Source organism: Canis aureus, chromosome 3 (assembly GCF_053574225.1).
Source record: "Canis aureus isolate CA01 chromosome 3, VMU_Caureus_v.1.0, whole genome shotgun sequence".
NCBI lineage: Eukaryota > Metazoa > Chordata > Mammalia > Carnivora > Canidae > Canis > Canis aureus.
This window is the reverse complement of record NC_135613.1, coordinates 6,536,120-6,666,903: the sequence shown is the minus strand read 5'-3', so window position 1 is coordinate 6,666,903 and position 130,784 is coordinate 6,536,120. Positions and strand designations below refer to the sequence as shown.

The window sequence follows — 130,784 nt, the reverse complement described above, 5'->3', positions numbered from 1 at the left end:
TTTGCCTACTTGCAAAATGCAGACACAAGCTCTCAGGATTAGCGTGGGAGTCTTTATGTCGGTCTCACACATAACGAGCACCCAATAAACGTAAGCCTCTCAAGAAGAAAAGCTGAATTATATGTAAACCTAATGGCCGTTCGTGTATTTACCCAAATGTGCCATCAAACCCTACAAAAACCATCCACAAATTTTAGGGAAGTCATTTAGCCCAAGCTGGAGAGAATCTGACATGGGATCTACAGCAGAGGTTGACTCAAAGTTGACCCTCAATAAATTCTGATCCTTAAAATTCCAGCTTGTCAAAGACCGTGCAAAGGTGGCGAGTCCCGGCCAACTCTGATTGACAGTAGCTGGCCATATGGCAAAGGATTGTGAAGATACAACTCACAGGAATTAGCGCGGAGGGCAATTGGCAATGTCAGCCCGAGTGCAGGGTTTGGCAGAGCTTCCTACCCCTGCCTAGTCCAATCTCAGTTTTGCAGATATGGAACTGAACTAGGGTGACCAACTGTCTGGTGGTGTTCCAGAGACTATCCTGCTTTTAACATTGATAGTCCCATGTCCTGGGAAACCACTCAGTCCCTGGCAAACTGAGATGGTTGGTCACCCTAACTGAGGTCCAGAGACAGATCAATTACCCAAGATCAGGGAGGGAGTTTTCAGCAAAGTCACAACTGTAGGCTGGTGGTTTTAACAAACACTTGCTGAATAGCAAACATAGAATTGACTCTCTCTGAAAGCACGCTTCCCTGGCCCATATCATTAATGTATGAGTGTGCACCAATCGAAAGGGTATAGATACAGATGTCACCAAGCACTACCAGTGGGCCTCCATCTAAGAATCCTCCCTCAGGTCTCTTTCAATTGCAAGTGATAGAAACCCAATTCAAGGCAACTTAAAGGTAGAAAGAGGCCCATTTTATTTTAAGTAAATAAATCACACAGAGGGAGACATAGTCTCTTTTTCTTTTCTATTTCTCCATTTCTTCTCACTGCTTAACTTTCTCAAGCTCTCTTCATTGACATTCATTTCCTGGCAAAGGATGGGAGCAGCTACTTCTCCATCTCTGAGTTATGACGTTTCTGCAAAGGACTTCTATTGGCCCAGTTTGGGTCACATACTCTCCCTTCTATCAAATCACCATGTCCAGGCTGATACGGAGACATTGGCCAGCTTCTGTCACATGCTTTCCCATCAGGGACTGGGGGACCTGGGATGGGCAACCTCAGATAGAACCTGATGGGTTATAAGAGGGGAAGGGACGCCTGGGTGGCTCAGCAGTTAAATGTCTGCCTTTGGCTCAGGGCATGATCCTGGGGTTTGGGATCGAGTCCCACATCAGGCTCTCTGCAAGGAGCCGGCTTCTCTCTCTGCCTCTCTCTCTCTCTCTTTCTCTCTCTGTCTCATGAATGAATAAATAAATAAATAAAATCTTTTAAAAAATAAAATAAAAGAGGGGAAGAGCAGTTTCTCCAAAAGGGAGGAATGAGAATGCATCATGGGCCCACTGAACCGTTTGTATCAGCTACATCTGGCAAAAGATACCATTTTTTATTTTGGTAAAAATGGTTCTGATGAAACTGGACAGGGAGCTCTAAATCAGTGCAGGCAAAGTGCAGACAAAATCAGCCTTAAGAATCTGCAACTTCTGTTGAAAGGTGGGTGAAGCAGTATTCACCAAGGAACAGAAGTTTACATCCATCTGCTGCCTCTACTTTAAGTCTTCCCAGTCCAGCTAAGTCCTTTGGACACGAGGACAATGCACCCATTGTCTAAATGAGAGGAAAAGGATGACTTTGCTCCCAGTCAACGGGACTGTCTGAAGGCCACCAGTCAGAGGAGCAGAGTTCCTGGTGTTAGCCTCTATGGTAGGAAGAGAGTATATCCCATGTCATACCAATTGGCACCATCATATTCTGCTTAGGTAGACAGACATTAGTATAAAATTTTCCATTTCTGTCCCTAAAAAATGATCCACAAGGCAGCACTCTCATGGCACAGGGGGTCCGGGTAGGGCTCATGGACCTGTAACTGATCTTGGTGGAGGGGTGGGCATACAGAGTAGGGCAGAGTACATGAATTGTCAGCCTCATGGGGGTGGGGAATGATCTGACTGCCAGGCAGATCCCGAACAGCAGCACCACAGACAGCCTTTGGCAACTCCAGGCCACAGGATAACCCACTCGGCATTGTCTGGCGTCCAACCAGCCAGGACGACTGGGAAACTAGCCGCAGGCTGGAGGAGGCCATCTCCTCGGCTGACCTCTGTGTGCCTTTTTTTGTTGTGAAAATTTTTTTCACTTATTTTTAAAATAGATGAAAATTAATAAAGGAAAATTTCACTCATGTCAGGTATATTTAACTCTGTGTTTCTGTCCAGCTGGATATGGATTGGTCCAGGCACCACCCCATGGAGGCGTTTGCTGAGAGCCAGCTCTAGTAGGGTTGGCCCATAGATGAAAGCCTGTGGGTATCTGTTCTTTGCCTAGAAACACCCTTCTCACTCCCCAAACCTGGGTGAATTCTCTCTCAAGCCCTACTAACTGGAGTCTTCCTTTCCTAGAGATTCAGCCAACCTACGGCCTCTTCTTCCCTGTCTTCCTGGATGAGCAGCTGCTCCTATAGGACTCCCCAACCAATCTTAAATGGGTGGGCAGAGAATACACAGTAACACTGAGTATGGGATGGGAACCCTCAATTGTTCATCTCAACTGTGAAGCTGTGAGCTGGGTACTTTTAGGTCCCTTCTCTCAGTTAATTCAGAGAACCACCTTCTCAGATAAGTTTTCTTGTCCTAATCTGACAGATGAGGAAACTGAGACTCTGAAACAGTAAATCAGTGAGCATAGGACAGTGACAAGACTTGGACTCATTAGAGATGACAAAATGGCATTGGAGTATATATCATTTTCCTTCACTCCTCAGCATAACTCTGCAAGTTTGGTATTACTGACCCTCTTTTACAGATGAAGGATCTGAAGCACAGAGGGGCTGGCAATCCCAGGGTTGTGCTCTTAAACTATTCCACCGTAAGGCATCCACTGGTGGAGCGACCAGAAGCCCTGCTCATTTCTCTAGCTCAACTGTGAGCTGGTAGACAGTTGCAACTGGGGTCATTCCTCCTGGAGCACCCTACATGCTCCCAAAGTGTACCCAACAGGTTGGATCAAGGTGTCCTCTTATGGGCCTTGGGGGAGGTGTGTTCCTTGCACTTGATAGTTGTGCATTCCTGTCCCCTGAGCCCAACTGTTCGTCCTTCCTTGGCTTGGAAGGTCAAGGCCTAGACATCCTGCCTCCTTAAGTCCAGCAGAAAGGATGGCTTTGTCCAGGTCTGGTGTCAGCAGCTCCCCACATCTGCCTCTCATCATAGAAAGGGTGAGGTCTTCCCAGGTCCCTGAGCCTCTAGTGCATTTTTTTTCCCCTAAGGAAACAGTTTCCCTTCAGTTACTGAGGAAATATTGTACCATCTTGAAGCTGAAATAGGATCTGGAACCACAAGTAAGACTTGATGGGGGTGGGGGAGAAGGGAAATTAATGGCTGGCACAGCTTCTAAAGCCCCAGCTTTACCTAGTTTCTAGTTTGGGGATGGAGATGGGCCTAAGTCCAGGATGAGGGTGTCATCTGCCTAAATGATGTAGTTTCCTGGGCCCTAAAGAATCCTTTTTTTGAGATATAATTTATCAGGCACTTGGGTGGCCCAGTGGTTCAGCGTCAGCCTTTGGCTCAGGTAGTGATCCTGGGGTCCTGGGATGGAGTTTTGCATCAGGCTCTCTGTAGGGAGCCTGCTTCTCCCTCGGCCTATGTCTCTACTGCAATCTCTGTGTCTCTCATGAATAAATAAATAAAAATCTTAAAAAGAGAGAGAGGAGAGAGAGAGAGAGAGAGAGAGAGAGAGATATCATTTATCTATAACATAAAACTCACTCCTAAGCCCTTAAGAATTTCCCCTCCCAGGAGGTTTTCCCTCTTCTTAGCTCCATTGGCACCCTCCCCCACCAGCTCAGCCATCCCGGAGGGAAAGGAAAACTGAGAGGAGCAAGTTTCCCTAGAATAGCATTTCTTCAGTGTTGGGATCAATAAACCCGTTTGCTTAAAAGGAACCAGATGATTTCATCCCTGTAATTACAAGTTTGACGTTTGCAAATCTTGCCCAGGCTCCAAACGAGCTGAGCCTCTTTGTCATGGGAGGCTGTTAGGGGAGGTGGAGGGATTTGTCTGGGTGCCTGGGGATCGGGACTGAGCCTCGTGTACTGGGAAGAGGGCCAGACTGGGGTCAGGAGGCCTGGCTGACCAGTCTTCGAGGGCTATTTGGGCCTGCTCCCCTTCTCTTCCCCTGCTCTCCAAGTTTCTGGCCAGGGATGGGAAGCCGCCTAGACTAGGGAAGTAGAGAATGGCAGTGGTGAGCTCTAACCGCACTGCCCTCCCCCCCCAGCCCCGCCCCCCCCCTCGCTTGGGATTTGCCTATGGCAGGAAGGCTAGGGCCCTCAGCCCTGCATTCCTGACTTCCTTTCCTTTCTAATCCTATCTCCCATTGGCATACTGCAATCCAGACATTCTGACCTGGTTACATTTCCACATGCCTCAGTGCCTTTGCTTTAACTCTACCTTCTGTCTAGCATGACTTTCTCACCTGTGTCTGCTGTGAAAACTCACACTTTACCTTTAAGTATAAGTTCAGGGGCCTTTGATTGTCCTCCATAGACTGACTCCTCCACAGTGTCCCTCACTCTTATTTGAGTCCATATGACCATATGATGATGCATCTGGGAGATGGTCAGCACACCTAGGACATAGAAGCACCCTGGGAGGATTTGGCTTCCCACTAATTTGTGTTCATTTTACTACTGTGCAGGCTTCATTTGAGTGTCTCTCACCTCACCCTTACAGTTTTAAACATTATTTAAAACTTGCACATTTTCTTTTAAAGATTTTATCCATTTATTTGACAGAAAGAGAGATAGCACAAGTAGGGGGAGCAGCAGGCAGAGGGAGAGGGAGAAGCAAGCTTCCCTCAGGGCAGGGAGCCCAAAGCCAGGCTCCATCCCAGGACCATAGGATCATGACCTGAGCCAAAGGCTGCTGTTTAACTGACTGAGCCATCCAGGTGCCCCAAAACTTGCACATATTTTTGTAGAAAATTTAGGAAATATAGAGAAAGAAGAGAGACTCACCACTTCAGAACAATTATTGCCATATTTAAGTATATTTTCGGGAACCCTGGGTGGCGCAGCGGTTTGGCGCCTTCCTTTGACCCAGGGTGCGATCCTGGAGACCCGGGATCGAATCCCACGTCGGGCTCCTGGTGCATGGAGCCTGCTTCTCCCTCTGCCTGTGTCTCTGCCTCTCTCTCTCTCTGTGTGACTATCATAAATAAATAAAATTAAAAAAATAATAATAAGTATATTTTCTTTGGCCTTTCTCCATCTACATTTCTTCACATAGTTGTGATGTTCTATAGGATACTTTCAAATGCTCTGTTATCACCTAACCTTATGGCATAAGGATTTTCCCATATAATCATATAAAACTCCTAATGACATCCTGGCTGATCTCTTCTTGTTGGGCATTTATTCAGGCTATTTCCTATTATCCACTGTTATAAAATAGGTTTCTGTGAACATCATGATGCTTAAGGATTTTTAAAAAACATTTTGGATAACGTTTTTAGGGTCGATTTCCAGAAGTAGAACCACTGTGTCAAACAGTATAGGCATTTTAAGTTTCCTGATATCTGTTGCCAAATTTCTCTTTTGCACTGACTCTTCTCTCTTCTTGAGTCTTAAAAATCCTTCCTCCCCCATTTCTCTTCTCAGTGTCTCAGACACAGGAAATGCCAACCAAGAATAAACCAAGACCTGCAGATCAAGATCAATGGATCAATAAAGGAGGTTGAATAATTCAACATTCACTTCTGGCTCATTATCGACTCTTGAATCCAAACGCTTCCTCTCTTACCTTCTCTGCTTTTGTCTCTATGCTGATGATGCCTTGACACCATGCCCTATTCTTGGATTCTTCCCCAAATTTTTCAAGCTCTAAACCATCCTGGCAGGCAGGGTTTCCCATCATGCCATAATAGTGTCTTGCAAATAGGCAGACAGAATTACTAGCCCACAGCCTCCTCACCAGCCTGCCTTCCCTCTAGGAACACAAGAGGGACAATTAATAAAGCAGACAATAATTCTCTTCTTTTAGATGATACTTCTGAGCGAATGGGCAAGGAGTTTGGCTTCAGACTGTTCTTGTCCTAGCTAACTTGTTCTGTCTAGCTTGCTTCTTTCCTCTTTCTTAGCCAGGTAAGTTCATGCTCTTTCATTAAACATGGGGTCAGGGGTGCCTGGGTGGCTCAGTTGGTTAAGCATCTGCCTTCGGCTCAGGTCATGATATCAGAGGCCTGGGATTGAGTCCCTCATTGAGCTCCCTGCTCAGTCGAGAGTCTTGCTTCTCCCTCTACCCCCTGCTTGTGCGCTCTCTCTCTCTCATACCCCGCCCCCCATGAATAAAATCTTTTTTAAAAAATAAAGGCCTTTTTAAAATTTGTTTTGGAAAAGACATGAGCCATTTGGAAGCAACAGTGGTTGTCTCATATGAGTTGAAATCCATCATTGTAAAATATGGACACTATATAACATTTGCTTTAGTAAAAGTAAATTTCCAAATATTGGCTCATTGGACTTCCCCAAACTCCTTCAAGGTAAAGCGGAAAGGAATTATTGTCCTATTTGCAGCTCAGAAAATTGGGTCTCAGAACAACTGACTGTCTCACTTAAGGGCATATGGCCAGAGAGAGATCCCAGAAGAGCAAAGTTGTCCTGAAGCTGAAGAAATTCGGTCTCTTTATTCTTTGTTAGAGTAACCTTACGTCAGAGAGCTTTTGTGACTTGCATAAGATCCCGTGAGCACCCCGGGTGGCTCAGTGGTTTAGCGCCACCTTCGGGCCAGGGCATGATCCCGGAGACGGGGGATCCAGTCCCATGTCCGGCTCCGTGCATGGAGCCTGCTTGTGTCTCTGCCTCTGTGTCGCTCATGAATAAATAAATAAAACCTTAAAAAAAAAAAAAAAAAAAGATCCCAGAGCTAGCTGGTTACTTGGTTTTTTAATCTATAAATTGAGGACAAAGACATCTACTTGTATTTGTCAGGACTGTTTTGATTTCAAATGACAGAAACCCAATTAAAGTTGGCTTACAAAGGGGCTCCTGGGTGGTACAGTAAGTTAAGCATCTGACCCTGGTTTTTGGATCAGGTTATGATTTCAAAACCAGGTTGTGGGACTGAGCCCCATGTCAGGCTCTGCACTTAGCGGGGAGTCTGCTTGGATTTTTCTCTCCCTCTCCCCTACCTTCCCTCCCTCAATCAATCAATCAATCAATCAATCTTTTTTAAAAGTTGGCTTACACAAAAAAAGGGAATGTATTAGCTCATTTAACTGAAAACTTCGGTTGTATAAATGACTTCAGTCATGGCCGGATTCAGATCTTCAAGCACTGGTACCAGAAATCTGTCTGTCTGTGTCTCTGTCTCTCTTGGTCTCTTGGTTCTGTTTTTCTGTTTTAGTTTTATTCACATGCTGATTTACCCTCCAATGGTGAGGACTGCTCTTTCCTGATATCCCCACAAAAATCTTGCATTGACTTTAATAGGCTTTAATAGTTTGGGTTACCTGCTCATCCCTGAACTGTGGACATTTAATTGCTGTCAAGAGGGTAATATCACAGGAAAAGGAATAGACGTATTGGGCAAGCAAAAACACCAGATGGTACCTGGGTTAGTGCCTGGGACAAAGTAACAAGCTCTCAAATAATGGTGGCTATGACAGTCTTAAAGTTCCCTTCAGGCTCTGGAATTCTAGGATTTTTACAACTGTACACTTTGATATAAATCCAACTATAAATGTTGGCAGTCAAGGCAAGCCCTGGAAAACAATTTGAGTTCATACAAGGTCTAGTTAAAATACCATAAAATTAGCTGATAAGGGGCCTGAAAAGGAGCACATGGTCTCCTATAGCAGAGGGTAGCTGCTCGTGGCTTGGCTCCTTTTGTAGCTGAGCCAGGGGAAGGGCGATGACAGGAGCGGGGCATGGCCCTGGAAGGGATTCCCTGAGGCTCTGGAGGCTGCTGCGTCCTTAGCTCTTTTAAAGGATCTTGCTTCTTTTAGCATCAAATGACTGGACCAGCTCTGGGAACTGAAGCTGCCGAGGATTGGCTGGGGAGTCCATTGGGCTGCAAACACTGCCCAATGTGGATGCTTTGGTTAGGTGGTGACCAAACAATCACCAATCAGAGGCATGTGTAGTGTAAGGGTATGTAGTCAGAGGAGGCAGGGCTGGAGCTCAGGTTCCAGTCCCGCTCTCATTCACATTGTAAACCAGGTAAGTGGTGCCCCCTGGAGGTGCATGCTGCAATAGCTCTTCTGTCTGCCCTACCTGGGCACTGTGGGAGGGTCACCTGTGCTACCGGGACAATGTGTTCTGGCTGTTTCCCCGCTGCTCACATTAGACGCCCACTGCCAAGGGACGTTTGGGTATGTTTGCATCATCTCTCTTTGAAAAAACTATTCTTTTGCCAGATGTGCTGAGTATGTATTGTAGATGTACTGGTTCCCTAGAAGCTAGATAGTCAGGATTTCTCCTGGCAGGACGGATCAGAGAGGCCAACTGAATGTCTGAGGTCACATGGGAGAGGGAACATTTGTATTAAAACTCAAGATCCTTGCCTGTCCGTGGCCTTCCTAGCACAGCAGAATTCCATGTTTTGGGAGTAGCAAACTGATGGTGGTGCTCCTGGCAGGTGCTGAGTGGGCCCCAGCAACAGAGCCAGAGTTTTAGAGTCTTGGGTCAGGAGTCTCTGGAAGGATGTGGGGTCTACAGTCATTTCTCCAGGCCAGAAGAACTGCTCCTTAGTTAAGAGACATAAATCAGCCACAGGCGCCTCCACCAGTTTTTTGATGAATTTTTCTGCCACTGATGCTAATTTCCTGAAAGGCTTTTCCTCCACCTTCAGGCTACAGTAGATCCATAATGATCATGCAGTGGCGTGAGGTCACTAGCATGCTCTTCCACCAGCACCTGTGGGTAAAACAGCTGGGAGTAGATGAGTTCTGGCCCACAGCTGGAGGGGCCTGGGGCTGGAGTAGTGTCCTGCTGGGATGGTTTCCAGATGCACAGATGAGGAGAACCAGGCCCAGAGAGGCAAGTGGCTTGCCTGAGGACACATACAGAAGAACAGGCCCAGACAGGAATGTTCAGTTTCCAAATTCATCCTAAAAGAGGCATGCTGAACTCTGCTCTGTGAGACCATCTGATCTTGAGTTCTTTCAGTCTTCAAATGAGTGTTTCTCCCCTTCCCATTTGCCCCATAGACCAATAGGCCCAAAGCCAAATTCTTGCAGCCATGGAATTATCATTGTGATTTTAGAGAGTCAGTAAGTAGGAGGTTAGAGTCCTGTCCTGATTAGCTTTCCATGGAGGAGAGGGGGGAGAGAAGGGACTTACTCAGCAATGCTGGACCCTGCCGATGTCCCCAACTTGGACAGTACCCCCCTTTGGGGCTCTCCCCTGGATACAGTGGGTAGGGGCTGAGTTCCCACAGGCCCTGGGAAGGGGTGATGAGTTCCCAGGCTGGGGTGAGTGGGAGAGCTCTCAGCCAGGGTGTCCCAAGGGCCATTCAGTGGGTAGGGGAGGAGGAGGGGTCAGAGCTGACCTCCTGCATTGGTCCAGAGCTCCTTGGAACAACAGGACATGTAGGAGTCTCTAAACTTCTATCTCCCCTTCCCTCATCTGTCACCAAGTCCTGTCCATCTGCTTTAAAATGTGCTTGCTGTCTTCCATGAGGGACTCATTGTTTAGTTCTGCATTGCCCTTCCCTGGTTTCCCCAATTCTATTCTTTCCTCCTGCAGTTCCTCTGTACTCTGTAATCTCAAAGATTCTTCTGGAAGGTAAGTGTGACCAGGACATTTCCCTCTCAAGGCTTCCCAGTGCCTCAAGATAGAGTCCATGCTCCCTCCCAGACTTACGGGCCCAGTCGGTGCCCCAGCTCTGGGCCCTGTTTCCCCTCTTAGCCTTCCTGAGTGGGACACACCGACACAGAACCGCTGGGAAGGAACAGGTTAATTCTTATCTCCAGGCCTTTGCTCTTGCTGTGCCAGCTGGTTGCCATAGCTTCCCTCCTGCTCTGCCTCTATACCCTCCACTCTTTCCTACTGGTCCTTACAGATGCTCCTTCAGAAGACTTTGCTGACTTGCCACCTTACCCCAGTTAGGGCAGCATCTCCACTGTGCTCCCACAGCCTTTCCAGCTGAACCTTTCTATCACACCCTCCCCCCCCTTCCAAGATCTCAGTGGCCGGGCAACCAGGATGAGAAAAAATCCCTGACCACTGCCACCATCTGAGTAACCAGGGACTTCTCTTTTCTAGCCAGAACAGCCTTAGCGCTGCCCTGGCTCTCTGTCCATTTGCTTCTGTTTCTTGCCTCTGGGGTTGTGTCTTTGTCACTGCATCCTTTCCTCATTCAGTCCTCGTAGGTGCCAATTTCTCATTCAGTCCCCATAGGTGCCAATTTCACATGGGCACTTTCTCTCCCCACACAGTTAATGAATTTGACTCTTTTAGGAAAGTAGATGTCCTCTCCCTCGAAGGAGGTAAGTGCCCCTTCAGGGCACACAGCAGGTGGCCAGCTCCTTCTTACTGATGTGGGACCTGAGAGGGCTGGGGGCAGAGGGCACAAAGAAAAGGCCACTCTGAACCCCATGCCACTGCAGCCAGCACTGGTCAGGAGCCTGAGCACCTCTAACGCAGCTCCTTGTGGCCCTGATCCTGGAAACAGAAGACCGTGTGGCAGATCTCTTTGGCCAACCCCATTTGTGAACCCTATTCCTTACCACCCTGCCCCCCTTCTTCCTTTCTAGGAACTTCGGCCTCATCTATTGTGTCTCTGGCATAGGCTTACCTTGTCCCTCACAACAGGGTTCCAGTGTGTCCAGCTTGGGCTGGAAAGGGGTCAGTTGGGGAAGGTGTAGCCTTGAAGTGCTGGCACCTGACCCCATTGCTCTTCTTCCAGGCCTTCCTTCTTTCCTTCACCTGGTGCCTCCCTGGACCTCAGGCCTTCCACCAGCTTGGGATCCCCACCAGGCCCCTGGAGCATCTCCCCTGGCAGCCTGTGGGCTCCTGGCAGGCAGGATGGATCCCTTTGGGTGTCCCAGAGCCCACAGGTGGCCAGTCACGGCCGGGACCCAGGGGGGAAGTGCAAGCTTCATTCATCCGTGGTGAGCGCCTGCGGTCCCGCGCCGCCCCCCAACTCCCGCCCACCTCCCTGCCGGGGGGCGCCAGGCGGCTCGCGCTTCCACCGCCGCCAGCAGGGAGGGAACCGCTCGGGGGCGCCTCCGGGGGGGCGCGGGAGCCCGAAGCCGGAGAGCCGGGGGGGCCTTGGGCAGAGCAGCCCCGCGGGAGCCCCGGTCGGCGGCCTGAGCCTGGGGCCGCTCCGCCCTGGCGGGCGCCGGGGCTCGGGCCGTCGGGGGCGCGGAGCCCTCCCGGGGACCCCCCCGCGGCGGCGGCTAGTTCCACCCCGGCGCCCTCGCGTCCCCCGGGCCCGGCCCGCGCCAGGCGACCGGATCCGTCACTGCGGCGGGCGGGGGGCGGGAGGCGGGAGGCGGAGGCGCGGCCCGGGGCGCGGTCTGCGGGCGGGGGCGGGGCGGGGCGGGGCGCTGGGGGCTGCGGCCGGGGGCCCCGCGTCGCCCGCACAGTCGGCCGCCCTCCGCGGCCCGAGCGGGGAATTGCCGCTTGGTCGGGGCGTCGGAGGCGAGCAGGGGCGCCGCTCCCGCAGCGGGGGGGGGAGGGGCTGCTCCCCCGCTGCCGGCTCCGCGCCCGGGGGATGCCCTGGGGGGGCGGCTGGGCCTTCACGAGAGCTGCGAGCCGCTCCCTGCGGGGCGGGGCCTGGCAAGGACTTGAGGAACAACTGGGGGGGCCAGAGACTGGGGGGCAGCCAGGAAGCCGAGGTGGACACAGGTAGCCTCCTGCCTCCCTCACCCAGCGGAGCGGACAAGAAGAGGGGCGCCTTCCTGAGACGGCAGGGTGGGCCTGGGAGGCGGGGGCCAGCCCACCACCCTGACTGCCCACTGGAGTTCCTCTGGGCTCCGGTTCTGGGAGAAGGTCCTAGGGTACCCCTGGGCGTCCTTTATGAGCCTGGCATCTGCTGCAGCTTGGCTAGGCCCTGTCTGAACCCCAGCTCCTCCTCAGCTGTACTCCCTGCGATTTGGGAGATAACATCCACAGGGCAGGTGGCTCTTTGGAGAAGGTTCCTTCCCCAGACATATGAGAGAGCCTGAGGAGGGAACTGGGGGACCCTCAGAAGCAGGCCTGGACCAACCTGCAGTCAGACCTTTGGACCTCCAGGAGGTCACAGTATCCCATAAGGCCCTGAGGTAAATCAAGCCCAGCTAGTCCTGTTGAGTTCTGCACAGGTTGCCCAGGACCCCTGGGCAATGGGACTCACTCAGGGTCCCATTGAAGAGCTATTCGGTTGACTGTCCCCTGGTTAGAGGTGAGCAGGGATGTTCTGCTGCTGCCTGTCCTGCCCTGAGAGTAGAGCTGCTACCCCTCCTCTGAGGGCCATCCTCCCTCAGGGATTGCTTCAGGTCTGGATGGAGGTGGCAGGGTGAGTCAGACAGGCCTGAATCAAATTCCCACTCTGCCACTACTAGCTCATGACCTTGAGCAAGGCGTTTTATGTCTTGTATCTCAGTTTCCATATCTGTAAAATAGGAATAATAAAATCCATGACAGGGTTGTTGTAAAGATAAACAATTGCTTGAAAGGGGGCTTTGTCCCCCTCTTCCAACCATCCCTTTGCTTTTGGGGCTAGATGCTCAGGCACGGAGGATTGGATTCCCCCCTACCAGGTCTCTGCAGCTTATAGTTGTCTCAAAGAGTCGGGAACCCCTAGTAATAGAGACTAAGCAACATCATAGTTTGGAGCATAAAACCTGTGGGACGCTACACTATTGTTCATAGCAGCATTATTCACAAGAGCCAAAGGTCCATCAACAGATAAATGGATAAACAAGATATGATACATACATACGATGGGATATTATTCAGTCTTAAGAAGGTATGAAATTCTTTTTTTAAAAAAGATTTTATTTAGAGACACCTGGGTGGCTTAGCGGTAGAGCGGTAGAGCATCTGCGTGATCCCTGAGTCCGGGGGCCGAGTCCCACATCGGGCTTCTTCATGGAGCCTGCTCTCTCTCTCTCATGAATAAATAAAATATTTTTTTAAAAGATAAATAAAAAAAAGATTTTATTTATTTATTCATGAGAGACACAGAGAGAGGCAGAGACACAGGCAGAGGGATAAGCAGGCTCCCCACGAAGAGCCCGATGTGGGACTTGATCCTGGGACTCCAGGATCACGACCTGAACCAAAGGCAGACGCTCAACCGCTGAGGAGCCAGGTGCCTGAAGATATGAAATTCTGAAACATGCTACAACATGGATGCATTCTGAAGACACTATGCTAAGCAAAATAAGCCAGAAACAAAAGGACAAATATTGTATGATTCCGCTTCTATGAGGTACATGGGATAGTCAAATTCACAGGATAGAAAGTAGAATAGTGGGCACCAGGGTTTGGGGATGAGAGGAAATAGGGAGTTACTGTTTAATGGATATAAAGTTTCAGTCTGGGATGATGAAAAAGTTCTGGAGAGGGGTGGCGGCAATGGTTACATAACAACATGAATGTACTTAATGCCACTGAACTGAACATTTAAATATAGCTAAAATGGTAAATTTTATGTTATGTATATTTTACTATGGAAAAAAAGAGAACCAACAAAAAACTAAACCAAACCAAAAAAACCTCTGTGGTACCAGCTGGGCTGTGCCAGGTCGGGTTGTAGGAGCATGGAGTGTGGATGTCCTTGAGGGGCACACTTGAGACAATGAAGAAAAAAAAAACCCAGGTGTTTTGCAACCCAGGCAAAAAGCCACAGGCCCCCCCCGCCCCTTTCACTGAGTATAGCAAAGTAGGCTTAGCCCAATAAGGAGCAGGGCTCAAATCAAGATGAGGGCTTCCTCTGAGGGCTCAAATCAAGATGCCATCTGCTTCACTCAACCATTTTACAGATGGAGAAATTCAGGTCAAGTCAACATGTTTATGGAGGACCATCCCTGTGTCCAGGCTTTGGAGAGGCCTGGGGGTGTGGGGAGAAGTGAGTATGGGAGGGTGAGAAGATCCTAAGCTATCAAAGCTTCACTCCATGTAACAAATAACCTGCCCAAGGCCTCAGGCCAATGTGATGTGAACCGCACAAGGTTGAGCAGGATGGTTGGTAAATGACAAGCTAGGTGCAATGATAGGGGCAGGAGCAGTCTGGGTGGATTGTCCAAAAGAAGCAGCTTCAAGTAGACCTCGAAGAGTGGGAGGATTTGGAGAAAGAAGAGTAGGGTTTTCCCTGAAGCTGGGTAGCTGGACACAGCATAGCAGTAAAAGGACCGGGTCTAACCCAATGGAATCAGTGAGATGGAGGCATCATGCGATGTCAGGCTAAAGAGGGTAGTGCAGGGCCCCAAACAACAGGCTAAAGCTCTAGCTATGACCTGGAGATAGGAGGAAGCCTCTGCAGGTCCTACTTGGGGAAGCCAGCACATTTGTCTCAGATGTGTCCATGGCCAATCTCTCCAAGGCTTAGGTGGTGGGATAATCCCTCAAGCTCCCTCCCTGCATAACCACCCTCAAAAATGCCTCTGCTTCTCAGGTCCTTAATGCTGGTGCAGTTTCATCCAAAAGGCCAAAAGCTCTTCCTTGAGCTTCACACCCACCCTCATGGTGAAATCCATCTGCAGGGAACTTCTCCTTGTAGTGTGGCCAGTAGCACAGCTCCCCACCGTTGGGGTTTCTGCCCAGAGGAAGAAAGGATTGTTTATGCTCATCTTCACCCTGCCTCCTTCTCTTACCTTTCCTTGGTTCACCTTCCCTTTGGAAGTTGGAGACCAAGAAGTCTTTACAGAGATGATATTTAGACTTTTAAGAAAAAATAGTAGTGTGGTGGTGACTACCTTTTAAATAGAGGGAGCAGTAAGTGCAAAGGGTTTGAGGTACGAAAGACCAGGGCTTTTGGAGGAAGCACAAAGTAAATTTGCAGAGAAATATGGGGTGTGTAAAGAGGATGGATGTGAAGAGAAGATGACAAGATTTTCTTTCTTTTTTAAAAAAAGATTTTATGTATTTATTCATGACAGACACACAGAGAGAGGCAGAGACACCAGCAGAGGGAAAAGCAGGCACCCTGTGGGAGCCCAATGTGGGACTCGATCCCAGGACCCCAGGATCACTACATGAGGTGAAGGCAGATGCTCAACCACTGAAGGATGACAAGATTTTCATGCCAAGAGGCTAAGGACCTGGGACTTTAGCCTGGGGGCAGAGGGAAGTCATGAGGAAAGTCATGAAGAGTTTTAAGCAGGTGAGCGACTTGGTCAGATATTTCAGAAAGATTCCTTGAGTGCCATAGAGGGGATGGATAGAAAGGAGAGAGACTAGTGGAGGTGGGAAACTAGTCACAAGGCTAGCCAAAGCTCAACCCAGATGTCACCTCTGCCAGGAAGCCGCTCCTGCCCATCCAGGCCAGTTGGATGCCTCCTCTGTGCTCTCATAGTACCTTCTGCTCCCTCCAGTACAGTCTTGAATTCCAGCTCCCACTGTAGGGCTGGGCAGAAAACAGAGTATTATGATTGCCAGAGTGAGTGAAGAGTGTGGTCATGGGACAGAGAGGGACACATCATAGGGACATCTAGGACCTGATGACTGGGGAAAGGTGAGGGAGAAGAGGCTAATCATGCATCTCCTCTGGGACATGCAGGGACAGATACGTGAAACAGCTAGCCAGTAGGTCCAGCACTAGGCAAGAGGACTACCCAGATATATTGGGGGACCAGACTCACCCGGTACGGGCAAAGTCGACCCAGTATGTCACCTGGAGGCTCAGCGCCTTCTCAACTAAGGAATGGCCTGGGGTCAGAATAGGATGTGACATTTGGGGGGTACCTGGGTAGCTCAGTGGTTGAGCGTCTGCCTTCTGCTCAGAGCGTGATCCTGGGGTCCCAGGATGGAGTCCCGCATCAGGTTCCCTGCAGGGAGCCTGCTTCTCCCTCTGCCTGTGTCTCTGCCTCTCTCTGTGTGTCTGTCATTAATAAATAAATAAATCTTTTTTTAAAAAAAAGGATGTGACATTTGGTATCGAACATGGGGTGCTAGCGTCCCACCTTGCTCCTTCCATGCTGGAAGGCTTTCATTTTGGGGACTATCCTAGGAACTGCTTAGCTCCTTAGAGTCAGACAATGGAGATGTGAGTCTGGACACAAAGGTGGGGAGACTAGACACCTGGGGGTGGGGTGGGGTTTGAGCACCTTTGGAGAAGGGACTCCTGAAGACGAAGTGGATCTCATCCTGATAGGCTGCTCCATCAGTGCAGGGCCTGATGATTGCACCACTGGGAGTGCGGTGCTCAAACTCATATAGGTAGGCAGGGAAGCCAGCATCCAGGAATAGGGAAACTGAGGAGAGCTGCAGGAAAAGTCTTGGGCTGGGCTTTTCATCTCCCCCACACATCCCACCCATCTGCATCAAGCGGAAAAAGCCCTTGAGCTTCAGAATCTAGGCAGCAGATTGGAGTCCTCTCTGCACTACTCACCAGTCACATGACCTGAGGCCAGTCACTCACTCCGCCTTTCTGAGCTGCAGTTCCTCATCTGCAGACCAGGGATGCTAAAACTTAATTCACAGGATTGTGGCAAGGACCACAGAAGCCTTCCTCTTCTCTCAACCTTTCCTCTCTTGGGCATTTTGGGTTCTTTGGTGTCTATGCTCTCCAGGCCCACCTTTGACCTCTCACCCACATGTTCTTCAAACCCCGTTTATTTTCTTTCATTTTTTATTTTCAAAGATTGCATTTATTTATTCATGAGAGACACACAGAGAGAAGCAGAGATATAGGCAGAGGGAGAAGCAGGCTCCCTGAGGAGAGCCTGGTGCGGAACCCGATCCCAGGACCCCGGGATCACAGCCTGAACCAAAGGCAGACACTCAACCACTGAGTCACCCAGGTGCCCCTCAAGCCCCATTTATCCTGGGCAGGATCTCCACAGTGGCCCTCAGTTTGTTCTCTCAACTAGGAAGTCTTCCCTGACCACCCCAGCCTGTCTCCTCTGGGCTGGACTCTGCCCTGCCCTCCTCTTCCACTTTTCTCTTACTTGACAGCACACTGCCTTTACTATGGCATCTTGGAATCCTACGCCAGCACAGAGGTGCAGAGAAGGTGGATGAGCAGTTGGTAAGCAGCACTAGCGGATAGAGTGTGGCCACTCTGGAGGACTCCACAAACCACTGTGGTGGTGGGCAGCCTGCAGGGTGAAGTACACCAAGGTAGCATCCCCACCTAGGTCCACCATATGGTTTCTTTTTTTTTTTCTTTGAATATGTAGATTTAACTGCTAAATTTTTATTTTTATTTTTTTAAAGATTTTATTTATTTATTCATGAGAGACACAGAAAGAGAAAGAGAGGCAGAGACACAGGCAGAGAGACACCATATGGTTTCTTAACATCTTCCAGTCATGGTCATCAATATCACCCAGGTACTCCTCAACACCACTGGAAACTGCTCGTTGGTGATGTTCTGAGTGGGGAATTCATACCCTCCCTAAGGCCTGGGGCAGAAACAGGCACACCAGCAACTTGGACTCAGGCTCAGTACCTCTGGAGTTTTGGGTCTGGGGGAGGAGGGAAAGAGGGGAGCTTCTGGGAAGGTCTCCTTTGCTGATTCTTACCCCTTTGTAACTATGCAGCACCCCTAACAGCATGGCCCCTCACCAACAGGGTGCTGGTGCTTCAGAGCAGCTTGGTGACGGCTCCTTTTCTCATTATATGCTGGTTTCCTGGGAGCTTCTTGATCTGCCCACAAGATATGGACTCAGGTGTGAATCAGGCCCAAATATCAGGAGGGATTCCAGCCAGAGCTACACCAGGCTCCAAGGCTCTCATCATCTAAACGGTGAGTTCTCAGAGCACACAACCTAGGAAGGGCCCATGACTATTTCCCGCCTTCCTGTTCCCAACCTGTCCATCACTACCACCCAAGGCAGAGCTGAACTGGGGCTGGGACGATGTCTCCTGAGCTGGGGCATCTAGCATGACCAGGAGCAAGGGAGCACCACAGAATGTGCAGCTGCCTGGAGGGTAAACAATGGATACGATGACCCATCCAAACTACGATCTGAAGATTTGGGGTCCCCAAACCTCCAAAAGGCCATACTTCTCTTCCTCCCATTGTTTCTGGCCAGCTCTTACTGTTCAGGGACTGTAGGCAGTACCCAAGACTTGGACATCCCTAGAAGAGCCAATGGGATCTGATCTGATGCCCAGCACTACCCAAGAAGAATCCTCTGTTACCCCCACTCTGGTGGGCACCCCTCCTATTCACTTACAAAAGGTAAGAGCCAACTGAACTCCAGGTTGTTGACACCCAGAAGACTGGGCACAGGTACAACTTGCCCCCAATTCAGGAGCACCAGAGGGTCCTCTGGGAGCACCACATTATTCACCACAGGGCTCATGAACCACACTATCTACAAGACGAGGGGCATTTCCAGTCAATCCTCCACATATTCTCCTAGGATCCCTGCAGCCTAGGGTGCTCAGCTCAGCAGGTCCACATCCAGCGGCTTCTTTAGCCATAGGTCCCTTGGGAAAATCTGGGGTTCAGCTACCCCTTGGAGGGCAGGTGCTAGAGAAGACTAGGCTACTCAGACTTGGGGTGCTCAGCCTCAGATGTCCACATTCCTCACTCCCTCACCTCTTGAAAATCTTTGCTAAATGTTGTGCTCCTGATACACGGTCCCTGGGGCAGCTGGGGATCAGGTCAGGTGGGTGGCTTGCAGGTGGCCAGGTGAAGGAGCTAGAAGGAAGTTTTACTTACCATCTTCTTAGACACACACATCACCTCAGCCCCTGATCATGCTCTCAGGCAGCCTACCAGAATCTGTGTGCTGTTGCAGTTACAGCCTGCCAGGTGGCCAACCATCTGTGGAGAAGAGGTGTTCAGGGTGCCCCCATCCTGCCCCTCCTTGCTGATCCCTGGGGCAGAGGAGACACCCACCTTGGCCACCTTCATTGGGCGGGGAGTGAGGAAGGCTCTGGGTACCAAAGTGCCACTCTGGGAAATGGCCCTATAGAAGAGGTCCCAGGCTAGGGGTGACATCATCTAGCAGGGGTGGAGAGTGTGGCACCCATGAGAGGTTTAAGTAGAAGTCACTTAGACAGTTTTGAATGATTATCTGGCCAGGGCTTGGCGGTGTGAAGGGGCCCGAAGAGTGCAGGCAGCTGGGAAGGAATCAAGAGTCCTGGGTTGGAATCCTAGACCTAGAACCAGTGCCTTCGTGCCTCTGGGTCCCCATATCCCAGTCCACATAGTGGGCCCCAGTGGTTCTAGAGGGGATCTGGGGTTGTGGGAGGGGTTCTGCTAGTGTAGGAAAGGGTCTCTCTCTGCTGCTGGGCTAGAAGTGGGGGACCCTATGGTTCCCACAGTCCTTGTTACCTGTATTCACAACTTGTAGCTTTCTCTGCTGCCGAAGTTGGGGGAGCCACTATCACTGGGACTCTTCATCTTGTCTCTTGGGCACCTCAGCCTTCATGTGCCCCAAATATGTTCCAATTGCTTCCCATCTGGGTGGCATCCCTCACCCCATACTATCCACCCAGCCCCAGGGCCCTTTCCTATCACCCCCCCACACACACCCTTCTACCCAGGTGCCCCAGTCCTGTCTACCTGGCCTCCTGCATCCCTCTGCAGCTACCTACCATTCATCCTTCCTGCCTCTGTTTCAGAGCCAGTCCTCATCATCTCAGGGATATACCCCACCTCGCCTCCTGGTTGGCCTCCAGGCCTCTGCTTCTATTTCTTTCTAACTCGTTCCAACACACGGAGCCATCTCTCTAAATGCACATCTGGCTGTGTCGCTTCTCTGCTTCAAATCCTCCCCTGCTCTCCAGTGTATTTTGAATAGAGCTGTTTAACTTTTCTGTCCTCAATTTCTTCATCTGCAGAATGGAGGGAGAGATCTTTTTTTTTTTTTTTTTTTTGTAGAACTGTAGAAAGAGGATACCTCTCTTTCTGGATTGTTGAGGGAATTAAATGAATGAACACACATAAAGTGCTTAGTAGAGTGTCTGGCACACAGAAAGTGTTCAAGCGGTTCAGTATAATATATTACTGTGGCAGGTGAAGGCCTATGTGACATGGTCCCAGCTCACCTCCCAAACGTGTCCCTCAGCAGGTACCTGACTTTATGCCCACACTCCAGGTACACTCCAGGTTAGAGGTTGACCCCCAGTCTCCAAGGCCTGGTCTGTGGCTCCAGCCTTGGTCTGTGGCCCCAGCCTTGACCACAGGGCAGATGATGCACTTTGTTCAGGGGATGGAGTTTTGTGGGGAGATAGGAAGGTAGGAGGGGCTGGGTGATCTTTCTGGCCCACTACGGATAGGCTGAGCATCCTTACTCTCAGCATTGTCCTCTCTCTGGGACTGGCTTGGTTTTCTCTTCAGTGCCACCCCTGGACGGATGGTACCCTTGGCAGGGGTGAGCACGGGTCTGTGGGCCTGCATGTTTCCGTACATGCTCCTCTGCACATGCTTTTGTGCAGTGGAGGATGAACTCGTGAGTCTGTGCGAGGTCTCCCCGGGCACTGCCCCCTCTAGACCCGAGATACACAGGGTCCCTGAAGAGAGGCCAAACAGGGTCACACAGCCTGGGTACCCGGCGCTGAGCCGCCCAGTTCGCGCGGGCCTGGCTGTGGCGGGTGCTGGGTGCGCGGGGCTTATAATCGGGAGCGTCTGGCTGCTCAGGGCTCCTGCCCGGTTCTCCCTGGCCCCGCCTCTTCCCGCGGGCCCCCGAGACCCCTGGTCTTGGGATCGCACCCCTTTCCCGGGACCTAGGTCCCTCTCCCTTGGGGCAGTTGGAGCGTCCGCCCCTCCTGGTTGAAATTAGGCCCCGCCGCGCCCCCGCGCCACGCCCACAGCCCCCCCTCCCGCCTCCCCCTTCCTTCCTCTGGTCCCCAAGTCCGGCGGTGGACACCCCCGCCCCCCGGAAGCCCAGGAGGCCGGGCCTGGGCTGCGGAAGCCCCAGCACCACTTTCTCGCTGGCGGCCAGTCGGAGGCGTGGTACGTGGAAGCGGAGGGAAGCGGGGCGGCGCGGAAGGCCCCCGGGAGCCGGACGGTGGGGCGGGGGGCGCGGGGCTCTCCCGCCGCGGAGCGTCCCGGTCCCCGCGCGTGCGCGCTGGCGCGTGACTGTCAGGTGCAGACTCGCGCTGGAGCTCAGCGGCGTGGCGCTCCGGGAAGGCGGCCGGCCTCAGGCCTCCTGAGAGACAGGGGTTTGGGCCCGATGTGGTGGCCAGAGAGGCGAGAGGGTTGCAACCCACGTTCCGCAGTTGAGGGAATAGAACCAAATGCACAATTTAGGTAGCGTGTGTGTGCGCGTGTGTGCGTGTGTCTCTCTGTGCCCAAGTGGCTTCCACCAGCGTTGGGGTACAGGGGCGGGAGGCAACGTGGCCTCCCCGGGATCTCCCCTGCGTGGGGAGAGGTTTCCTGCTCCTGTTGGCGTCTGTTGGTACTGCCAAGCCAGAAACCTGGTGCTGGGCCCCTCCCTGTCTTTCATGCCCCCTCTCTGTCCTCAGTCTCTGTTTTGCCTCCCAGACAGCTCCGAAATATGCCTTCGCCTCCTCCCAGAGCTGCTGCCCTGCCAAGACCATGGCTACCTTTGGCCGCGACACTGCCCCAGCCTCTTTGCATCCCTTCTAACATCCTCCACACAGGATTGATAGAAAACAAAACCCTGAGCATGGCACTTCCCTCCTTAAAAACTTCCTGGGCCCCCCTGTGCTCAGGATGAGGTGCAGATTCACCCACACAGACCCAGGCCCTCTCCATCTAGTCTTCCGGCCACCCTTTCCTCCAGATACACATGGACCCTTGCCTTCCACCTCTAAGTCCCTTTGCTTCTGTCCCCTCTGCGGAATGCTTTCTCCTCTGCCTGGCAAACTCCTACTCATGTTTAAGACTCGGCTCAAGTGGTGCCCCCTCTGCTGGGCACTTCGCAGCTGTGCTCCCCAAAGCTCTATCCATATTGACTATAGCACTGGGTTGGAGTGATTCCAATTTTTTTTTCCCCCAAGCAGCCATGCGCTCCCCAGGGGCAGGGATGGATGAGGATTTATCTGAGTCCTGGCATGCATGTGGACATTAGTGGAGCTGGGCTCTTGGGCCACATCACCTTTTCTCCCTGCTGGCCCAGCCCTGTGGGGGTCTTTTCTCAATAGTTGGGGCTAGGAACATCTGACTAGCTCCAGGAAACCCTGTCTGCCTATTCTGCTCCATTCTCCACTTGTCCCCTTGTTGCTTTGGCCCCAAACTATCCATTGTCCAAACTAGTCACTAGTCTTCTTCCCCTCTTAACTATCAACCCACAGTCTGTTCTAAGCCATCCACAGATTCTCACACCTGACACTCTGTGTTCCAAGCAGCTATTAGCTGACAGCTCATGGCCAGTGTTCCAACAACTGACACCAAGACTTCTATGCAATGGACTCCCGAGTCTCTAAACCCCTGATCCTTGAGGCTCTGGTAATGGCCATCCCATGTTCTGTCACCTGATCCATGGGATTCCAAATAACAATCACAGAGTGTTCAGAATGTCTGGGCTTCTCTCAGTCCTGGTCATTGTTCTAATGACTACACCCCAGCATTCTAGAAACAACCATTCATGTTGTAACAGTGGATACTCTGTTCTCAACATTTAGACACTCAGGGTGGTAGTTGTTATTTTAACATTACTTTTTTTTTTTCAAGATTTATTCACTTATTTGAGAGAAAGAGAGAGAGAGAGAGAGAGAGAGAGAACACATGCCTGTGAGTGGGGCAAGAGGCAGAGGAAGAGAGAATCTTAAGCAGACTCTGCACTAAGTGCAGAGCCCTTGGCAGTGCCTGGTCTCATGATCCTGAGATCATGACCTGAGCTGAAACCAAGAGTTGGTCACTCAACCAACTGAGCCACTCAGGCATGCCCCCTCCCTTTTTTTAGCGAGAAAGAGAGAGAGAGAGAGAGTGAGCACCTGTGAGTGTGTATAATGGAGGAGGGACAGAGGGAGAGGGAGTGAGAGAATCTCAAGCAGGCTCCACACTTAGCACAGAGTTCAGAGTGGAGCCCGATGCAGGACTTGATCTCACAACCTCAAGGTCTCGACTTGAGCTGAAATCAAGAGTTAGACACTCCACCAACTGAGCCACCCATGTGCCCCAGTGGTTATACTTTTTAATTCTTAAAATTTTTTTAGTTTAGCACCATTTATTAAGTGATCTCAGCTGTTGCTGTAGCTGCTGCATATTAACCTGTTCTTAAAACATAAAATGCTCTTCCAATTCCTCTTGTCCAGGACAGAAGGATCTTCCAGGTAGCATGCCAAAAGAACAAGAGACTCCGATGATGCCAGCTTCAATGATGGTGCCATCCAGAGAGGGAGAGGGTCATGGCACATTCAACCTCGGCTTCCAGAAGTTTTGAAAAAGGAGCCTTTGGGGGCCCAGCCTGCCTGGCATTTTGATGCTGTCGGTGTGGGGTTTGTACTCCATAATGGTGTTGGGAGGTAGGTGAAGCACTCGCTGAAGCATATCCCAGAGGTGGGCTGTAGTTGCTTGGTCACTGGCAGTCTTATTCCATATTGAAATAATGTCCTCCTGCAACAGGACAGAGACCACAGCCCCACAGATCTCCTCCCCAACCATGAACTGTTCCTCCAACATGGTCAGGATAATATTCTCCAAGCAATGGGATGCCAAGCCCTTCCGCAGTGGAATAATCCCCTTGCCACCATTTTTATTTGCATCATCCTCCCACGTGGGCTTAATTCCTTCTTTGAAGAGATGGAAGTCACTGTGGCCTGTCAGGTCCCCGGGACATACCATGTGGCTATAAAACCTCCAGAACTGCTCCATAGAGGCAAAGGTGCCCATCTATTTGATATTTTGTTCATAGCTGTGTGAGCTAGTGGGATGACCGGGGGTTCTTCTGGAGACCAGAAAGTAGAGTTGTACTACAGGGGATGCTCTGCTGGCCCAGGGACAACAGCCTTCCTCTTACTGCTGCCCTGACTTTGGTCTTGTTCCGTTTTTTCCTTCTCACCATCTTTCTGTGTGCTGTTTTCTTCATTCTGATCATGGTCCCCACTGTCATCATCTTTCAGTGAGTCGAACTTGTTCATCCTCTCACTGCCACCGTCGCCACTGCCTCCGGTTGTACTTTTTTAATATCAACTGACACCCAGGTTCTCATAGTAGACATTTTTCTTTTTAAAAAAATGATATAAAAAATGATATCATTTATTTATTCATGAGAGACACATAGAGAGAGTCAGAGACATAGGCAGAGAGAAAAGCAGGCTCCATGCAGGGAGCCCGATCTGGGACTCCATCCCGGCACTCCGGGATCATACCCTGAGCTGAAGGCAGACGCTCAACCGCTGAACCACCCAGGCATCTCAGGTAGACATTTTTCTAACCCAGATGTTTATCAACTGATTGTTAATGATTGCCATTGAATATTCAGGACAGTGGTTTGGTTACTCAATGGTCTGAGTAAATAAATACATTTGTCCTGGGTAATTTCCCAAGCTCAGGGCAGCAAAGGGCAGTCATTATCTCAACATGCTCATGCAACTCAGTATTTGAGCCCTGCTAGAGGTTGCAATAAATTCTGGAACATTAAAATTGAATATGAGCCTGTGACCTCCACATCTTGAAACCCCTTCTGCAGGGAAGGCTTGGATATGCCATGTGGGCTTGTTCTTGGGTTCAAGCCCCAAGTGAGAAGCAAGAGCTCAGGGTTCATTGAGGATGGTGTGTGTGTATATAAGAAAGAAAGAAAAAATGAACTGCTCCTCGCACACTTTTGGGAGAACCCAGTTCTCCAGAAGGTCCTGGGGCACACCAGTGAGCACCTCCTCCTATGAGAGAGCCAAGAACAGCATTATCAGTGCCTTAAACACCATCTGGGCCAATTACTTCATTATATGGGTTTGGAAACTGAGGCCCAGAATGGATCCTTGGCCCACTTATGGCCACATAGTGCACTCTTTTTAGTGAATTGTTCAAACCCTGACCCAGAGACAGTCATTGGTCCACTTCCCTCCTTAGGGTCTGCCCACCTTCCAGAGTGTAGTCCTTTGGCTGTTATGCAGGAGCATAGGTAGTGGCATTTCTGATTCCTTCCCAAAGCTCTGGGAGCTTTGGGGAAGTGAACCTATGAAAACCCACAGGAAGAATGAAGAAGGAGACTCCTAAGAAGACATTGATGGGTGTCTTCCCCACATGCATCTATTTTTTTTGGAGGGTCCCATATTTGGTAACCACTGGAGGTTCCGTGGTGTGCAGGGCACCTAGAAGAGAGGAGAAAGATCACCCTGGCCCCTGAAAGAACTCTGGCCCATCTGCATCAGCACCAATTGCAGCTTGAAGCTTTTCACAATTGTGTATTTGCCCATTTTTTCTGTGTTTCTCTCAGTATTTTCTCTCTCATTATTTGATTCAATATTTCAATGCTATGTTGGTAGGAGCATAAAGGTTCATGTCTGTTATATGAATTATTTTTCTGTCATTTAATGTATCATTTAATGTCAATAGCATTGTGTCATTTATTTTGATTCTGCCTTTGTCTGATATTGGATATCACCATACCTCTTTCTGATTGCTAACATTTACCTGGCACACTTCTGGGAAGAAATCACACATATATGGACATTTTCATGCATATGCCTACTCTCATTAATACTCATGTGTACAGACAAATCCATACATACATAGATACATGAGAGCATACATACATAGATACATGAGAGCTTTTTACAATTTTACAACAAAAATTGCAGAAATACAAGAGGTAAATGCATTTGTATACATATGTATGCATGTAAGAGCAGTTTTATAAAGGTCACAATGTATCCATATGTAGTGTACATTCACATATCACACACAGGCCCACAGACACACTACTAGCAGATTTACATCTTAGCCAGCTCTTGGACTAAATATGAATTAGACCAAGTTGAATTCAACCTGTACCACATTACCTGGATTGTCCTGAAGCCTGGGTCCAGTCATGATTGACTAGCCAACAGCTATGACTTACAGATCCTTTATTATAACCTGGCACTGTGCCAAACACTTTACATTGACCATCTCACCTCATTCTCCTAAAAAATGGAGAGGGTAAGTGTTATTATTACTACACGATACAAATGTGGCAATGGAAACTCAAAAGGTTATATAACTTGCTCAAGGTCACACAGTGAGACTCTCCTCAGAGTCCTGCTCTAGGTGGTGATATTTTACTGTTCTCACTCCAGACTCTGGGGGCACCTGAGCATGCAGCAAAGTACTCTACACCCCTGAACAAGAGCTGCCATGGAGTGGTACTCATCCCAGCCTTGCTATCCAGAGACTACAGGTAAGCACTTATGAAAATACTCCACTTTTTGAGACAGCATAAAATGTTAATTAAATCGGAGAGTTACAACTTCTACCCAAAAAATTAAAAATGATGGCACCCAATTCTCTCAAAGATACAGTGAAAAGGACATTCACACATGTACTGTTGGTGATGGATAAATTGATACTTTCCTTGGGAAAGTAATCTGGCACAATGTGTAACAGCTGTGTTCACATGCTTTGACTCAGAAAAGATTCAGAAACTCATTAAAACAAGGACTTTTTCTTAAAAAAAAGAGGGGGGGGGTGTCTCAGTGGTTGGGCGCCTGCCTTTGGCTCAGGTCGTGATCCTGGAATCCAGGATCAAGTCCCACATCAGACTTTCTGAGAGAAGCCTGCTTCTCCCTCTGCCTGTGTCTCTGCCTCTCTCTCTCAGTCTGTGTCTCTCATGATAAATAAATAAATAAATCTTAAAAAAGATAAAACAAGGACTTTTATGATCTGTCGTCATATGTACCATAGTGAGTATTGGAAGCATCATTTGTGTCATAGGACTAGACCAAAAAATTATAACTGTATACTCAAATAACAAACTGCTTATGACAATATTTTAAGTGAAAAAAGCAGAGTAGAAAAGTGTATACATGCTAATATTGCAGCACTATTGAGTCTTTTTATGGCCACATCAATAGGAGTATGGAGTCCTGTTTAGGGGAGGTGACAGAGCTGCTTGTTTCTTCTGCCTAGGATCTGACGAGATTGGTTTACCTGAATGCACTAAGCATGTGTCATTCAAAGCAAAGGCCAAGCTGGGGGATGAAGGACAAGGGAAGGGAGTGGTAGAGAAGGCAGACAGGACTGTGAGTCCACCTGCCAGACCAGGGGCCAGTCACATATTGACTCCTCCACTCAGCTGTGCAGCAACTTGGCTGGTTCTTTTCTTTCTTTAAAGATTTTATTTATTTGAGAGAGAGTGCGTGCGCAAGTGGGGGTGGGAGGGACAGAGGGAGAGGGAGAAGCAGACTCCCTGTTCAGCAAGGAGCTGACATGGGGCTTGATCCTAGGACCCCAAGATCATGACCAGAGCTGAAGGCAGACCCTTAACTGGCTGAGCCACCCTGGTGCCTCACAACTTGGCCAGTTCTGTGTGGGCCTTAAGGTCTAGTCCTGCCAACACCTGGCTCTACTCTTGCTACCTCTCCCTGTGGAGGGTACAACCTTTCATCTGGTCCATATAGGGAGGGGTTGGGTCAGGCCAAGCACCTCAGTAGGGTGTAGGACTCACATAGGCTCCTTCCAATGTTCACTGGGGGCACAGGTGACGTCGAATGGGGGTAGCTGGGTCAGCTTGGTGGCCTTGGTGCTACACTATTTTAGGATTAAAAATCTGTGATTCTGATATGTAGCACTAGGTGGCTCCTGTCCTGAGTCACGCAGCATCCTGTTTTTTGAAGGGAAGACCGAAGCCCCATCTGGTCCATTATTGGGCTTTCCACACAAACAGACCTGTCTGACAAGTGAGGTGGAATGTTCTTAGAGGCCAGATCACAGGGTGAAGTCACAGTCTCCACCCTGTGCAGAGAGGAGCCTTGCTTGGAGCTGGCCTGCAGTTGGGCCTGGGGGGAAGGTAGAGGTCACGGTTCTGGACCCGCCAGGGTTCTGTTTTTTGTTTTTTTTTAAATAAATTTATTTTTTATTGGTGTTCAATTTACCAACATACAGAATAACACCCAGTGCTCATCCCGTCAAGTGCCCCCCTCAGTGCCCGTCACCCATTCACCCCACCCCCCTCCCTCCTCCCCTTCCACCACCCCTAATTTGTTTCCCAGAGTTAGGAGTCTTTATGTTCTGTCTCCCTCTCTGATACTTCCCACACATTTCTTCTCCCTTCCCTTATATTCCCTTTCACTATTATTTATATTCCCCAAATGAATGAGACCATATAATGTTTGTCCTTCTCCGATTGACTTACTTCACTCAGCATAATACCCTCCAGTTCCATCCACGTCGAAGCAAATGGTGGGTATTTGTCATCTCTAATGGCTGAGGAATATTCCATTGTATACATAAACCACATCTTCTTTATCCATCATCTTTCGATGGACACTGAGGCTCCTTCCACAGTTTGGCTATTGTGGACATTGCTGCTATCAACATCGGGGTGCAGGTGTCCCGGCGTTTCATTGCATCTGAATCTTTGGGGTAAATCCCCAACAGTGCAATTGCTGGGTCGTAGGGCAGGTCTATTTTTAACTCTTTGAGGAACATCCACACAGTTTCCCACAGTGGCTGCACCAGTTCACATTCCCAGCAACAGTGTAAGAGGGTTCCCTTTTCTCCGCATCCTCTCCAACATTTGTGGTTTCCTGCCTTGTTAATTTTCCCCATTCTCACTGGTGTGAGGTGGTATGTCATTGTGGTTTTGATTTGTATTTCCCTAAAGGCAAGTGATGCAGAGCGTTTTCTCATGTGCGTGTTGGCCATGTCTATGTCTTCCTCTGTGAGATTTCTCTTCATGTCTTTTGCCCATTTCATGATTGGATTGTTTGTTTCTTTTTTTTTTTTTAATTTTTATTTATTTATGATAGTCACAGAGAGAGAGAGAGAGAGGCAGAAACATAGGCAGAGGGAGAAGCAGGCTCCATGCACCGGGAGCCCGACGTGGGATTCGATCCCGGGTCTCCAGGATCGCGCCCTGGGCCAAAGGCAGGCACCAAACTGCTGCGCCACCCAGGGATCCCCTGTTTGTTTGCTTTAAATTCAATTTGCCAACATATAGTATAATTCCCAGTGCTGATCTCGTCAAGTGCTCTCCTCAATTTCATTGTTGCTGAGGATTTCATCCTGTGACTACACCACGACATGTCTCCCGTGGTGAACATACGGACACATTCATTCAGTATATGTCTACCAAGCGGAATTCGTGGAGGGATGTGGAATTGCTGAGTCACAGTGTTGTGGCTCTCAACTCGAGAGATAATGCCAAGCAGTTTCCAAAGAGGTCGTACCAGTTTCACTCCTACCAGCAATGCACGGGAGTTCTGGTTGATCCAAATCCTGGCCAAAATATTGGTTTTATCAGTCTGTTTCATATCAGCTTTCCCTTTTTCTTCAATTGCTTTATTGAGAAGCTTGGACCTGAGCCTGCTATCACTGAATGCCTGGTCCAGTTGGGAGAAGATCGAGGAATTCCCACTGCCCACCTGTATTTTTCAGGTCGCCCTAACATAGTACCGTCCCATCCCTGACTTCAAAGGTCAGGGATACCTTCAGGCCCTCTTGCTGCTGCCTGCAATGCTATCCCATTCCCAAAACTCTGGCCATGGCATTTACAGGGCCACTCTCCATGCCCAGCCTGAGACGCAGGAGTGCCTTCAGCTGGCCCCATGGGGGTCTAGGGGTACCCTGCAGGAATGAGGTCCTGAGGACTCCTGAGGACTGACTTGGGGTGAAGCTCTGTGAGGCTAGAAAGGGCCAGGAGCTTCACTCCTGTTTCGTACGAGGGTCACAGAGAGCCTGACAGGGGCTTGGCCAATCACACTGAGTCAGATTCCTCCCAGCCTTTGGGTGATGACTTTATTTATTTTTTTATTTTTTAAAGATTTTATTTATTTATTCATGAGAGACACAGAAAGAGAGGCAGAGACATAGGCAGAGGGAGAAGCAGGCCCCTCACAGGGAGCCCGACATGGGTCTTGATCCCTGGACCAGGATCACACCCTGAACTGAAGGCAGACGCCCAACCACTGAGCCACCCAGGCATCCCGGGTGATGACTTTAGACAAAGCTCGTTCTAGACATGAGGGCACATTCTGGAGAGGGAAGGATAACTTAGAGGCCAGTGGACTTAGGTATGAGTCTGGCTCTGTCATTGTATGGCCTTAGACAAGGTACTCTCTCTTCTGATTCTCAGTTTCTTCATCTGTAAAATGAGGATCCACTCAGGACCCTAAAGGACCATTGAGGACTACAGGGGACTGTCCAGAGGCCTGAGGGAGAGGATGGATGCCACTAAACCTGACACAGAGGAGAAGTTAGCAAGTTTCCTCGTGAGTCCTGACCAGCTGATTGCTCTGTGCCCTGGGCCCGGCCAAAATTGTAGTCAAGGGAGCCATATGATTCAAAGGATGGTATGATTTGAGGCTGTGTCTGGATCTGTGCCAGAGAGCATTTACTGAGCATTTGCTGTGTGTCAGGCATTCTTCTGGGCACTTTACAGCTAATTATCATTCAATGCTCACAGCAGATCTATGAAAAGGGACATGATCATTGCCCCCATTTTGTAGATGGAAAAATTAAGAAACAAAGAAGCTAAATAACTTGTACAAAGATACAAATTTAGTAAATTGCATAACTGAATTGGAGCCATATTAGGGTGAGTGTATAGATACGTGTGTGTGTGTGTGTGTGTGTGTGTGTGACTGCCTGTGCCTGTGAGTAACTAAGTTTGGCACCGGGTATGTACACACTTGTCTGTGTCTCCTGGGAGCATCTGCCAGTACCTTGTCCAGGTGATCCTGCAGTAACCCCTGGTGCACACGCACATAGCTCATGTGGCCCTTCCTATGACCCCAGCCCAAGGAGGCTTCTTGGGCCCACCAGTTCCTTCCCTGCAGGACCTGGCCTGAGTTTGTGGGTGCCCCCTGCCTTGCTCCCCTCAGCTCTGTGTAGCTGCTGAATCCTCAGGGCAGGGCCGTTATTTGGTTAAGGACGCTCTGGCAAGCAGGGGAGGGGGGTTTGATGATCGACGGCCCAGGGAAGAGAGAATAAAAAGGATTGAAATACCAGCAGCAGCCACCTTGTATGAGCGCCTCCCCCCACCTCCACCCCTGAGCCCCTGGTGTGGTGCCAGGCCACCCCTCCTTTCCCGTGTGGAAAAAACCGTAGAAGCTGGGACATGAGAGAGGAGAGGGAAGGAGAGAATGGTCCAAGGCCCACCTTCCAGAGCCCTCTGGTGATGGTGACACCAAAGCTGGGAATGGTCCCTCCCACCCATGACTCCCAAGTGTGCTGCTCCCTCAGGCCTGGAGAGGAGGCCTCTTTATACATCCCACATGGTCAAATCAGGATCCTTGAATCCCAGCCTGGGCCTGCTGGCTTCCAGGCGGCCCCTGGAGAGTCTTCCTTCCCCTTACTTCTGTGTCCATCAGTCAGCAGGTCTATCCGTCTACTCTAAATCTAGAGCCAACCAGTGCCTTCCACCTAACTGGAGGCCCACACTGGTCCCCTCCTTGCTCTTCCAGTCCCCGCTCTCACTACCGCCTCCAACCGGTTCCTGTTACCCTCTGGTTAACACCGTTCCAAGGCCCTTCATTGGCCTCAAGTGCAGTCCACACCCTTGCAGTCCACAAGGCTCCTCAGAGTCTGGTCTTTGCTGACCTCTCCAGCCGTTATTTTTTTATTTTTATTTTTAAGAAGACTTTATTTATTTATTCATGAGAGAGAGAGAGAAAGAGAGAGAGGCAGAGACACAGGCAGAGGGGGAGAAGCAGGCTGCCTGTGGGGAGCCCTATATGGGACTCGATCCCAGGCCTTGATCACGCCCTGGGTGGAAGGCAAGCGTTAAACTGCTGAGCCACCCAGGGGTCCCCTCTCCAGCCTTTAGAACTCTTTCCTCAGTAGGTTTCAACCTCCAGGCCTTCGTGCCTGCTCTTCCCTCTGCCAGGAACATTCTGTCCTGCTGCTCCCTGTTGTTCGGGTCCACTGCTCTGGCCTGCACACTGGAATAATCTCTGCTCTCCTTTTTCAGCTTAGATGTCCCTCTTTTCCATGTCCCCCTGCAGGGCTGGCCTCTACCTCTGTGCCCCTACAGCCCTCTGTGTCCCCAGGGGAGGGCTCTGATTGGGTTTGTTGATTTGTCAGGCTCTCTCCTCGCTTGTGGGGCCAAACTGCCCCCATGGAGAGAAGGGGATGGGATGGGAGGCCTTCAATGCCAGGGGAAGAACTTGGACTTGCCCTACGGGTGGCAGGGAGTCACAGGGAGCTTTTGAGCAGGCAAGTGGCATGACTTGAGCCCCTTTGGCTTTATGTGTCTCCCCCTATATCCCCAAAATGGATCTCCCTGAACAGCTCTGATCCCAATTACAAGTGCTTTTCATGTAACCCTCAGCAGACAGGAACTTAGTCTGACTGAGAAAGGATATACGTGGGATTGGACCTGTAGAAGGAGAGAGTGGTGGCAGGTAAAGTCCTTGTGATATGTATTAAAATCTAGATATTAAAAAAAATAAAATAAAATCTAGATATTTCAAGGGAATGGTGCACTGATCCTCAAAAAAAGAAATGTTTGCTCCCACTCAAAAACCTCTGGTTCCTTTTTACCTGTCGTAGCCTGAGTGGGTAGGCCTCTTCTTTTCTATGGGACAACAGCCTGACTGATGCAATAGTCCAGACACCCTCCCCAACCTGTTCTCCTGTGTCCTGGTAGATACTGTGGGGGCTGTGCTGAGCTCCCCTAGAAGCTGGGGAGGGGAGGGAGGAGCTGGAAGGGGAGGGAGGAGCTGAGCCAGGCCATAAAGGGTTGCAGCACCAGAGCTGGGAAATTCACATCTCATATCCTAAGAGGCAGGGCTCTGGCCTGGCTGGATTCTGTTCTGTCTTGTGTCTGGGCAACATGGAGAAAGGGACCTTCCTCAGTCTGAGTCAGGCTTTTGGGGGAAATTGCTGCTTTGGGGGCTAAAATATGTTCTAGGCTAGATCCCCCAAGGTCTCAGGACTTCCCTCTACCCCAAGACTGACTTGACCATTCACCCTTCCACCAATGAGGACTTCTGTGCAGGGCTGAGCATAGCTTTGGTGGCTGAAGATCCTGGGTTCACATCCAACAGCCACCATTCACATACTCTCTACCTTTTACTGCTCATCAAGCATCCCTGACTCCAGGTCCTGCCCAAACCTTCTGGGTGAGACGCGGAGTGGGGTCAGGCTGACTTCCACTCTCAGAGAGGTGAAAGAGACACAGACACAGACAATGCTAGCCTGGCATGGGCTATGCTGTAATGGACACAGACTCAGGCTCAGAGAAGGCAGGGAAGGCTGCTTGGAGGAGTGGGGGGTCTTCTGGGGAGCTAGAACCAGCCACAAAGCAAGGAGGAAAGGCACTTCAGGAAAAGGGAGTTTGTACAAAGGTCCCTGAAGTAGGTAGCAGGTGGCATTTTGACAGAGCACAATGCCAGTCATGGAGGGGCTGCTTCCTTAAGGGACATGTCTATACATCAGCTCGGTTTAAATTAAAGTTTCTTAGCAGAAGAAGCTGTGTCTCTGCCACCCCTCAGAGCTCATCCTGCCCCTTCCTGCCCTTCTGCATCTGCTGCAGCCAGATCTTGGCGGGAAATGTCTCTGTCCAAAACCGCATTTGGGCTTCTCTTCGCTTCTGGCCAACTCGTGGCGTCAGGCTGATTTCCAGGTGTTGCCCCAACTGATTGGATGAGGGCCAAGGAGGCAGCCCCTCACCATTGGGGTCCCTGGATGGGAGGAATGAATGAAGGTCAAGGCCTCTTGCGTTATCCCCTAGAAGATCGGAGTAGTAGTATAGGCCCAAAGGCAGGTGTGCCTGCCTGCTTACTCACCCTGTCCGGGCAAATTGAGTCCACTGAGCCATCATGGTGAGGCTCAGCTGCTTCTCTTCCTCTGTAGCTTCTGGAAAGGCTATTGGAGGAACAGACCTGGATCAGGGTCACGTGGGTCCTGGAGAGAACTCAAGGGTCCCCTGTGCTGACTGGAGACCTGTGTGCCTACAAGCCCCACCCTAGCCTGTTGCAGCCCTGGGGATTGCATGTCTGCCTGTCCTTACCCTGCAGGGAGCTCTCATCCATGAGGAAGTGACCCCCAAATATGAAGGCAACCTCAGCCCCATGGTCAGCCCTCACCCACGCTGGCTTGATCTTCACAAAGGAACTGGGTCAATGCTGGAACTCATTAAAAAAAAAAAAAGGCGGGGACTTCAGAATCTGTGGCGAGAGAGCTGCATCGGAGTTAGGTACCCTCAGCCTGACCAGGTCCTGCCTTTGGCAGGACCAGCTTGTAGTTATACCAATATCAGTACCAACACCGATGACAACATCATTATAAGCAAGCATTTACTGAGCATTTGCTGGCTGTCACCCACCATTCCATGCGCTTTATTTTTTATTTAAAAAAAGATTAAAAGATTTTATTTATTTATTCATAAGAGACACAAAGAGAGAGAGGCAGAGACAGGCAGAGGGAGAAGCAGGCTCCATGCAGGGAGCCCGACGTGTGACTAGATCCCCGGACTCCAGGATCACGCCCTGGGCTGAAGGCAGCGCTAAACCGCTGAGCCACTCGGGCTGCCCTTCATGCGCTTTATGTGTAATCGTTCATTTTATCCTTCTGAGAACATACAAATTAGGTTGTTACTGTCGCCATTTTACAAATGAGGAAACTGAGGCACAGAGGGGCTAGGTATCTTGCCCAAGGTCACAAAGCTAGGAGCTTGGAGCTGTTGTAGGGCTGTGTCAGGGACTAGCTACCAGGTGTGGAGGAAGCAATACTTTTCTCCCAGGAGAAGTGCTGAACATGGGAAATATCACTCATGAGTCCAATAAATTCTTCAGAATTGGTGATGGGTCCTGCTGGGTGACATTTGACAAGTCACTGCACCTTTCTGAGCCTTGGTTTACTCACCTGCGGAGTGACCTGCCAGAGTCACCTCTCCTTAAGGTGACACTGCATCCCAGAGAGGAAGTGGGGAGTGAGGGTAGCAACAGGGTGTCAGGCCATGTCTCCTGTGATAACCCAGCTCTTGGGCTGAAATGGAAAGGGTGGGGCAGGTGAACGGGGATAGGCTCACCTTAGAAGCTTCTAGAGAAATTCAAGTCAGGCAAGTTCATGATAATGTCAGCCAGAAGTTCCTGGAAGTCGTCGCGTCTGGCTTCTGCATCAGAACTGCTGCCTAGGTATTCATCTGTGATGCTGGGCATCAGCTCAGGGGGCACATCCTGGGGCAGGAGGCCAGGGTCGGGCCTGCTTGGGTCCCATAGCCCCAGAAGACCCTCTCAAGAAGTCCCACACCCTCCAGCATGGCCTTTCTTTCTTTCTTTCTTTCTTTCTTTCTTTCTTTCTTTCTTTCTTTCTTTCTTTCTTCATGTTTTATTTATTTAATCATGAGAGACACAGAGAGAGGCAGAGACACAGGGAGAGGGAGAAGCAGGCTCCCTGGGGGGCAGCCCGAAGCAGGACTCGATTTCAGGATGCGGGATGATGCCCTGAGCCAAAGGCAGATGCCCAACCACTGAGCCACCAAGCACCCCCAGCATGGCCTCTTTCATACTCCAGGACTCAAGTGTCAGGGGCCCCTGCCTCCCTTGGGGGTTCTAGAGAGTGGGCAGAATAAGTTCAGATCTGGAGTCAATGCAAGCTGTGATTGCTGCTTGGCTATGTAATCTCAGATAGGTTGCTGAGCCTCCCTGGAAGTCAATTCCTGCCTGGCAGGGTTGTGTGGCAGTCTACCTGAAGTTCCTAGCTAAGGGTTCTGGTCTCAAGCGATTGATTGCCCAGTAGAAGTTAAGCAGGAAGTTAGTGAAAGAACAAATCCTGGGGGCTCCCCAGAGCTCCAGAGAACAGTGATGAGGTTGATAAATGGGAAGGACTCTGGAGGTTCCAAAGAAGGAAGGAAATATTCATAGCTTGAGTACCTTCTAAATACTAGCTTCCTGGTAGACTTTTCAAATACAGCATCCAGTTTCCTTGGGTGGGAAGTATATATCCTCATTTATATTTTTATTTTCTTTTAAATATTTTATTTATTTATTCATAGAGACACACACACACAGAGAGAGAGAGAGAGGCAGAGACACAGGCAGAGGGAGAAGCAGGCTCCATGCAGAGAGCCTGATGTGGGACTCGATCCAGAGTCTCCAAGATCACACCCTGGGCTGCAGGTGGCGCTAAACTGCTGCGCCACCGGGGCTGCCCTATATCCTCATTTATAGATGAAGAAATAGGCTCAAAGGGGTTAGGCTAACCGTGGACAAGGAACCAGGTTTGGGACTGGACTTCAGGTCCAAATGGCTCCACATATGAAAGGATGATCTTAACAGCTGAAGCTGCCTCTGCCCTTTGTTTATCATGGACCTTGAGTCTCAGTTTCTTCATCTGTAAAATGGGGATAATGAAAGTTTCTATTTTACAGGGCTGTAATGAGGATTGATGGGGATGACTGCCTGTCCTACCACTCAGCACAGCACAGTCTCTGGCACATAGTATGGGCTCAACAAGCTGCAGCCTACGGTGATAATGATGATGATGATCTTCCTTTGAGAAGCACACTGACTCACGTCCAAGTGGATTTCTAGGTGAAATTACAAGTCAGCAGTTGGACCAAGGGGTTTGGCAGTGTGGGGGTTGCTGTGGGGGATGGAGGGCAGGAGGAAGAGGAGGGTGCCCTACTATTCTGGATAGGATACCCACTGGACTACCTCTTCCTCCCTTTTGACTTACCAGATTGGCCAAGTAGTGTCTTAATATGGCCAATATATCCTCTGGGCTCATCTGTCCCATCTTTTCCAGCAAACCATGGACCTGTGGGGATATTGAATTCCTCTCAGCACAGCCTCATCGCTACCCACCCCCCTACTTACAACCATGAGCAGACGAATATGCCTGGCCCTGGGAACAGAGCCAAGTGTGGCCAGGTAATGTAGCAGGGCCCATAGGGGAAGTTAAAATGTTGCCTTTATTTTATTTTTTTAAGGCTTTATTTATTTATTGATGAAAGACAGAGAGAGAAAGAGAGAAAGAGAGAGAGAGAGAGAGAGAAGCAGAGATTTAGGCAGAGGGAGAAGAAGGCTTCCCACAAAGAGCCCAATCTGGGACTCCATCTGGGACTCCAGGATCACGCCTTGAGCCTAAGGCAGATGCTCAACCGCTGAGCCACCCAGGGATCCCTAAAATGTTGTCTTTAAAGTGAAATGTTGGGTTTCCATGTTACAGGTTTAAGGGCACATTCTCTGGGTTCAAATCCCACCTCTGCCACTCACTAGGTGCATGACCTGGGCCCATTACTTGAACTCTCTGTGTTTGTTTCTTAATTCATGAAAGAGGAATGACAATAACCTGTCTCTAGGATTATGAAGACCAGAGGCGGGGCAAGATGGCAGAAGAGTAGGGTCCCCAAGTCACCTGCCCCCACCAAATTACCTAGATAACCTTCAAATCATCCTGAAAACCTACGAATTCGGCCTGAGATTTAAAGAGACAACAGCTGGAATGCTACAGTGAGAAGAGTTCATGCTTCTATCAAGGTAGGAAGACGGGGGGAAAAAGAAATAAAGAAACAAAAGGCATCCAAGGGGGAGGAGCTCCCGAGAAGCTGGGCTAAGGCCGGGGCGAGTGTCCCCAGGACAAGAAAGCCCTGTCCTGGAGAAGCAGGAGCTTCACCAATCTTCCCCGGCAGAAAGGCGCTAGCAGGGAGTTGGAGCAGGATCCCAGGAGGGGCGGGGATGCCCCCAGGCTCCCAGGTACACTAACAGAACACCTGCGCCCCGGGGAGAGCGTGCCACACCCCGCAGCCGAGCTCCCTAAAGGGCAGCAGCGAGCCCCGCGGGCCGGGGGCAGCTCGGAAGGGCTCGGTCGGCGGCTCCGCGGAGCGGGCTGCGCGGCCCGGAGCGCGATTCCAACAGCGCAGGCCCGGGAGCCCAGGGCGCCAGGGACACAGCCAAGGATCCGGCCTCCCCCCGGGACAGGCGGGGGCGGGAGGGCCCAGGACAGCAAGGACGCTCCTGCCGCCGGCCGAGCTGAGCAGATCAGCGGCCCCGCCCCTGGAGCATCCAGGCTCCTGCGGACTGAGAGCTCTGTAGCCACTGCGGGAGCTGACTCCAGGGCTCCAGAGCTGGCCGCCGCCTCTGTTGCTGTTCCTCCTGGGGCCTCACAGGATAAACAGCCCCCACTGAACCTCACAGTGGCCTCACCGGATAAACAGGTTAAACATCTTTCACTGAGCCCTGCACCAGGCAGCGGGCTGAGCAGCTCCCCCAAGTGCTAACACCTGAAAATCAGCACAGCAGGCCCTCCCCCAGAAGACCAGCAGGGGAAAAACAAATTATTGACCAAGCAGCACTGGAAAGTTCCAGGGGAAGTCGAGGGATTTACAGTATACAGAATCAGAGGATACTCCCCCTTCTTTTTTGTTTTTTGATTTCTGTTTGCTTCCCCCCCCTTTTTTCTTTTCTTCTCTTTTTTCCCTCTTTTTTTCTCCTTTTCTTTTTCTTTTCTTCTTTCTCTTCTCTCTTTTTCTCCTTTTCCCAATACAACTTGTTTTTGACAACTCTGCACTGAGCAAAATGACTAGAAGGAAAACCTCACCTCAAAAGAAAGAATCAGAAACAGTCCTCTCTCCCACAGAGTTACAAAATCTGGATTACAATTCAATGTCAGAAAGCCAATTCAGAAGCACTATTATAAAGCTACTGGTGGCTCTAGAAAAAAGCATAAAGGACTCAAGAGACTTCATGATGACTGCAGAATTTAGATCTAATCAGGATTATGAAGACCAAAGTAGCAAATACAAGGATGCTGACACTCAGTAAGCACTCTGGAAACATTAGCTATTGAAGTTAGTTTCATGGCTACAAGCCTCCTTGTTAATCTTTGTGAAAACAGGAATAGAAAACCCACAGATGAGTAAACACAATGAGTGTATACCCAAGGGGGGAATGTTAATCAGCAGTAAAGATTAAAGGACTAAACTAAAGGCCACAATAGCTAAAGGTACAAGCCTCTTAAAAATAGTCTACAAGCACAAGAGACAAAAATCAGTTGTGTTTCCATACACCAGCAATGAACAATATGAAGATGATGTGCAGAAAACAATTTCATTTACAATAGCATCAAAAATAAAATACTTAGGAATCTATTTCTTTAACAAAGTACAAGCCTTGTACATTAAAAAGTCAAAAACATAATTGAGAGAAATTAAAGAGGATCTATGTAAATGGAAAGACATTCTATGTTCATGGGTTGAAAAGCTTCTTGTTGAGATAGTAATACTTCCTAACTCATCTATAGAGTCAGCATAATCCCTATCAAAATCTCAGACACTTTTTTTTTTGCAGAAATTGACAAGTTGATCAGAATTCATATGGAAATGCAAGGGACCCAGAATAGCCAGAACAATGGTTAGGGATTGATTTGTAATCCCCCCAAAAGATATGTGCAGTCATAACCCTCAGTACTTCAGAATGTGATCTTATTTAAAGACAGGACCTTTAAAGAGGTAGTCAAGTTAAGATGATTACAAAGGTAATCATTAGAATGGGCTCTAGTCCAATATGACTAGTGGCCTTGTAAAAAGGGGCAATTCAGACACAGAGACGGATGGTACAGAGGGAAGACAATGTGAAGACAGAGGGAGAATGCCATCCATAAGCCAATAAATGCCTGAGGCTCCCAGAAAGAGGCATAGATTTTCTCTCTCACAGTACTCAGATGAAATCAACCCTGCTATCACCTTGATTTCAGACTTCTAGCATCTAAACCTGTGCAATAATTAATTTTTGTTGTTTAAGCATCCCAGATTGTAGTCCTTTGTTATGATAAGCCTCGCAAAGTAATGCAACAATCTCAAGAGAGAAGAACAAAGTTGGAGGACTCCCAGCTCCCTGTTTCGAAACTTACTACAAAACTACAGTAATCAGGATAGTGTGGCACTGGCATAAGGATAGACGTATAAATTAATGGAATAGAACTGAGTCCAGAAATAGACTCTTAGCATTTATGGTCAATGATTTTCAGTAAGGGCACCAAGACAATTCTTTTTTTTTTTTATTCATGATAGAGAGAGAAGCAGGCTCCATGCCGGGAGCCCCACGCGGGACTCGATCCCGGAACTCCAGGATGGCGCCCTGGGCCAAAGGCAGGCGCTAAACCGCCCAGCCACCCAGGGATCCCCAAGACAATTCATCTTTTTTTTTTTTTAAAGATTTATTTATTTATGATAGACAGAGAGAGAGAGGCAGAGACACAGGAGGACGGAGAAGCAGGCTCCATGTCGGGAGCCAGATGTGGGATTCGATCCCAGGACTCCAGGATCGCGCCCAGGCCAAAGGCAGGCACTAAACCGCTGAGCCACCCAGGGATCCACCCCCCGCCCCAAGACAATTCAATAAGGAAAGTTTTTTTTTAAACAAATGGCTCAGGAACAGTTGGATAACCACATGCAAAGAATCCCCACTCATACAGAATTAACTTCAAATGAATCACAGACCTAAATGTAAGAGCTAAAACTATAACATTCTTTGAGGAAATCATAGAAGTAGGGGCACCTGGGTGGCTTAGCGGTAGAATTCTGCCTTCGGCTCAGGGCGTGATCCCTAGGTCCTAGGATCAAGTCCCACATTGGGTTCCCCACAGGGAGCCTACTTATCGCTTGGCCTATGTCTCTGCCTCTCTCTCTGTGACTCTCATGAATAAATAAAATCTTAAAAATATCATAGAGGTAAATCTCAATGACTTTAGGTTAGCAATCACTTCTTAGATATTACTCCAAAACTACAAGCAACAAAAGAGAAAATATATCAGATGTCATCAAAAGGAAATCTTTTGTGTTGTAAAGGATACCATAACAAAGTGAAAAGACAACCCACAAAATGGGAAAAAAGATTTGCAAATCATATTTATCTGATAAGGGACTTATATCTAGAATATATGAAAAGCTCTTCCAACTCAACAATAAAAAGACGATCCAATTTAAAAATGGGCAAAAGATTTTAATAGACATTTATCCAAAGAAGATATAAAAATGGCCAATAATCACATAAAAAGATGTTCAACATTGTAAGTCATTAGGGAAATGCAAATCAAAACCACAATGAAATACCACTTTACACCCACTAGGATGACCATAATCAAAATGAGAGCTAATTGAGTGTTGGCAAGGATGAGGAGTAATTGAAATCCTCATACAGGGCAGCCCAAGTGGCTCAGCAGTTTAGCGCCGCCTTCAGCCCAGGGCGTGATCCTGGAGACCCGGGATCAAGTCCCACATCGGGCTCCCTGCATGGAGCCTGCTTCTCCCTCTGCCTCTCTCTCTGTGTCTCTCATGAATAAATACATAAAATCTTAAAAAAAATAAAAATAAAATGGTGCAGTCACTTGGAAAACGGGCACTTCCTCAAATAATTAAACAGTGTTACTATAAGACCTGGCAATGCCACTCCTAGATATATAACCAAGAGAAAATAAAACATATACTTGGTGTAAAAACTTGTACATGGGGTGCCTGGGTGGCTCAGTCACATAAGCATCTGCCATTTGCTCAGGTCATGATCCCAGGGTCCTGGGATTGAGTCCTGCATCAGGCTCTCTGCTCAGCAAGGAGTCTCTGTTCCCTCTCCCTCTACCCCTCCCCCCTGTTCGTGAGCTCACTCTCTCTCTCTCTCTCAAATAAATAAAAATATTTTTTAAGAAAAACCCTTGTACATGAATGTTCATAGTAGGAGTATGCATAGTAGCCAAAGAGGTAGAAACAGGGCAGCCCTAGTGGCTCAGCAGTTTAGCGCCGCCTTCAGCCTGGGGTGTGATCCTGGAGACCCGGGATCGAGTCCCACGTCGGGCTCCCTGCATGGAGCCTGCTTCTCCCTCTGCCTGTGTCTCTGCCTCTCTCTGTGTCTGTCATGAATGAACAAATAAAATCTTAAGAAAAAAACAACAAAGAGGTAGAAACAACCCAAAGGACTGTCAACTGATAAATGGATAAACAAATTGTACTATATCCACACAAAGCACTATTTAATCATATTAAAGAAGGCAGTGCTGATACATGCCAAAACATGGATGAACCTTGAAAGCATCATATTAGGTGAAAGAGGTCAAACACAAAAACTACATATGGTAGGACTATTTATTTATTTATATTCATTCATTCATTCATTCATTCATTCATTCATTCATATTGTAGGATTCTATTTATTTGAAATGTCTAGGGGGCCCCTGCCTGGCTCAGTTGGTGGAGCATGACTCTTGATCTTGGGGTGGTGAGTCTGAGCCCCACTTCAGGTACAGAGATGGCTTGAAATGTCTAAAATAGGCAAATCCACAGATTTGCCACAATACACCAGTGGTTGCTGGGGGCTGGGGGAGGCAGGATGTGAAGTAACCGCTAACAGGTATGCGCTGCATTTTAGGGTGATGCAAATGTCCTGGAATAAGATAGTGGTGATGGTTGCACAACTTGGTGGATGTGTTAAAACCTACTGAATTATACACTTCTTAAAAGGGTAAATTTTATGGTATGTAAATTACATCTCAATAAAGTTGATATTTTAAAAATTATGGTCTGCAAATGCTGGTAAAGTTGTAATAAAACCTGTAGCCTCAAGTTATTGGCCATAGTTTAAATTGGCAAGCAATTTCACAAAGTGCTATGCCAGTGGCACTACATAAGAGGTGGAGAGGTCTCCAGAGGGGTATGAATTATTTTTCAGGACTCAGGCTTTTGCCATGGACATTTAGTAAACATCTAGTTGGCTGAAAAGTCTACAGTTGTGCCTGTATGGCTAACAAGGAGAGTGGAGACAATGCCTGTGTCAGGGAGGAGGTGAGCAGCCCCTGGAGCCACCAGTTCCTGAGAAACATCCTTGACTACAAAGTCCCAGGCACAGCATCCTGCACCAGGCAGGCTTGCCCGGGTCTTGGGAGCCAGCCAGGTTGGCTCTTTCTCACTGTTCAATTCATGGCTCCAAGTTGACTGTGTGGGGCCGGGGCGGCCTTCCAGAGTCTAGGGCACTGTTTCCCCTAAGCACTATTTTGCCATTACACACACACACACACACACACACCATGCACTGCAGACACATATCTGGCCTGGAAACTTTTACGAGCTTTGTCCTGGAGTGTCAAGATTGCATGATCCTGGCATCCAGCAAGCACCCAAATATCCTTCCTGGAGATAAATCCCAAAGGAAGAAATCAAAGGACAAAAGCTATGGACGTGAAGATGTCCACTGCCCTATTAGCTTTGGTCATAAAAAAACAGAAGGTGCCAAAGTACAGAAATTAAGGAATATTATGATGAGACCCTCCCTTTGTGGAAGGTTTTGTGGCATTAACGTCAATCACTGTGAAGAGGAGTGGAAGAAGGAGACTCACAGGAAACATGCTCAGAAGGAAAGCATGATGTTAGTGCTTGGTGTAGGGAGTTCCATGCACCTGGAGGGTACTGGAAGGCACTTGGGGCATGATCTGCCCCACTGGCTTGATACTGTCCGAAACCTGAAAGTCTCAGGTATTTAGTCTCTCAGGCGCAGAGTCATACTAACCAGTATCATAGAGCTTGATGTATAAACCAGACACCAAGGCAAGAATATGCTACAAATCAGGACTGCCCAGAAGGCTACTTAAAGCAAAAGCTTTGTCCCCAAGAAGGAAATATTTGCTTTGGGAAAATTGAGCCTGGTAACCTTAAGCAAGTCCCATAAACTGGTTGTGGGGCACGCTTAGGAGTCACACCCAGCAGGTGGTGTAGATGTGCCGGGCTGGGCGGTGGCTACCAGGCCTCTTGCTCCTTGCCCCGTCCCTTGCCGGGGTCCTGGCCCCAGACCAGCAGTCAACAGTTCCTGGCCAGGAGACCACGCTCTCTGTGTAATTCTGGTTTTGGTAGAGCCCCTGCCCCCGAGTGAGCCCCGGGGAGCCTTCTCTGCTCTGGATGGCATGGGGGAGGGGCCCTTGGTCTCAAGCCAACCCCTGGCCTGAGAAATCTGCTTTCAAGCTCTGGACCCTCGTTCCCCACTTCCCCTCATAGGCTGGCATCTCCCCGGGCGGCCACCTCGCCTGAGGAAGCCACGGAACCCCGGCGGCCACCTCACCTGAGGAAGCCACGGAACCCCGGCGGCCACCTCACCTGAGGAAGCCACGGAACCCCGGCGGCCACCTCACCTGAGGAAGCCACGGAACCCCGGCGGCCACCTCACCTGAGGAAGCCAAGGAACCCCGGCGGCCACCTCACCTGAGGAAGCCAAGGAACCCGGGCGGTACGGCCTGTGACCACTATCACATGCCCGCGGGCCCCCGGGCTGACCCCTCTTGGGGGTGGCAGCGCCGGTCACCAGAGAGCCCCCATGGATCCATACCGTGACCTGCAGGGAGGTCACGGGACAGTGACGCCCAGCTCTTGGGACACCGGCTGCCCTCCCTCCAACCCCGGGCGTTCTTGGGACCCCTGAGGCAGTTTGAGAAGCAGGCTGGGGAGGGGACGGGCCGGGCGGGCGGTGGAGGCGGAGGCCCCGGCAGTCCTCCCAAACAGGCAAGAGCTGCGGCTTTCCATTCCGCGGAAGTTTGCTGTGGTCCGTCTCTCCGGGTCCTGCGGCGCCTGCGGCCAAGGAGGAGCCCAAGGAGGAGCCCGGGGCCCAGCCGGTCCGCAGCAGCCCCGCCCCCGGCCCCGCCCCCCAGCCGGGCTACCTACCTGGCGGGGGCGCTGCGGGCACCCGCACACCCTCCCAGGACTGCGCAGGGCGCGGGCGCGGGGCTCAGGAGCCGCCAGGCCGCACAGGAGGCGGCGCGAGCGGGCTGCCCAGGAAGACGTTCGTCAGTGCCCTTCACGCCCCCCGCCGGCCTGCACCCCCCGGGGGTGTCCACCTCAGGCTGCGCGACCTCAGGCCCTGCGGGCGGGACAGGCGGCCACTGAATGGGTTCGCAGTCTCCGCAGCTGAAGGGGGGGCAAATGGACTCACTAAGCATTGGTTCTCGAGCGCCTGCTCTGTGAGCCCCGTTCTGAGCCCTTGACCCTCGGCGCCCTCACCTTCCCAGGCAGCCTGTGAGTGGGCCCGGCGATGACCTCGGCCCCTCTCCTCCCCCTCCAGCAAGTCTAACACCGCCTCTGGGCCAAACCAGTCCCCTGAGGCTGAACTAGTCTCTTCTGGGACCCAAACACGGGCTGTGGGGCTTTGGGCCTTGGCCTATCCATTCACCTTCAGATGTCTTATCTGCTAAATTAGATGTGATAACCACGTCTTTTCATTTTCTTTATTTTGATGTTCTGACATGGGAGACTTGCAGACTCCGGGGACTGTGGGCTCCAGGGCCAGCCAACAACTTCTTTCAGATGCAAACCAACCAATGCAGAGCCCAGGCTCCCAGCCACCTCCTCAGTAGGCTTCTCAGATTCCCCACTGCCAACCACTTGCCCTAATGACCCCAGGGCTGGATACCAGATATCTAGGGACAACCCCGTGCCCCAGAGGCCACTGAGAATATTCAAATTTGCCAATCCGAACCGAACCACTTAGCCCCCTGGCCTTTTCCTTCTCCCAGCAAACAGTAAAGGCTCTTGCCCACATTTCCCCCTCCTCTGCCTCTTGATAGACCCATGCTTCCCTGCATGCCACTTGTTCTAGAAATTGTGAGTAGACATTTCATGATCGTCACTTCTGTGTCTGTGTCTCACGGATTAAACGAACCATGGGTGCCCTTAAAACACAAGGACAGTCATGTCCTCCGGCAGGGCTGCTCTGGAGATCCCAGGCAACCACAAGGGCAGAGCCCCTGCCTGGAGAGGATGCACACAACCGCTGGCATTTCTTGGACCCGAGGGCTCCTTCCCTGAGCAGGCTGCCCACTCCCGCCAGGCCCAACCTCACTCTTGCCTCCCCACGTGAGTCCTCCCACCAACTCTGAAGCTCCCACCTCTGCAGGCCCTGCCGGCATATCTTACCAGTGGCCGTAGCAGGGAAAGCCAGGAGAAGACAGGCCATCCAGCCCAGGACCCTGGGCCCTATCCCCATGTTCCTCACAACTGACTAAAGGCAGAAGCGGTGAAAGGTATAATAAGACCCCTGCCCTTGGCACAACCAATCTCTAAAGGGTTATGTCATAAAACCCTAAGTGGAGGGGATCCCTGGGTGGCTCAGCAGTTTAGTGCTTCCTTCAGCCCAGGACGTGGTCCTGGAGACCAGGGATCAAGTCCCACCCTTATCTTTAAAAATAAATTAAATAAATAAATAAATAAAATGATTAATTATATATTATGTACATTTAACCTCATTTTAAAAAAGAGCATCACCTTCCGTTGCCTCTATCCTGCATCAGGGCTCAGGCACCCCCTTGGCCGGCAGGACTTGACACCAGCCCCTGCACCACGCCTATTGGCTTGCTCGTGCCCGCACCATGGTCACTGCCAGCCACTTCCTTGGATCAGTGGGGTGTGTGTCTTGCAATGAGTGCCCAGGGTCTGGTGGAGTTCACGGAGTCAGGAAAGCTAGAATTTGAACCCAGGACTACAGACCTCCAAGGGCCGGGCTTTTTGCCCTCCCCCTCCCAAATATTGCATCATCCACACCCCTGAAGTACACTCTCTGAGCCCTCCTTCCCCTGCCTGACTACCAGGCGCTAGGGCTCAGGGCTGACCACTGGCCAGATGGGGCGGTTGGTCCACTGAGGGTTTTTGTTTTTTTTTTTTAAAGATTTTATTTATTTATTTATGAGAGACACAAGAGAGAGTGAGAGGCAGAGACACAGGCAGAGGGAGAAGCGGGCTCCATGCAAGGAGCCCGATGTGGGACTTGATTCCAGGATCCTGGGATCATACCCTGAGCTGAAGGCAGGCGCCCAACCGCTGAGCCACCCAGGAGTCCCCAATTAGCCATTTTATTTTATTTTTAGATTTTTAAAATTTATTTATTCATGAGAGACACACACAGAGAGAGGCAGAGACACAAGCAGAGACACAGGCAGAGAGAGAAGCAGGCTCCATGCAGGGAGCCCGATGTGGGACTTGATCCAGGGACTCCAGGACCACGCTCTGGGCCGAAGGCAGGCACTAAACCTCTGAGCCATCCAGGGATCCCCTTAACCATTTTAAAGTATGTAATTGAGTGGCATTTGTGCATTTGCAATTTCATGCAACTACCACATCTCTCTAGTTACAAAACTCTTTCATTACCTCAGGAAAATATCCGATACCCATTAAATAATCATTCCCATTCCTACGCACCCCTTCCCCAACTCCCCATAACCTGATAACCTGATTAACCTGCTTTCTGTCTTCCTGGATTTATCTATTTGGGATATAGCACATAACAATGATCAGGCAATATGTGGCCTTTTGTGTTTGGCTTCGCTCACTTAGCATAATGCTTCTGAGGTTCATTCAAGTTGTAGCACGAATTGGTTCTTTGGTCCATTTTATGGCTAGATACTAATATTTCACTCAATGGCTATATCACGATTTGTGTATCCATTCATTACTGATGGGCACTTGAGTGGTTTCTACCTTGACTATTATGAGTACTACTGCTGTAAACAATTGTGTACAAGTTTCTGAGAGTTCCTATACTTTCATTTCTCTTGACTGTATACATCTAGGAATGGCATTGTTGGTCACATGGTAATTCTATGTTTTAATATCTTGAAAAACTGGCAAGCTCTTTTTCTATCGTGGCTGGCTAATACTCTTTTTTTTTTAACTACTTAAAAAAATTTTTTTTTAGATTTTTTATTGGAATGCCTGGGTGGCTCAGTGTGGTTGAATGTCTGCCTTTGGCTCAGGGCATGATCCCAGAGTCCTGAGATGGAGTCCCACATCGGGAGGAAGCCTACTTCTCCCATAGACCCGGGATCGAGGCCTGCCTATGTCTCTGCCTCTCTCTGTGTGTGTGTCTCTCATGAATAAATAAATAAAATCTTTAAGAAAAAAAAATATTTTTATTTATTTGAGAGAGAGAAGCAGGAAGAGGATCAGAGAAAGGAGAAGCAGACTCCTCGATGAGCAGGGAGCCTGATGCAGGACTTGATCCCAGGACCCTGAGATCATGATCTGAGCCAAAGGCAGATCACTTAACCAACTGAGCCACTCAGGTTTTCTGGCTGATACTCTTATAAAGCCTTAGGGCCTTGGGCCTAGGCTGCCTTGCCAGGGCCCGAGGACTGAGGATACCCAGGGTATAATTTAGGGGTGACTTTCTCATGTAGACCCACTCTCTTGAGACTCCTCAAATAACGAGGCAGAAGCAGGGCACTGCCCTCAAAAGGCCCTTAGGCTCCTGGCAGGAGGATCTGAGGTCTGCAGGTAGAGAGAATGGAGGAAGGGGAGCAGGAAGATTCTTATTCACAACTAAATCCTCTTCCAAATCCTGGGATGATGTGATGTAAAAGCCAGATCTCTTGTGTTCAAATCCTGCCTCTGCCGAGTGCTAGCTGTGTGACCTTATACTCAGAGCTCTGCGTCTGGCTTTATTATCCACAAAACAGTGATAATAGGAACCACCCCACAGGGTTGAAGTGAGGTTGCATGTGTGAAAACACAAGGCACAGCACCAGAGCCAATGGAAGCCTGTTCTTACCTCAGGGCATGGCCTGTCAGGGTGTCTGTCTCTCTGGGACACTGTCTACCCCAAGTAAAGGCAGGACTCCCCTCTGAGCCTTAGTGTTGGAAGCATGGCTGGCTGGGAGCTGGGATGGTGGGGGGATGTGTGGAGAGTGTGGGGCACTGGCAAATATTGACTATTTCAAACAGAAGTCCTGGTCAGTGAGGAATAAGGCAAGGATCACTCCTAGACAAGATGTCAGATTCTCTCCTAGGATTCCAGCTGACACTTGGAGCGGAAGAGGTCTAAGGTCAAACTCCCTTCTGTGAAAAATAACCAGTGCGCCTTCCCAGATTGTCTTTGGCAGTCTCTCAGGTGGGGTGCATTCCTCTCCCTGCACCTTGATCCATAGGTACCTGTAGGAGAGCAAGAGCAAGGAGGGGAGAGACAGAGAGATAAGGACAGGGAAAGAGACAGAGAGGAGGAAGACACAGAAATAGGAAATCAAGCACAATAAGATACCACCACCACCCAGTAAAATTAATCAGCTGCAGAAAACTGGTAAGACCCAGTGTTGACAGGTGATGGAGTGACTAGAACCCTCACAGATGGCTGGTGGTACATGGTACAGTCGCTTTGGAAGACAGGTTGGCATTTTCTTTAAAAGTCAAACGGGGGAAAAAAAAAGTCAAATGGGGGCGGGGCAAGATGGCGGAGGAGTAGGGTCCCCAAGTCATCTATCCCCACCAACTTACCTAGATAACATTCAAATCATCCTGTAAACCTATGAATTCAGCCTGAGAGTTAATGAGAGAACAGCTGGAATACTACAGAGAGAAGAGTTTGTGCTTCTAACAAGTACAACTGGTTTTTAGCCACTCTGCACTAAGCAAAATGACTAGAAAGATGAACTCACCACAAAAGAAAGAATCAGAAACAGTACTCTCTGCCACAGAGTTACAGAATTTGGATTACAATTTGATGTCAGAGAGCCAATTCAGAAGCACAATTATAAAGCTACTGGTGAAAAAAAAAATAAAGCTACTGGTGTCTCTGGAAAAAAGCATAATGGATTCAAGAGACTTCATGACTGCAGAATTTAGATCTAATCAGGCCGAAATTAAAAATCAATTAAATGAGATGCAATCCAAGCTGGAGGTCCTAACGACAAGGGTTAATGAGGTAGAAGAAAGAGTGAGTGACATAGAAGGCAAGTTGATGGCAAGGAAGGAAGCTGAGGAAAAAAGAGAAAAACAATTAAAAGATCATGAGGAAAGGCTAAGGGAAATAAATGACAGCCTCAGAAGAAAAAATCTATGTTTAATTGGGGTTCCAGAGGGTGCCAAAAGGGACAGAGGACCAGAAAACATATTTGAACAAATCATAGCTGAGAACTTCCCTAACTTCGGGAGGGAAACAGGTATTCAGATCCAGGAGATAGAGAGGTCCCCCCCTAAAATCAATAAAAAAAGTTCACACCTTGATATTTATTTATTTATTTATTTATTTATTTATTTATTTATTTTACACCTTGACATTTAATAGTGAAACTTGCATATTCCAAAGATAAAGAGAAAATCCTTAAAGCATTAAGAGACAAGAGATCCCTAACTTATATGGGGAGAAATATTAGATTAACAGCAGACCTCTCCACAGAGACCTGGCAGGCCAGAAAGGGCTGGTAGGATATATTCAGGGTCCTAAATGAGAAAAACATGCAACCAAGAATACTCTATCCAGCAAGGCTCTCATTCAGAATAGAAGGAGAGATAAAGAGCTTCCAGTATAGGCAGAAACTGAAAGAATATGTGACCACCAAACCATCTCTGCAAGAAATATTAAGGGGGACCCTGTAAAAGAAAGAGGAAGCCTAAAGAAACAGGGACTGAATAGGTATTATGATGACACTAAATTCATATCTTTCAATGATAACTCTGAAAGTGAATAGGCTTAATGATCCCATCAAAAGATGCAGGGTTTCAGACTGGATAAAAAAGCAAGACCCATCTATTTGCTGTCTACAAGAGACTCATTTTAGACCTAAGGACACCTCCAGCCTGAAAATGAAAGGCTGGAGAACCATTTACCATTCAAATGGTCCTGAAAAGAAAGCAGGGGTAGCAATCCTCATATCAGATAAATTAAAGTTTATTCCAAAGACTGTAGTAAGAGATGGAGAGGGACACTATATCATACTTAAAGGATCTATCCAACAAGAGGACCTAACAATCATGAATATTTATGCCCCTAATGTGGGAGCTGCCAAGTACATCAATTAATTAATAACCAAAGTTAAGACATACTTAGATAATAATACACTTATACTGGGAGACTTCAACACAGTGCTTTCTGCAAATGATAGACCTTCTAAGCACAACATCTTCAAAGAAACAAGAGCTTTAAATGATACAATGGACCAGATGGATTTCACAGATATTTACAGAACTTTACATCCAAACGCAACTGAATACACATTCTACTCAAGTGCACATGGAACTTTCTCCAGAATAGACCACATACTGGGTCACAAATCAGGTCTCAACCGATACCAAAAGATTGGGATTGTCCCCTGCATATTTTCAGACCATAATGCTTTTAATGCTTTGAAACTTGAACTCAATCAAAAGAAGAAATTTGGAAGAAATTCAAACATGTGGAGGTTAACGACCATCCTGCTAAAAGATGAAAGGGTCAACCAGGAAATTAGAGAAGAATTAAAAAGATTCATGGAGGGAGATCCCTGGGTGGCTCAGCGGTTTAGCACCTGCCTTCGGCCCAGGGTGTGATCCTGGAGTCCTGGGATCAAGTCCGGCATCGGGCTCCCTGCATGGAGCCTGTTTCTCCCTCTGCCTCTCTCTCTCTCTCTCTCTCTCTCTCTCTCTCTCTCATTCTCTCTCTCTGTCTCCCTCATAAATAAATAAAATCTTAAAAAAAAGACTCATGGAAACTAAGGAGAATGAAGATACAAACGTTCAAAATCTTTGGGATACAACAAAAGCAGTCCTGAGAAGGAAATACATTGCAATACAAGCATCCCTCAAAAAATTGGAAAAAACTGAAGTACACAAGCTAACCTTGCACCTAAAGGAACTGGAGAAAGAACAGCAAATAAAACCTACACCCAGCAGAAGAAGAGAGTTAATAAAGATTCGAGCAGAACTCAATGAAATAGAGACCAGAACTGTGGAACAGATCAACAAAACCAGGAGTTGGTTCTTTGAGAGAATTAATAAGATAGATAAACCATTAGCCAACCTTATTAAAAACAAAAGAGAAAAGACTCTAATAAAATCACGAATGAAAAAGGAGAGATCACAACCAATACCAAGGACATACAAATGATTTTAAAAACATATTATGAGGGATCCCTGGGTGGCACAGCGGTTTGGCGCCTGCCTTTGGCCCGGGGCGCGATCCTGGAGACCCGGGATCGAATCCCACGTCGGGCTCCCTGCATGGAGCCTGCTTCTCCCTCTGCCTGTGTCTCTGCCTCTCTGTCTCTCTCTGTGTAACTATCATGAATAAATAAATAAAATCTTTAAAAAAAAACATATTATGAGAGGCTATATGCCAATAAATTAGGCAATCTAGAAGAAATGAACGCATTTCTGGAAAACCACAAACTACCAAAACTGGAACAGGAAGGAACAGAAAACCTGAACAGGCCAATAACCAGGGAGGAAATTGAAGCAGCCATCAAAAACCTCCCCAAACATAAAAGCCCAGGGCCAGATGGCTTCCCAGGGGAATTCTATCAAACGTTTAAAGAAGAAACAATACCTATTCTACTAAAGCTGTTCCGAAAGAAAGGGATGGAATACTTCCAAACTCGTTCTATGAGGCTAGCATCACCTTAATTCCAAAACCAGACAAAGACCCCACCAAAAAGGAGAATTATAGACCAATATCCCTGATGAACATAGATGCAAAAATTCTCAACAAGATACTAGCCAATAGGATCCAACAGTACTTTAAGAAGATTATTCACCATGACCAAGTGGGATTTATCCCCGGATGCAAGGCTGGTTCAACACTCGTAAAGCAATCAACGTGATAGAGCATTATCAACAAGAGAAAAAAACAAGAACCATATGATCTTCTCAATAGATACAAAGAAAGCATTTGACAAAATACAGCATCCATTCCTGATCAAAGCTCTTCATAGTGTAGAGATAGAGGGAACATTCCTCAGCATCTTAAAAGCCATCTATGAAAAGCCCACAGCAAATATCATTCTCAATGGGGAAACACTGGGAGCCTTTCCCCTAAGATCAGGAACACGACAGGGATGTTCATTCTCACCACTGCTATTCAACATAGTACTAGAAGTCCTAGCCTCAGCAATCAGGCAACAAAAAGAAATAAAAGGCATTAAAATTGGAAAAGAAGAAGTCAAACTCTTCCTCTTGGCAGATGACATGGAACTGTACATAGAAAACCCAAGACTCCACCCCAAGATTGCTAGAACTCATACAGCAATTCGGCAGTGTGGCGGGATACAAAAGCAATGCCCAGAAGTCAGTGGCATTTCTATACACTAACAATGAGACTGAAGAAGGAGAAATTAAGGAGTCAATCCCATTTACAATTGCACCCCAAGCATAAGATACCTAGGAATAAACCTAACCAAAGAGGTAAAGGATCTATACCCTAAAAACTATAGAACACTTCTGAAAGAAATTGAGGAAGATGCAAAGAGATGGAAAAATATTCCATGCTCATGGATTGGCAGAATTAATACTGTGAAAATATCGATGCTACCCAGGGCAATGTACACATTTAATGCAATCCCTATCAAAATACCATGGACTTTCTTCAGAGAGTTGGAACAAATAATCTTAAGATTTGTGTGGAATCAGAAAAGACCCCGAATAGCCAGGGGAATATTGAAAAAGAAAACCAGAGTCGGGGGCATCACAATGCCGGATTTCAGGTTGTACTACAAAGCTGTGGTCATCAAGACAGTGTGGTACTGGCACAAAAACAGACACATAGATCAATGGAACTGCATAGAGAATCCAGAAGTGGACCCTCAACTCTATGGTCAACTAATATTTGACAAAGCAGTAAAGACTATCCACTGGGAAAAGGATAGTCTCTTCAATAAATGGTGCTGGGAAAATTGGACGCCACGTGCAGAAGAATGAAACTGGACCATTCTCTTACACCAGACACAAAGATAAACTCAAAATGGATGAAAGATCTAAATGTGAGACAAGAATCCATCAAACTCCTAGAGGAGAACACAGGCAACACCGTTTTTGAACTCAGCCACAGCAACTTCTTGCAAGATACATATATGAAGGCAAGGGAAACAAAAGCAAAAATGAATTATTGGGACTTCATCAAGATAAGAAGCTTCTGCCCAGCAAAAGAAACAGCCAACAAAACTCAAAGACAACCTACAGAATGGGAGAAGATATTTGCAAATGACACATCAGATAAAGGGCTGGTATCCAAGATCTATAAAGAACTTATTGAACTCAACAGCAAAGAAACAAACAATCCAATCATGAAATGGGCAAAAGACATGAACAGAAATCTCACAGAGGAAGACATAGACATGGCCAACAAGCACGTGAGAAAATGCTCCACATCACTGGCCAGCGGGGAAATACAAATCAAAACCACCATGAGATACCAGCTCACACCAGTGAGAACCGTGAAAATTAACAGGACAGGAAACAACAAATGTTGGAGAGGATGCGGAGAAAGGGGAACCCTCTTGCACTGTTGGTGGGAATGTGAACTGGTGCAGCCACTCTGGAAAACTGTGTTAAAAACTGTGTTAAAAGAGTTAAAAATAGAGCTGCCCTATGCCCAGTAGCAATTGCACTGCTGGGGATTTACCCCAAAGATACAGATGCAGTGAAACGCCAGGACACCTGCACCCCGATGTTTATAGCAGCAACGTCCACAATAGCCAAACTGTGGAAGGAGCCTCGGTGTCCATCGACAGATGATGGATAAAGAAGCTGTGGTCTATGTATACAGTGGAGTATTCCTCAGCCATTAGAAACGACCAATACCCACCATTTGCTTCACGTGGATGGAACTGGAGGGTATTATGCTGAGTGAAGTAAGTCAATCGGAGAAGGACAAACATTATATGGTCTCATTCATTTGGGGAATATAAAAAGTAGTGAAAGGGAATAAGGGGGAAAGGAGAGAAAATGAGTGGGAAATATCAGTGAGGGAGACAGAACATGAAAGACTCCTAACTCTGCGAAACAAAGTAGGGGTGGTGGAAAGTGAAGTGGGCAGGGGTTGGGGTGACTGGGTGACGGGCACTGAGGGGGGCACTTGACGGGATGAGTACTGGGTGATATGCTATATGTTGGCAAATTGAACTCCAATAAAAAAAAATCTACAAAAAAAAAAAAAATAAAGTCGAACAGGCACTTGCCACATAACCCAGCAATTCCACTCTCAGCCATTTTCCCCAAAGAAGTGAAAACATACATTTACACAAAGACCCGACTGAAAAGGTCACAGCAACTTTAATAAAAAGAGCCAAAAAAAAATCACTCGAATATCCATTAATCGGTGAATGAAAAAAAATGTAGCCTACCATCTATGGAATACTACTCTGCAATAAAAGGAACCTACCTGCTGAATCTTAGAAACATTATACTAAGTGACAGAGAGGAGTCATAAGTGATTCAATTTCTATTACATCCTAGAGAAGGCAAACTAGCAATAGAAAGCAATTCGGTGGTTGTGCAGTGCCAGGGTCAGGGCAGTGATTGATGGCAGGGGAGCATGAAGGAGCTCTTTGGACTAACAGAAGCATTCTAACACTTGATATGATGGTGGTCATATGTCTTATACATTTAGCCAAATTTGTGAAACTGTACACTTAAAGTGGGTGAATTTAATGCTATGTAAAGTATTCCAACATAAAGCTGTTAAAAAATAATAAGATGACTAAAAAAAACTGGTCCTGGGAGCTCACTTTTGAAAAGCATATTGTGCATCCACAGGACTGAAAAACATGCATGCTGTGGGTGCTCGATAAATGCTTACAGGATGCTGGAGAAGCGGTATGCACCAGTCAGCGGCCACAAAAGCCCCTTTGGTCTCCCTAGTTTTAGACGGCCCAGGCTTAAGGGTTATCCTCATCTGCCATCTGGTGGCTGCTCCCCATCCTTCAGACGGCCCTTTGGAGGATGTATGGTTGGGCTTGCAAGTCCTGGAGGGAAGGAAGCATTCCTCCTTGGGAATCTAGTGCCTGGAGAGGGCAGGTTGGACAGACGTAGAGGCATAGCAGGGCTCTTAGGCCTACGAGAAGAAGCATATGGCCTCTTAGAGACATAGAAAAAGTGCTTTGGTGGAACACAGCACTCTGGAACACACGCAGAGTGAATACAATTTGGTATTTTTGCACACCGAGCTCAAACACTGTATAAGAGAGGGTTTCCTCAGGGGGCAGGGTGGGTAAGGTGATGGAAAAGTTTAGGGGAAGCAATGTGCTAAGCAGGAAAACAATGCCAACCTGGAGATGGCGGATGCTTGGCAGAGGGTGGGGAGATGGTTGGCAAGGAGAACCCCAAAAGTCAAGGGAAGACTTCCTTGGATGGAGAGCCCTTTGGAAGCCAGGAGACAAGAGTCTCTTTTTCTAGCCTTTCTGGCTCCTCAATCCACTTCTAGGAAACATCATATTGATTGACATCTGCCTGGATGCGCTACAATTGTGTAAAGTGGGAGCTCCCAGTGTCACAGAACCTCGGAGAATAAAGGCACGCTTCAAGAGGCAGGTGGCTGAGGGACCGACCCAGCTCTCTTGGCCACTGAACTGGCTCCGTCAGTGGAGCTCAGTCCTACTTCTTCCCCAAAATGGAGTCAGTCCCCTCTGTGAGACACAGGTAAGTGACTGGGTAGGTGTTCAAATGTCAGTGATAGATGACATTTAGTCTAGGAGACAAAGGTGGGGCCAGGGATTTCTACATTCTCAGTAGTTGGTGGCTTTGGTGGCCAAGATCTCGGAGCTCCTGGGATCCAGATTTCTACTGGCTCCTGACACATATGAGGGCATGGGAGACTTGAGAGCCAGGCATAGGTAGCATTTCCCAAAGCACCCTCCTTCAAGGGAGAGGAGAGGGAGGGTGGGGATGGAGAGAGGTGAGGAAGAGGGGATGGCACCCGAGGCTCAGCAGGGCATGAACTTCTACTGGGGCTTACCCACCCACAGCTTCATGGGGGGATTCACTGAGTGTGTCTAACATGAGAGGACCTATGGGGGGCTTGGCAACTAACATGCAGTAGGATCTTTTTTTCTTAAGATTTTATTTATTCTTGAGAGAGAGAGACAGAGGCAGAGACACAGGCAGAGGGAGAAGCAGGGTCCATGCAGGAGCCCCATGTGGGACCTGATCCGGGACTCCAGGATCACGCCCTGGGCTGAAGGCGGCGCTAAACCACTGAGCCACCCGGGGACCCCAATGCAGTAGGTTCTTAATGAATGCTGGCTGGCTGGCTGGCAGAATGAATGAAAGACTGTGTGACTGAGGGAAAAGCCCCTGGCTCCTCAGTGGGTGGGGGGGCATATCCGGCAGACCCCACCTGCCCTCAAGCCCAGCCCCCTGGCCCCTCACCCCCAGACGCAGGGAGCTACAGCTCTGTGTGCTTCTTCTCCGCCTGCATCAGCTCCTGCATCTTCTGGGGTAGGGTCTTCATCCAGAACTGAAGCCTGTGAGACTTCAGGGCCCGACTCACTGCAGGCTGCGTGTTCAGCTGCAGGTACTGCTCTTCCTGGTCGAACACAGGCCAGAGGGGCAGATCCTTGCCATTAGGGTTCCTGTAGACATGCCACCCCGGCAGGGCAGGCAGAGAGGCGCTCTGAGCCCTGTGGAGCCCAGACCTGGTGCCCCACCTGGGGCCGGGCAAGGGCGCCCGACAGGCCAGGTGGGCTGGGGGAACGACAGGGGTGGGGGTATTTCTAGATTTAGGAAAGAAACTGCCTCCCACCAGAGTGTTACCAGGGAGCAGGGCAACCTGGACTGTGTTCTCCTTTATGGTCAGAGGGAGGCTCTGTGGGTAACATAACATTATCACCCTCTTCCAGGTCACCTGGAGATGGACAGAGCATCTAGCACCCACAAGACCCCTCCTTGTCTGTGTGGGACCTGGAGCTGGGAAGGAGCCACCATGCATTTAAGGGTTCAAGTACACTGAGGAGGTCACAACAGTGAAGGGAGGTCCTGAATGGGTTCAAGCTCCCCCACCCCTAGAGGTTGAGGTGGGGTGCGACATCTCACCCATTTCGAGCAAAGTTAGCCCAGTACTTCATGATCTTCCTGCTCAACAGCTTTTCTTCCTCAGTGACTTTAACTACAGAAAACAAGAGGACAAGGATCCAGGTGAGGGCCAAGCCCAGTTCAGCACATGGGTCAGCCCCCACTATGCTCACCAGCCCTTGTGTAACTTTTCCCTGGGTCCTTCCTGGCAGGCTCTCTGCCCACTCCCCCCCAGCCCTGGGGCACCAGGCCCTCTCCTCACCCCAACGAGGCCCATTCCTGATCTAGAAGGCTCCCTTCTTCCTTCTGGCACTGGAAAGCCACTTGAGAAACAAATATGCCTTCTGAACACCCTGGGGAGAGGTGGGGGGAGCCCAGGCACCAGTCTGAAGTCTTCGACTCTGATTCTAGCTCAGCCTCTCTAGCTCAGCCTCTCCAGCTGTGAGATCTTGGGCACCTGATCCCATCCTCTCTCTGAGCCTCAGTTTGCTCATCTGTACAGGGAGGGCAATCACCCTCACTCAGGGACCCAGCCAAGGCCCACATTCTGGGAATGAGGAGTCTCTGAGAGACCCCGCCCAGGGACACTCACCATAGCCTCTCCAGGAGATGGTTCCAAAGACGAAGAGTAACTCGTCACCATGGTCTGCCCTCACGTGGGGCGGCTTGATGTCCTTGAAGAAGCTGGGCTGATGTTGGAACTCATAGAAATAGACAGGGGCATGAGAACCTAGGGGGTGGGATGTGCAGGCCGTGACATGGTGGTCCCTTACCTGGGGCTCTTCTACATCACCCACAGTGGCAAGATAGCTAGGTCCAAAGCTGGTTGGAATCTGAACAATGGGATGAGGGAGCCCTTGGCTGGAGCAAGAGCAATGAGAAGGACCTGGGTTCAAATAGTGACCTCGGAACTTCCTAGCTGTGTGGTTTTGAGCAAGTCACTGAAGGCTCTCATCTGTAAAATCGGGGAAAATGCCTGTCTCTTAGACCAGCTGTGAGCATTTACTGAGATGACAGACATCAAGTGCTTGCCACCTAGGGGCCCAAAAAACAGACGTGGGTTGGGACCTGGTCAACCAATGGGGACATACACCTCTGAGCTGCACCCTTGCTGCTCTGGCCTTAGTTATAGATACACTCACGCTGAAAATTGGCTACTTGGAGTGCTGGGATCACGAAGATGGTGTCCTCCATCATCTCATGGAACTGGGCTTTGATGGTCTGTGGATCCGCGCTGTCCTCTATGTACTCCTCTATCAACAGGTCACCAGCCTCAGGAGGCAATGCCTACCCCCAGATTGATCAGAAATAGTCAGATTAGGCAGGTTGGCAGCAGCAGGGAGGCAGCAGGGTCAGGTTTGGGGAGATGGATCCTGGGAAGGTATAGGAATGGGAGAAAGAGGGTGAGCTCTGGGGATGACTCCAGCCTTTGCTCATGGGGACTAATACATGGACAAGATATCTTGGGGATGCATTTCCCCTGCCTCTGGACAGGAGAGGAGTCCCTCTCCATTGAGGCAGGACCCCAGAAGCCTCACCATCAATGATGACATTTGCTGTAGAGTAGCTTTCACCATCTCTTTGTCCATTTCCTTCTTGGGGTCAGAGATGTTCAGGGTCTGGATAGCAGGGGAAACTCAAGTTGAGGACAGAATGGTCCTAGAGCTATGAAGCCCTGAGCCCTGCCACCCTCTCCCACCTCCCCACCCCCACCCCCCGACCCCCGCCCAGGGGCCTGGCACCTGGGAGCTTGGGCCTCACCAAGGGGAGGAGCCAACCGAACTCATTGTTGTTGACACCAATGATGCTGGGGACAGGTTGAAAGTCAGCAAAGGCCAGCAGCTCCTGGGGGTGCCTGGGCAGGAAGGTCCCATCCACCACAGCAGGGAAGAACTTGAAGTGCTGAGAGGACCCACAAGGTGAGGTCCCAGACATTTTCTGATGCCCTGAGTCCCATTCATCCCTTCCCAGCTCCTCCAGGGTGCTCACGCCCCCTCCCCAAGAGGTCTTGCAGCTGGCTTAGCATGGCCTAGCCTCAACTTCCCACCCAGGGCTGTGAGGACTAAGGCGTGGAGATGGAGTAACTTGCCCAGAGAATGTAAAGGACATGCTCCCCACACCTATTGCTCCCCTTCCTCCATACGCGCGTCCATTCAGCCCCACCTTGCTGATGGCCAGAATCTCCTTCTCGCTCTTGCTTCTCAGGCAGCCCACCAGGGCCTCTGAGTCAACTTGGCCACACCCAGACAGCTTGGCCACCCTCTGTAAAGAGATAAGGCAAGGGCTGGCTCATCCTTCCAGACGGGGGAGACGGATTGCCTAAGGTCTCGGCAGGTACTCCCCAAATTTCACAAGGTATTACGTGTGAACTCGGAGGCCTCAGCCAAGGGGCCAGCCCACCTGGCTAGACAGTCCTGCCCATGCTGGGGCCCCTGGTTATGCTCATTTAACAGAGTGATGGAGGCCGAGACGTAAGAGCTGAGGCAGGACCCTGGCTTCTCACAGGAGGGGATGCTTACCGTGGTGACCTCATCAGAGGAGCTGACAGTGAGGCCGGGCAACAGGGCCACACCACTCTCCATGATGGCACGATGGAAGAGTCCTTGGGACATGGGGGACACAACATGTAAGGACACGCTTATGCCACCTGCGGACCCCCCAAAAATGGTGACACAGCCAGGGTCTCCTCCAAAATAGGCAATATTTTGCTGGATCCAGCGTAGCGCGGCCACTTGATCCAGGTAGCCCCAATTGCCAGTTGCATGCTTGTCTCCAGTGCTGTGGGGTGGCAAGGACAGGGATCATGGGGCTGTCCTGGCTTCACTCGGTTGACATTGCCCTGCCCAGCCCCAGTCTCACCTGAAGAAGCCCAGCACACCCAGGCGGTACTGGATAATGACAACCACCAAGTCCTCAAAGGCTACCAGTGCGGAGCCATCATACATGGAAGCCATGCCTATCATAAGCGAACCACCGTGGATCCACACCGACACCTTGGGAAATTGAGGCACAGACACCATGTGGCTACCACCCAGCCAACACCCTACTGGGGCTGCTACCTGGACTATCCACCATTTTGGCTCTGTCTGCCTAACCACATAGATCAAACTCAGGCAGGACAGGTGACCTTCTTCATGACCTGGATGAAGGTGACCCAATTTCTATCAGGAAAACCAGGCCTCCCACACTTTGGGTCCTACCGTATATACCAAAGTCTGGCTCCATTTCTCCTGGAACTCTCTGAGGTGGAAAGAAAAGGGGTGTCTCCTTGATCATCCCATATGTACCTTAATTAAGTTTCTCCATTCTCACTGGCCAACAGATACCCCTAGGAGTGGGTGTCTTGAGCATGAGTTGGTTTGGTGAGTCTTGGGTCCATCCCAGGGCCACAGCTTCCGACCTCTAGGAGCAGTCAGGGTTCCATGACCCCATGCCCCAAGATCAGCCACTCACGTTGGATAAGGAGCACTTTCTTGGACTCAATAGTGAGAGGCTTCTCAACAGGATCCGCAGTGCAGGGGGCCCAGGCTGACCTTGTCCTTTCTAGTCTTTCTGTAGAAGAAATGTGCTCCCACAACCCAACCAGACGGGTCCTAGTACTCACAGGCAGATTGGAGCCTTCACTGGCATGGGCAGGTGTATAGATGCTAAGGTATAAGCAGTCCTCGGACATGGAGGTGAGAGGCAGGGTCATATTCAGCAATTTCAGAGCCACTGCATTTGCAGTAGTGATGTTCTGCACACACCTAGTGGGGCCGTACCATGGTCAAACCCAGATCCTGGACCCAGATTAGCTCCCCACCACCCTCAGTCTCATTTCCCCGAGACCATGCTCACCCATGGGTCTTTCCCTAAAAACCCTCTGCGCCAAGTCACAGGCCCCCAGCTCTGGGGAGGCTGGGATGGAGCCCAGTCTTCCAGGAAGGCCTCAAGGTTATAAGACCTTGGATACCAATCCTCCCGAGGCTGGGAAATCTTGACTCTTGGGGTTTCTGGGAGAGGTATGGGTTGCATGTGTTGACATTCACCACTGTATTCCTGTACCCGGACAGGCCTGAACAGGAGAATGGCCCACATGCATGGGCTGCCCAAATGAATGGATATTAATTTCTCATGAGAAGGACAGTAGAATATCCCTCATCTCAAGTCACGTTCTCAGGGAACCTCATCTCTCCCACAGAGTTGCCAGTTGCAAGAACATACACATGCCCTTTGGCCAATGGCAGCTGGCCCTGTTACTGGCCCAATAGGTGAACACAGTGGGGGGTCCTCTACTCCTCAATATCTACAGTATCTGCTGCTGGAGTCAGGGGCTCCTACAGGGTTCATGGATCCAACCAAGCCTCCCCTGGTGGCAGGGAACCACTTGATACAACTAGAATCCACGCAGATGTGTAACTCTGCTTTAAGTTCCAGGCCATGAACCTAGGCAAGTTGCTTTACCCTTCCAAGCCTCTGCATGCTCCTGGGAAAGATATAGGTGGTGATCCACCAAACTCAGAGGGGAGACTGGCTGTGGGAGTTTAGATGAAATGACAACTGCAGCCTGGCCCAGAGCTCAGAGTACCCTCCACCCCAGGGACTGGAGTTCCTAGACTCCCTGCTTACATGGCTGGGTGGGAGGTCCCATCTTTTACACCACTCCAAGGCTCAGGGGGCTCAGGGGGTGCAAATCGTAGTGGCCCTAGAGGCGGCTTGGCAAAAGGAATTCCCAGGAAGGTGTGGACTCCCACATCGGTGCCTTCCACATGGACGAGGCTCCCTCGCACCTGCCCTGTGTGTGTGGTCCGGATGGGGCTAGCAGAGTCCTGGCCTGTGAGCAGAGAATCAGACATCAGGGTTGAGCCTACCAATCAGCCACCCTCCCAGGCTGTTGATGCTGCCAGCTCCTTCCTGTCCTCAGTTCAAGGGACTCTGATCTACAAACACTTGCTTTACAAATTCCCTGCCCTGCCTTTAACTCAGTGTGTCCACCCTCTCCCCACTCCTGCCCACTCCCTCAACTCTTTTCCCTGGGTCTGGCCCCAGCCTTCTCCACTACACTCAGTGAGGCTCTCTGGGACCTGGCACCATAGTTTGGCCCCAGGAACTTCAAACAAATGGTTAAATAAGCTTGAAGGGGTGAGAGCGTCCTTTCTGCTGACTGTGTGGGTCAGATGAGACAGTAAGGCGAACTGTGGGAATCGGGCAGTCGAGGCTCCTGTCCTTAGGGATCTCATGCTCTAGGTGGCAAGAAATGACACCAAGAAAGCATCTTTCAAACAAAGAGTGATGATGTGGTGAGGAGGGTTACAAAAATGAGGCATCACTGTAACTAGAAAGAAGCACCACCTGCCCTACTATGGGGAAAAGGGAAGGAGAAAGTGATTGAAAATCATCTAACAGAAAGAGCCCAGGTGATATTCTTAACACAAAGAATTTCCTTTCTTTAAAAAAAAAATTACTTACTTATTTGACAGTGTGAGAGCACAAGCAGGGGGAGCAGCAGAGGGAGAGGGAGAAGCAGGCTCTCCACTGAGCAGGGAGCCCGATGTGGGGCTTGATCCCAGGAATCCCTGGGATCGTGACCTGCGCTGAAGGCAGACGCTTCACTGGCCAAGCCACCCAGGTGCCCCACACAAAGAATTTCTACAAATGAATAAGACATGTGCCAGCTGTGCATATTTGGTGAAAGACTATGAAATGGTGAGGGAACATGTTCAGACAGAGTAAGGAATACAAATAAATGACTCGTACACAAAGGAAGAAATGTTCACCTCAGTCATGCTATGCTAAGAGAAATGCTCATTGAGATCTGTGATGTCAACAACTAACTTTGCCACAAAAGCAAGACAGATGATGTATGTTTTCTGTTGGGAGTTCATAGCCCCATATGAAGTAGTCTTGCCCCAAAACATAATGAAGCGGAACCTAAAATTGAAATCTGATCAAGCCTCTAGAATATAAATATATGAATATAAGTTTACAGGCATCCTGGGAGAAACAGTTAAAAGACACCAGGTGGATGTAATCAGCAAAGCCTAAACTCTGAGATCCTCTCCACAACAACTAAACTGGTTTCTTCTACATAAAAACAAAATTGCAAGGAAAATAAAAGAGGGGCAATGGAAGGCTGAAGGCTAAAAGAGATACATTAAAAAGACTGACAATAACAAATGTTGGTAAGGACATAGGAAAACTGGAACCATCACAGATTGCTGGTGAGAAGGCAAAGTGGTGCAGGTGCTTTGGAAAGCAATCGGGAAGTTCTTCAAAAAGTTAAACACAGAGTTAGCATATGACCCAGCAATTCTACTTCTAGGTATAAACCCAAGAGAACTGAAAACATACATCCCCACAAGAACCTGCACGTGAGTGCTCATAGTCTAAAAGTGGCAACAATCCAAATTTATAATAGCCAAAAAGTGGGAACAATCCAAAATGTCCATCAACTGAAAAATGGATCAATAGAATGTATCACATCTACACAATGGAATATCGCTCAGTAATACAGAGAAAAAAATACTGGACATGCTACAACGTGGGTGAACCTTGAAAACCTATGCTCAGTGAAATAAGTCCATCACAAAGGATCACATATTAAATGATTTCATTTATATGAAATGCCCAGAATTGGCATATCCATAGACATAAAGCATATTGGTGGTTACCTAGGGCTCAAGTTGGGGGGAACAGAGGAATCAATGTGGTGAACTCTGTGTATAAACTAAAAGCCATTGAATTGTACACTTTAAATGGGTGAATGGGAAAAAAATGGGTGAATGATATGCTATGTGGATTGTATTTCAAAGCTGTTCTAAGAAAAGAAACACATTTACCAGTTTTCAAAGTATGGACCTTATTTGAATCCTGATTAAAAAAAAAAAAAAAAAAAAAGCCTGCAGGGCACCTGGGTGGTTCAGTCAGTTAAGCATCTGCTTTCATGTCAGGTCATGATCTCAGGGTCCTGGGATCAAGCAGCTCTGCATCGAGCCCTCCATCATGCTCCCTGCTCAGTGGGGAGTCTGCTTCTCCCTCTCCAATTCCTCCCTGCTTGTGATCTCTCTCTCATGCTCTCTCTCTAATAAAAAACAAAACCCTGTAAATATCACTTATGAGATCAGACAAAATAAGAACATTTGGCTAGATATTTGATTGCATTAAGAAATCATGATAGGTTTTGTTTTTTTTTTTAAGATTTCATTTATTTATTCTGAGAGACAGAGAGACATAGAGAGGCAGAGACACAGGCAGAGGGAGAAGCAGGCTCCATGCAGGGAGCCCGACGTGGGACTCGATCCCAGGTCTCCAGGGTCACGCCCTGGGCTGAAGGGGCACTAAACCACTGAGCCACCCAGGCTGCCCCCATGATATTGTTATATATATATAATAGGCCTTTAATAGGCCATTAAAACTCTACAGATGATATCATGTGTGAGATTTGCTTCAAATAATGGTTCAAAGGAGACAAAACTAGGTTGCTCAGGTCTTGATAATCGTTGAAGGTAGATCATGGATTTAGTGGGTGTGTTATATTACTCTACTATAGACTGGAAACCCTTTGGTGCTGTGTGACCGCAGGCAGCCCCAACCCTCTCTATCCCTCCAGGTGGTGCAGGAAGGTAAGCAGTCAGGCTCTTGGTTCCCCTGGTGTCATCTCCACTGTCTCCTGCCTGCCTGGAGCTTTCCTACTGCAGGTTTAGGTTCTGCTGCAGAATTTGGCCAATCTGAGCCTGGTTCCATAATAAATTTTATTTGTAAAATAAAACAAAACAACAGCCTCAAGGATCTATACTACCTCCAGATCAGAGACAATACAGGATGAGGAACTTTGAAGGTAGACCCAGAAAGCGAGTCCTGAAAGCAAGGAGGAGCTTTCAGGATGGGCAGTCATGCCTCCCTGCATTTCCTCATGCGGTTCCCTTCACCTAGAACAAAGGCCGTTCCTTCTTTTTCTTTCTTTTCTTCTTTTTCTTTTTTTTTTAAAGGCTTTTATTTTTTTATTTTTTTATTTATGATAGTCACAGAGAGAGAGAGAGGGGGGGCGGAGACACAGGCAGAGGGAGAAGCAGGCTCCATGCACCGGGAGCCCGACGTGGGATTCGATCCCGGGTCTCCAGGATCGCGCCGCCAAAGGCAGGCGCCAAACCGCTGCGCCACCCAGGGATCCCCTTTCTTTCTCTTTCTTCCTTCCTTCCTTTCTTTCTTTCTTTCTTTCTTTCTTTCTTTCTTTCTTTCTTTCTTTCTTTCTTTCTTTCTTTCCTTCCTTCCTTCCTTCCTTCCTTCCTTCCTTCCTTCCTTCCTTCCTTTCTTTCTTTTTTCCTTATTCATGAGTGGCACAGAAAGAGAGAGAGAGGTAAAGACACAGGCAGAGGGAGAAGCAGGCCCCATGCAGGGAGCCCGATGTAGGATCCAAACCAGGACCCCAGGATCATACCTTAAGGTGAAGGCAGACACCCAACTGCTGAGCCACCCAGGTGTCCTGGTCCTGGTTGTTCCCATTTCTACATCTGTGGGGATCCTGATAGGGCACCACCTCACGGAAGCTCTCCCGGGTTCCACCATCACAGCTTACTGCTCCCAGTCTCCAGCCCCCGAACACCCCACGGCGCCTGTGACTATAAGGACAGTGAACACAGTCACTCCGGTTTTGAGGAGAGGGCTGTGGGTATTGTGGAGGGGCTGCCGAAGTCTCTCGGCCCCCTTCTGAGGAAGCCCAAGGGGGGCCGGGCAGAGGGGAAGCGGCCATGCCGGTGCCTGCCTGTCTCCGGGTTTTGCATGTTCAGTCCCACTCCCCTGCCAGACCCACTTTTTCCTTCCCAGCTCGCCCACCGATTTCCCTGCTTAGATCACCTGTCAGATCCACATCAATCAACAGGCTTGTGGATAAGGCCAGAGTCAACAGCCACTCACAAGTTCCACTGAGGACAACTGAGCAATGTCTTTCCAAGTCACAGGCCTACCCCTCTCCCCAGTAACTTGTGGTCTACACACAGTTCCTTGCCGGGTGGGCTATCTGTCCACGTAACTCACTGTGGCCACTGGCCTCCACTGCCTGAAGGTTGTTATAGCAAAGGATGCAACCTGTTGAAATGTCCTTGAGTAGAGGGCAGTTACATCAAGGATGCTTCCTCCTTGAAGAGAAACCCTTCATGAAACAGGATGAGGAAGCTCTACCATGTGAGGAGGTCATTCCTGTGTCAGGAAGTGGAAAAGCCGTGTGCCAGAAAAGGAGGGAGTTTGTGACCATTTAGGTGAAAACCAAACCAAAGATGAATGAACACATCCATTCTTGGGCAAACTCCTGAGTGGTGTGTAGAAGGCCCTGGGGATCCTAAGGGTACCTATGAAGAAGCCAGGATGGGATGGGACAGGAGAGGGTCAGACATATCACCTGCATCCTCTCTTATTATAGTTTCTCTATTTTTTCTTTTTGAATGTGGGGGCAATCCAAATATTAACATTTTTTTCAAGGGAAGTATCAGCAAGGCCTAGCAAATCATTCCGCTGAAAGGTTTCCGTGACCTCTGAGAGCCTGGTGAACAGCTGGTAAGAGCAGAGGCCCCTGGGGGTGGGCCAAGCCCAAGGGATTAATATGGATGTCTCTAGGGCAGCAAGGAGGCCTGGGAAGCAAGGAGGATAGCTGGGTCTCACAGGTAGAGCCATTTGGGGTGAGAGGATCACTGGTAAGAGGGGGTGCAGGAGCTGTGCAGGCCGCAGGCATAGTGTCAGCACAGCCTCAGCTACTGATCATAGCCAGCAGAATCCAATCCAAAGTTGACACAAAGTGCAGTCATCTTTGCCCTGGAGGCCAAAAGGTGCCCTTGGCCCAGTTGGGTACATGGGGCTTACGGGGGGGTATGATAGACATACAGGGGTGGGGGCTGGCACGGCTGGATTCCCCGGAAGCCAGTAATCTTGACCCGGGACCCTTTGGAGGGGCGCTCAGCAGATGCCAGGACGTCCCTCTGGCCAAGGGGGCAACACTTAAAGCCAAACCTCGGCAGGAAGATAATTACTATTGTCATTTTTCACAGGCAGCACCAGCTCCACCACAAACACTAAGAAGGAAATATCCTGAGTTGTGCCCCCCACTCCCACTGCCTCAAGGCACTGCTCAGAGCTCCGGCCTCCCTCACCCCTCCATACTGTGTGACCTCTGCTGCCCCGACTCTCTCTGCACCTCGGGGGCCCACCCAGGGGTTTCCAAGCATTGGGGCAGGTGCAAGCACGTTTGTCAGCACCGCGGTTTTCCGCCGCCCCCTCCCTAGGGTCCCCCCCTCCGCCCCCCGGCCCCAGGGCCTTCCCTCCCGCAGCCTCAGGTCCCGCGGCTGCAGAATCTGGCAAGTCCGACCCGGCCTTGCCCCCCAGGGAGCCTCACCCCGGCCCAGGACTAGGGGAAGCAGGAGCCCACAGACCACGGCGCTCAGCCGCGCGCGAAACCCGTCCAACCGCATCGCGGGGCGCTCTCCGTTCACCCGGACTGTCCCCAGGCCCCACCGGCCGCAGCTCCGGGAGTGTCCGGAGTTTGGACCGGGCTGGGAGTGGGCGGGGCGGGCGGGGGCCCGAGCGGGGCGAGAGGCCGCAGGCGGAACCGAGGCCGGCAGGCGCCAGGCGGCTTCCCCGGGCCCGGCGCCCCTTGGGCTTCCCAGAAGGGGGCGAGGGCCTTCGGCAGCCCCCCACAACGCCCGCAGCCCCCGCCTCAACCGGAGCGACTGTGCTCCCTGCCCTTGGAGTCCCAGGCCCCGTGGGGTGGCCGGGCGCTGGGGAGGGGCGCGGGGCGCTGTGGTGCTGGAACCCGGGAGCGCTCCCGGGAGGAGGTGCCCCACCGGCCCCCACAGATGGAGGAACGGGACCGGCCTTTGCTCCCCGTGAAGGGAGCCGCGGGGGAGGTGCAGGGCGGGGTGACTGTCCATCCAGAAGGCTCCTCCCGGCTTCTGGGTCCACCTCAAGGTCCCTCGGCCCTGCGCCCCCTAATCTGAGGGTCTCCGTGGGGCTCCTCCCTCGTCACGGCTGCCTTCTGAAGTGCACTCATGGGTTCAGGACAGCGGAGCCCAGTCCCGCGGCTCCCTCCGCACCCGCGCAAAGGTGGAGCTCACGGCACGCATCCGGCTGACACGGAGGGACGGGGGGGGGGGGGGGGACGCCAGGAGGCTCCGAAGCGCAGTAAACGGCGCCGGGAGCACCTGCCCGGGGCCCCAGCCCGCCCGCCGGCGGACTTCGCGGAGGAGGCGGTGCCCGGGGACACGCTCTTTACGCCCCCGAGAGCCAGCCGCGGCCTCCGCAGCTCCGCCGCCCCAAGGGCTCGGACGGCCCCGCACGGCTCGGGGGGCCTCTCTGTGAACGCGCGCTCTGCGTCTCCCCGGGTTAGCGAGTTGAGGGCACCGCGGCCGCCGCTCCCCGCGGAGCCCGGGCCCAGCGCGGCCGGCGCAGCATGTCCCTGCCGCGACCCCGTCGCCCCGCCCCGCCCCCTTCCCGTCCCCCGGAAGTGCTCCGGCTACAGCGGAAGTGCACGGCCGCAGCGGCTTCGCCATGGTGGGCGGCGGCGGCGGGGTCGGGGCCGGCCTCCTGGAGAACGCCAACCCTCTCATCTACGAACGCTCCGGGGAGCGGCCGGTGACCGCGGGCGAGGAGGACGAGCAGGTTCCAGACAGCATCGACGCGCGCGAGATCTTCGATATCCGCCGCTGCCGCGCGGGCGGGCTCGCGGGGGCCTGGGAGGGGGCTGAAGCGACGCCGTCCGCTAGGTGGTGGAGTGTAGCAGCCCCGGGCTGTCCCGGCGGAGGGTTCTGAGTGGGCCAGGGCACAGAGTCCCTTTTCCTTCACTTGCCACATCTGATTCGCTCCATCAATGACCCGGAGCATCCACTGACACTGGAAGAATTGAACGTAGTAGAGCAAGTCCGGGTTCAGGTGAGTCACTCACAGCGTCCGAGGGGGCGGGTGGTCCCGGAGAGTCAGGAAAGCTCATCTGCACCAGGAGCCTGGCGTTCTTTCAGCTCAGGGACTCGTCAGGGAATCCCCGGAAGGGGAGGAGGGAGGGATTGCTGTGCCCATTTTATGGACAGGGAAACTGAGGCCCATAGAGGCTAGACGATTTGCCCGAAGCAACGTACTAAGAAGAAGGGAGTGCCTTCTCACGAGATGTCGTTCTCCCAACCAGGTGAGCGACCCCGAGAGCACGGTGGCCGTCGCCTTCACACCCACCATTCCACACTGCAGCATGGCCACCCTTATTGGCCTGTCCATCAAAGTCAAACTTCTTCGATCCCTTCCCCAGCGTTTCAAGGTAAATTGGAACTGAGCCCCAGGGGTAGGACAGGGGTGAGCTTCTGCTACGGAGGAAGACATGGACATCACAGCGAGACCTGCAAGGATCCCAGCTGGCAGTGATGAAACTGGGAGGAGCCCTTCCAACTGAATGGGACAAGTATAAAGGCCTGAAGTGGAAAGTGCAGAAGCGTAGTGAGTGTGGCAGGAAAGGGAGTAGAAAGCTGTATATAGATTTGGAGCCGTGATGGGGCACAGGCAGGCCTTTATGTCAGCGGTAGTCAGCCAGTTCTTTGGATAGAGATGGAGTGGCTGTGAGTGGGGTTGGGGCATAATGGACGGTCCAGAGTCCACAGTCACAATGAGGAGGAAGGATCAGTGGACGGTGGTGAGTGGGGGAAAGGGGGCGAGGGGGTAGACAGGTAATAAGTGCTCAGACCCCACCTATCTCCCCCTCCCAGATGGATGTGCACATTACACCAGGGACCCATGCCTCGGAGCATGCAGGTAAGTGTGGGCTGATGTTGAGGCATTGGCCCTGAGGTTTCCCCCTTGCCATGGTGGTTTGTAGGGCAAGATGGAAGGAGAGGGGCTGAGTGCATGACTCCTCAGTGGAGTGAAGCCAGCTTAAGTCTCCTGTGCTTACCGTGTTCTTCCATTCCTGCCCTCTCCCTTTCCTAAGTACACAGGACCAGGGTCCTTGATGGTACAGGGGGCAGCAGACACGAGGAGCTGGGTGGGAGGGATCATTGTGGGCTCAGGTGGCTTGGGTAGCTTGGTCAAGTCCTGGGGTCCTGGAAATGAGGTGACAGGAGATTAGAATGAGTGCATATCTATATACACACAAGGGTTAGACATGGGGCTGGCTGGCAGGCTGTCCAGAGTCTAGCTTTGATCTTCCTTCTCTATTCCTTCCTTCTCATCCAGTGAATAAGCAGCTTGCGGATAAGGAACGGGTGGCAGCCGCCCTAGAGAATACCCACCTGCTGGAGGTTGTGAACCAGTGCCTGTCAGCCCGCTCCTGAGCCTGGCTTTTTGCCCCCCCCCCCCGTCACACCCAGGGCCCATGGCCTTGTTTTCTTGAATCACTGACAATGAGGAACTAACATTTTGCATTTTGTAATAAACTCTTAATTTATACTCATTTCCCAGTGTGTCTCAGAATCTTTCATTTTGGGTCATTCCGCGTTTGGGAGGAGATGGTGATCGTGAGTGCAAATTCCTATACGGGTTGGGTCAATGAGATGTAGTGCGTTTTTAAAATTTCTCCCAGTGGTGTCATTAAGAAAAGTTGCAAGCATACAAAAAAATTGAAAGATTAGTGTAGTGAACACTCCTGTATACCCATCATCTGTATTCAAATTGTTAACATGTTGCAGCATTGGCCTTATTTGTCTATGCATAATATAAATATATTTGAGAGTAAACTGCACACACATGACCCTTCACTTTCTAAGTACTTCATCCTGGTCTTATAAGAGTAAGCCTGTGTAACCACAGTGCTATTATCTGGCCAAGAATGGAAAAATTCCCTAATACCATCTAATGTCCAATCATTTATAATAAATTTCCACAAGATGCCATTTAGAGTTGTTTTTTATTTTTTTAAATATTTTATTTATTTATTCATGAGAGACACAGAGAGAGAGGCAGGCTCCATGCAGGGAACCCGACATGGGACTCTATACCCTGGGCTGAAGGTGGCGCTAAAGCGCAGAGCCACCTGGGCTGCCTGAGTTGTTTTTTAATCAGGCTTTGGGGCGCCTGGGTGGTTTAGTTGGTTAAGTGTCTGACTCTTGATCTCAGATCAGGTCTTGATCTCAGGGTTGTGAGTTTGAGCCCCACATTGGGCTCCATGCTTAAAAAAAAAAAAAAAATCAGGCTCCAGTGAAGCTTTATGCATTGCATTAGTATCTCTTTATCCTCTTCTAGAACTATCCCCACTCCCCATCTTTTGATTTTTCTTGACATTGACTTTTTTTTTGCACGGATTTTATTCACTTACTAATGAGAGATCGAGAGAGAGGCAAAGGGAGAAGCAGGCTCAACTCAGGACTCAATCCCAGGACCCCCGGATCACTACCTGAGCTGAAGGCAGGTGCTTAACCGACTGAGCCGCCCAGGTGCCTGACATGGACTTTTTTGAAAGTCAGATGAATTGTCCTGAAGAAGCCCTGCAATCTGATTTGCTTCTTTGTCTGCTATGTTTCCTATAAACTAGAAGTTGATTGAGTTCAGGTTTGAGTTGATTAATGAGAACCTTACCCAAGAGTTTCGTATGTATCCTCTAGCATCCGCCAGCAGCTGTGTGATGCCTGCTTCTCACTGTTGATGCTTGATCTGGTCCCCTGGTCAGGGCAGTGATAGCAGATTTCTCTGCTGAAAGGACCCTGAAGCACCTTCTCCAGCAACATCCCCAGAGATGTATGTCACTTCGGGTGCTGAGGTCTGGGCCCTCTGCCTCTCCCACTGTTCCCAGAGCACAGTTGGTCACTAGCATGGACCATGGGGCTTGGATCTGGGATCAGCCAGTTAGGAACTACAATGCCGTGATTCCCTGCCTCTGTTTCTTTCTCTGAGGATAAACAAGGATATTAAGTCTGCTCTGGCCACTTCATCCCAGTGAAGGCCAGATGTGATTGTGGGCAGAGACTTCCAGAGGCTCTTTGCAGATCTGTGGAGGGTTGGCTGACACCAAGTCTATCCTGAGAGGGCACTGGCTGAGGGCTTTGCATATACTACCTAATCGTTCAATCCTCCATCCAGCCTTGCGTGGCAGTTGCTACCCTTTATTTTCCCTATTTCACAGATGAGGAACCGAGCCTCCGAAATTAAATCAGTCCCAAGACCTCCAGCCAGGGAGTAAAGAGGAACCTAAGCAGGTTGGCCCATACTCCTCAGATGGCAGGGGGCGCTGTTGCCTGGACGGAAGAACCTAGCTTCCCCCCTCCCCCCCACAGCCACCAGCCCCCAGTTCCAGGAAGGAGGGGCTTCACCACCCAGTGACCAAGATCTGGCGGCCCCTGACTTAGGGAGATGAAGTTATCAGCCCATGTTGCCCAGTTTCTTCATATGTAACGTGGGCATAGTTGTGACACTCACTTTGGGACTGCTCTGTGGAGATTTAAAGTGGATCCCGACCCATTCCAGGTGATCTTCCAGGCACTTTACCCACTTCCCATAGATGTTCATGTTCCAGAAAGGCAAGATGACTAGCCAGGGCCACTCAGGCCCAGGGAGCATTCCCAGCCCCCTGTATCCAGCTGTGGGCTTCCCCATGTGTGTACCTCTGCACTGACAACCCCAATCTGTCTAAGGTGTCTGTGGTGTCTGTGTTCAGCTGGGGGTAGGGGGTCATGGGGGAGGTAGGTGTCACTGAGTCATTCAGCTGGCCCTCCTGGCAGCCAGGCCATGGTGGGCAAGGGATATGAAGCTGCTTGTGTCACAGCTGGTGTATCAGATAGTCCCCTTGTCAGTATTGACTCATCTGTGCGTGGCTCCTGGCTGTCTGCAGGGACACCATCTGTGAATCTGGGCTAGTGCCCAGGGTACTTTCTGGAACTCCAGCTGTTATACATGGGTATGAGATAGGGGTGAGGTTTGAGGTCTCTGAAGCCCTCTGTCAGGTGTGTCTGGATCTGCTATTTCTGGCCTGTGACTTCTCAGGCTTTGGTTACCATGTCTACAAAATGGGAACAACAAATCATAGCTGGTGAAGTTGACCCAGGGATTAGATGACATGTATGAACATGCCCAGCTGTGTTGTGCCCACAGCACAAGGGCCTGATACACAAAAGGTACTAAGTCCAGGTCAGTGAGATGAATAAGTGAATTGAGCCTTTTTATTTATTTTTATTTCTTCCTAAGTAGGCTCCACCCCAGTGTGGGGCTTGAACTCACAACCCCGAGGTCAAGAGTCACATGCTTTACTGATGGAGCCAGCCAGGTACCCCTGAATGAAATGAACCCTACAACAAAGGAACTGGGGTATTGGGGCTGTTGTGTGAGGAGAGCTGGGGATATACTGAAACCCAACCAAGTTCCCTCTGCAACCCTTTGCTACTAGAGGGAGGGAGAAAGGTATGGGGTCCCACAGAGGAAGGGTGGGTATGGAGGGGAGGGGAAGACTATCTGCATTGCCCCTCTCCTGGGCAGACCACTGTTTTGGAGACAATAGAACACACAGGAAAGAAGAAGCAGGACGGGGCCACAGATTCATTCAATCTGTCCCATCCAGGCAGGGATGGTAAAAGTGTTCTTACTGAGATCAGACTATATGCCAGACCTGTGCCAACCACTTTGCCTCTGCATTTCATGTTTTTATATTTTATAACAACTCCCATAAAAACATTATCCCTGCTCTGCACAGGAGGACGCTGAGGCTCACCCAAGATAAATGCACAGAGGTGAAGCGGCTAGCAAGTGGCAGAGCTGAGATTTGCAGGCTGGGCTGTCCTAGGTGTGTTCCAGACTCAGTTGCTCCTTCAAGCTCAGCCCAGAGGGCCGGGAGGACCAGGAAGTGGGAGTGGGGATGTCTCAAGGTCATGTCCTGCTCTTGGTTCCTGGGCCCCTGGTTATACCTAGGCTTGTGGTGAGTGTGTCTGGTCTGGTGGGGAGTGCCTGGGGCCTGACTGGCCCGTATGCATGCAGTTCCCTTGGCAATGAAGAAACATACTGAAGTCAAGAGTTCAGATTACTTGAGGGGAAACCCAGCCCTAATTCCTTGCATGGCTCCCTGCTGGGAAGGGTCGAAGCTCGAATGCATACCTACCTTCCTGCTGGACGGTCAGGGGTTATTTTCAATGGCAAGGTCATGGCTGAGGTGGGTAGGAGGGGCTAAAAACAGCTCAGGCCAGGATTCCTGATGGGAAGTGGTTTGCTGGCTCTTGAGACTTGTGTCCTGACAGGAGGCTCAACCTACAACTCCCTTTTGCCACTGGATCTCATCCAGGAAGCTAGAGTCAGTATGGGATTGCCCAGGTCCCCAAGACCCTGGGGCTGCAGAAAGGACACATGTGGACAGGCCACCCCTCAGTTTCTAGCCCTTGCCTACCTTGAGGACCTCAAGGCCAGAGGGGCCTGCAGGAACTCCCTCATACTTACCTAGCCAGACCCTCCTCACTCCAAGGCCCTCTCAGATGTTGCCAAGGAAACTGATACAGCAGCCAGAGAACCCCACCCAGGTCTCCATGGCAACCTACAACAGCCCACTAGGATCTCCATTGGTGATGTCACCTGAGCCCTGAATGGGTGCCCCCACCCCCGCCACACTCATCACAATCAAACGTCAGAGTCTGACAGCAGATCCCTGTCACAAAGTACCTCATAGCCTGCCTGCCCCCAATCCTCACACACCCCAGACATGAGCAAGCTGGGCACCCTGACACCAGGAGAGGAGGCGAGACCCAGGAGCCTGGAGGCAGAGACACGTCTAGAAACCAAGCTCCCCTATTACATCTCCTCCCCTCTGTGCCGGGGCACCCAACCTAGTTCTTTTTTTTTTTTTTTTAGTTTTTATTTATTTATGATAGTCACAGAGAGAGAGAGAGAGAGAGAGAGAGAGAGAGAGGCAGAGACATAGGCAGAAGGAGAAGCAGGCTCCATGCACCGGGAGCCCGACATGGGATTCGATCCCAGGTCTCCAGGATCGCGCCCTGGGCCAAAGGCAGGCGCTAAATCTCTGCGCCACCCAGGGATCCCACCCACCCTAGTTCTAAGGAGCAGGTGAGCTCTGGGCAGTGGGGGCACCAGGTGGTGGCTCATCCTACCCACCAGCCCCACCCCTGCCCCAGCTATACTCTACACCTATGCTCCGCCTAGATGGGAGTCTAAACTTCCGGGCCCTGCCTGCCTATACCCTGCCCTACAGGCCCAACTGGGGCTAGAGGGAAGGAAAGAGACGTCGAAGACCCTTTTTTTTTTTTTTTTTTTAATTTTTATTTATTTATGATAGAGAGAGAGAGAGAGAGAGAGAGGCAGAGACATAGGTAGAGGGAGAAGCAGGCTCCATGCACCAGGAGCCCGACGTGGGACTCGATCCCGGGTCTCCAGGATTGCGCCCTGGGCCAAAGGCAGGCACTAAACTGCTGCACCACCCCGGGATCCCCCGTCGAAGACTCTTCAAGGGGCTGAATCCGGCCCTGACTCTGGTCTAGTCCCACCCGTAGCCACTCTTGCTGCCCTCTGACACCTGTCTGCCAGGATTTCCCCAACTTTGGGCAAACTCCAGCCCAGGAGCCGAACCACCAGGAGCAGAAGGGCCAGGGCCAGGGCCAGGTATTTTTAGCAGAGTTGCTGGCAGCTGTCTGGAGGGTGCTGGGAGCTGAGGTGGTCTGAGTTCATGCTCTCCCTTCTCTGGGCTGGTATTCCGTCCCTCAGAAGCAGGGCGCACCTCCACCTGCAGGACACTGCCAGAGCACCTCCCTTCCGGGACCCCCTCCCCAGACAGCTCCCCGGGCCTCCAGGGGCTCACGGTGAAGGTGACAGTGACGGTGACACTAACGCTCACCCTGACCTCACCCTAGAACCTTGTACTTCCCAGGGCAGGCGGGGAGTAGGGGGGCTTGGCGCTGAGGCCTCTAGGCCCAGACTGAGGGTCCTCCGGTTCCAGCTCCCATACGGGTCTGGGGGGGCGGTGTCCGTAGCAGAGGAGGGTGAGGTCTGTCCAGCCGGTGTCGGGGGCTTGCTTGGGCCCAGGCCAGGGCTCGCGGGGAGCAAAGGGGGAGTTCACTGTTAAAGGGCCAGGGCTAACTTCCCAGAGGGGCGCTGGCACAGTGGGCGGCGGCTTTCCCCCTTGACCCCGAGTCCAAACCCCTCCGACCCAGCGGTCAACGCAGCTTGGCCCGCCCAGTCCGGTGGGGCGGGTGTCGGTGGGTGCGGGGTCCCGGCGGGGGAGCGGGGATTCCCCGGGGTGGGGGGGCCCGACACGTCAGCCCCCGCAGGCGCGGGCGCGGGGGCGGGCGCGGGGGCGGGGGCGGGGGCGGGGGCGGGCAGACGCTTAAATAGGCAGCTCGCGAGCGGGACCGCAGCGGACCGAGGAGGCGGCGGCGGCAGCGTCGGGCGTCCCGCGGCTCTGCGAGGGGACCGCGTCCGGGCCTGGAACCTTCTGGCCGAGCCCGCGCGCAGCGGGTGGGTGAGCGTCCCGGCGGGGGGCGGGCCGGGCGGGGGGTCGCAGCGCCCGGGGTGCGGGGGGCAGCCGGGAGCGGGGCGCGGGGACCCCCGGCCGGGAGGCTGACCGGCCCCCCTCCGCCCCCCAGACGGCGTGGGGCGCGATGACCCTGAACGGCGGCGGCGGCGGGGGCGGCGGCGGGGGCCGGGAGCGCGAGCGCCGTCGGGGCAGCTCGCCCTGGGGCCCGGCGCCCCCGCTGCACCGCCGGAGCATGCCGGTGGACGAGCGCGACCTGCAGGCGGCGCTGGCTCCGGGCGCCCTGGCGGCGGCGGCCGGGCCCCGCGCCCAGGGCGCGCCCCTCGACTGGCCCGAGGGCTCCTCCGAGTCGCTCAGCTCGGGGGGCAGCGACTCCGACGACAGCGTTTACAAGGTGCTGCTGCTGGGCGCGCCCGGCGTGGGCAAGAGCGCCCTGGCGCGCATCTTCGGAGGCGTAGAGGACGGGCCTGAAGCCGAGGCCGCAGGTGAGCGGCGGGCGGGAGCATTCACGGGGGGGGTGGGGTGGGGGGCCCGGGGAGGGAGGACCGCGTGCGCTCGGCTCGGGGCCTGGACCAAAGGCGCCACCTGCCGTGGCCTTCTGAGGCACTTTCAGAATCCTGTGTCTGCCTCCCCATTTTACAGATGGGGAAACCAAGGGAGAAGGAATCTCTAGCCCTTGGTGTGTGTGTGTGGGGGGGGTGTTGGGAAGGCCAGAATAGAAGGCCGGGGCCATACCTAAGACAACTCTGTGGGATGGGGATAGGGCATCCCTTCCTGCCAGGGCTGGCAGAACACAGCCAGAGGGAGTTTCTAGAAGAGGCCTAGGTGATCAAGCCTTCCAAAGAATGTGACGGTCACTATTTAACTCAGGCTACCCTGGGGTCCAGGCAGGAGGTGGGCAGGGAACGCGGGAGTGGCAACTCCGGCCGTCACTAGCTTGGGGAAGAGGTGTCTAGGTGAGGGTCAGGCACACCATGCCCTCTATGCCCCACTTTCCAGTCCTGTCATTCTGTTCTCGTATGGTGGCCATCAGTGGAGGGAAAGGTTGGGGGGGCTGTGCCCTAGAGTTGGAGGGTGTGGCCAGAACAGGAAACCTGGCACGTGGTGCAGGAGGGTGGCTTTTGGCAGCCAGCGGGTAACCTGACTTCTGGTCTCTTGCCTAGGACACACATATGATCGGTCCATCGTGGTGGATGGAGAAGAGGCATCACTCATGGTGTATGACATTTGGGAACAGGTAGGCTGTAGTCTGAGACCCAGGGCAGGGTGGGAGGGGTGACCTGGGGATAAGGGCCTGCTGAGAGTGACAGCCTTGTAGCCTGGGCATGAGAACTGTTGGATAGACACGCATGTGTATGTCATCCCCAGGACAGCAGCCGCTGGCTCCCTGGTCACTGCATGGCGATGGGGGATGCATACGTCATAGTGTACTCAGTGACGGATAAGGGCAGCTTTGAGAAGGCTTCAGAGTTGCGGGTCCAGCTGCGGCGGGCACGGCAGATGGACGACGTGCCCATTATCCTTGTGGGCAACAAGAGCGACCTGGTGCGCTCTAGAGAGGTCTCCTTGGATGGTGAGCTGGGAGTGGGTCGGAAAGAGGAACATCCTGGCTGGGCTGTGGTCCATTCAATCTTGGCTCAGCTCAAGTCCCTGGGGATCATAAGTGGCTAAAAATGTTCAGGAAGAAAACTTGAGGGGGAGAGGGGGAAAGCTGCTGCCCTCCCACAGGACTCCCAGAGGGCTGAGAGGGCTGGGGGAAGGACCAGATGCCCTGGGGCAGAGGAAGCTGCTGGGCACGGAGCTGGGCCACGTCAGGGCTCTCTTCTCCTGTGGCCTTTGGCCTGGGCCTCATAGATGAGGGTTGAGGAGAGTGCAGGAAACGGGGCTAGGAGGTCAGAGCATGGATTCAGGGCCAGGGCTAGTGTCCGAGTGTGGGCTTGCCCCTGGGGAGGATCCACTCCTCTTTGGTTGAGCATTCTCCTCTGTGGCCCCCAGAACTGAGTCCCTTAGAGGAACCTAGCATGACTTGGTGATATTTTCCTCCCAGTTTCACTGATTATTCATCAAAGTATAATATCAAACCATGAAATACTAAGGTGCCCGGCAAGTTCTCATTCTCTTGTGTTGACTACTGCAGCATTTCCATTTAAGTATAAGACTTCAAATTATTTCAATAAATGAGTTTCCTTTTGTGGGCCTTTGTGAGCTCCTCAGCCACAGACACATTCTGCCGGTTGGGTGACCCAGCAATGCATTGGATCCTTTGTACGGGAGCTGGGTCTGTGTTTCTGGGGACCACCCAGAGCCCCTGACCCTTCCTTCCCTGGCCCCCAGATTCCTGAGTGGTAGCTGCTGTGGGGTGGCTGGGATCTGAGTGGGCTTCTCACCCACTTGGCCTTTGTTTACTGGAATGTGTCTGTCCCCACCAGAGGGCCGGGCCTGTGCCGTCGTCTTTGACTGCAAGTTTATTGAGACATCAGCAGCGCTGCACCACAACGTCCAGGCCTTGTTCGAAGGTGTCGTGCGCCAGATACGCCTGCGCAGGGACAGCAAAGAGGCCAATGCACGTCGACAAGCGGGTACCCGGCGGCGAGAGAGTCTGGGCAAGAAGGCAAAGCGTTTCTTGGGCCGCATTGTAGCACGCAACAGTCGCAAGATGGCCTTTCGTGCCAAGTCCAAATCCTGCCATGATCTCTCAGTGCTCTAGACTTCACAGGCACATGCTGCGTTGTGCATACAAACGGGCAGTTTGGTGGGCTGGCCCAGTCAGCTGCCCTAGGTGCCTCAAGGCTGGCTCAGACTCTGGGCATACTCCACCTCATGGTCATGGACAGACAGACAGTGCTGCCCAGGCTGCTCCCAGTGGCCTTCAAGAACTGGGCGCACAGCGATGCATGTACAGGCCCGTGTGTGTCCCCCAGCAGCAGCCTGAGCCCAGCCCGTGGGGCAGGCCTGTGTGTGCGGACAGGACTCTACCTTTCTCCACACTTGGGGTGTGCATGCTCTGGAGGGAGGCTGTTCAGTGCAGTGGTTATTTGTTTACATGCAAACTTTTGTAATAAAGACTATTTCCTGATAGATAAGGGCTGTTGACTCTGTTTCCTCCCGATAGGGGGCTGTAAGAGCAGGAAGTGTTTCCAAGGTTGAGGGTTGGGGCTTCTCTGCCCTACCCTAGCGTGTGGCCTTGACTATCCTAATATTTGGGCTCTGACATAGCCAGCTGGAGCAGAGTGGCAGGTGTGGGTTGTGACCTGATTGGAGATCCCAGCTGCCAGAGGAGACAAGAGCCCCTCCCAGCCCACTATCCAGATTTTTCTCTTGCCCTGGGGCCTGGCATTGCCCAGCTGATAAAGAGTTCAGGCACCCCACTGTATGTAAGGGAAACTGAGGCTGTCTGAGGGACGATGCCATGCCCCAAGTCCCATGGCCAAACGAGAACCCCATGTCTCGCTTCTGGGTTGGTATCTCCATCCTGCCTCCTCCCAAGGGGCTGGAAAGTTGCTGAGGTGGGATATATGTGGAGGACTTCAGACCCCCTTCAGCTGGGCCAGGAGGAGGTGAGTGGCTGGGGCTGGGCTACTGAGCAAGGGGCCTCATTGTTCTCTCCTCTTGGAGGGGCCAGGCCAGAGCATCCCATGCCCAGTACTGGCTCATGTGGTCTTGGCAGGAACAGATCCCTGGAGCCCTCCCTGCCTGGAACAAGAGGCCTTGCCTTTGCGTGGGAATGTGTGCATGTTTGCCAATAGCTGGAGGTGGGTCTGTCTCCTCACCACCCACACCACGCACAGGTGACTTCTAGGACTTTCCCTACATTGTTTCGGGAATGAGTATCTCCACTTGGCAATGGCAGATGGGGCACTAAAGCAGTTGCCTGAGGTCACACAGGTAGAAGTGGCTGAGAAGGGATTATAAGGGAAAGGAGGGGAACTGAATGGGAAAAATTAGGGAGATAAATCATGAGACTCCTGACTCTGGGAAACAAAGGGTTGTGGAAGGGGAGGTGGGTGGGAGGATGGGGGTAAATGGGTGATGGGCACTGAGGAGGGCACATGATGGGTTGAGCACTGGATGTTATATGTTGGCAAATTGAATTTAAATTTTAGGGAATCCCTGGGTGGCACAGCGGTTTGGCGCCTGCCTTTGGCCTAGGGCGCGATCCTGGAGACCCGGGATCGAATCCCACATCGGGCTCCCGGTGCATGGAGCCTGCTTCTCCCTCTGCCTGTGTCTCTGCCTCTCTCTCTCTCTCTCTCTCTGTGACTATCATAAAAATAAATAAATAAATAAAATTTCAAAAATGTGTAAAAAAAAAAAAGTGGCTGAGTAGGGACTGGTATATAAGTCTGCTGGTTCCAGAGCCTGGAGGCAGCCTGGGGCAAGGCCTGGGACGGTTTCTGAGAAGGTTCTGGGCAAGGGTCCATGCATTTCCTCCCTTGGTTCAATTTATTTATTCCACAGGCCCCTAGGAGCTCTTGCCATGTGGTTAGAACACCAACTGCAGTTGTTCAATGGCAGAAGGTGTCACACCTGTCTTGACTCACCCACATGTCCCCCAGGGCAATGTTAACTGCTCAAAGCTGCTATCGCTTCCCACTCCCGCCCTGCAACATACTTAGAGGCATGCGGAAGGCATGGTTTTCTCAGAGCAGGTGAAGGTCCTGAGGCCTGAAGAAGAATCCAGGCCTTCCTGGCTCTGCTACTTATTGGCTGTGTGAGCCTGGGCAAGCCACTCAGTATCTCTGTGCCCTAATGTGTGACGTGGGGTCAATGCCCCTTCAGAATGGAATTGGGGGAATAATGAAGGCATATGCTTAGAGCAGTGCCAGAGACTCCTGCAGCAGCCGCACAGTGCCCTGCTCCAGGCTGGAGTGCCTGGGGTGCCTGAGTGACACTGAGGTAGGCGCTCGGCTTGCGGCAGACAAGGCTAGAGGCAGCTCAGGGTCCCCCCATCCTCCATATGGGGTGGAAAGGACTCAGGGAAAGCCATGGGAAACTCCGGGACAAGGCTGCGCTGGCAACGGGATCCCTGACCCTTCCCACACACACCCCTTGCCGTGGACTCCCAGGCCCCAGAAGCTTCTCTGGGCTCCACTTGGCTGCCCTCAGTAAGGGAGGAGCCTCTAGCAAGCCCTGCGATTCCCTCAAGGTCACCTGAGCTGGTTCAATCTTCTCTTCCTTCTCAGAGGCACGAGACGGCCCGTTGTCCCTGCCCTGTCCGTGCCAGCAGCTAGTATGAGCCCTCGGGGGCCTCAGGGGATTTCATGGGCTGCTGTGCCCCCCCACTGGGCCCACTGGTGGGTGGTCTGGAGCCCCACATGCCCAGTTCAGGTCATCTTCGTTTATCCTTCAGGTGCAACCACCAGCTCCTTGTTTTTGACCCAGGCAGAGGCTGCCAGGGCCAAGCGAGGGCAAGGTCACTACTGGGTCCCTGAGACCTGTCCTGGAGGGGTCCCAGGCTGATGGGAGAGACAGACAGTGGCAATCTGGTGTCTCTTCTGCTCTGCTAGAGGTAGCACATGGCATGGAGTAGAGCGTATTCCCAGAAAAGAATCCCAAACAAACCTGAGAGCCCAGGGAAGGTTTCCTGGAGAAAGAAATATTTGAGCTGAGTACTGAAGCCTGAGCAGGTGCTCACCAGACAGATGAAAGGAAGGAAGGGCCTCCCAGACTAAAGGGACAGAGTGGGCCAAGGTAGAGCTGTGGATGCTGGAACATGGTGGGGAGAAGCAGGATTGAGTCTGGAACCACAGAATAAGAAATAGTGTCCAAGGCCAGAGGGCCAAGAAGTACCCCCTGGGCTGTATAGGAATGGGCGGGATGCCAGGCCGATGATCTCCCCACCTCCCGGGGCTGGCAGTCACGGATGCTGAGCAGCCCCCAGCTTTCCAAAGTCAATGAGTAACTTGGGGGCTGGGCAGGGCCAGGCCTGCTGCTGTGGGCCCAGTGCTGTTTTCCACTCCTGAGCGAGCGTGGCCGGCCCGCCTACCTGCTCAAGTGTCCGCCCTGCTCTACCCCACCCAGCCGGCCCCAGCGCTCCCTGGAGAAGCAGCCCTCTCGCCCGGCAGCTGGACCACGGGAGCCTGCCCTAGGCACCAGCGGGTGAGGGCGCTCGAGCGGAGGGGTGAGCAGGGCCGAGGCTGGGGTTGGTGGCGGGGGTAGGAAACACCCGGCCCCGTCCAGGCCTTGTTCGGGGAAGGAGTCCCAGGAAAGGCTGGAGTGGCCGTCCGTGCTCTGCGTGCCCAGTTCCGTGCTGAGTGCTGGAAAACACCAGGATGAGGGCAGGGCTCCTGCCCTGCGGGGACTCCGTGTCTGAAGGATGGCAGTGGGTAGAAAAACAGGCCCCAAGACCCTGAACCATGGGTCCTCTGTTCCAGAAGGAATGGTCCTGTGGTCAAGTCCCGTGTGACCTTGGTCAGGCTTTGCCCTTCAGGCCTTGCCTACAACATGAGGCAACCGCAGGAAGTGACCCTCAGAGTCATCAGGGTCTTTCCAGTTCAAACTTTTGTGATACTCAGGGCTGCTGGGCTATTACCACTTTGGGATCTCTGTAAGAGCTGGGGAAGCTATGTGGGGAAGGAGACAATCAAACTCCCATGGAGATCCCCGTGGGGCATGAGCCAAAAGGCAGGAGGGCAGGGCCTGGGGGCCTGAGTGGGCCTGGGTGAGGAGCTGCAGGCAGTGGGGAGCCACAGGCTCCTCCAAGGGGAGGAAGAGGCCATTCTGTCATGAGGTGCCTCTGGCTACTGGTATGGAACAGGCCGAGTCAGGGGAGAAGGGTGGGAGGGGGTTGGGGACCATGTCCAAACGGGTGTGATGGGGAGAGGCAGCTCTGAGAGTATGGAAGGACAGGGGACAGGAGGAGACCTGGCCCCCTTTCCTATAGTGACAGGTAGTAGGAGGTCCAAATGAGGAAGGGACATTTGTACCCTATGGGGACTGGGGAAGTCCTGGCTAGGCTGAGTGGGGATGAAGGGAGGGATGCTCTCCAGGAGGACAGTAATGGGAGGGACCCTCTGCCCACTGATCCTGGCTGGATACTTACTGCCATGTCCCTCAGGCCGGTCCTCACCATGATCCCCACCTGGCTGACGCTGCTTTGCCTCTTCATAGCCCAGGTGAGCTGGGTCCTGCTCATCTCCTTCAGATCCTGGCCTTGGGTGTTGGCATCCTTGTCCCCCACTCCACCTGGACCAGTTGCATTGACCATAGAAGGGACTCATTGTGGGAGGGTGTCCAGAGCTGCCTGTAGGCCTGTTGGGGGATCAGGAGGTGAAAGGCCAGAGGGTGGATGGGCTAAGGGACAGCCAGGCCCATGGAGGGGCCAGAAGTCCACCTGTGACAGGAACGTAAAGCCTGGAGACAAGGTGAGAATCCTCCCCCAGGTGTTCCCCGAGGCCCAGCCTGCAGACCTGTATGTGGAAGTCCCAGAAAACTATGGTGGAAATTTGCCTTTGTACCTGACCAAGGTGAGCTTAAGAGCTGGGGTGGGGGGGCCTACCCTCCAAATTCTACTTCCCCTACCTCTAGCATTTCTATCTCTTTCTTGCTCTGCCTCTCTCTTCATCCTGCTTCCCAATCGGTATGTGATATAGTGTAAGTGACTAACAAAATTTCAATTCCAGAAGAAAATAGAGTTTTAATAAACTATTGGTGGTGGGGTTTTGAGCTTTAGAAAGGAGGTCCAGGGAGTACTGGGGAGCATCAGGAACAGGGGAAAGAGCTCTGGCTTTGCATCTTGGGCCTGCCGTTTACTGGCTGTGTGACTTCAGGCAAGCGCTGGCCCTCTCTGAGTTTCAGTTTCCCCCCATTAGGTGGAGGGGCGTCCCCCGGGCCTGGTCCCACTGCCTTTACTTACATCTGTTCTCCCCCGCAGCTGCCACTGCCCCCTGAGGAGACTGAGGGTGAGATCGTGCTGTCAGGGAACCCAGGCGTGGCCGCCGAGGGCCCCTTCGCTGTGGATCCAGAGTCCGGCTTCTTGCTGGTGACCAGGGCCCTGGACCGGGAGGAGCAAGCGGAGTACCGGCTTCAGGTATGACAGGCCGGATGTGGGGGAGAACAGTGAAGGCCGGGCAGGGCGCTGACGGGGTTTCCTGCCAGGTCACCCTGGAGACTGAGGCTGGACACGTCCTGTGGGGCGCACAGCCTGTGCTTGTGCGTGTGAAGGATGAGAACGACCAGGTGCCCCGCTTCTCTCAGTCCGTCTACACCTTTCAGCTGAGCCAGGGCACCAGGCCCGGTGAGTGATGAGAGAACAGGGAGGAGAGTTGGCTGACCGTTGGCGTAAGGACAGGGCAGCCAGGGTCCAAGCTGCCCCCTTCCATTTCTGTCCCATCCCACTGCCCCCCACTCCCCGCAGAGTCCTCCAGTCCCATCCACTCTTGGCCTCAGTTTGCTCCTCTACAAGGTGGGGTGAAAAGCTATGGCTCACCTCCAGAGTCCTGATACGATGATGGGTATGGAAGGTGGTAGCAGGGAGAGACGGGGAGGCGTAGGACTCTCCCTAACCCCTGCATCCCTTATGTTTTGCCCTCTCCACCCACACCAGGCATCCCCTTCCTCTTCCTTGAGGCTTTGGACGAGGATGAGCCAGGTACAGCCAACTCAGATCTCCGATTCTACATCCTGAACCAGGCCCCAGCCTGGCCTTCCCCAGACATGTTCCGGCTGGAGCCTCGGCTGGGGGCTCTGGCCCTCAGCCCTGAGGGTGAGCCTGAGCTGGGTGTGATGAGGGGAAAAGGTCAGGGAAAGCTGGGGAAGGCGGCAGGTGAGCTTAGTAGTAGGATGGCTTGGAGCTTGAGAAATGAAGAAGAAAGTGTGTCCTTTTTTTTTTTTTTTTTTAAGATTTTATTTATTCATGAGAGGCACAGAGATAGAGGCAGAGACAGAGGGAGAAGCAGGCTCCTGGCAGGGAGCCTGATGCAGGACTCGATCCCAGGACCCTGGGATCATGCCCTGAGCTGAAGGCAGACACTCAACCACTGAGCCACCCAGGTGTCCCCAGGAAAGAGTGTTCTAGGCAGAGAGTGGCAAGGCAAAAGACTTGAACCATGCATGGAGAGAAAAAGTGGTGTGAATGGAATACCTCAGCCCTACGCTCTGGACACCCGAGCCTAAGGAGTGAGGAGAGGAGTGACATGAGGGGCTGTAGCCTATGATGTTGCTGGGAGACCTTTGGGCTGATTGTAAGGGAGACCTGGATCTGGGAGTTCAGACCAGAGGCACAGGATGGGGGTGGAAAGAAAAGCTAACCATACATCCACTGGCCCAGTCAGCCCTTCACCCACCTACCACCCAAACACATACACACCCCATCTATTCAAATATCTATCCAAACTAGCCCATCCACACACCCAACTCCCTATCCACATACCTAGTCAACCATCCATTCACCCAGCTGGTCATCTACTCATCTACCCATCCACGCATGTATCCCCCACCCTCATCCTAGTCATCTGGTCCATCAACCATTCATTGTGTAGATAGATATGGAAATGACTTTGCAAACGTTCAAGCCCTGCTTGGGTGCTCACTGTGGTGCTAAAAGTCCTTCTCACCCTTGGTCCAAGAGAGTATCCTGAACACCTGCCACACGTTTGGCTTGGTGATTTGGTGCCTTGTTGAGAAGGAAGCCCTGGACTCCTGCTCAGCTGACCACTCTGCCCCTTCTAGGAAGCACCAGCCTAGACCGGGCTGCAGGAGGGCCCTACCAGCTGTTGGTGCAGGTCAAGGACATGGGTGACCAGGCTTCGGGCCACCAGGCCACAGCCACCGTACATGTCTCCATAGTAGAGAACACGTGGGTGCCCCTAGATCCTGTCCACCTGGCAGAGAATCTCAAAGTTCCATACCCACATCACTTCGCCCAGGTGAGTAAGTACCTGTCAGTCGCTGAGTAGCCCCAGGAATGGTACAGCAGGAATCTCAAGATTTGGAGGGTAGGTCTGAGGCCAGCCTGACCCCTGCTCCTCCCCTACCTATGTTCATCCCTCTACTGTCCCCATCAGTTCCCATCATGGAATAGGGTATCCAGGGCCCCGAGACCAGGCCCACAGCTCCTCACCGGCTACCCTCTGGCAAGCGTGGCCCTGGGGCCTGACCTGACCTTGCCCCAGGCTTCCTCAGGGAGAACAGCTGCCACCTCCCTGCTGCCATGGGGATTGTCACCTAGGCTTGGAATGTCTCAGACCTCCTCGAGGAATGCCCTGGGGTCAGGCCCAGCTCAGAGGCTGGAGAGTAAAACAACCTGGTCATTCAGCACTTTGAGCGGGGACCAGGCTTGGACCAGGGCCACCACGGACTTACTACAATAAGTGTCCCAAACAAAGGGGCCCTATCTGGACTCCAGGGATGATAGTAGCTTGCCTGAGGTCCCACAGTAGCAGGGGCCCAGGCTCCCCACCCAGGAATAGAAGAGCTGACATGGGCTGCTCCGGCCCACCTCCTCCCGGGGTGCCCTTGTTCTGTGTCCCACTCCCAGGTCCACTGGAGTGGGGGAGATGTACATTATCACCTGGAAAGCCAACCCCCTGGACCCTTTGATGTGGATGCCGAGGGGAAACTCTACGTGACCGAGGAGCTGGACCGAGAAGCCCAGGCTGAGGTGAGGTGAGGGGGCAGCCAGGAGCACAGGCTGAGGGAGGCCTGGTCACTGTCCGGTTGGCTTCTGGGGGTATCCCGTCCCCCACAGGCACTGAGGCAGTGGAAGGGCACCCGGAAGAGCCGGAGCTGGCCACCAGAGGACACCTAGACCCAAGCCAGCCTGGAGCTGCCCGTGGGCTTCATCTGAGGCCCCCCCTGCCCACTTCAGTTCCTGCTCCAGGTGCAGGCTCGGAATGTCCGTGCTGAGGACTACACAGAACCTCTGGAGCTGCGTGTGGTAGTGACGGATGAGAACGACAATGCGCCTGTCTGCCCGCTGTGGGACTCCCCGATCAGCGTTCCTGAGCTCAGCCCCCCAGGTGGGCCATGGGCCCGGTCAGGGGATGCGGGAGGGTGGAAGCCCTTACAAACCGTCCCATCTTGCTCCTCTCTGGGATGGGGTCAGCCTCGAGCCCCGTTAATCAATGTCCCTACCTTCCCACGAGCTCAGGTTTGGTCCAGCACGGAAGAGGAGTGAGGCCTCCAGATTGGGCTGAGGTCCCACCCGGGGGGTGCTGTCTTTGCAGGCACCGAGGTGACTAGGCTGTTGGCAGAGGACATGGATGCCCCCGGTTCCCCCAATTCCCACGTTGTGTATCAGCTGCTGAGCCCTGAGCCTGAGGAGGGAGCAGAGGGAAGAGCCTTCGAGCTGGACTTCACCTCGGGCAGCGTGACCCTGGGGGATGCCCCGCTCCGAGCTGGCCAGAACATCCTGCTTCGGGTGATGGCTGCTGACCGAGGAGGAGCCGAGGGCAGTAAGTGCCCTGCTGGGGACCCAGGCTCCCTCCTTCTCTCAGGCTCCCTCTTCTCAACGTGCCCTCTCCTGCCTCAGGCCTCAGCAGCACATGTGAGGTGGCTGTCACAATCACAGATATCAATGACCATGCCCCCGAGTTCGCCACATCCCAGGTAAGCAGGAACAGGAGAGGACACCTTGGGAGGGCACCGATGAGGGGCTCACGGCCCCTCCCCATCTCTCCAGATTGAGCCTGTAAGCCTCCCTGAGGATGCACAGCCAGGGACTCTGGTGGCCACACTCATGGCCACCGATGCCGATCTTGAGCCTGCCTTCCGCCTTATGGACTTTGCCATTGAGGCGGGGGATGTAGAGGGAACCTTCGGCCTGGATTGGGAGCCAAACTCCAGTCACGTCCAACTCCGACTCCTCAAGGTAAGGGGCTGGCAATGGCGGGGGTGGGGGGGCCGCACATATACCCACATTCATGCACAAGTGTGCCATGCCCTGGCCCAAACAGTGACCCAGACCCCATTGGTTCTAGAACCTCAGCTACGAGGCAGCTTCAAGCTATGAGTTGGTGGTGGTGGTTCGAAATATGGCTGAATTGGTGGGGCCAGGCTCAGGCCCCGGAGCCACAGCCACAGTGACTGTGCTGGTGGAAAGGCTGGTGCTACCCCCCAAGTTGGACCAGGAGAGCTACGAGGCCAGTGTCCCAGTCAACACCCCAGCTGGCTCCCTCCTGCTGACCATCCAACCCTCAGACCCCATAAGCAGTCCCGTCAGGTGAGCCAGAAGCCCGGCCCTTGCCTGAGCAGGACCTCCCCTGCTCCCAAGGGAGGACCCCAGGGCCTCAAAAGGGACTCACATTATCTATGGTCTGGAATATTCCTCAAACCATAGCTGATGCCAAAGCTGTGATTCCCGAGGGTGAGTCAGAGCTAGATGAGTTGGATAGGGCATGGAGAGGAGTGTTAGGGCTCCATCCAAGCTCAGATGATGCCTCCCATGCTGTCCTGGATGGGCCCCCCCATTTCCTTCCATGACAGGGTCTGTACCCTGGCCCCCAGGCCCCTTTGTGGGGTGATCTGAGACTAGTGGAGTTGAGTCAGGTCCCCCAGGCTCTGATAGATACCCCCCTCCACAGTACCCATGATTCAAGCCCTGTCCCTCGACAAGTCCTTAAAGCTGGGAAGAGAGACTAGGCACCCGGGGCACTGCTGCCCGCCACGAGTCACGGAGAGGATGTGACACTTGAACAGGTCACGTGGCCCTGGGGGGGCATCTCTGAGTAAGGCCCCATATATGGTCCCAGTGCCTCCCTGCCCCCCATCTTCTCTGGGCCTCAGGTTCTCCTTGGTCAATGACTCCGAGGGCTGGCTCTGCATCAAGGAGGTCTCGGGGGAGGTGCACACAGCCCGGCCCCTGCAAGGGGCCCAGCCTGGTGACATGTACACAGTGCTCGTGGAGGCCCAGTATGAAGGTATGGCCAGGCAGGGGTGGGGCTTCTGGAGGCAGAGTAAGCCTCAGGCCGAGGGAGAAGTGGGCAGGGCTGAGCTTTCTTCCCAGGGTCCTTTCTGGCATCCGCTGCCCCAGGCAGGAAAGAGGAATGAGGGCTGGGGCCAGTGTCGGTCTCTGAGATGCCTGGCCTCTGCTTCCCCTCTCAGGCCACCCTCTTCCCTGGACACTTAATAGTCCTCCGACCTTGCCCCTTAGTCCTGGAGGGCCTCTCAGGCTCCAGACATGGGCTAGGAGCAGAGGCTGTGGGCCAGGAGGTGGAAGGAGTGCCAGGGGCTGCGTTATGGCAGGTGAGCCAGGACGTGAGCCCGAGTGGGACACTGAAGCCAGATATGGAGGACTCCGAATGCCACGTTGAATGGATCAAAAGCTGGCCCAGGGGTGGGTATGTCAGAGGCAGGTGTCCGCTCTGGGCTGGGCTGTCCTGTGGTGGACGACAGGCTCGGCAGAGTGAGCTCACCCACAGTCAGGGCATCCCGACATTGTTGGGCCCTGATGCCAGCAGTTGGTTGGGGGGGGGGGCAGTGAGGGCAAACCTGGCATCCAGAAAGCAGCAAGGCCCGGCAGCCATTGAGATAGTGAGGGGTGCAAGGCGTCCCTTGAGGCAGAGACAGGGGCGAGGATGAGGATGGGGATGCGGAGGAGGGCCGGGTGGAGCAGGTGGCAGACAGCGGTGGGACCGCGGGCCGGGCGCTAGCTCAGCGCTGCCTCTTCTGCAGATGAGCCGACGCTGAGCACCTCTGCAAGCCTCGTGATCCGCTTTCTGAAGGCCCCTTCTGCCCGGGCCCCAGCTCTGAACCCCGTACCCACCCGCCACCTCTGCACACCCCGCCAGGACCACGGCGTGGTTATCAGCGGACCCAGCGAGGACCCTGACCTGGCTGATGGGCATGGTCCCTACAGCTTTGCCCTTGGTCCCAACCCTACGGTGCAGCGGGACTGGCACCTCCAGGCTCTCAACGGTGTGTGGTGGGGAAGCACCAGAGACCGTGGCCGAAGCAGGACGCAGTGTGAACACTCAGAAATGAGATGCCCTTGCACTAGGCGGGGGGGGCTGGGGTGTGAGCCGGGCCTAGGGCTTATCCAGGCTAGTGACTGTGGTCCCTGCTTATGGTCCCCCAGGCTCCCACGCCTACCTCACCCTGGCCCTGCACTGGGTGGAGCCACGTGAACATGTAGTGCCAGTAGTTGTCAGCCACAATGCCCGGATGTGGCAGCTCCAGCTCCGAGGTAAGGCCAGGGCTCTGTGTGCCTGCAGTTCCTGGGGGGCCCTTTGGGATGCAGGGGGAGGGGCTGGGTATGCATGCCCACAGGCTCACAGGCTGTACAAATGCCTGTGCGTGCCTGCTCATCTGTGGCCAGGCACCCCGATGCATGTGCACAGAGCCACCCCCCCAACACACATAAATACACATGTGTGCACGAAAACAGATGTTAGCCGGCTGCGGTGAGGCCTCCCAGCAGCTGGAGAGCCTGCCCCCACGGCCTTTATCTTCCTCCCCCGCCCCCAGTGGTAGTGTGTCGCTGCAACGTGGAGGGGCAGTGCATGCGTAAGGTGGGCCGCATGAAGGGCATGCCCACGAAGCTGTCTGCAGTGGGCATCCTCGTGGGCACCTTGATGGCGATAGGTAATGGATGCTGGGCTTGAGTTGGGGGGGGGAGGTGGCCGGAGTTACAGCCTCCAGATGCATGGCTCCCTGTCCCGTGGTGGCCCCCGGGGCTGGAGCAGGAACCCCACAACTCTCCTAGTCATCATCATCATCGATAACAGCATTGACCGTTACGTTATTACACGCTGACTGTGTAATACAGGATTATTGCACTGAATGCTCCTCACAAACCTGAGGTAGTTGTGGCATCTCCCCATTTTCCAGATGAGGTCACTGAGGCTCAGAGAAGTTAAGTGACTTGTCTGAGGTCACACAGCCAGAATGTAGCAGAGCCCAGGTCTTTCCAGCCTAATCGCTTTAGTCCAAGCCTCCCTCTTTATCCCCTTGATTTCTTTAGCCCTCTAGATTTTTCCCTGGCTGGTATTTTTTGTTGTTGTTTCTAGTACAATGCTACCATGTGCCTTTCTCTCAGAGTCCATGGGAACAGCTCACTGGCTCCCAGATGACTCCCACTCAAACTGTTCCCCAGAGAAGGGGACTTTGGAGCCTGGGGTGGCCTGGGCAGCTGCAGGCCAAACAATCAGGCTTCTTCCGACACCAGGACCACAGTCATTTGCAGCCCAGCCGTGGGGATGCTGTCTAGGAAATCTTGATTCCTTGTTAAACGAATACCAATGGCAGGTGATGGACAAGTCTCCTGGCCCCTTCTGAGAGCTGATCCATCCCTCTTGGGCCTCTCAGGCATCTTCCTCATCCTCATCTTCACTCACTTGACCCTGGCAAGGAAGAAGGACCTAGATCAGCCAGTGGACAGCGTGCCCCTGAAGGCAGCAGTGTGAATGGTCCAGGCAGCCCCAGCGGAGAGCTTGGCCTCTATCTCCATCGGAGTCCACTGGGGGAGGGCCCAGCACTGCCCATCAATGGGGCGGGGGGCGGCTAGGACAGATAGAGCCCCTTTACCTGCCTGGGGGTGGAGGCAATGTCACCAGACAAATCTGTAGAGCCTGAACACTGACTTTATGGGCTGCCCATGGGAATCCTCCAAAAGGTGACACATTTGTCCAATAATAAAGCCTCAGAGAGCAGGGCATGGGCTACACCTGTATCTCGGTGTCATGTACGTGTGTGCATCACCCACGTCAATCTTTCCCATCTCCTGCTGCACATAAAGGGTCTAGGGGATTGAGGGAGAAGCCTGGGTCCCTTGTGAGGAGGGACATGGGGGCAGCATGTCAGCTCTTGGTAAAAACTTGAGGTGGAGGGAAGGTTGGTCATTTCTGTGGGATTTGGAGCCGGCGGCTGCAAACCCTGGATGGGTCAACCCTGACTAGGCGAAGGTTGAAGACTGCGTCCTTGAGAGTGTATTCTGTGTTCCCTGGGACGTATGTGCTAGGGGAGGGCGCCCGTGAGTCTATGTCCTGGTTTGTGTATGAGCACGCAGCTGTGTCTGCATGAGTTGCCTGCATGTGGGTGGGCAGAGGTCCCACAGTCTTAAGAGGGGTCTATGCAGGAATCATGAGAGTCTAATAGGGCTGGAACAGGAGAGCTGAGGTAGGGAATGAGTCCCTCTGCCCCAGCACAGGCCCCAGCACACCGCTGGGTTTCATCCACAGGATGGTGAGTACATGGGGGTGGGCTCTGCAGACAGAGAAAGAGCAATCACTCAGAGGGACAGGAACCCCCCTGGCTCATCCTGGAGCTTCCCCTGCCCCGAGTGAACCCCTTCCCCTGACCAAGGGTAAGCCATGGCCCTGGTGCCCTGTTGAGCCCTGACCATACCTCCAATTTTTGGCCCTTGACTGACCCTAGACACATGCTGATCCTCCATGTACCCATCCCAATGGTCTCTGGGGAGCCAGGGTGGGACTTGCCGTCCCAGGCACCCTGAGCTGATGATGGTAAATCACGGGGAAGGGAGAAAAACAACCTCTGTGGGGCCCAGGCCCTATTTTTAGGAGATAATCTCTCCACTCCTGGCAGATTCTGTGGGATGGGGGCCAAGTCCAGCCAAGAGAGATGGGGTGGGCATCCTGGCTGGCCTGAAGAGTCTGAGAGAGTCACAGAGGATCCCCTGAGGCTGGTTCCAGCCATCCTGGGCCCAGCTCTCTCTCTCTCTCTCTCTCTCTCTCTCTCTCTCACACACACACACACACACACACACGTGAGTTGCTGACTACTGCGGTCTAAGCAGAGCTTGCCACCCCTCTCCCAGCTCCAGTAGAGGATCCTCTACTCAGCCTGCATCCACTTAGAAGTCTCCAGGGTGCAAAGCTCTTCAAAGGTGGCATCCCATCCAATCTTCCCACCAACCTGCGAGCACAGGATTAATGGCCCCTTTTGCCAGTGGAGTTTCTTGAAAGTCAGAGAGGTTAAGGGCTGTGGCTGAGAGTCTTGGAAGCAGAGCGCAAGGTGGGACTGTCTGGCCAAGATTTGAGTTACTTCTCCTGAAGCATCCACAGCCCTAAGCTGGCCTTTGCTCCCACGAGATCCCTCAGAAGGGCCTCAGAGATCAGCAGGCCAGCTCCTTCTTGTCAAGTTGGGAAAGTGAATCACGAAGAGGTGAAGGGACCTTTCCAAGTCCAGCCAACCAGTGGGATGCAGCACCTACCAGGGACCCTGGAATCACTCTGCTCTCTGGGTCTTTATTCTGGTTGGATGGATAGTAGATAGGTGGGGTGACTGAGTGGATGGATGGGCAGGTTGGTGGATTACAGATGGGTAAATGGGCAGATAGGAGGAGGGCTGGTAAGCAGATCAGTGGGGTGCCAACAAAGGAAAGAGTGGACGACAGGACACCAGGGCAAATTAAAGCACCTGCCCCAGTTTGCAGGCTTTTTTTCCTTTGGCCTCCAGGCCTCAGGCCATGCTCTGATAGTGTCAGTTCTGGGGCTGGCCATAAGGTCCAGAATCCCCAGGGACGTAGATTCACTTTCCCCCAGAGTCTGTGGACATAAGCCTCTCCTTGATCCCCAGGCTATTCCATAGAGGAAAGTGAGGGTCGGGTGGGGGCGTGGCTTCTCCTGGGTCTCAGAGGGAGAGAAACACAGAGCCGGCACCAGTTTGTGGACAGGGCCGTGGGTCAGTGAGTGCTAGTGGACTACACTGGGGACGTGGGCCTCATTCTGCAGACAGGCCCTAGCTGCTAAGGCATGGTGAGGACTAGCTGTGGCTCACTGTGGGTAGAAGAATATGTGATCCATGCTCCGCCCCATCTTTGCTGTGTGTTCTCAGATGAGTCACTTCACCTCTCTGAGCACTGGTTTACTTGTTTCTTTGTTTTTTTAAATTTTATTTAAATATTCTTGAGAGACGCAGAGAGAGAGGCAGAGACACAGGCAGAGGGAGAAGCAAGCTCCATGCAGGGAGCCCGATGTGGGACTCGATCCCGTGCAGACCCTCAACCACTGAGCCACCCAGGCGTCCCTGGTTTACTTGTTAATAAAATGGGCCTCACTAAAATGGAGTTGTTGAGAGGACTACATGAGGTGATCCCCACAAAATGTGTCTAGCACAGTGCCGGGCACACAGTAGTTCAGCACCCATGGTTTTCCCTTGTGTGCAGACTGTGGGGGTACCTCCCACAGGTGCCTACAGCCACTTGTTCTCACATTCCACCCCATGCGGCTCAGGCTTTAGGGAGGGAGTATGAAGGGGCACCCCAAGTCTAGCCCCCACATGGTGCTGCTGGGTGACCCTAGGCAAGACACCCCCTCCAGCCTTGGCTCCTTGCCAGCTCTAAAGCTCTCTCTGGGGGGATGCCGAGGGGTCTCACAGGGTTCAGACTGGTCTGGAGCTTCAGGGAGTCACAGGGTCTGCCCCAGTGGGGAGCTCATGCTCCCCCTCTCCCAGGCCCCTTTCAGAGGCACAGGGCCAGATCAAAGGGACCCAGCACTGAGGATTGGGAGGCAGGCTTGGAAAGAATGTAAACATGAGGATATTTTTAAACTTTTTCCAGCCCCAGAGATTAGGGCTCTTGAAGGGAAAGGCCCAGAGGTCGGTCCGGCCCTCACTCACAGCCTGGGGACCTCAGAGACTCCCATCCCACCCACAGCTACCTGTACCCACCCCAGGACTCTAGCTCGGGCTAAGGGCAGTTCTTCCTCTGATCACATCTCCAGGGGTCCTTGCTATCCTGGGAGAGCAATTTTCCCATGAGGGGACCGAAGAGGTGTGGGAGGACCCAAAGGACTTCAAGCATTGTGGGGGCCTAGCTGGCAGGGCTAGTGTTGAGCGACGAAGCTTGGAGACCCCGTGGTGGCCCTGTGACTCCACCAGGCACACACACACGTGTGTGTGTCTTGTCAGTGTGTAAGTTCACTTTAAAGTCTGGTCTGCGTGGTGTCGCAGTGTGTGAATGTGCCGGGAACCCTTCCCTTCCCTAGCGTCCCGGACCCTCTCCCCAAGACCGCTTGGGTCTTGGGTGGATGGGGGTCGGTGGAGGGTGAGGCTGACAGGAGGCAGGCTCCAGGGGAAGATGAGGAGGGCAAGGGGGCTGGGAGCAGAGGGCTGAGGAGGCTTGGGGGAGGGGCTGGGTCCAGGTCTGAGCCACGCGCGAGTCAGGCTGTGGGAGTTCCAGGGGCCACTGACGTGGTGGTGGGGGCGGGAGAGGCTAGATCCCCCCCAGGTGTCACAGTGACTCAGGGACGTGGACACAAAGCTCCCCACATCTCCCCACTCTGGATGTCATGGTGACGCTCACCCTGGTTCTATGACAACAGCCTCTTCCCTCCGAGTGATGCCGCCACCCTCGCACACTCGTGCGACACAGTGGAGCACACCCACGGGAGTGTCATAGGGAGACTCACAGAGGAGACTCAGTCACAACAGGCCCCCCTACCTTGTGATCATATACCCCAGGGACTTCCCACACCCTTACCCCATCCACATCCCTCTGACATCCAGTCAGAGGGTCGGAGTTCATGGGGGTATTCGATGGCCAGGCCAGGCTGTGGTTACCAGGAGGCGGAGGGGCTCTAGCCCCAGCGGAGGCCTTGCTGGATGTTTGCCATGTGCCAGGGAGCTGTGGCGCCGCCTTGTCCTGCTTATGGACCCAGAGGGGACAAGTACGCAGCTCCAGGTCGCAGCTCCTCAGTGGAAGGCAGGGTGCGGGGCGGGCATCAACAAGGTGGCCCGCTGCCTTCCGGGTCCCGTCCACTGGGGTGGCAGAGGCAGAGGATGAGGCCTGGTGCTGGCTCACAAGATGCCGAGGGACTTCAGGCCCAGGGCAGTGCGGGAGCTGGATGGGGCTGGAACCATGGCGCAGGCGCCCGGGTCCTCGCCTGAAGATGTCGCTGTGTGGTCCCTGAGTGCATGCCCAGTGGCAGGGGCTGTTGCTATTCTTACCTACTTAGTGGTGGCCACAGGGTCAGCGATAGTGGCTGCATGGGAGGGAGTCATGAGCACCAGCCCCTTATCTGACACATTCTCTGGAAACTTGGCAGGGGCTGCCAGGCTTTGGGGGGCCTGGTAGGGGCCCGGTGGGATGGTCACATGGACTGGCTGGGGGATGGGCCCTCGGGGCGAGGCCAGCAGAAGCTGCCTCTCCTACAGCCAGCCAGGCCCCAGCAGAAGTGGGACTTCCACTGGGACTCCTTCCCATGGGGTCATCAAGACGGCAGGTCATCCTCCGCTTCCTCCCCAGTCGCGGGGAGACACTGCGTTGGGCTCCCGGGTGAGGAGGCAGGGGCTGCCTCTAGGAGAGCGCTCGCGGCGCCACTGTCCGCCCACGTGTGGCTGTGTGACCTCGTGCAGTGGCTTCTCCTCTCTGAGGTTCCGTTTCCTCACCCCTTTCCTAGGCTGCCCTAAGAATGACAGGGCCAACAGCGGGGATTCGGCCGGGGCTGCAGCTGTGTGTGTGCACGTCTGCACGCGAGCCCGGGGTGGGGGGAGGCACCAGGAAGGGAAGAGGGAGGCGCCCAGGTCCCCCACCTTGGACACTCCCGCCTCTCGGATTTTCCATTGGCACGTCGGCACCCTCTCCCCCAAAATAGGCCCCAAGAGCCGCGTGCGACAGAGCCCAGACGGAGGGGGCTTTTTTTAGCTGCCCTTTGATTGTCAGCTCGCCAGCGGCCGCTATTTCCAGCCCAGCGGCTGCAGGAGGGCCCGGCCGGGGCGCTGGGGGCCGGGCTGGCTCCTGGAGGGCCTCCCCGGCCGCCCGCCCGCGCGTCGCTGAGGCTGCTCTGCCCACCTCCCGGGGAGCTGCTCTGCCCACCTCTGGGGGGGCTGCTCTGCCCACCTCCTGGGGAGCTGCTCTGCCCACCTCCAGGGTGCTGCTCTGCCCACCTCCGGGGGCGCTGCTCTGCCCACCTCCCGGGTTGCTGCTCTGCCCACCTCCAGGGAGCTGCTCTGCCCACCTCCCACCTCCGGGGAGCTGCACCCGCCGGCTGGCCGCGAACGCCGCGGAGGGGGCGCCCCGCCCTCACACCACGGGGGAGCTGCTGATTCATGTTGTCATTCCAGCTCTGCTCTTTCTTGCTTTTGTTGTTACAGTAACTTTTTTTTTTTTTTTTAAGATTTTATTTGGGGGATCCCTGGGTGGCTCAGTGGTTGAGCACCTGCCTTTGGCCCAGGGCGTGATCCTGGAGACCCGGGATCGAGTGCCCCATCGGGCTCCCCGCATGGGGCCTGCTTCTCCCTCTGCCTCTCTGTCTCTCCTGAATAAACAAATAAAATCTTTTTTAAAATTTTATTTATTTATTCATGATAGACACACACACACAGAGACAGAGAGAGAGACACACACACAAACACACAAACACAGACAGAGGGAGAAGCAGGCCCCATGCTGGGAGCCCAATAAGGGACTCGATCCTGGGTTTCCAGGATCACCCTCCCCTCCAAAGGTAGGCGCTCAACCACTGAGCCACCCAGACGTCCCTACGGTAAATTTTTTATCAGTTTTCCTTCTAGCCTTTCTTGTTGTTGTTGTTATGTTGCTGAGTTCAGCAACCTACACACCTGGTTTCAGCAGAAAGGAGCCCCTCTGACTCGGCTGGGGTGCCCCCCTCTGTGTATTCTGGACCCCTGAGATCATACATGACCTTTCAGAATGTCTGTGGTATGCCCACGGCTTCTGTCATCTCAAATGCCATCGACCCCTACTCCATAGGATTTCAGGGCCCCAGATTCCAAAAATCAGGTTCTAGATGCTGGATACCCAGATGGCTCCTGCACCTGGATTCTGGAACCCTCTGGCTGGAACCTAAGGAAATGGGCTTGTTTCTATAGTTTGACATGAAGAATTTTCCAGCTGTTCAAGTGCAGAAGATTTGACAATGGGTCACGAGGAGAAATGAAGATGCTCTTGGCCTCCTGGTCATGGTGGGGGTGGGGGGGAGTGGTGTGGACTGCCAAGAAGACGGGAAGAGCAGATGGGGTAGAAAGCCAGATTCTGGGAAGTGGCTGGGAAGGGAGAGAAAGGGAAAGTGGCTAAGCCAGGCTTCCCACTTCCCTTCTGGGGACATTTCCCAGCAGGGCAGCAAGGTCAGCTAGGGCTGGGGGTCAGATGTTCCACCCTCACCCCAAGTGGTTTCCTGCACAAGGTGAGACTTCCTTGTTACCCGAAGGACAAAAATAGGTCCCAGGTGATGGCCAGTGATCCATGCCCAGAACCACCAGGGTTATTCTGAGAGTGGCAGGCACAGAGCCAGGCCGGGCTTGGTCAAGTGGGACTCAGCTAGAAGTGGCATCCTTGGCCTGTGGGCTCACCCTGCCCTTTCAGGAATCCTGAATGGGGTGTGGGGACTGGAGCCATCTGCAGGCCGACCCTTGCTGGGTAGGCTTCGAATCCTGTGTGACCTTGGGCAAGCCACTTGGCATCTCCAAGCATCAGTGTCCTTGTCGAATGATAAGGACCTCGATCACTACCTCTCAGGGTAGTTGAGACAACTCTGTGAAGCTGACAGATGGTGCTCAATAGATGTGGGAATCTGCATTTTGGCTCTCCCAAACCACAAGCCCAGGGGTCCAGAAAAGGCAAGGGCCTTGTCTGCATAGCCCAGCCGCCATGGGCCTCATACCCACACATCTGAAGGAGTCAGAGTCAAACACAAAAGCTTGGAAGGGCTTGTGGGGATTTTCCAGGAAAAACTCAATCTAGCTGGAGAATTCCATTCCCAACCCTGCACCCAGGGCTTGGGCTAAGGAGGGGATGCCCTGGCTCATTCTGGTTCTGTCCAGCTCCTGCTTCTTGCCTGCAAAGCCCAAGCCAGGGTGCCTCCAACCATAATTTTTGCTGTTTGCCTTGGAGAGTGAAGGGCCTGAGGCTCCGAGGTCCCACTCAAGGCCCTGGGACAGGACAGTGCTGGGCTCACAGCTGTCCTCCCCTGACCCCTCATCCCTCTTGAGGATCCAGCATGTCCTAGCATTTTTCCCTGGAGCCAGTTCTTGCCCTCAGAGTTATCCCCCAATGGGCACGGAGCAGCCAGCGTGGTGGACTCTGACTTGGGGAGAGATGGCACTTGACCCAGCTCAGGGGGTGGGAGTTGACAAAGTCAGGCCCGAGTAGGGAAGGGTAGCCAGGCTGGGACGAGTGCCTGGGCAGAAGCTCAGAGGACTGGGACATGCTGTGACATTACTGTGACATTTCCGTGAGGCGGGAGGTTTGAGGGAGTCTGTTGGACCAGGATGGGAATGGAACTGAACTCAGTTATTTGCTGAGCTGGAATTGGACCCCGGTTACTTTCCCAGGACTCTTCCTTCACAGCCACCCCCACCAGGGTTTTCTCTGGGTTTGGCCAGGAACTGGGGTGGGGGCAGGGTCCTCTCCGTGGGGAGGGCCAGGCTGGCAAATAGGAATCTCAAGATGTAACAGGGTGTTACAGCTGGGCCCAAGGGGACCAGGTGCAGCTTGCCACCAGGTGGCCACACTCTGGGATATTTCTGAACCCACAGAATCACTTTCTGCCCACAAAGATCCCCCGGGAGTTACAGAGCACCAGGGTCTCCTGGAAGCAAAGCTTTTGGAGACTCCCAGCAGGGCCCTGGGTACCCCCTGGGGCCCAGTCTGTCATTTTATCTCAACTTCAGCCTAGCACCTGTCCCCTAACCAGCTTCAGCCACCATCTCCACCCCTGCGGAGGGGAATATGGCTCCCCTCCACCCTGCAGGCTGGCGCCAAGGTTTATGAGCCAGTGCAGAAGCCTCTGAGAGCCATACGGGTGGAAAAAGTTACCCGGTTCTAAATCAGCCAGCCTCTGGGTGATCTCATCCCCTTCCCAATATAGTCACAGTCCCCTCCTCCACTGCCAGCCCCTGGCCCGTGGGCTAAGTCACGAGGGAGCTGGTGGAGGGGTGTGTGTGAGGGCTGGGGGGAAGGCTTCCAACTTGGGGTCACACTGTACATACTGTTTCATAATGGGATTTCCCACCCCCCACTTACAGTATTTACATTTAGCAATTTCCTGTCTAATGATAAAGATCTTTCACCATCACTTTTTTCACTGTCACTTTAAAGTCCACCAGAATCTTTTGTCCAGTATGTTGGGCAAGGACATGTCAGCGGTATCCACTTTCTCTTTCTTACCAACACCAGTGCCGTGGCCATATTTGTCCACCCCCCCAGGCAGCAGAAGCTGCCGGCTTCTCTCTCTCTCTCTCTCTCTCTCTCTGATGTCTTCTGACAGGTGCCAGGCAAGAAAGCAGGTTTTACTGTGTGGCTGAAGAGCCCTGGCTCTCCCCCAAGCCAGAGGTGCCAAGCCCAGGGCAGGGAGGGGGATCAGAGACCAGTCCAGGGCCACGAGGTCAGGAGAGCAGGGCAGCCTGTGATCTGCCGGTGCCTCCTGCCCGCTGGAGGCAAGCAGCTCCTCCCCCAGTTTCCACCTGCTCTTGCCCTCCCGACCCCAGGCTGGCTGGGGACACAAGTGAAGGCCACACACACAGTGTCCTGTGTTGCATCCCCACCGCCCCAGCCCAGGCTGAAGCAGAGGCCTGGCCTCAGGGTGGGATCCCTCACGGTCCATCCAGGGTGCATCTTGCCAAATGTTCCTCTGGCTTCTGCTAGAATGCTTCCACGGACAAAAACAGCTCACCGCTTCCTGCTAGGCTTTAACTCAAGGGAACAGATAGGGCATTTTTTAAAAAATCAGATGAATAGACATTCAACAGAATCGCATGATTGCTTAGGCAATCACATGAAAGCGAAGAGAAGTTTTGTAGTCAGATACCAGAGTTCAAAACTCAGCTCCACATTTACTAGTTTTGGGACCTTGAACACTTCAGTTTACTTTCCAGGCTCAGTTTCACCACCTGTAAAGTGGGTTCATAATACTTGCTTCATATGGTTGTGAGATTTATTATGAGGGATTGGTTCATGTGCTTATGGAAGCTGAGAAGTCCCACGCTCTGCCCTCTGCAAGCTGGAAGCCAAGAAAACCAGTGGTGTAAGTTCCAGTAAGAGTCCACAGGTCCGAGAACCAGGAGCACCGGATGTCCAAGAGCAGAAGATGAATGTCCTGGCTGAACAGACAGTGCATTTTTCTCTTCTCTCTGCCTTTTTGTTCTATTCCAGCTCTGGGTGGACCAGGACCACCGACTTCTTCACTCAGTCTACTCCTCCAAATGCTAATCTCTTTGGGAAACACCTTCATAGACACACCCAGGAGGAATGTTTTACCAGCTTTCTGGGCATCCCTTGGCCCAGTTAGGTTAGCACATAAAATTAACCATCGCAACCCTCTATCAAGTTACCAGTTACCAAGATTCCTCTGTACACTAACGTCAATCCCCAGTGTCACAGTTCCTAAGTTCAGCCCAGGTTCAAGAGGAGGAGAATTAGACCCCACACCTTGGTGGCAGAAGCAGTGAAGAATCTGTGATCATCCTTAAAATTCTAAAAAAAAAAAAAAAAAAAAAGTATTTTATATAAAAATAAAAAATAAAAATAAATAAATAAATAAAATAAAAATAAAAATAAAAATAAAATAAAATAAAATAAAATAAAATAAAATAAAATAAAATAAAATAAAATTCTAACAAGAAGCAAAAGGTGTGTGTGTGGGTGGAGGGGTGTTCCAGACTCCCTCCCAGGGGTGACCAGGGGGCAGCCCGCACTTGGAAGAGGTGACCTTGCCTTGTGGAGGAAAGACCTCTTTCTCTTCTCTCATTCCTTTCTGCCCGTGTGCCTGAGGGGCATAGGGAGGAGTTGGAGAAAGCTGGGGAGGATTCTGAGCTTTCTTCCAAGGGTCAAGGGATATCTGGAAGGTACATAATATTTGAGTCTGACCAAGATCACTCTGGCTGCTGCGTGCCGGGTGGAGTTGACTGGAGGGGGCTGTTGTTTGGGGGTGGGGTGGTTTGGACCGCCCTTGGGGCCCGGGCAGGGGATGGGGCAGGAGGAAGTAGACTCCAGAGCTACTGGGAGGCTGGCTGTGGTGGCTGGCTCCACGGAGCAGGAAGAGGATGTGGGAAGGGTTCAGAGGTGTGGGGCAGTCCACAGAGGGAGCACGCACATTGGGGGAGCCTGGACGAGGGGGCAATGCCCCCCCCCACACACACCCCTAGAGCCCACCACCTGGCCCTGGCTGTTTGGGACTTCCGCAGCCCCGTTCCCATAAAGCAAGGCTGAGTGATCACAGGACGGGGTCCTCCCACCCTGCACTCATTCCAGCCCCAGGGGGGGCCAGGGACTGGTGAGGCTCCCTGAAGGGTGTCCCAGGCTGCAGGCCCCAGGAGCCCCTGCTCTGGCAGGGCTGTGCCTCAGGGTCTCCTCTCTGAATACTGTCCTCCCACTCATTCCAGCGGCAGCTGGCACCAGCGTGGCTGGATGGTGACATCTAGAGGCAGCCTCCTGTCTCACGTTGCTTCTCTGCAGAATCCCACAGCGAAGGGCCTGGAATGGTGGTGCCAGCCGAGGGTTCCCCATTGGTGTTCCCACCATGTCATCCTCAGGACTGAGTGACCAAGCCACCAGGCAGAGCTCAGAAAAGACCCAGCTCCTCTGTCCCTCCATGCCAAAGCCCAGCTTGGAGTCAGCAAAGCCCCTGGAGCCCCACGTGAACCTATGGATACCCTCCCTCCCACAAGCCAAGGACACATGGGCTTGATGACATCCCCTACCCGTTGCGCCACTTTATTTCAGAGGAAGGGTCATCCCAGCCCTTCAGCCAGCCTCTTCTCACGGAGCCAGCCCCTCACCTCCACCTCACCATTCAGGCCCATCCTGTGTCCTGAGTCCCAAGTGAGAATCCCTCATCTCTCCTTAGAGATGCTTTTTAAAACCACTTGTTCAGGGATCCCCGGGGGGCTCAGTGGTTTACCGCCGCCTTCAGCTCAGATTGTGATCCTGGAGACCTGGGATCGAGTCCCACATCAGGCTCCCTGCATGGAGCCTGCTTCTCCCTCTGCCTGTGTCTCTGCCTCTTTCTCTCTCTGTGTCTCTCATGAATAAATAAATAAAATAAAAAAAAAAAAACCACTTGTTCATGTCCATCTATCCACATCCAGAGCTTTTCTGGTACTAGACACTCCTTACCCCTTTCCTCACACCTTTTCACACCACACTCACAGTTTGCCTACTACTTCTCTGACCTCTCTGTGGGTGGTTCCTCTTCATCTGCTCCCCCCTTAATCATCCATCTATCCACCCACCCCTACCTTCCTTGTTCATTCCAGGACAGGGGGCAGACCTGATGTTACAGGAACAGAGTGGGGAGGAGAAAAACAAGGACAAATGCCCCAAAGCACCTGGTTGTAACCCTGCAAGGAAAGTGAAGGGATCTGCTTTCCAAGGCATCTGCTGTGCTGCTCCCCCCTTACACCTCCAGGCTGATGAAGAGCAAGCCATGCCCATAGTCCTTTCTGAAGTCGCTACATGGCCTTGCTCACTCTATCCCTGGAGACCACCCCACGGTGTCCGCCTTGCCCATCCAGCCACATTTGGCCACCTCCCCCTCAGCCATCACTGCACTCTCATCCCTGCTTCCATAAACATCCCAGAGCCCATCCCCAGACCCACAGGATTGGACCCTGTGCTTCACTCCCCTTGCTCCTTTCCCTGCACTGGCCCGTTCCATCACCAGGGTGCCCAGTGTCACGTCTCTCAGCCCCCCACCACCGGAAGGGGCCATCCCTGGATACCTCCGGGTACCTGGGCCAGGGCACACAAGAGCCAGAAGAGAAATACTTCGCGGAAGGATTGATGATTTCTCGTTTGTGCAGGGTGGACTGGACAGAGGAGCAGTTGGTAGCAGACATTCTTTCTGTTTATCTGCTGTAGGGAGGACAAGGTTGGACAAGTGAGGGCTTTCCAGAATCCTTGAAAGGCAGAAGAGTTAAGAGAGCAGGTTTTGGGAGATCCCTCCACACACCACTTTTCCAAGGCATGAGGGAAAGTAATGTGTTCTGGCCTACTTATCCCCTTTGTTCCTCCCAGCCAGGCAGTTTCCCATATAGAACGGATAAGGTCAGGAGCTAGTGGAACAAAGACACTCTGACCCATAGAAAGCCAGTAAAGATTCACCCATTCCAGAAGGAGCTGCTTGGAGCACCGGCCACCCACGATTCAGAGGGCCACCAGCCTGGGAAACCACTGTAGGGCATTTCATAGCATCAAGTAAAACAAAAACAAAAACTCTAGATGTGAAAGAAACAGCATAAATTTATTTCTTCCCCCTGGAAGGAGTCCAAAGAGCTCAATTTCTAAAATTTAATTCTCTGTTTCCCTTGTATTTTTTTCCTTGTATTTTTATCGTGTTCCAAAATGATGGGATATTGGAACGCATGTGTTAAGTATATCTAGCTTCTCTTCAGCACCACCTACTTCTCCATCCCATCCCCACCCACCCTGGGCCAAAACTGTACAATGAAAGGGTTTTCATGCATTATGTTCATGCATTATGTTCCCAATACTGGGGCCAGTATTGGGACAAGAGGATGGACGGTGGACTTAGCTCAAATCCTGCCCTACCACTGTGTCAGCGGCATCTTTTTCAGTTTTGGGGCTTGTTTTGTGATATCAAAGAGGGAAATAGCTCCTCCTATTATCTCCATCAGACCTCAGACACTCCCTTTTCCATGTTTCCCTCCCCCAAATCTGCTCCTCTTCAAGGCCAGACCAACCACGCTAGCCCACTAAGTGTAAATGACTTAGTAGTTGGATTGCATATTAAGAAGCACCCATAGGGGCAGTCCTTAGGCCCTTTATCTCTCCAGATGTAGGGTGATAGAGCTCAGGTTCTGAGGGTGAGGTGGAGGGGGGGTGTCTTCAACCCTGGAGGTAGCTGCCTGGAACATGTCCCCTAAAGCTGGCTCTGCATTTAACACAAGCTGGTTTTGTAAGCTCAGTTAAATAATATGAACCCCAGCACGCCTTGGCACTGAGTGTGTGCAGACCCTCACAACAAAAGCCTTCACTTCCTTTTCCTTCACTTCAGGTCCACGCACACACGCTTAACACTGAATGAGGACTTCCTGTGTGGTCAGCAGCCATCACAAACTTGTAGAGAAAACTTCTTTAGGGCAAGGAACCTTGAATAGATTAAAATCTTCCATGGCTAGGTAAAGGTGGTGAAATAAAGACTGGTCTAATCTAGTACTCTAAGGACTTAAAGAAATTAATATTCAAACCAAAAGAAACCAAATTTCATTTTGCCTCTTTTATTTAAAGTTTCATTTAAATATCTCTAATAGTCAGAAAATCATTGTCAAATAAGAACATTGCTATACAGCTTAAAATACAAATGTCAGCAAATATTAATGAACATGGTTAATAATTTTTCCAAGTAAATGCTTGATAAGAAATATTTTCCAGGAAGCAAGTTAAACATCAGCTGCCCCAGGTATGGGGGACAGAGCTTCAGCCTGTTTAGGAAATGGTGGCACAGCAGCCCATGTTCCCTCCTCAGTGATACACAAGGCGGCTTGCGTGACAATTGTACTGCCAGCCTTCATAGCCCAGCTCCAAAGCTACACTGGGGCTTCTTCTGCCAGAGGAAGGAGTCATATACAGAGACAAATGCACCACTTTAAGACAAAGCTAGGATGGCTCCGTTCCAGCATACTCTGGTTTAGTCTGGAAGTGAAGGCCTCCCAAGAACTGTCAAATGAAGATAGGTTACCAGGAACTGATGGACAATAGAGTCAAGCCAGACTCATTCTGAACACATTTTCTTGTTCCCTACAATTCGTTATTCTCTTCTTTAGCTGACTCAAGTTCAAGCTGTTTATATTTCACTTATGCACAGAAGGTGCCAGCTCAATTGCGTCTAACCTGAACTTTTACCCAGCGTGTCCAATGCTAAAGATCTTTTAGGCCAATCACACTTCTGGGAAAACAATGTTTATATATTAACATACCTCAAAGTTCACATTTTCATTATAACAAAAACAGTTTCTAAAAAATAACAAATGAGCTTTAAGTTACAAATAATATCTCAGAAAACTGAATCTAACTCGACCTAGCATACTAGTTTTGAATTTAGAACTAATACCATCTTCTCTATCCATTTTGGCTAATCCCCAGAATCAGCAGAGTTGTGTTATTTATACATAAAATAGTATCTATATTATGCCAATATTATCAAAGCTTTTTACCTAAACTAATATGCAACTTAAATAATCAAAGCATATTTTATTAAAGTTACATCCAAAATATTAAATGGTCAATCTTATTTTTTAGTTCGTTTTGAAGGTCTCAATATTGAAGTCTTTTTTTTTTAAAGATTTTGTTTGTTTGTTTATTTATTTATTTATTTATTTATTTATGAGAGACACAGGCAGAGGGAGAAGCAGGCTCCCTGCGGGGAGCTCGGATGCAGGACTTGATCCCAGGATCCTGGGATCACAATCTGAGTTGAAGGCAGACGCTCAACCACTGGGCCACCCAGGTGTCCCTCAATATCGAAAGCTTTACATAAAAGATATGATAGATGCTTTAGAAGACTGACAAATCCTACCAACCCCTCTCACATTCCAGCGTCCTCACACACTAGCCCATGTGTCTCAGAAAGGCCAATGACACCAGAGATGGGGTCAAGGAGTCAGACATGCTGGGGCTTAACCAGGAGACTTCTTGGAACATTCAGGGAAAGAGCTGAGAGTTCACAGTGGAAAAAGGCAGACAATAAACCGAACCTTCTTTCATCTTGATATACCAATTAGAAAGCAGGAAAAATACTGGGGAGAGAAAAAACACAGATATGCTTGAAGAAGCAGGCGGGAAGTCTGTATTCTTTCAGCTGTCCCATGAGTTACTGAATCAGATGCATTTTATGACCTACGCGAGGCTCCCCAACAGGATTCAGACACTGTAATCCTGGTAAATGCTCCGAGGGTGCGCCAGAGTTTAGCTGGCATCAAGAACAAAGAATGTCAGACAAGCAGTCTTCAGCGCTAGCAACAAACTTCCATGCAAGCACAATAGTAATGATTCACGTTTTATTTCTCAGTTAAGATCTAGATCAAAAGGAACACTAATGGTTTCAGAATAAAAAGACCAAGGCTGAAGTGCTCAGAGTAGAGATGAGGCCCCTCTCACTAAACAGTTACACCAGAAAACAGACCGGGGAATGTCCCCAGGCTAGAAGTACCCCAACACGGGAACGAATGTCACCAAGACATGAAAAGTCAAACTTCCTTTTCTTCCCATGGATGGCACACAGTGGTAAGATGAGGAGAAGGATCAACTAACATAGTGCAGAAGACAGAAATGTCAGCTTTGTGGGACTGTATTTGTGTTTCCATTTAAGGACACATTTCCTGTTGTTTAAATGCCATCACAATTCACGAGAACATGAAATTCATTCCCTGAGTAAGGGTGCACGTGGTTTAATTTGAAATAAACACAAAGATGTGCTGCCCACAGAAGCTATTACGGGTCACATTTTTATTTTTGCCCTGACTCCTATACTAAATATGGTCTGGTCCCCGAGGAGTAGCCATGGTGGTTCAGGTCACAGTTTCAAAGCAAGTGTCCCACCTGACAAATCTCACTCTGCCCGCCCTCTTCGTCACTGCCTCTCAGGATGCACACGGGCAGCCCTGGTTAGTGTCTGAAGTCCTTCATGTTTTCACCTGTCCAGACTCGGGCTGAATCTTACGTCCACAACCCACCGCATCAGCCAGTCCTGCCCACACATCAGTCACAACTACCACACTACGTGATGGATTACTCCTTCCCTGCCGCCATCTGAAGAGGGAGACTTCCTCCAGGACAGCACTGCACAGTCAGCAGCAGCAGAGGTAGGAGGATTAGGTGGAATTCACAGAACATTGAGGGGTATAATCAGAAAACCTAAGAGCTCTAAATAACCTCCCACCCAGAGGCTAGGCCCCAGAGGGTATTTCATTAATGCAGGGAAGGCCAGGAGTTAAGGTGTAGACTGAAGTTCCCTCCCAACATGGCTCAAGGTTCAAGGGGTGGGACACAGTGGAAGGGATCACAAGCCGCACAAGTGAATTCAGCTGGTCCAGAGGCCTAGCTGCCCCCCTCCCCAGCCACCTCCCCTCAGCTGAAAATCAAGACAAGTCATTCCAAGCATGCTTATAGCAGGCCCGTTTGCAAGTCTGAGAACTCAATTTTAGAACAAACTAAAACACAACTAGGATGCAGCATCACAAAATATTTGCACAAGTATAATCACACACAAGAGTTAGAATATTGCATAGAAAAGTATTCTAGAATATGCTTTGTAAACCTATGTCTTAGTAACTTAAAAAATAAACAAAACTTCCCTTCATAGTCTAGACGTCCATGACTGTGAATTGAGGAAATTGCCAGGTTTGCAGATCTTGTGGCACAACCTCAGAAAATCCTGAAGTTCTTCATATTCTTAGAACAATGACTAAATTTACCCATCGAAGGCTTACCAACAATGTCCTTATGCAGAAGAGGTGACCAACACATACAAGGACATGAAATCATTATTACTGCTTTTAAACCAAGGCTGGTTTTTTTTCTCATGTCAGTTTGTTATTAAGCAAGCTACATCTGCCTGCCTTTTTACCAGTAAGGACTAAAGAGCCAGTTTAAGAGTAAGTGGAAATATCTTAGAAAAGCATTTAAGTTAATCTTGGGCATACAGGAGACTCTTAACCCCCCTTGTAATAGGCATCAATTGAGTCTGAGTTAAAATACACCACAGTGACAGTAATGTCATCCCTGTACATCCTTGCCAGGTCCTCTGGCAGTGTCAACATCGCTGTCAGCCGCTCCGGCTCCATCTCCCCATACTCATTGCTCCCTATGGCGTGTCTGATCAGACGTGTGGCTGCGTTCTGGTCAGCTGCACGGAGCCCCTGGGCTTTCCTTTGCAGCAGCAGGCTCTGCATAAGGCCCAGGTTGGCAGGTCTCTGGGCCAGGTCTGGCTTGTGCCGACCTGCTTCAGCCAGGTGCTCCACCACCAGCCTCACTACTTCCTCATTGCCCAGGACATCCCACAGGCCATCTGAGGCCAGCACAAGGAACTTATCCTGAGGGCGCAGCCGGTGGTAGGTGACCTCAGGCTCGGCGGTCAGGTAGGGTGGGGTATAGTAGTGTGGAGGCGTGAACTGGTAAATGTTGAGGGCCTCAGTGTCAAAGCCCCTCTCCAGGACACTGCGCTGCAGCTCTTTACTCCACTTCAGCTGGACATCCCCAAAGGCCCTGCAGGGCATGAGGACGCCCAGCAGTCTGTTGTCCATTATGACTGTCCTGTCCTCTGATTCAGGGTGCTCTCCCTTCAGCCGTGACAGCTCAGCTGGGTTCCAGGCATTGTGGTCACAGGTGAGGGGCAGACAAGACCACATGCCATTGTCCTCCTGGACCCCAAGGACAGCCCGACAGTCACCGGCGTTTGCCACGTGCAAGTGAACTCCATCAACATGGGCCACGCAAGCTGTTGCCCCAGAGAAGGCGACCTGGAGTGAAAGGTTCCTTGTCATCTCATCTTCCAGGGGGGCCTGGACTTCCAGCGAGATGTCAGAATCCAGTCTCTGGAAGGAGTACATTAATGCTTCCTTAATGTTGAGTCCCATTTCCATGTGCAAGTCAAGTAGCTCTTGCCAGTAGACTCGGAGGTGATCAAGATGCACTGATGTGACATCCTTGTAGATGCTGTCCCCTGGGTGCTTGAGCCAATGCAGGATGGGCAGCAGGGGCTTCATGCTTTCCATGGCTCCCTCCATCTGCTCCAGGGTCTGCTGGGACATCAGTGACACTGCCATGTAGTAGAAGAGCCTCTCACTCACTGCTTGAGCACACGCGTGGCCACCGTGACCATCAAAGATGCCAAACATCAGCCCATTGGTCTGCAGGCAAGAGGCGATACCTCGCCGGTCTTCCACTGGGGAATTGGCAGCCAGCTGGTTGCTCTCAAACCGTAACACCGAATTTGGGACTCCACTGACAAGGTCAAGCATCTTGTGGGCTGACTCTCCTGCTCGCAGCACTTCATTTACCTGCTCAGGGCTGAGCTGCAAGTGAAAATCATCTTCCTCTGTTGAAGTGTGTCTGTAGGCTTTCTGCAGAGCAGAGCCACTACAAGGGCCAATGCTTTTTCTGGTGCCTAGTACCTGGGAAAAGAGTCTCAATCTTGATTCGTTTCTATTTGAGGCACACCTTGAATATAAGCGTCTGCCCCCCTGTAATGTGGCAATGCTGTTCCTTGCAGAATTTTTTAAGATCCAGAAGGGCAAAGTACTTGACATTATGAAACTATACCAGCAAATGTGTTCCTTCAGCAAAAGGGGCTTTCTTTAAACCTGAAAATTAGAGAGTTAAAGAAAGCTCAAGTTTAATTTCTTAAAAACACTGACTTCTGAAAACATTTGCTACATCCTAAACAAAAGTGATTTAAGATAAATTTTAAAAGAGTTGACTAAATTGAAAATACTTAAGCAAGTCTCCCTACCTCCATTACAACACATAAGTAACATTCCAGAAAATGGGGAAAATATGCTCTCCACTCCTAAAGAGCCACTGAAGGCTTTCCCACAGACCTCACTCATTCCTCACAGCGAACCCAGGGCCCCCTCTTTTCTTTTTTTTCCCAAATCCTTTCCCTTGCCAGAGCCCGGTGTCTCGCTCCCATGTGCACTCTCCCCAGCAGACTGTGTTTATTTAAACATCTGCTTCTCCACCATTCTATAAGCTCCATGAATTCAGGAAGCTGGGCTCCCTTACTCAACAGTGGCTCTCCAGTGCCCAGCCTTATACGAGGCACACAACAGGCCCCCAAATACTGGCTAGATATAACATTTCCAGGGGCCCAATAACACACCAGGTATGACAGTAGCTAACATCAGACATACTGTTTCACCTGCCTGAGCGCCAGTTGTCTGACATGATGAGGATACTAGCCCCATGAGGTTTTGTGCGGATTTAATGAAATATGACCCTTCTGCTCCAAAAGGTCATTGTTAGTTTTATCACTAGGTGACTCCTCTAATCATTCTGTACACATTTTTATATACTTGAAACCACAACTTACAATGTGGTTTCCTTTTTAGGAGCATTTTATTCATGATAAATACATTTCACGGGTGTGCATGGATCCCCATTTTGGCATAAAAATCTCAATTTACTTAACTGTTCTCTCGTGTTGTAAATTTAGAGGTCGTTTCCCCTGGCTAACATTTATGAAACACCAAACTGCACTGCCCTACACACCAACCTTTTTCTTACTTAGGCTTTAACCCACTTATTTCCCAAAGGCGCAATCAGTAGGTCAAAGGGTGTAAACTCATGTTGCCAAACTGATTTCCAAAAGGTTCACATTTGCCTCCACAAGGACATGAAGGGAACAGTTTCCTAACACCTTCAAGAGACTCTGGTGGTATTTTTTTCTTAGACAAAAAAAAAAAAAAAAAGAAAAGAAAAGCTGCTCTATTTTCTCGGGTGACCTCAGAGGAGCGTTTCCTACGTGTTTCTGGATTTCGTTCAGGAGCCCTGCCCTCGCAAATTGGTCTGTTGGGGGCACTGGGGGCTCTCAGACCCGAGGCCCGTCCTCCTGCCCCGGCCGGGCCCGCGGAACCTGGAGCAGGGGCGGTGGGTGACACCGACCGAGGGCGCCTGGCACCTCCCACCCCTCCCGGGCCCTGAAGAGAAACCAGGCAACCGGGCCCGACGCGAGGCGGTCGGCCCAGCCGGCATCCAGACGATTCCGGGTCCCTGAAGAAACCAAACAGGCCCCGAGTTCAGGTCCCCCACAGCGTCCTGGGCAGGGGTGCCTGCCTCTCCGGGCTCCACCAGGCCCGCCTCCCTCAAGCCCGGCGCCGCCGCCACATCCCCGAGCCCCAGCTTCCCAGCCTGCAGAACGGGAATTCGGTCGAGGGGCCGAGCTCCCGGGGGTGCTCCCGGGGCCAAGGCGGCTCGCGCGGACGCCCGGGTCCGCCGCCAAGGGTCCTTGGCAAGGTCCGGAGCCCACGTGGCGCGCGCGCGTGGTGGGGTGACCGCGGCCGCCGGCCCGCCCCGCCCCTCGCCTCACCTCGGCGCGGCGCTCCACCTCATCACCTGATCCAGTCCGGCGGGCCGCGGAGGGCCGGACGCGGGCGACGCCCTGCGGGGCTGCAGGAGCCCCCATCCCGCGGTCGCCCCCTTCCCTACCTCGGACCTTCGCCCCCTCTCACCAGCTCGCGCCGCGGCCGCCGGTCCGTCCCGTCAGCTCCGCGCCTGCGCACACCGCCGCGGCCGCCGCCCCTCCCGCCTCCTCCCCTGCAAGCGGCCCCTCGCGCGGGTCCAGCGGGAGAAGGAAGCGCCGCTCGCCAGCTCTTATTGGCTCGCCCGCGGAGGCGGGCCCTTGACGGACGGCGGGGTTGCCCAATGGCTGAGGAGGACGAGAGGGCAGGATCCGGTTTCTCCCCACCCATCCCCTCCAGTCTCCTGGGCTGAGCAGGTGGGCTGAGCAGGTGGGCCGCCTGCTTCGCGGGGCACTCAGGGGCGCGCACCCGCACCCCCCAGACCGAGCACCCCTTCAATTCCTTATTGTTGATAATACCTCAGGCTCCCTCCGTTGCTTCGCCCACCAGTGCCGCCCCCTCTCCCAGGCGCCACGGCCTGCGGACACTCCCTCCGGAGGCCTCGAACGCATCTTGCCTGAGACTTGCCTCCCGGCTAAACCGGCCCTTCCTCTCCTACCCTAACCCCGTAAGGGCCCACCGTTTAACCAGATAACCTGAATCAGCCTTCTGGGAGGTGTTTTGTTTTAAGATTTATTTTAATTTGAAAGAGAGAGAGAGAGAGAGAGAGAGGGAGAGAGAGGCGAGGAAGAGAATCCCAAGCAGATTGGCACTGAGCCCGGGAGCCCGAGGTGGGGCTGGATCTCACAACCCTGAGATCATGACCTGAGTAGAAACCAAGAGTCGAGGGCTTGACTCACTGAGCTACCCAGGCGCCCCCCAAGCCTGGGAGTCTTGACTGCTCCCTGTCCCTACGCCCTCTCCTGTTAGTTCTGTAATCCTGTTAATCTTATCTCCCAAGCATCTCTCCAATCCACACATTTGTCTCAGGCGACTTCACTGCCCTATTCCAATCCTCTCATCCGGTTTCCCTGCCTTCAACTTCCAATGTAGCAGCTCTTCCTTTATAGAACAGGCAGTGACCTTTCTAAAACTCAAATTCCTTCTCTAAAGTATTCATTGGTTCCCCCAGGGAGCATTGGGCCTTCAAAAAAAAAAAAAAAAAAAAAGACAATTACATTGGTCTGATCACCGACAGTTACCAGAAACGGTTAGTGGTTGGTAGGTTGAGAAAGGCTGAGAACCAAGACACCAGATAATCACCTTGTGGGATTTCAGTTATCTCCTGCTTGCTTATTTTTTTAAATTTTTATTTATTTTTAAGATTTTATTTGTTTATTCATGAGAGATAGAGAACGAGGCAGAGACAAGGGCAGAGAGAGAAGCAGGTTGCCGGGAGCTTGACGTGGGACTCCATCCCAGGACCCTGGGATCATGACCTGAGCCAAAGGCAGATGTTCAACCGCTGAACCACCCAGGCGCCCCATCCCCTGCTTGCTTATTAATGGCTTTACTTGAACTCTTCTACTAACTGCGGTAAGGCAAGTGCAGTCCTTCCCTAAAAGCAAAGAAAAACAGATGACCAGAAAGGCCACTTACAGTCCTGAACATGTGGTCTTCGGGAAGGAAGATATGCTGGCTTACCTGGAGAGTGCGGCCAGCCCAAGGACATGCCTACCATCAAAGTGGACCCAAGGACGTGCCTACCATCAGACTGAACCTAAGGATGTGTCTGCCATCAAACTGCTCCTGTCAGACTTGCTTCTGATATGAATTTATACTGCCACTCACCCTTGGCCTTTTACAGAATTGTTACCAGTAAATCAGAACATGCATTATCTCTCTTCCTGGGTATGGAAGAGACAAGGCTGTTTCAGACTGAAACTAAAAATAGCCCTAAACCATTCCAAAGAAATGGGTGCAATTTTGTTTTTATTTTTCATATACATGATCCATTGGGGGTGACAAAGGGGTGACCACTTATGGGTGCCTGATGTGACTGCTGGAGACACAGAAGTGGCTGCCCCCACCACACTTTTCTGGGCAAAATTACATCACTTGGCTAAGTCTGAAACCACAGTTTTTCTAAGTTAGCACACACATACACACACACACACACACACACACACACACACACCAATTCCAAAATGAAAATATACCCTTGATGATTCTGTGTGCATTGGAACTTTCATTTAGGGCCTATAGCTAGCTCAGTCACTGACCTATGATGGCCAGCCCAAGAACTCCAGTGAGTCTCCCAGTGCTTCTTTGTCTCAAGGTCTTATAAGAAGGAAAAATGAAGGAAAAACGAAGGAAAAGAACTTATGTCTCCTTGAGAAAGGAAAAGCACCAGATCGGCTGTCATTTGCTTGCTGAGGAAATGTAAAAATATTCAGTTTCAGTTAAAACCAAAAGCAAATGTGAATTAAAATGAGATGTTGGTTTTTGTCAATCAACCTGAGAAACATCAAAACATGATTAGTACTTCATATCGGTGAGTAGGCATTGCCACCTAGGCAGCTGGGAGCCTAAATTGAGGCTACCCAATGGACAGATCTTTGATCCACTTATTCTATTTCTTTTAGTTTATCCTAAAGGGACAGTTAAAAGTAGGGGCACCTTGATGGGTCTGTTGGTTAAGCATCTGACTCTTGGTTTCGGCTTGGGTCATGATGTCAGGGTTGTGAGATCAAATTCTGCCTCGAGCTCCACACTCAACAATCAGCATGGAGTTGGCTTGAGATTCTTTCCCTCTCTGCCATCTCCATCTCCCTCTCTCTCCCCCAGGTGTGCATGCATGCGTTCTATCAAATAAATAAATAAAGATAAAATCTTAAAAAAAGAAATAAAGGTAAAAATTAGAAATTTTCTACAGTAAATATACATATATATCACTCCATATGGCCTATCTTGTATAATCAGGAAAAAGAAGGAGGAGGAAGAGGAGGAGGAGGAGGAGGGGGAGGAGAAGAAGAAGAAGAAGACGCAGCAGCGGCAAAACTGTATTTTAAAAAAACAGCCTGACCCAGGTAGGGAGTTAGATCCCTTGGATGAGTCTGGCAAAATTCCCCAATTCTCTAGCGATGCAGAGAAGAGCTTCTGTGGAATGTCTGGAAAGCTGGATCTGAGGATGACCTTGTGTCAGGAGGAACTGAGGTGGTACAGCCAGTTTTTCCAACTGTCAAATCTAGAACATCAAGGCCTGATATCTGGGAGAGTTTGTAAAAACTTCAGATATCTTCTTTGCCAGTGAGCAGATGTGGAGTGGTTCTGAGGCATCAGTGCTCCCCAGTGCATCTGAATAAACCCAGAAAAACCTTCCTACTGATGTGAGCACATCTGGGCTCTCAGACGATTGTCTCAGACTGGTGCCATCCTAAATCAAATAATTCAGCTTCACCATCTTTGGCCAAGCAGCTGGCTTTTCCGGGCACTGTCTTCTCCCAAACTGACCACACATCTGGACACGTGTGTGCATGCATGCATATTCACACACACCACAGGGCCCCCTTTCCTTTATTTTATTTATTTATTCATGAGAGAGAGAGAGAGGCAGAGACACAGGCAGAGGGAGAAGCAAGCTCCATGCAGGGAGCCCGATGTGGGACTCAATTCCGGGACCCCAGGATCATGCCCTGGGCCGAAGGCAGGTGCTAAACCACTGAGCCACCCAGGATCCCGGCCCCCTTTCCTTCAGAGAGAATGGTTAACAATCCCTTCAGAGCAGCAAGCTCAACGACATATTTAGCAAGTCCCAGAGATGCCAGTGACAAACAAAAGCTTGGAGATTTTTTAAAAATAAAAGTCTTGCCTCAACCCTCTTCTCAAACCTGTTCTGAAGCAACAGAGCTCACCCGGTTATCAGGAAGCCTCAAAGTGGTGTGTTAAGCTCCTAGCTCAGAGAGCCAAAACTAAAGATTGCCCTTCACTAGGGGAAGATGGGCAGACCCCTTTGGGGGGGACTCAACTGGTGTTTCTGTCTCTTGAAGGCTTCTCCAAACACAAACCAATCTCTTTCACTTGCTTGATGGATCAGCTGCACCCAAGGCTATGGTGGCCCAGGCCAGAGGTCATCTCCTATGACCACAAAATAATCGATCTTTTTGCCATCATCATCATCCCACAGCCATCTCTATTCAGACTCATTCACTGGCAGGCCCAGAATTTTCCATCAGCCTGGAGTCCTAAGCCTGACGCTCCAGCTTTGGCACCTATTTGCTGTGTGATCCTAGGCCAGTCACTTCCTCTCTCTGAGCCTCTGTAGAACTATTTGCTTGGGAAGGGCAGTTTTGTGGGCCTTGTTGTTGTCACTAGCACTTCAAGCTGCCAATGACTTTCTTGAAATTTCTTGAAATGCCCTTTCTTGAAAGTAAATTTGGAGTGGGGCAGAAGAACAGCTCTAAGGGTTTGGTATGGGTAAGAGGAAGCAAGAGGAAGTTGGAAGACTGCCCTGGAGACCCCGGAAGTGCAAGCTTCTCATGCTTTCTCTTGCAGCTGCAGGGTGTGGAGTCCGCTGGATCAGCCAGCAATGGCCCCGTGGCATGGCTTGTGCTACCCTGTGAAATTCTCCAAGAAAATGAGGATGCCCAGCAGCCACTCAGCACCGCTCCTGAAGCACCCCTTTCAGGCCTAGGGCAACTCTTTGAAGGACCAGAGGACACAGTAGGCTAGGCTAAGGGGTGGGGTGGGAGTGCAGTGTCACCTGAGCAGGGGCCCCTGGCATCGAACAGGAACGTAGGGTTGGAAAGGCCAGAAAGGAGCTATTAGCTAGTACAGAACAGAACAGCAGATGAAAAAGCAGATTACAATGGGTATGTGTGTGTGTATATGATAATAACGATTATTTATTTATCTATTTTTTTCTTCCTCCTCTTTTTCTGTTTGTCCATGCCTTTGCGTGCAGAGAAAAGTTTAGCAGGACACATGCCCAACAGTTAAGAATGCTTATCTCTAGGTCATAAAACTTTCACATTCTTTCTTTTCCATGTATTTCTTTATATACTTTTTTTTTCTTTTTTAACATGCAGCATGTATTTAACAATCAGGAAAATCCCCAATAATGTCTATCCTACACACTTATACGTAGGAGTGGGAGAGAAGCACAGCGGGCTGTCTTGGGGTAAAGGAGGCAGCTGGGGACAGGGGCAGAGGCCAGAGGGCTCTTTTATGTGGGGAAATCAGGCAAGGCTCCTCTGATAAGATAGGCTTTTGCAGAGAGATCTGAAGGAAGTTAGAGAGTGAGCCTGGCCTATCTGGGAGAGAGCATTCCACGAAGAAAAAATAACAAGGACAAAGGTCTTGGCCTTTTGAACCAAGGGAAGGGCTTGAATTTTATGGCCAGGGCTGCCTGCCCCATCTTCAACTCTTGGGCCAGGGCTGGAAAAAAACATGAGAAAGCGTCTCACCCATGCTTTCTGAGAGCATTCTTCATGGAGCACCCATCCTAGAAAATGTTCCAAGAGAAAAGAGTCACATCTCTCTCTACTACCCACTCCTGGAACAGATTCACAATGTATGACTTAGTCAAGGCACTGAAAAATCATGCAGGAAAAGGAATTCATCCAATTTTATTGCAGCAATTCCATAGCATTCACCATGAATCTCTTTTTTGCTGTAAAATCTAGTCACATCTGGCAGAATCCACGTAATTCGTGAGATGCCCATATATCCATTGTTTGAAGTGCAAAATTAAGTCCAGAGACCCGAACTGACTTCCCCAGGTTCCCAGGGGTCCCACTTTCAGCTTGTGGCTAAGAAGGGTCTAAGCTCTGCTCTCTGGACTTACAGCCAAGCCACTTTTCTAGAAGCTTTTAATCTGCATTTAATAGCCTGAGGGACCAGTTTGAGCTTCTCTGAAGCCAGAAGAAGAGTTCCCTTCAGGGAAGATACTCACTCTCTCAGCATCCTGTCTATTTAGTCAACTTTTTTTTTTTTTTTTAAAGTAAGACGTAGGCGCAACGTGGGACTTGAACTCATGACCCCCAAATCAAGAGTCCCATGCTCTACCAACTGGGCCAGCCAGGTACCTCTTATTTAGGCATCTTTAGGTAAAAACTAATTTAAATTTGGCTTTCATCTCCACCAGTGCTAACAACATATGTGTCTTTTCTGAGCCTGGTCTCTTAGTGGGCATGCAGAGCTAATGCATTGCAAACACACTCATGGAAAACCAAATATACTTTAATCAGCCAATAGCAATCATTGAAGCCTCCACTTCAACACCCTACTTCTTGTAGGAAGCTGAGAATCTATGGACTGGGTATTTTTTTTTCTTCCCTGCCTAAGGAAAAGGGTGGCATTGTGGCCTCAGGATTCATTTATGAAGTTTTTGAGCGTTTTTTATACTTGCTTTTCCAAAAGACAAGAGCCTCCTCTAGCACAAGGCACCCCATGTACTGTGGCAGTTTTGGTGGCTGGTCCATGAGTCAGGCAGAGATGTAAGAACCCCAGTGCTGCCATCGACTGGATACATGACTTGGATAAGGGACCTTAGTCAAACGTAGAGTCTCTCTATCATCATCTGCTGAAGAGGGGCAGTAGTTCCCCTGTATGTTGTGGGGTCATCGCCCTCCTCCTAGCTGTATAGTGACTATGGAATGGGGGCAGAGAGGAGTATGTGAGGGTGTTGAAACAGAGCTGTCCTCTTTTCCTTCGCTCTGGAGCTATTTCTGTCTGAAGAACTAGGACCCGTCTCTGTAATCAGGACACCCCCATCCCCAGGCTGTGCTGGAGACTGGGTCAAATTTAATTCAGCTTTTTTTTTTTTTTTCACGCTACCTTCAGTTCCATGTAACTACCTCTAGGGCAAAACCCCTGCTGTTCTCCTGCCTGGAATGCCCTCCTTTATCCTCCAGACTTTTAGCAAACAGAGAGGAGCAGTGCGGCCCTTGCCTGGGCCTCCATATGCCTTTTTCCCAATAGCCCAGTAGTCCTTGGTGGCACTAACCAGTTGCCTGCTTTGCCCAGTGCTGCAGTCCCTGGACAGCAGAGAAAGCAACAGCTTAGGGTGCTCAGCAAAGCAGGAGCACAAACAGCAGCAAAAATATTTTAAATACTTTGACAAGTAGAAAGCCGCTTGGTGAGGTTCTTTCCTAGCATGGCTAGGTTGACCCCTGCTGGTGGGTATTGACTGGGATGGACCAGGAACCAAGCTGCAACCTCACACGTGGCCACAAGGGGGCGTAAACACACTGCAGGAAGCACCTGAGCACCTCCTCACTTCCCAGAGCTGGTGGAGGGAGTGTGTCTATAAACCTGCATGTGCATCCCCCTACAATGCTCCTACGAGGAACCAACACTGTCATTAGTGGGGTGGCTGACTAATGCCTTTCAAGGGGCCTAGAGAGTGGTGACACAGGCTTGGCCACTCTGAGGTAGACCAATCCTAGCCCCAGCTCCAACTATGTGACAGGGACAAGTGTCTTAATCTCATCTGCAAAATGGGAATGAGAATGGTACCCACTTCAAAAGATCTTGGGTCAACTCATAAAATGAGTTAATTAAACGAGTCAATTCATGAAAAAAAAAGTCAATTCATGGATTGTGTTCATTGTGGGTCATGTCACAGGTACACGGAGCATGGTCTCAGAAGAGGTCCAAAGAAAGGTGCCTTAAAATATTTTGTTAGTTAATATTTTATTAAAATAAAAGTGTGAGGGATCCCTGGGTGGCACAGCGGTTTAGCGCCTGCCTTTGGCCCAGGGCACGATCCTGGAGACCCGGGATCGAATCCCACATCGGGCTCCTGGTGCATGGAGCCTGCTTCTCCCTCTGCCTGTGTCTCTGCCTCTCTCTCTCTGTGTGTGTGACTATCATAAATAAATTTTAAAAAATTAAAAAAAATAAATTAAATAAAAGTGTGATGAGAGGGTGCCTGGGTGGCTCAGTAGGTTAAGCATCTGCCTTCGGCTGGGGTCATGATCCTGGGGTCCTGGGATCGAGCTCTGAGTCGGGCTCTCTGCTCAGGGGGGAGCCTACTTCTCCCTCTCCCTCTGCCTGCTTGTGCTTTGTCTCCCTCTTTCTCATTTTCTGTCAAATAAATAAATAAAATCTTTAAAAAAATACTTTTAAAAAAGTGTGATGAGAGAAATCAGAATTACATTTACCTTCTTTATAGTTACTTTTCACTTTAGTAACACCTTGTACTGTTTTTATATTTAATTACATATGTGAGGGCCCCATAATCCTTTCAGTGTGGGGCTTAGGTGGGTTTTCAGCTCATGGAGGACCCCGTAGGGGCTGCGGCTGTTTGGGGCCCCTGGGTCTGTTAGGAGGTGCAGTCCTTGAGAGGCCCAGAGTACTTGAGCAGATATCCATGCAGGGCCAGGAAAGTGTAGGTCCTGGTGGCAGATTCTGAGAGAGGTGCTTGTGGTAGGCAGCCAAGTTCACCTGGGGTTTGCAGCCCTCCATCCCTAGAGACTAGCCTGATCCCTCGGGAGCTAGCTATGGAGAGGCCCTACTTTAGAATTCCCCATTAGTGCTCTCACTTGGGCCCCCACCTCCTTCAGGCCATGCCCTACTCAAGTTCCTCTCCCTATGGTTCTTTGACCTCCAGAAGTCCCTCTCATTTCTCCTCTAGACTTGTGGTATCACCTTGGAGAGCATTTAGGGCATCTAGGGGGGCAGTCGTCACATGGTTGGGAAGACCTCTGGCATTCGGAGTTGTCACAAGTACTGAAGTCCTACAGGGCAGTTTCACACAGCACAAAATTGTCTGAGTCCTGCCCTACCTTTGAACATTTCATCTGGATGTTCAGACAGGTGAAGAATTGGTTTATCTTCATTTGAGCCTACAACCTTGTTCCTGTTTTAAAATTCTTTTTTTTTTAATTGAAGTATAGTTGATATACAATGTTACATGAGTTTTGAGTGTACAGCATAGCGGACAAATCTATTTATTATGCTATGCTCACCCTAAGTGTAGTACCAGCTGTCATCATATTACACTATTATAATACTATTGACTATATTCCCTATACACTATGTTTTATCCCCATGACTTATTCACTCCATACCACCTGGTTCCATTTTATTTGGAAACACAGAGTAATGTTTGCATAGTTTTAATATATGGCAAATTTTTGTACTTTATGTTGCTTGGAATTTTACCATTTATACTTAATTTGTGCATTGTTCTGTTCATAATATTTTTTTAAAAAATATTTTATTTATTTATTCATGAGAGACATAGAGAGAGAGAGGCAGAGACACAGGCAGAGAGGAAGCAGGCTCCATGCAGGGAGCCCCATGTGGGACTCCATCCCGGGACTCCAGGATCACGCCCTGGGCCGAAGGCAGGCGCCAAACCGCTGAGCCACCCAGGGATCCCCTATTCTGTTCATAATCTTTTTTTTTCTTTTTTTTTTTTTTTAATTTTTATTTATTTATGATAGTCACAGAGAGAGAGAGAGGCACAGAGACACAGGCAGAGGGAGAAGCAGGCTCCATGCACCGGGAGCCCGACGTGGGATTCGATCCCGGGTCTCCAGGATCGCGCCCTGGGCCAAAGGCAGGCGCCAAACCGCTGCGCCACCCAGGGATCCCTGTTCATAATCTTAAGAGACAAAATTTCACCTCCTATGAGTTAAAATATGATGACTTCTAAAATATTGCACAGTGGATGAACACATGTCTCAAATTCAATGAGTAGATGGGATGTTTTCATGTCTGTTCTAAAAAGTACAGGAGTTGTTCACTACCTAGGAAAAGGACACTATAAAGGCAGCAATACTCATGTTTCTCTGCCTGGAAAGCATTGGTAGCTGCAGTGTTGTGAGGCTTCTGTATATGGGTACAAGCCTCAAAAGACCTCATCGCATCCTTGTGAGCTAATATTTACATTCTGATACACATATTATTTTATTGAAAATTATGTTATTTGTATATATAAACATGTAACATATAAAGGGCTGTCCTTTATATTACAACTGAGGCATTAAAGTGATTTTTTTGAAATGAAGCATGTAGATAAATTGTATTTTCTTTGATCTTCATTGGAGGCTCATGATGGGAAGCATTGCATTTATTATTACAAAAAGTAGGCTCTGGAAACCTCACAAACATAATTATGAGCCCCAAAGCCAGAAGCTAGGGAGGTTTCTGAAATGAAAGATTTCATTTTACTTGAAGTTCAAAATCAGACAAATGTAACTTATGCTATTAGAAGTCAGGATGGTAGGGATCCCTGGGTGGCTCAGCGGTTTAGTGCCTGCCTTTGGCCCAGGGCGCAATCCTGGAGTCCTGGGATCGAGTCCCGCATCAGGGTCCCGGCATGGAGCCTGCTTCTCCCTCTGCCTGTGTCTCTGCATCTCTCTCTGTCTATTATGAATAAATAAATAAATCTTAAAAAAAAAAAGAAGTCAAGATGGTGATTACTTTTGGGAGGTAGGAATTTGATGAAGACATGGGTTTTTGGGGATGCTGGCAATGTACTTTTACTGATCTGGGTGCTAGTGCCATAGGTGTGCTCAGACTGAAAGTTCATTGAACATATATACTGCTCCGTATATATGTTATGCTTCAATTAAAACAAAAACAAAAAGTTAAATCACCAGTAATCAGATAAATCAGCATCACATACCTAAAAAGAATATGGGATCATATTTTGGTGATACTCCTTTGAAAAACGAAGTCTCCTTGAGGAAACACCTGACAAACTCAATTGAGGGACATCCTACTACTAACTGGCCTGTACTCTCTGACTACCTCAATGTGGTGAAAGATAAAGACAGATGGAGGAAGTGCCCAAAGAAAAGGACACCAAGGGGACTGGACAACTGGATACACATGTTATCTGGGACATGATCTGGGACTTGTCATTGTTATTGTTACAAAAGACATTATTGGGGGCATCTGGATGGCTCAGTTGGTTAAATGTCTGCCTTCAGCTCAGATGATGATCTCGGGGTCCTGGGATTGAGCCGGGCATCATTAGGCTCCCTGCTCAGCCAAGGACCTGCTTCTCTCTCTCCCTCTGCTACTCCCTCTGCTTGTACTCTCTCTCTCTCTCTGTCAAATAAGTAAAAATTAAAAAAAAAAAGACATTATTGGGACAGTTAGCAAAATAAATATGAATAAGGTATGTTGGTGAGATAATAGTAATGTAACAATGTTAATTTCCTGCTTTTGATTCTTTTTTATTTTTTAAAAGATTTTATTTTATTTATTTGACAGAGAGAGAGAGAGGGAGAGAGAAGAGAGAGAGAGACTGAGCACAAGCAGAGGGAGCAGCAGAAGCAGGCTCCCAGCGAGCAGGGAACTCCACACAGCGCTCCATATGGAGCTCCGTCCCAGGACCTTGGAATTATGACCTGAGCCCAAAGCAGATGCCCAACAACTGAACCACCCAGGTGCCCCCTGCTTTTGACTCTTATACTGTGGTTATATAAGACAATGCCCTCATTTTTAGTAAATGCACTCGAAAAAAATGTATCCATATGGAGAGAGAGAGAAAGCAAATCTGATGAAGTAGGGGTCTGGTGACCAGTCTTCAGTATATTCGCTGTATTTTTTTTTAACTTTTCTAAAGTCTGAAATTCTAAAATAAGAAGGTTTGGGGTAAGGGATTCTGGGTCTGCTAGCAGAACCCTAAACATTACCCATTCCCATCTCTGTTCCCATGGCTACAACCCCAGTGTTAGTGAGAAGAGGGGCAGGAAAAATAATCCCAGCCTGACATTTCCTGACATGGTCAAGTCTTGTGGGCCATAGGCACTGAGGATTCATCTCTAGGGGTTTCAGCTTACAGTAAGGGCTTAGGAAATTTGGCTGGGGTTGGTCAAGCTCTTGCCAGCTACCAGACACCGGATTTTCTTTCCTCAGCATGATCTCTGACCTCAGGGGGCACTAAAATTGGGTCAGGCGCCCTGAAGACGGTAAAGCTGGCTGCTTCTGCCCTCATCCGAGCCCCCAGGAGTTGCTGGAGTGACCACTGGCACCAGCTAAAGTAGTAACCAGGGGTCAAGGTCCCGTGTAAGCAGCTCTGTGCCTAGTAGACCAAGCTGCACAGGAGTGAGGAGCCCCCTCCAGCTCCCCTCTACTGCCCCCAGAAACCACAGTCCTCCAGATTTAGTGCTGGGGCCAGGGCTTCAAAGACTTGGCTGCCCCCAAAATATCCTTTCAGCTCACCTGCCTCTGCCGGAAATTAAACCATTAGAGCATTGCTCTCCGAGGAGAGAAATCATTTCCAACCAGTGACTTCTAAAGTGACGCCGTCATTGTATAGGTCATAGTTTGTGGTCTTGGATATGTGAAACACGTGGAATATATTTATTACCTGTAAATCATTTCAATCCAGCTCTGAGCCCCCATTACCTAGGCTGTCTGGAAATTCACCCCAGGGAATCTCCTGTCACACTCATGGGCCAAGGTCTGGGGGTCTTGAGAGGCTCTTCCGGTTCGTCTGTCCCTGACAGTTTAGGCCTAGCACCACGGCCCCTTGTAGTTTAGGGGCACTTGGGGTGACCCACAGACATCCTGAGATTCAGAGCTGGCCCTCAGCTGGGCCACAGCTTGGCTCTACTTCTGGGAAATCTGCTTTCTCTCCTTCCTCAAGTCCTACCTTAGACCCTTTGGCCCTCGCACTGACACATTTTATAGATGTGGAACGCAGGTGTAGAGAGTTCACAGGGCAGGCTGAAAAGAAGGCGATAAAATCATTCCCCCAGAAGGTGTTACTGCCTGCCAGGGGCACTTGCATTTCATCAGGGACTGTGTCAACTAAGCACCGAAGCTCAAATGGCAGGGTTTCAGGCTCCATGACAGGCCAGCACAGAGTTATTCTGTGTAGGGGTCGTTCTGCTATGTAAGGCTCTCCCGAGGAGCAAAGAGCACTGGACCAGGAGTGATAAATGCTAGCTCTCCCACCAACTCACTTCCGCAGACCCTGTTCCCTCTTTGGGCCTCAGTTGTTTAATCTGTATGGGGGGATCAGAACAGGAATTCTTTCGATGTGAATACTCTGGGATTCCCTGGGCAGCTTATTAATCCTTACCAAGGCTTCCTCTGGCTGTAAAAGTTATACCCTCCAAACTCTACTCCTGAACAGGCAGGAGCAGTAGCAGCAGCAAGAACCCGCTTCCTAGTTCCCTGGGGAGGCCCAGGCAACTGGACAGACAGGGCAGTGTGCCCTCTGGAGACATCCGTCCTCAGAGCAACCAAGGACTTGTCACTCACAGCGGGGCTGAGAGAGGGGGAGAGGAGAAGAGAGCTCCTTTCCGAAAACCTGAGGGACCCCTGGGAGCCCAGGTGACCCTGCAGCTCCTGTGTTCCTATGCCTTTCCTGAATGCCAGTCCCAAGAGAGCAACTCAATGAGACTAAAGAGCCATCTGCTCACCCTCCCATGCCTCTGAAGACAAAAACATTTGAATTGCAGCTGAAGGGATTTAGATTAGACTCACAGACTGCCAAGCAAGAACTGCCAGGGCCCAGGCGTGAGTCTATCGCGCAGGGCCAAGGAGGGGCAGCAGGAGGTCTTGATGAATTGTACCTGCCAGAATTTGCTCTTGAGCCTGTGTTGGAAGGTGGATCCAGGCCAAATGATGCCTAGTGCTCTCTGAGCCTCAGAGAGAGAACCCTCTTCCTCCAAGAGGAAGGCTTCCCAGGAAGCCCTCCGCTCTTGCTCTAGACCTCCAGCAGCTTCTCATGCCACCTGGATATGAAGGTAAACTCCCTGGCACTTGAGGGCTCCAGAGTGTGGGGAGCCCTGTGTCCCCAGCCACACATCCCCTCTTTGTTGATACATGCTGGGTGACAGCCAGGCCTTCCTGTCTGCCTGTTAAATGTTCACTGCTGCTGAGGTTCTGTGCCTCTGCTGGGTTGCCAGCTACTTTGGCTTTGGACTCCTCTTCCAGGAAGCCCTCTCAGACTAATCAAGTTTCCTCAGCCAAGCCAGGATCCTTCTCAGGGACACTACACCTTCCCCCACCCTTGATGGTCTCTTGCAGTCAGTTCCTTGCTGAAATCTCGTCTCAGCCTTTCTACTGGAGGAATGGCAAAGGTCCTGCCGAGTGACCGGGGGCAGGGCCAGCCAGGTTGGAGGTTTCCTGGAGGTGGAAGGCCCTGACGGAGGAAGCCAATTTGGCACCGAATGTTCTGAAACTGCCCTTGTGGAGGACAGAGGCTTGGAGCAGATCTGACTCATTCCTGCCCCCACCTTGCCTGGCTATGGGCCCAGTCAGAGGGCCTATTTGGACACCTTGCTAGCAGATGGTCCTGCAAAGGGAAACATCCATTTTGGGCTGTGCTGGGCTATTAAATATGGTAGCCACTGGCCACATGTGCTGTTAGGTGCTTGAAATGTAGCTACTCTGAATCAAGATATGCTCTAAGTGTAAAATACACACTGGATTTCAAAAACTTAGCACAAAATGCAATGTAAAATATCTTGTGAATTTTTTTATATGGATGACATGTTGAAATGATAATATACCTTGGACACAATTAAATAAAATTTATTATTCAAATTAAATATGCTTACTTATTTCTACTATTTATTTATCAGTATTTCTTTACTTTCTTTTTTTAAGTTCATTTATTAAATCTCTACACCCCATGTGCGGCTTGAACGCATGACCCCAAGATTAAGAGTCATCAAGAATCATATGCTCTACCAATTAAGTCAGCTGGGTGCTCCACCCCTTTTTACCTTTTAAAATAGAGTTACTGGAAACATTGAATTACACGTGTGGCTCACATTATATTATTTCCGGTTCACAGAGAACGCAAGTTTCCGAGGTCTGGAATGACATGTGATGCAAAGCCCAGGTATGAAGGTGTATCTGCCCTAAGTTTGTGAGCAGAAGTCTCCAAAACGGATGCATTCCCCAGGCCCTGCCTCTGACTGCAGGACAAATACCAGAGCCCTCCATCCTCCAGAATCACATTGCCTTGTCCCCTTGGAATCTTGACCAACCAGCAGTTTATTTGGCCTTCAAGGGTGAGTTCGGGGCTGATGTTGTGATCCATGGACGTGGGGGGCTCCCAAGGTGTCCAGGCTGGGCAGATACTGTTGTCTGACCCCATTCTCAGGCCAGCCCCAGCTTCAGTCAAGGCCTCTGTCCTGTTCCAGGACCTCTCAGCTTGGGACCCCTTCCCAGACATCAACTCTGACAGCAATGCTGTCAGCTTAAGGTTTGTCTTGCAAACCTTCACCTCAGACCATTTCTGCCCATATCCCCAACCTTTGCTCAGGCCACAGACCACTCTCCCCACAGATGTGCACTTTGGCAGATCGGTGTCCTTTGCCAGGCTTATGGGGACCCCTTGGGCCTCTGTAGTGGTAGCAGCTGTAGAGGTAACTATGAAGTTAGGAGCAGGTTCTCTGCAGACAGAACTCTAGGAAGTCGGGTCTTTAGAGCCACCCCATCTCCTGAGAAGAGAGATGCTCTGAGAGACCCAGGGCCTGACTCTTCTAGGTTGGGAGGGAAGACTATGCCCTTAGCACAGATCCAGCGTGCTATGGCCACTGGCCTGAGCCACCAGCCCAGATCTTTTTGAGGGCCACTCTGGCTGCCAGGGAGGGCGCTCTGGGATCTTGGGAGGTAGCAGAGCCCATCTTGTCTTGAGTGCTCCACATGTCCTTGCATCGGTTCCAGGAGGCCACCTTGCCCTGGGTAAGAATTCAGAACACAGTCCTGGGTCCCTTGAGGCCAGGTTTGCTGGAGGCATTTGAGATCCAGCTGGGGGCATCCCATTTGGATGTAAAAGGGTCAAATTTTGGGCTGTAATTATAAGGAGACCACTTTTGATTTTAAAATAGTTTTAGGGGCGCCTGGATGGCTCAGCGGTTGAGTTTGCCTTTGGCTCAGGGCATGATCCTGGGGTCCCGGATCGAGTCCCATATCGGGCTCTTTGTGGGGAGCCTGCTTCTCCCTCTTCCTATGTCTCTGCCTCTCTCTCTCTCTGTGCCTCTCATGAATAAATAAATAAAATCTTTACAAAAAATAAAATAGTTTTACATTTAAAACACAAATTAAGGGGAAGGATTTAGTGGGTGAGGATTCTTGGCAGCCTTGGGATAATGACTATAAAACCAGCTCCCATTTCTTAAGTCCTTTGTGGTGCCAAGCCTGCTGTGCCACCATCCCTGGGAGGGGCTGGCCAAGATCCCTGGCACGGCCGGTAGCATCAGGCCTGTTGTTCCAACTCCACATGGCCACCACCATGCCCATCTCTCCCTCCCTTGGGCCCAGTTTGGCACAGAGCAGGAGACTTATGGGACAGATCCAGGATCAGATCCCACTCAACCACTTTCCTACTTACCTTCCCTCAGCCTCATCATCCTCATCTGTAAAATAGGGGTGAAGACAGTTTTTGGATCCTAAGGAGAAAGTCAGACATCTGCCCCCGGCCCTTGGTCTATCTTCAGAGGCAGCTGTACTAGTGTCACTTCTCTGCTGCTGCCTGCGTTCAAGATGAGCAAACATGTCCTAAAGATATCAGCCTTCTTAAGGTCTCCTAAAACATGGAGGGAGAAAATGGCCCTTATATCAGGCCGGGGGTGCTGCAGGGGCAAAGCTGTACCTGTGCTCCCATCAAGGGTCCCTGTCCCTTAGGCCCCCCAACCTCAGCCCACTCTGGAGACAGACTTGTCCTGAGCATGGAAGTGAGAGGGGCCAACAGTGCATCCCTGGCTCAAACCTAATAATCTAAGACCCAAGTCCTCCCTCTCTTTGTGGCCTCACCCAAAGTCCAGAAGTACCCCATAACCCAGGAGTGCCCTCCTGGTAATAGTGACAGTGACAGGAGCTGTGGCAAAGTGGGCAGACAGATGCACCCCCAGCCCCTCTAGCCTCTGCAGCTCAGCCTCCCTCCCTAGGGTGTTCAGACAGGTCCAAAGGCCCCGACCCAGTGCGTCCTCAGCAATGTATCTCTCTGCTTCACATCTGCTCTCCCAATTGTCACCTTGCCTCAGTCCTCAGCCCCCTGGCTGTCTGCCGCTGGGTTACAGTGAGCTGGGTCTCTAAACCCACCTGTGCACTTTCCAGGAGTCCTCCAGATTTGGCCGGACCAGGGCGAGGCAGGGATGCACTTTGGGTGCACACTTAAAGGTGCCCACTCGCAGGCTCCTATAAATGCAGGGTTGGGCCTGGGGTACGTGCCCTGTCCTGCCCCCAGCCCTGCCTCAGGCTCCTCAGCAGCCCCCAGTGGGTCCCTTTGCCCTGGTACATTCTGTGGCTTTCCTACCACCTCTCCACAGCTCGTCCTCAGGGTTCCATGCTGTTCCATGCTGTTCCTCCATCCTGGGCCCCCTCTTTCATATGTGCCTCTCCCCTCCAGCCCCTAGACCTCACTATTACCTTGAATTAAGTTACTCCAAAGCAGCGCAACCCTCTACATCCCTCCTGGCTAAGACCCCAACATCCCACCGATTCCTAGCACTCCCCACCTCTGGGGCCCTGTCAGCTCCTGCCCGGGCGCCCTAATCCATGTGGA

General features: G+C 51.4%; 5 protein-coding genes and 2 pseudogenes across 17 annotated transcripts; 3 read left to right on the top strand and 4 right to left on the bottom strand.

The window, feature by feature from the left end:
- Nucleotides 1–23,399: 23,399 nt before the first annotated feature.
- On the bottom strand, nucleotides 23,400–24,575 carry LOC144306721 (eukaryotic translation initiation factor 4E type 2 pseudogene; annotated as a pseudogene).
- An 8,286-nt stretch (nucleotides 24,576–32,861) lies between these two features.
- LOC144306726 (carboxylesterase 3-like) lies at nucleotides 32,862–37,055 on the bottom strand (annotated as a pseudogene). Its single transcript, XR_013373820.1, has 6 exons — nucleotides 36,996–37,055; nucleotides 35,347–35,494; nucleotides 34,791–34,804; nucleotides 34,327–34,474; nucleotides 34,103–34,181; nucleotides 32,862–33,997 (listed from the first exon to the last, which is right to left on the bottom strand). The product of XR_013373820.1 is annotated as a carboxylesterase 3-like (transcript).
- An 18,216-nt stretch (nucleotides 37,056–55,271) lies between these two features.
- On the bottom strand, nucleotides 55,272–68,549 carry LOC144306702 (cocaine esterase-like). 4 transcript variants are annotated; one of them, XM_077886216.1, is made up of 13 exons: nucleotides 68,387–68,549; nucleotides 62,635–62,839; nucleotides 61,631–61,772; nucleotides 60,886–61,019; nucleotides 60,546–60,804; nucleotides 60,190–60,288; nucleotides 59,788–59,928; nucleotides 59,565–59,645; nucleotides 59,169–59,313; nucleotides 58,619–58,756; nucleotides 58,048–58,120; nucleotides 57,385–57,587; nucleotides 55,272–56,071 (listed from the first exon to the last, which is right to left on the bottom strand). In XM_077886216.1, exons 1-12 carry the CDS (start codon nucleotides 68,460–68,462, stop codon nucleotides 57,401–57,403), a joined length of 1,680 nt encoding a protein of 559 aa, XP_077742342.1. In that variant the 5' UTR covers nucleotides 68,463–68,549; the 3' UTR covers nucleotides 55,272–56,071; nucleotides 57,385–57,400. The 4 variants fall into 4 exon arrangements, with proteins under 4 accessions (XP_077742342.1, XP_077742348.1, XP_077742335.1 ...); XM_077886222.1 differs by having other exon boundaries at nucleotides 55,272–55,982; XM_077886209.1 differs by lacking the exon at nucleotides 55,272–56,071 and having other exon boundaries at nucleotides 57,058–57,587.
- A 937-nt stretch (nucleotides 68,550–69,486) lies between these two features.
- CIAO2B (cytosolic iron-sulfur assembly component 2B) lies at nucleotides 69,487–71,419 on the top strand. The gene is made up of 5 exons (XM_077886264.1): nucleotides 69,487–69,684; nucleotides 69,841–69,918; nucleotides 70,169–70,294; nucleotides 70,737–70,782; nucleotides 71,203–71,419. The coding sequence occupies exons 1-5, from the start codon at nucleotides 69,538–69,540 to the stop codon at nucleotides 71,298–71,300; spliced, it is 495 nt and encodes a 164-aa protein (XP_077742390.1). The 5' UTR covers nucleotides 69,487–69,537; the 3' UTR covers nucleotides 71,301–71,419.
- A 5,888-nt stretch (nucleotides 71,420–77,307) lies between these two features.
- On the top strand, nucleotides 77,308–80,502 carry RRAD (RRAD, Ras related glycolysis inhibitor and calcium channel regulator). Its single transcript, XM_077886197.1, has 5 exons — nucleotides 77,308–77,403; nucleotides 77,532–77,904; nucleotides 78,583–78,656; nucleotides 78,788–78,992; nucleotides 79,849–80,502. The coding sequence occupies exons 2-5, from the start codon at nucleotides 77,547–77,549 to the stop codon at nucleotides 80,124–80,126; spliced, it is 915 nt and encodes a 304-aa protein (XP_077742323.1). The 5' UTR covers nucleotides 77,308–77,403; nucleotides 77,532–77,546; the 3' UTR covers nucleotides 80,127–80,502.
- Nucleotides 80,503–83,364: 2,862 nt separating this feature from the next.
- Nucleotides 83,365–102,739, top strand: CDH16 (cadherin 16). Of its 6 annotated transcripts, none has more exons than XM_077886137.1 (18): nucleotides 83,365–83,518; nucleotides 84,477–84,534; nucleotides 84,802–84,885; nucleotides 85,293–85,448; nucleotides 85,517–85,655; nucleotides 85,965–86,123; nucleotides 87,089–87,285; nucleotides 87,897–88,019; nucleotides 88,239–88,377; nucleotides 88,585–88,812; nucleotides 88,890–88,966; nucleotides 89,040–89,228; nucleotides 89,338–89,579; nucleotides 90,143–90,276; nucleotides 91,031–91,273; nucleotides 91,434–91,541; nucleotides 91,823–91,939; nucleotides 102,429–102,739. In XM_077886137.1, exons 2-18 carry the CDS (start codon nucleotides 84,490–84,492, stop codon nucleotides 102,722–102,724), a joined length of 2,676 nt encoding a protein of 891 aa, XP_077742263.1. In that variant the 5' UTR covers nucleotides 83,365–83,518; nucleotides 84,477–84,489; the 3' UTR covers nucleotides 102,725–102,739. The 6 variants fall into 6 exon arrangements, with proteins under 6 accessions (XP_077742263.1, XP_077742248.1, XP_077742283.1 ...); XM_077886122.1 differs by having other exon boundaries at nucleotides 88,227–88,377; XM_077886144.1 differs by lacking the exon at nucleotides 102,429–102,739 and adding an exon at nucleotides 92,603–93,026 and having other exon boundaries at nucleotides 83,366–83,518; nucleotides 88,227–88,377.
- Nucleotides 102,740–106,497: 3,758 nt separating this feature from the next.
- Nucleotides 106,498–113,575, bottom strand: PDP2 (pyruvate dehydrogenase phosphatase catalytic subunit 2). Of its 4 annotated transcripts, none has more exons than XM_077886184.1 (2): nucleotides 113,462–113,575; nucleotides 106,498–111,595 (listed from the first exon to the last, which is right to left on the bottom strand). In XM_077886184.1, exon 2 carries the CDS (start codon nucleotides 111,539–111,541, stop codon nucleotides 109,946–109,948), a length of 1,596 nt encoding a protein of 531 aa, XP_077742310.1. In that variant the 5' UTR covers nucleotides 111,542–111,595; nucleotides 113,462–113,575; the 3' UTR covers nucleotides 106,498–109,945. The 4 variants fall into 4 exon arrangements, with proteins under 4 accessions (XP_077742310.1, XP_077742302.1, XP_077742295.1 ...); XM_077886176.1 differs by having other exon boundaries at nucleotides 113,315–113,520; XM_077886169.1 differs by having other exon boundaries at nucleotides 113,320–113,520.
- Between the last annotated feature and the right edge of the window lie 17,209 nt (nucleotides 113,576–130,784).

What these genes read in the sequence shown, in the direction of transcription:
- LOC144306702 (XM_077886216.1), bottom strand. Translation starts at nt 68,462, where the DNA reads ATGCGGTTGGACGGGTTTCGCGCGCGGCTGAGCGCCGTGGTCTGTGGG. An exon ending in GGTGTGCTGGGCTTCTTCAG is followed by an intron (nt 60,805 to 60,885) that starts GTGAGACTGGGG and finishes GCCACCCCACAG; the next exon opens with CACTGGAGACAAGCATGCAA. An exon ending in CATCTCCTGGAGAGGCTATG is followed by an intron (nt 58,121 to 58,618) that starts GTGAGTGTCCCT and finishes TGTTTTCTGTAG; the next exon opens with TTAAAGTCACTGAGGAAGAA.
- CIAO2B (XM_077886264.1), top strand. Translation starts at nt 69,538, where the DNA reads ATGGTGGGCGGCGGCGGCGGGGTCGGGGCCGGCCTCCTGGAGAACGCC. An exon ending in ACGCGCGCGAGATCTTCGAT is followed by an intron (nt 69,685 to 69,840) that starts ATCCGCCGCTGC and finishes CACTTGCCACAT; the next exon opens with CTGATTCGCTCCATCAATGA. An exon ending in CCCTTCCCCAGCGTTTCAAG is followed by an intron (nt 70,295 to 70,736) that starts GTAAATTGGAAC and finishes TCCCCCTCCCAG; the next exon opens with ATGGATGTGCACATTACACC.
- RRAD (XM_077886197.1), top strand. Translation starts at nt 77,547, where the DNA reads ATGACCCTGAACGGCGGCGGCGGCGGGGGCGGCGGCGGGGGCCGGGAG. An exon ending in GCCTGAAGCCGAGGCCGCAG is followed by an intron (nt 77,905 to 78,582) that starts GTGAGCGGCGGG and finishes TCTCTTGCCTAG; the next exon opens with GACACACATATGATCGGTCC. An exon ending in TAGAGAGGTCTCCTTGGATG is followed by an intron (nt 78,993 to 79,848) that starts GTGAGCTGGGAG and finishes TGTCCCCACCAG; the next exon opens with AGGGCCGGGCCTGTGCCGTC.
- CDH16 (XM_077886122.1), top strand. Translation starts at nt 84,490, where the DNA reads ATGATCCCCACCTGGCTGACGCTGCTTTGCCTCTTCATAGCCCAG. An exon ending in AAGCGGAGTACCGGCTTCAG is followed by an intron (nt 85,449 to 85,516) that starts GTATGACAGGCC and finishes GTTTCCTGCCAG; the next exon opens with GTCACCCTGGAGACTGAGGC. An exon ending in CCCATAAGCAGTCCCGTCAG is followed by an intron (nt 89,580 to 90,142) that starts GTGAGCCAGAAG and finishes TCTGGGCCTCAG; the next exon opens with GTTCTCCTTGGTCAATGACT.
- PDP2 (XM_077886184.1), bottom strand. Translation starts at nt 111,541, where the DNA reads ATGTCAAGTACTTTGCCCTTCTGGATCTTAAAAAATTCTGCAAGGAAC.